The sequence below is a fragment of the Camelus ferus genome, chromosome X, assembly GCF_009834535.1.
Source record: "Camelus ferus isolate YT-003-E chromosome X, BCGSAC_Cfer_1.0, whole genome shotgun sequence".
In the NCBI taxonomy this organism is placed as follows: Eukaryota; Metazoa; Chordata; class Mammalia; order Artiodactyla; family Camelidae; genus Camelus; species Camelus ferus.
Genome location: NC_045732.1, coordinates 88,918,298 through 89,062,476, shown reverse-complemented (window position 1 = coordinate 89,062,476; position 144,179 = coordinate 88,918,298). Strand labels below are relative to the sequence as shown.

The window sequence follows — 144,179 nt, the reverse complement described above, 5'->3', positions numbered from 1 at the left end:
CACGACCTCCCTGCAAGTTATTTCCTCTCGGCAACTCGGTTTCCTCTTCCGTAAAATGAGGGATTGCACTGACCCTGTTAGCAAAGGGCAGCTCCCAGCTCCTTCTGCGCCTGCCCCCGCCCCGCCCCCAGCCCCTCCTGGCACAATCCCAACTAGGAGGGGGACTCTCTGTACTGGCCAAATTCTAGAACATTTTATTGGTTCAGAAAATCAGGGGCCAGAGCATTTTTTTTTCTCTGATAAACGAAAAGCATTTATGGTCAGTGCTTATGTTAAGGATTCTCTTTCTCTCTGTCTCCCAGCTGGACCCGAAACCTTCCATTGAGGAAGAGGGCCCTCCCACACCCTTCCCCTATTGCACACTCTTCGTCTAGCCTAGGCAAAAGGAAGACCCTGGATAATTCAGCTGAGCAAAGCAGATTCTGTGTATAGTTCGCCCCGGCTCAGAAGGTCAAAGCCCCAGCTCTGTACCCGGTGGCAGACAGAGGATGGGGTTAGCAGTTCAGTATCACGCTCACCTGCCTCTCTCCTGTCCTCTTCTCCTCCCACAAGTACAGCGCAGAGCTAGGCACCCCGAAAATGTGCTCTGATTGCTAGAATGTGGCAGAGAGAAATGCTTATGGAAGATTAAAGAGGGGCACACCCATTTTCTCAAAAGGACATGTTTGTTTGTGTGATTATTTGTCCTGAAGCAGGATAAGGGCATGGCACCCAGAAATTGGAAGAACATTCTCAAAGTCTATTTTTGCCTCACAAGTGCAGCTTCTACTTTCTTTAAATATATGATGGATGTATTGTGAAATGAATGTTTAGTAATGTGGACTTGCTACAGAGTGCAAATGAGTCTTTGAGGGCGGGGGGAACAGTTTCCCCAGAGCGCTTCTAAGAGGATGGGAGGAACCCTAGTCCTCTTCTAACATGATGTCTCTGTTCAAATCAGAGCAACTGAGGCACGTTCAACCCTTGGTAGGGGTCTTGTCAGGCTGTGAGCCTGGTGTGTCTCCAAATGCCCGCCTCTCTTAACAGAACAGGGAAAGCTTAAATTCGGATGGCACGTGTGTTCTGCAACACCAGGGCTGCCTGGGAGGGCAGCAGAGCTGCTGGGGAGATGCAGGGGGCTTTATCTGCAGCTGTGAAAAGTCAGCCGAGTGGGATGAGACTTTCTGTAAGAGGTTTTTCTGACTCAGGCACGTCCCAAACTGGCCAACGTGTCTTGAGGCCCCGGTCAGCAATTTAAGTCCCGCAGTCCTGAATAGCTCCCAGAGGAGAAGCAGACCGTTTCAATTTTCTATACTTCTTAAAGTTTGACTTTGATTAGACAGGAGATAGCAGTCTGTGTAGCAATACTACTATTATTACTCTGTCATGGTTATATTTTTAAATTATACTTTCTCTTTCTTTTGCCAAGAGCAAACGATAACATACATTTGCACCACAGAGCCAAGCCAAGCGGTGTAGGTTTCACCCAGACAGGTTGGAAAATGTATCCTCGGCCCATTGCTGCCCTAATAGAAAGTCTTTCCCCATCCCCAAGTCCCCATTATTTAATAAAATAAATACAAACTCTAAAAACATAAAATAAGTTTTATTATTGCTATAAAAGTAATGCATCTTGTTTGTACAAGTATTACTTGGAAAATACATAAAAGTATAAAGAGAAGAATAGATACAATCTATAATACTAGAACCCAGAAAAGGCTCCCACTAAATTTTGGTATGTTACTTCCTAGCCTTTTCTCTAAATATTGATACAAAACTATGGATGCAAAATGTTCCCAATACACTTATATTACATATTCAGGAACATATTGCAAAAATAATTTTGTACCTTCCTTTTATCACTTTATCACATCACAACCCACAGATAACCATTATACAATTTTTGCTTTATTCCCGCCAGCCTTTTATCTGTATATTGATACAAAACCATGCATGCAAAATGCTCCCAATATATTTATACTGCATATTAGGAACACATCGCAAAAATAGTTTAGCATCTTTCTTTGATAAACTTTTGGTATCCCTCCTCCTAGCCTTCTTTCCATATTATTGATACAAAACTACGAATGCAAAATGTTCCCAATACATTTATATTACATATTAGGAACACATCGCAAAAATAGTTTAGCATCTTTCTTTGATCACTTTTCATATTGCAACTCAGAGATAACCACTGTTAAAGTTTTGCTTTATTTCCTCCCAGCCTTGTGTCTATATATTGAAACAAAACTGCATGCCGAATGCTCCCCGTATACTCAGATTGCACAGATGGGAACAGTGCAAAAAAAAAAATTGGCATGCTTCTTTTATCACTAAATATTTCAGCAGAAGCCAATTCTCATGTCATTTATTAGAGGCACCATATTTTATTTACCCAATCCTTTGTTGTTGGTCATCACGGTATTTCTAATTTCTAGTCTTAAAAATACTGAAATGAGCATCTTTCATGTATTTTTGTTTTGTGACTTTTTGTTCACGGGGGTTTCCCGTCTTTTCTGGACCACTTACATTGACATAACATACTCAGGATGACCCGATGTCTTCAGTGCTCACAGTTCGTGTTTTTCTGGTTGTTTGCTTGAGCATAAATTCTTTAACATTCTAGCATGAATATCAAATCTTATGCCTTAAGTAAGTTTCAATTCATTAAAAAGAAATTTAAAATATAATTAAAGACAGAGTCTGAACCCCCACCTCCCATTAAACTATTAAAATACAACTCATCCCCCTGTTTGCGCCACAGCCACCACTTTCTTCCTCGCTTAGGGCCCACTTTTCTCTGACCTTTTCATTGGCTGGTCTTGTAATACTTACCAGTTGTATCGCCGTGAAGATGAGCGGCTCCCAGACCTTTCAGTTATCAATCTGTCACAAGTGCACAGTGGTATCTCGTGACATGATGATCCCCGAGATGTCTGAGGTCTGTGCGTCCTGGACCCAAAATTGCTGTCTCACCCATGACCCCTGAAGACTTTTGAGAGAATTATGTTTGACAACATAACAAACAACACGGCATAACAAAAAGCATACTGGAAAAGCAGAGAGAGAAAAAACTTTAGCTTGAATCCCATCACCTTAAGCAACGAATATGTTTGTTTTCTACATTCTTTCCAGTTTCTGCTCCTATACAGACCTGCTTGTCAATCATGGTGGCCAAGTGACTATGTGTTCCTGATTTGTAAAACATGGTATCATAAACTTTGACATAGTCTTTGACATAGTCTTTAAACTTATTATTTGTAACGGTTGAAAGATTTCATTGAGTGAGTGACTAAATTAAGTTAACCCCTATGGTTGGACATTTCATCTCTTTCCTTAAAATTAATTTAGTTGAATCTATAGAAAGTATCAAATATGGGCCAGAGATTTTTAAATGATTTTAAATCATGCTTTTTTTGGTTTGTGCACATCCACGTGTACACAGCTGGGTAATTTACTGTCACTATTTAGTCATCCCGGAGCCATTCTGGAAGCGTCCAGGGTGTAGGTAAAAGCTCATTTTATGACAAATCAGTTTCACCTCTAATTTTTCTAAGCAAACTAAGTCAACTCCATTTCCTGCTCTAGTCTCTACTGTGTAGTTGGTTCTGATTAACAGGTAATAATATAAGAAGCACAACACGAAGCCTGGAGGAAGAGGCACCAGACTCGCCTTGGACAAATCCTTAACCTCCGGAAGCCCCAGTTTTCTGGTCGGCGATTGTGTTTTTGACTGCCTTATGGGATTTATCTCTCAGGGTTTTTGCTATGAAAGCATTTGGAAAAGCATGATACAAAAAGCAATATGTTGGGATTATTCTGATTCTGATCGTTGGCGATTTTTATGATCAGGACTTTAAAAAGTCTGGTCTTGGGACAACAGTCTGGTCTTGAGAGCAGGTGGGGGTGGGGTTGGGGGACAGGTGAGGGAGCTGCTTTGGGAGACTCATGCTTTAAAGCAATTGGGACTCTTGAGTACATTGCTCTGTTCTCAGCTCCCAGGCTAACGGAGGCCGGGAGGGCAGGGCCACCACCCAAACTCCCAGGAGCTGCTCAGTTTCTAGAGCTCACTAGTGGAAGGGAAGCACTCCGAAGCTGAGCCGCCACCGGAAATGGAGGTCTTCTCAGGGTTCCTCCCTAATGGCTCAATTTACTATCCCCACAGGGGTCCAAGCCTTTCTCAACTAGCCAGAGATCAGCCATGGAGCGGGGGAGGGAGGTAAAAGCTGCAGATAGGTGAAATGTTCTGAAAGAGCTAGCAGATCTTTGTTCACTTACTGAGCAGTGACTAATGGGTGGGGATGAGTGGGGTTTAGGGTGGCAGGGAGATACGCATTTGCTATAATTGGTGCATATATTGTTTTTCCTTTAAGAGTAACGTAATCATTCTAAATATAAATGCATATCTCAAGTTCTAGGGTTATGAGGACAAGTTACACCGTAGGCTGATGGGAAAACAGCTCTAAAACTTTATGCCAACTTGGATATAGCGCCCGACTCTCGTTTTTAATTCCTATCCATTAACTTTTATTGATCTTCAAAAAAATGTTTTTTGGATTTACTTTTATTTTTATCTTGTGCCATCTCTCAGGAAAGCTACCTAGAAGTTAACCCCCACCTGTGTAGGGTGACTTTTTCTCCAAGTGTTGCTCTGAGCCTGACAGTCCAGGATCAGGGAACAAACTCTGTCCCCGGCTGCCCCATCTGCCTTGATGATTTGATAGGTATGGCGTTTTTCTTTTTTAAACAATCAGCAAAATAATTTGCACTTCAGAGTCCTTAGTAGGTCTTTTTTTAATTGGACAGTTGCCCATATTAATGGAAATCAAAAGCATCTTACAGTCATTTACTCTCCCAGCACTAGAGTATATCCAACTAGTTTCCTGTTTGGAGTTCCACTATAGTGCTTGTCTGTATGCGCGTATAAATTTTTACAGAGTTGCAACCACTGCTTTTTTTTTTTGTGGCCCTGGTTATTGGCATCTAGTTTTCCAAGTAATATTGACACACATCTGTTCAAATCAATTGACGCTCCCATCATGACTGACTCATTTGGCGGGAAAAGCAAGTTTACATGCCAATTGGAACAAAGAAGTGTGGGTATAAGGGAGCAGCAGGGAGAGAGGAAGGGTGGGAGAGGGTTATTTCGACTTACAGATCATAAAACATTTTCCAATAACATTTTTAAAGGATGTATAATATTACACTGAGTGATTGATTATATTATACCCCATGTTGTGGGACACTTGGGTGGTTTTTAATACCTAGTGAGTTTAAAATGCATATAAATTACAGGATTTGAGAGATGATTGTGTTTTCTTGAAACAGGAGTCTTCTGTGTCCAGATCCCGGCCAAGGGTGTTGATGTAGTGTTCCTTTGTTGGGGGGAAAAAAATCAGTACTGCTAACTGGAGAAGCTGGATACCTTCAAAAAATCCTGTGATTAAAATATTTTAAAATTATGTTCAATTCTAGATTATAAAAGGACCCTATATATCTTGTCCCACAACTTATAGACATGTGGAATTGAAATTTAGAACTTGACTCAACTTTTCCTGGTTTAAGGGCCACATCTGTCTAATAAACTGAATACAATGCTGTGAACACGCAGCTTCCTAACAAGTAACATGTGTTGGGGGAAATGAGAGAACAATGGAAAGGTGCCTCCTTGAAGGTGGCAACGTTGGGTCAATTAATCGGCCGACTATAAATTGATTCATTTTACACGAGTCTCCCGCACATTATGATGCACATTTAGCAATGTTGAAAAACAATTTGAAAGAATACCTTAGAGAGAGTTGTTAAAGAGAATTTATAGTCTGGAACGAATTGCCATCTTCTTAATTGACACGGAACTCTTTGGCTAAAATATTGCTTTATTCACATTTTTGTCCTTGGAGGAAAATCTAGGCACACTGCAACTTCGATCGTGTGAATAATAATGCAAGGTGAATGTTTTAAATCAGAAAAGGGCACTACGCAGTCAGAGGGCTGCATGGACGCCCTCAAACTCCAGGCATTTTGGGGTCCCGGGGCCAAGGGCCGCAGTGCATCTGGAAGGCCACACCCCCCAGTCAGGAACCCAGCTCCCGCCCTCTGCCCCTCGCCCTTAGACTGCCCACTCGCTCACCTGGGTCCTGCTGGAGGGAGCCGGATGGTGCTGGCGTGGTCCTCTCGGAGGGTGGGCGCCAGCTGCTGCGGGGCCTCCTTCTGGCTCGAGGGGACCCGTCCAGAGTGGGGAGAAAGGGAGAAGGGGAGCTGATGAGAGGCAGGAGGGGAGCCTCGAGGTGCCTCCCCGCACCCCAAGTGCAAAGCCAGCGTGGGTGTGGGAACCTGTTCGCCGTTCGGGTCTAGAGATTGCGGGCCTGAGGGGCCCCAGGCCAGCCGGGAGCCAGATCTCAACTCTCGGGATCGAGGCTGGGTCAGGGCTGCGGAGGCCAAGGGGAGCCGGCCGACCCCAGGCAGCGGGGTGACGGCGCCCCCCCCCCCCCCCAGCCCCGGGAGCCCGAGGGTCCGACCTGCCCGCGCCCGCGCCCGCCGGGGCGCAAGAGTCTGGGAGAGCACGCGTCGGGGTGGCCAGAGCCTGAGTCCCCGCTCTGCACTGCTTGGGACCCTGGGCTCCCTAAGCCCAACCTCATCTGGGGATCCCACTCCTGGTTCCCGACCATTTCAAGGCAGCCCATCCAGATCAGAGGGGTTTTCTTGTATTTGGTTTCTTTTAGGATGACAGCGTGGAAAGGATTCCACACCTCCTATCCTCTTGGCCAATAGTCCTTGACCTGCCCAGGCTCTGGGTCAAACCAAAAATCTAAAGTGATTTTCACCCGCAGAGACCTCAGCTAGAGAAGGAGCCCTCTCTTATCTAGGCCTGCTGTCACGCTCCTAGCCGACTCGGGGCCCCCAGTGAGGGATGGAGGTGGCTTTCCAGGTTGACAGACCTGCAGCACTAATTAGCAATGATGCCCAGAGTTTTGGAGGCATGATGGTGCTGCCATTTTCTCAGGAACTGTCAAGCCAGCGCCCCGCCTGTGGGGCAATACCTTGTGTGAGGCCCCTGGGCGACAGAAGTGGCCTTGGGGCAGCGCCTCCGGGGTGGAATTCTGGGATAAGATTTGGGAAGATAGGGCAAGAAGCAGCTTGAAACGCAGAGCCTCATTCTGAAGCCCCCCCCCCCCCCCCGGGTCCCCGCGCTCCCTGCGGGCCTCAGATCTGGCAGGTCAGCGCCTTTCCACACCGCCTGGGATTCACTGCCCCCTGGGATTCACTGGCCGTGGCAAGGCCCCAACGAATCTCGAGGGAAACTCCCCTCAACACAGCTAGGGGGACAGTGGGGAGGGTGTCGAGAAGGGCCAGAAACTTTCATCTTTCCTAGACTCCAACGTTCTTTCCACAAGCAGGATGGGAGCCCTTTACCAGGAGCCCGATAGCGGCCTGGGGACTGGACACGGCGGGTCACCTTCCGGCCTCCCCTTACTCTTTTTCCAATAGCCCACCACCACCACTTAGTTGTTGGGGCTTGAATGTAGTCTGTCTTCGTTTTTGTCATGTGGGTGATATTCTAGGTGATCAGGAGGGATTTTTTTTTTTCTCGTTTAAATCTTACCCGGGCAGGGAAAGGAGTGCTAAAATATAGTATCTTTTCTGACTCTTTACATATTCAAAGACGTGCAAACGGTGGACAGGGCACAAACGTGCCTGGCCCAGTTCTCGCTGCTGGGGCGGACTCTGCAGGTGCTGCACTAGGACTTACCTGGTGGGTGGGCCCGTGCGGGAGTCCCAGCCTTGCCCGGGCAGCAGAAGCAATACTCCAGAGCACCAATCGCCCACTGCAGTACTGTTCCCGCTGCTAGGGCACGGCTGAGTGCGGGGCGCCGCGTCCCTCCTCTGCGGTGCAACCCCTACCCCCTCCCCCCAGCCCCCGGGGAGCCGTGGCGCCCTCCCCCGACTATGGCGGTACCTCTTAGGCGGGGAAGGGCGCACAGGGAAGAGGAAGAGACGCAAGCCACTGCCCACCTACCTGCTCCAGAGCTCTCCTTGGCAGCCAGCGCCCCTTAGGAACGCACGTCCAGCAGAACTCCCTCTTCCAACTTCCTCTCGAGGGGGTATAGCAGCGCCTCACGTTTTGAACCGTTTAAAGCACTTCAAAACATGAATTGCTGCTGCATCCCCTCGGAGTTAACGAAGGGGGTTGCTTTGGGGTGCCTGCAGGTGGAGAAAGACAAGGTGACTGGAAAGGTAGCCCCATCCCACCCCGCCCAATGGTGAAGAATCAAGTAAAACGTCGTTCCAAATCGACCAAGTTTTTGGAACTTCGTTTGATTTCCAGGATCGGCAGGTGGAGTGAAGAACGTGACTCAATTCCCCTCCCCCTCCCAGAGCATGAATCTTGGGGAAGTGTGGTGGTGAAAAGCAGAGGGGTGAGAGGGAGGAATTAGGGTGGAAAAGAATCTTACGTCTGAAAGTAAGAATAATAAGATAAAATAAATTGAGGCCGTTTGGATCACTCTTGCCAGCTTCAAAGTCTTAGTGAAACTTCTTCCTCATACCTGCTATAAATCGTAAGTCTCACTCAATGTCCCCATTTAAAAAAATAACTTTTCGTTTATTGACTTAAAGATCACTAAAATGTCTCTGGCAGCTTCAGCTGATTTTAACACTTATGATGGCTGGGAAATATAGATCCATCCATACAAGCATCAGATGTCCTCTTTAACTCTCCAGTGTTTCACTCTTAGAGCAAATGTCCTGCTTTAAAGCTTTTTTAAAGGTATTAAAGAATGAGAGAGAACTGTCCCGGGATGAAATATCTGGGTGTTTACATATGAAACATTACTCAAACTTATTTATAAATACTTTATAACTTTCAATGTCACCTATCAAAACATAAATCAAAAAGTTTAAATACTTGATGTCAAATCACTCCTTCCTGTCTCAAGCAGTTCCAAAGAAACCCTCGTCCTGAAATGGCCGGCATTGTGCATACTCCTTAATGATTAACCCATTAGATACCACTTTTTTTTTAAATGGACACACATTAGCAATAAGTTACATGCCTCCTTCCCCACACTGTTTAAACGAAAACAGTCAATTAAGCATAGAAGAAAATACCCTGTAACCCTCAATCACAAACCTAAAAGTTAAAACAAGACCAGTACAAAGCTTGAATGGTTTTGAAAATTAAAATACCTTTTAATACAAGTAATAGACACTCAAACTATCCAGGTCTGCTAAGTGTTTCGGTTCATTTAAAATTTATATCGATTTTTCAAAGCCAGTACAATGGATATTGTGTCTTGTTTATTAGTTAAAAAGATGTGCAGAGTATTTAATGAGACTAAGGGCAAAATTCCTAACCCCAGACTGAGATCCAGTGTTACCAAGTGCACTACTTATGTCACCATAAACTGAATTAGTAATAACTCCACTCCCTAAACTGGGACATACATTTAAGTGTCTCTAAATTCCATCTTGTTTTGGCTATGTTTTTACAAACAACTTTGACTTTTGGGATTAGTGTAGAAAAACGTCCTTGGTTGCCCTTAAAAAGAAAAAAAAAAAAAAGAACATGTTTAGCAAATGCACAGTTATACCTTAAAACTCCACAATCTTCTCCCATTTAAGTATGTTCTACACAAATATGTGAATCATCACATCAGACGTTAAAGTCGCCCCTAATTTAATATTTCCTTACTTGACTACTTAGAAAAACAAAAGTTCATTGGAAATAGCAACGGTGTCAAAGGCGAAGGTCCCTTCCAGATTGCCCTGCAAACTCACTAGAATCGAATTCATTTTGTACTTTTCATTTAATCCCTTTCTTCTCTCCTAGTGACAGTACAACGACTTACATTCCTAAAAAACCACCTCGCTCCCCCAGTTTATGGATTTCCCCTTAGACTGAAATTTACTTACGAAAAAAGGTTACAAAGAGGCGTCTTGTCACTTCAGAAGAGGGTCAGTCGCAGATACAATAGACAAAGAATCGATACTTTCGAGTTGCCCATAGCCCCACCCCTCCCTTCTGAACTGAACTGTGTTTGGCCAAATCATTTAAGAGCCAAAGAATCCGCCTCTTCCTCTGTTCATATTTTACAGCGTTTTGTCTTAATTTTGCAGATGCCTCCCCCCCCCCCCCACCAAACACAATGTACCTTCCCTCAGCGCATTCGTTGCCAAACTTTCCCAATGTCAAGTTTCCTACGGGGAAAACTAAGCAACCTTGAAAGTTTTAATTGGGAAAAGACAGTGCAAAATTAATCACACATTTATTTCCAAGACATACTTTACTGCTTGCAAATAAGAGCCACGAAAAGTCCATTTACAGTCTGTCAAAACCGGTTGATCGCGACCCTGGCAAGGCTGACAGGCGGTCACTGCCCCTTACTCAATTTTCTCTCCCTGCCCCTCCATGTTAACTCTTTTCCAGCCCGTTTCCTAAGAATTCTCCCGGCCACACTCATGTGCTAAAGCACTTTCAAGGTCTGTTTCGCCCGCACCCCGGCCCCCAAACGTGCTTTACAACCCCAAACCAACACAGAACTTTTTCAGCATTGTCACCAGATTTTTTTTTTCACTCTGCCGTAACCAACGCTACTATGGGGGAGAAATGCCAGCCAACAAGTCCCTTTTTAAAAAAATCGCATGTCACCTCTTGATCCACTCGAAAATGGCGCCGAAATCGAAGAACTTCTTAAATTTCATTGTCAGCTATTTGCAAAGGTTTCTGGGATTTTCCTGCGAAGCTGCTCTGCGGCGTCTGAGAGCTAGCGAACAAGCAAGCAAGCAAAAGAGGAAAGAGGGGAAGCGGAGGTGGGGAGGACGACAGACGGACAGCGAGAGAGCGGGGCCCGGGCGGGGAGCAGGGCCGGGACTTGGGGGACGGCGAGGTCGCGGGGCGCGAGGGGCCGGGCACGGAGCCACCGGGACGGAGAGCCGGGGAGCCGGGGGCCGGGGGCCGGGGTGGCGGCGCGGAGGGCGCGCTTCCGCGCTGGCTGCAGCCGAAGCCCGGAGAGCGGCGTGGCGGAGGCGGAGCGGAGCACGGGGCCGAAGCTGCGAGCACCAAGGGAGGCAAGCGGGGCGGCCGGCGGAGAGCCTCCAGCAGCCGCTCTAGAAAAAGCCGGCTCCGGGGGCGTGGCCACGCAGTGCCCACGCCCCCCCTTCCCCGCGCCGCTCCCGGCCCGGGGGCGGAAGGGGGGAGGGGAGGAGGGGAGCGGTGGGGAGGGGGGAGAGTGCAGGCGCTGGACGCCACAACCTTGGCCCGCGGCCGAGAAGGGCCGAGAAGGGCATAGGGCACCCGGTAGAGCCGGTACAGAGCCCAAGAGCGGGGTTTCAGGGAGGAAAAAGAATGGGAAATGGCAAAGCCACAGGCACAGGGGAGCGCAGCGCGCACCCAGACCCCTAGGACGGACGCCACTCCGCGCCCATGGGTCCCTTGGCAGTGTCCTCAGAGCCGCTGGGAGGGAGCCAGGTGGCTGAGCATTGCCCCTCGCGCTGTGCTTGCTGGGGGTGCCTGACTTGGTTGGGAGAGGAAACGGGGGGGCCTCGGACCGCGTGGGTGTTAACACTCTCCCCATGCGTTTGAGGCCAGCCTTGCTGGGACTCCCCTGCGCTCGCCAACCTGGCAGGCCCTCGGGAAGAGAGGCCCCGGGGCGGGCCCTGTATGTGCCAGCCGTCCGCTCAGGGGGACAGAGCTCGGAGGGAGGGAACAACTCCGCACGTCCCGGTCCAAGAAAGGGAACTGATTTTAAGACTGGCTAGGAAAACAGGAGGGAAACGAGCCTTATTGTGGATGCTAGAGGCTGCTAGGGAAGGAGAGTTAATTGTCTAAGGTGTGAGAATGGTATTAAAGGTAAGTAGGAGGATGCCCTTATACTTAGAAGATGCAGGCTGAAGTGGAGAGATGAAATGTCCCCGTGTCTGCAGTTTTCAAATGATGCAGCTAACACACTCACACACATCGTGACAGAGAGAGGAAGCAAGTGTTGCAGTGTGTTAAGTTGTTACATCCAGGTGGGGGGTAAACGGACGTTCGTCGTGCCGTTCTTTCGACTTTCCTGCCTATTTGCAAAATGTCATAATGAAATTTTTGTGAGAATCGCCTCATAAAGCAGCGCTTGAACGCTAAGAAAATGCGGCTTCTTTCTCTCTCCCTATCCTGTCCCGCGTGGGACAAATCTGCGAGCACGCAGGGCTCAAACCGAGGGGGTTCTGGACGGGAAGGGCAATGGGTAGCGCTGGCCGGCAGCGGCCACCGCCCCGGGCACGGGACGCAGGCGGGGGGTGGGGGTAGGGGCTCGGGGCAGGTGGGCAGCCAGGCGCACAGCGCGGCGGAGGAGCTGCTGGGCGCGCCGGCCGGGGCAGGGGGCTCCCCGGGCGGCTCGCAGCCAACCGGGTCCGACTCAGACTCGGTCTGCTCTGCGCGGCCCGGCTGCCCCTGCCGCGGACTAGCGAGAAAACCGATGGGCGGCGGGGAGCCAAGCTGCGCGCCTGCCGCCGCCTCCGCGGCCCGGGTCCCCCGCACGCCCCGAGGGAGGCCCGGGCTGTCGCGGCCTGCGCCCTGCGCGTGGCGGGGTGGTGGGGAATCGCGCTTGGCACTGGAAAAAAAAAATCAGGTGCCTAAAGAAAATAGCCACCCCCCGACACGAAATCAGTATACAAAAATAAAACCACGGATTCCGCCGAGCTCGAGTTTCTGGAGCTGCTTAACTCTCGCATGCATTTTACTGTGCAGTTTCTGTAGAGCTGATGTAAACCCTTAATTTCTTTGCAAGGGCGATCTCGCAGACCCAAGGCATTGCAAGGGCTGCGCGGCCTGTCGCTGGCGTCTGCGGCTGTTCTTTTTTTTTTTTTTTTTTTTGGAGGTGGTGGGGGGTAGAGTCGAGTCTTCCAGGGTCTGCAAAACTGTTTTTAAAAATTAACCAAGATTTTACAGAGCAAGATTTGATTTTCAGGAAAGGTTTGAAAACTGCAGGGACTTGTACGGCTTCGGTGGGCGCTGAAAACTTATTTCTAAACGACCATTTCCCTCTGAAAAATCTTCAAAACGCTTCGTGGACAGGGCGGAAAGTTTGTTGGGCTGTCAGACGTGACTGAACAAGCTTCTAAATCCCCAGATAGATCATTTATAAATCTCCAGTGTCCTTGGGGTGAAAGACTTTTCTGGGCTTTTAAGGCTCGGCTTCGTGGGTAAATTTGCTTGGGTTGATCTAGTTGTACACAAGCATGCATTTCCCTCCCTGGATTAGTAGAAGGGCAGAAGATTCCAGCACTATAAGATAAAAGTCGAGTTTGTGGCATGTCCTCTAAAGAAAAAAAAATGCAAAAGCTTTATTAAACTCTTTTTGCTACATCAGCAAATTAGAGAGCCAGTTGAATATTGATAAATGCTTTGAGGGTGAGTAATATGGCTACAGGCCGCAGAAAGTGAGGGAGGGCAGGCTAACTATTTACTCAAGTGAACAATTTTCAAATGTTTTTCAAAAATGATGTCTCAAGGATTTTCTTAGGTTTTCTTAAGACCTCTGAACCAAACTCTGATTCTGCAAATGGTTTCTCATTTTAGTAGGCCCTTCCCGACCTGACAAAACAGAAATTGCTGTGAGAAGTGCTTAGAAACTCATCCTGACTTTAGGACGGCCACAGCCCAGCAGTCCGGGTGTCAGGGAGGGAACTGCTCCCCAAAAGGAAGTGGACACCATTCCCTGTTTTTTGTCATTTCTGAAATTCTGTTTCAAAGCAGGTATTTTCAGGAAAATAGCACATCTTATTTTCTTCCGTGAAACATTCAGAAATTACCTTGCTAAGAAATAATTATCATCAGCCGTGGGAGGAGAGTTTAGCAAAAGCTTTGAAGGCTCTGAAGGCGCAGCTGAGAAAAATAAATTAGCCCTAGACTGGAGATATTCAGCAAGGAAGTTACCCATAACAAGGTATTTGGAATAATTTTTGGGAAGTGTTTTCTGCAAAGTAATTGCGAATAAATCTTTGGAAATAGATCCTAGGGAAAGGACTTGAATTGAAGATTCTTTTTTTAAGCTGTAAACAAAATTTCTAGAACTTAGCATTTTCATTTAAACTAAAAGTGTCTTTTATGATTGTTTTTCACGAAGGCCTTGAGTTAGGGAAACAAGACTTTCCTTATGTTGTAAATATGCAGAAGTCTTCAGAGAGATAAAATCAGGATAGAGTTACAGATTTAACAGAAAGAAAACAACTGGAATTGTGTTATGAAGCTTCTACTGTGTTATTTGTAAAAGCTTTTTTTTTTTTTTTTTTTAGGGTTCAAGCAAAGGCTAGTAGTGAGCAGTAATAACAGAATAATGCTTGCCCTACTGTCAGACTCAGCAAAAAAGATAGTGCCCTTTGGTAATTTTTGTTTTACTTTATGAAATCAGTTATGATAAAAAAATAGTTCTTTGCAAAACTTACAACTTTGGAGAAAAATTTCAAATTTTCACTTCTCCCACCCCCATGATCTCACCAGGAAAAAGCAGAATGAATTGGTAAATTTTTCCTTTCTGCCAAAGAGGAGTTTAGTAAGTCCTTGATGGATGTTGCTTTTGATTTCAAAGTCTCTTTTCAAAGACGCAGAATCACTGCCTTCAGTGCTGCTGGGATTTCTTCTTTAAACACCGCATGTTTTTCTTGTTGGGTGTGCACTATTATCGTCTTAATTATTCCTGGATTTTTGCCCATGAAATCAAAGACTGTCTCAGATGACAGAAATGATCAGACCTTTGCACAAAGGAAGGCCACAATGAAGGGGCGCAGGGTGGCTTCAGTCTGTACACTGTGCTGGCCCTACGGTGTCACCATCCTATTAGTGACCATGAATTCGCTCTCCTTTGCAGCAGGGGGAACTGACAGAGTAAAGTGTAAAGACCAGGGCATGGAGATGGAAAGCCCATCTCCTGGGTATGAGAATAGGAGTTCAAGTGCAGTCCTAGGCTAGATTTGGTCACTTGCTTTCACCATAAACATTACGATCATCAATTTCTAACCTTACACTTCTAACGCTTTCCTTGAGCCTTATCTAATTATAAAAAAGAAGAAATAAAATCCAAAAACTCCACTATAGATCAATGTCAACATGTCAAGTATAATTGTATTCAGGGAGGCTGAAGTGCGTTTGGACAGTTAGTTGCTCCATTTATATAAATTAAAAAAAAAAAAAAAAAAAGCCCCGTAAGTGACCAGCACCAAGGAGGTCCTGTAAGAAGCACAGAGCTGGGCCGAGTCTGAATGACATCACTTTAAGGATCTTGCTAAGTAAAGGGAAATCCCTCCTGGGGGCAAATAATATCTTGCTGGGCAGAGGGAGGAGGAGGGAAGAGGAAATTGAAGGGTGCTAAGGGTGCTATCTGTACTGAAAACCCAGATGTATTTTCCAAACCATGAAGTACTTTGTTGAAGTAGGAAAGGAGGGAAAGTCAATGTGTATAATAGAAGCGTTTACATTAAAGCTGTTAACACCTACCTGTCCAGATCTCATCACAGCTCTCCTTGTCCCCATAACATAACTGTTTGTATTTTAAAAAATAAGACTTAATAGGTAGAGTTTCTAGGATTGGTGGGAAACGTCATTTCTTTTACCTCCTCTCTCTTAAAATAATTCTTGGGCTTAAAATCAGGTGGTCATTAGCTTAAAGTCAGCTAATGACCATGGTGAGCCCTATCCACTGGCAGGAAATGGAGCTGGAGATCTGGACCCAGTTTTCCATCATAGCATTTGCTCTAAACCCAGGGCCCAGCAGCTTCCTTCACTAGGAGTCCCCAGGGAACGCCTAGGCCACAGGCAAAGAAACAAGAAGGAGGCGGAGAGTGAGGGCGGGCAAGGACCAAAGATAGAAAGAAAGAAGGTGAAAGAAGAAAAAGAAAACCAAATCCTCCCCCCACTTCTACTCTCTGTCTTCTAATTCAAACCCTCAATTTGCCACCATTATGTCATCAAGGCAACCTCTCAGGCTCCTCTCTACTCTCCCAACTGTTTGGCTCCTCTCCCAGTGATCCCCTACGCTCTGCTCTGAAAACACAGTTCTGATCATATTAATCCCTGGCACAAAGATCATACAACGAAAAGTATATCATCACACAAGGAAAAGTATAACACTTGAAGGTGGCCTTTAAGGCCCTCTCCAACCTGCCCCTCTGATTGTACCCCCACCCTCCAGCCACACCGCCTTCATGTTTCCATGCAGGAGATGTTTGTTCTTCTCATTTCCTCATCCCTCAAGCCCCAGCCCATCTCCTCCTTGAAGCCTTCTCTGATGACCTCAGAGTTGAAATTAACCGCATCTGGTTGGTCCCATCCCCGCACATTAATAAGGCTAGTTATTCCTGTCTCCTCCCAGCAGACAGTAAGCTCCTAGAGGGGAGGGACATGCCTGTTTATGGATGTCTTCTCAGCCCTTTGCACAATTACTTGCATCAGCCGGTGTCCAATATATATTTGTCAAATAAATGCATACCTGAGAAGAGAAAGAGGCAGGAGGAAGTCAAGTTGTGTCACTGGTGAAGATCATGGCCAATATCCTCAACAGTTGGCTTAGGTGCCCTTGGTGCCAAGGGTTGTCTAACCCAAAGCTAACTGGCTTAACAAGTCAGTCTCGGACTGATGTTTGAAACATCCCCTTTAATAACATGGAATTAATTTACTTCAAAATTAGCTACTCAGGACTATAAACCCTCTTATGAAAAACTATCACCTTCGTCTTATAGTTTTAAGTTTCAAGCTCTTCCTTGAAGGGAAGGTGGAATTTGGATGAAACAGGGGAAGCAGTATGTTCTGAGACCCAGAGAGAAGGAAGAGTTACAAGGAGACAAACTCAGCCAGATAGAGGCTATCTATTGGGGAATTAGTTGGAGACTGAGCTGGACAAATAAGGTCCATCCACTCTAGCACAAATAGAATATGGGGGGTATGGAAGTAGGCAGAGGAGTCTTGACTTTAGTTACGAGGTGGTGGGGCGTGATGTAATGAAAACAGTGTCTACAACAGATTCACTTGGCTTACATGGTAACTACAAATACCAACTATGATAAACCTATGGCGATCTGAACCGTTGGAATATCCTATTCTCCATGCACAAGAGCGAGTTTTCTCATTTTCTTTGAAAAGATGGAAAAATACTGCTTTACGTACGCCTACTGTGTATCAGGCGATGTGCTAGACTTTTTTTTTTCCAGTGGCTATTCTCTCTCTCCCACACCTGCACAAGCCCCCACCAAAATATCCCCCACCCCTGACTAGGACTTGACTGGCCTTTGAAGTGAATCAGTTTCTTGTTACGTTACTCATAAAAATATGTTTTAAAATACCCAGCAAAAAAATTCATCAAAAGAATCCAGAAATTTAACATCATGTGCTGATTTGATGGAACAGAGGAATGGAAATACACACCTTCTGGACTGAGGCTAACCGTTTTGGGGTGATGGCAGAGCTTCAAACTGGAGAATGTTATTTTTCATGGGCAGCTTAAAAAATTGTCATGAAATATTTTCAAGAAGTTAAAACAACATTGAAAGCAACTTGGGCAACTTAAATATTCGCTGTAATTGCTGTAACCCAAATATCCCAACATATTTAGAGCTTAGGTGCATCTGAATATAATCAGAAGAGTGTGATTTCTCTAAACCTTAGTGGAACAAAAATTAAGCAGATGAAATATGAAATGAAGAGAAGAATTAATTTGTAGTTTGAATCATAAAAAAAGCCAGATTTTTGAACAGATTATTTTATTTTGATTGCAGGCTGTAAATTATTACAGGGAGTTGGTGTTGGAATGACACTGAGTCTTACTTTTGGGTCAATTTGTTCCCAACTTGACCCACCCTTGGTAGTGGGGAGGGCTGGGATTTCTCTAACCCCAAAGAAACCAGTCTCACTACGGCTTTAGGACCTCTCTCTCCTCTCCTCCCACTGGCTTTCTTTTACTATGTTGTCATGTAAACGCAGCTTAGGAAACAGACTACATATTCTATGGGTATTACTTGGAAAATAAACTTTTAAAGATGTGTGCGTATTTAAGTTGTAGACTTACAACTCAAAAGAATTCTTGATAGAAAGAAATAGGTATTTGGCTAAAAGTCAAAAATTTTGAAGTAACTTTAAAAGGTGAATAATTTACATTAGCATGGTGTTTATATAATAAGGTGTGTGTGACAAAGTTAAAATAACATTGAAAATAACTTGAGCCATTTAAATATTCCTCCTGGTAACTGTAGACTATAAGTGCCTTCAAATGGGAACAGCACAGTTCTAGACAGCTGGCAGGGATTTTTTTTTTTTAATGTTCCTTTACATTTGAAAACTGGTATCAGCATTTAATTCTCTGACTCAGAGCAATTTCCCCTCGCCTGTCACAGAACATCTACAAATGAACTCTGACAGAGCCAGGCAGGGAAGGGCAGCCTGTCATTTCACTTCAGGAAGCCTGTGTTTTTAAAATGAATGAATGAATTAATTAATTAATTTTTGGATATGTCTGTTTCTTTAAATTTTTTTTTACTTTATTTAAAAAAATTTGGGGAGGTAATTAGGTTGATTAATTAATTAATTAATTAATTAATTAATTAATTAATTAGAGATACTGGGGATTGAACCCAGGACCTCGTGTATGCTAAGCATGCGCTCTACCACTGAGTTATATCCTCCCCACAAAACCTGTTTATGAACCGTACTGCAGTCCCCCATCTACTCAGACCCTGCTACCCGCCTCAGCTCCTGCTGTTGAATAATTCTGTGAGCTACTTTGACTTCACGCGTTACCCTTCAGATAAGTTACAGGAATGTCACCAATGGCCAAGCCAGATGGTTGTGGATTGGGTATAAACAAAGCAAAAAAACGGAAGTATAAAGTGATGAGGCCAGAAAGAGAAAGAAAAATACCATATGATATCACTCACATGTGGAATGTAAAAAAAAAAAAAAAGAAAGAGAAAAATGACACTATGAACTCATCTACAAAACAGAAACAGACTCCTAGACATAGTAAACAATCTTATGGTTACTGGGGAAAGGGGGTGGGAAGGGATAAATTTGGCAGTTTGAGATTTACAAATGTTAGCCACTATATATAAAAATAGATTTAAAAAACTTTCTTCTGTGTGGCACAGGAAGCTACGTTCAACATCTTGTAGTAACCTTTAATGAAAAAGAATATGACAACGAATATATGTACGTATATGCATGACCGGGACACTGTGCTGTACACCAGAAATCAACACATTGTAACTGACTGTACTTCAAAATAATTAATTAATTAATTTTTAAAAAAGAAAGTGATGGGAAGCATTCTGTTAGTATTAATATACATATAAATCAATGCTCAAAACCCCCAGCCTCTTTTTTAAAAATTTATTTTATTTTTTAATTGAAGTCTAGTCAGTTTACAATGTTGTGTCAACTTCTGGTGTACAGCACACTGCTTCAGTTGTACATATACACACATATATTCATTTTCATATTCTTTTTCATTACAGGTTACTACAAGATATTGAATATAGTTCCCTGTGCTGTACAGTAGAAACTAGTTGTTTATCTACTTTATATATAGTAAGGCCCCTGCCTCTTGCTTTTGAAGCTGGATAATAATGCCACATATTTATACATACAAGAATATACATACATGCACACAGATAGACACAGATTCCCCTACCTCCTCACCCCCACTCTGAGGTACATTAGGAGATTGTTGGCCGAATCTAAATTACAGTACATTAGAGGATTGTTGAGTTTATATTATCACTAATACAGGTAACATTAGAAACAACATTAACACCTCTACCCAGTATTATCATTTATATTATTTGATTTACCTTTTACACTTGCTCTCTTTGGCTTTAAATGTCTTTATCAATGTCTTCTTAGAAAAATAAATGGAAGCTTCCTCTGGAATACTTTTCACCAGTCAGTCAGCCAGTCCTGTAATTTCCAGCTGGTAGGACTTCTTTTCCCCAGAGAAGGAAAATAGAACGGACTGAGGCAAGGGTACGGCAGTGACATATCATGTTCTTTCCCATCCAGTCTGTGTCCTGCCATTGACTGTACTTAACTCAGATACATTTAAGAATGTTGTGTTTGTGGAGTTGACCAGTATGATCAGATTGAAAGTCTTTACTATGACAGTCCCCAGTGATCCCGCCTCTTGGTGCTCCCACCCTGGGTAATCCCCTCCCCTTGTGTGTGGGCTGGACCTAGGGTCTCGCTTCTCTAACAAGTAGAACATGGCAGAATGATGAGATGTCACTTCTGAGACTGGGTTCCCAAAAGCCTGTGGCGTCTAACTTGGACTCTCTCCCTTCCCTCCTTCTCTTCTCCCCTCCCCTCTTTCTATCATCATTGTTGTCTCCATCTTCCACGCCATGAGGACACTCAGACTGAAGGCCCACAGAAAGGAGCTGAAGCCTCCTGCCAACAGCGCCTTGAGCCTTGAGATGCCAGCAGGCGCACTGGCAACTTGACAACCGCATCTCCTCAGAGACCCCGAGCCAGGGGCACCCAGCTACATGGTGCCCAGGTTCCCGACCTGCAGAAACTGTGAGGGAATAAATGATTGTTGTTTGAGGGCAATTTGTTGTTCAGCAATAGGTAACCAATACAGAAGGGCTTGTAACTGTCTAACCAGCGTAAGTTTGTAAGCTGAAATCTCACCAAATCATTTCTTTTCTTCTGAAGAAGTTGTAGAAAACCCCAAGACTGAAAGACTCTCTCTCCCTCTCCTTCTCCCTTTCCTCTCTTTCCCTCTTTTTTGAGAATAAACAGCTATAATTACAAATTAAACAGGATATGATAGAGATCAATCATAAGGATTGACACTAGATTAAAAGAAAAGAGAAAAAAAGAATTAAAGGATGTTACTGTGAAAGTTAGCCTTCCCTTTATAACAAACACTTCTTCCTTGATAATGTATTTCTTATAAGCAGAGTGTGTGTGCCTGTGTGTGTGTGAGAGAGAGAGAGAGAGAGAGAGAGAAAAGAGAGAGGGAGAGAGTGAGCAAGAGCAAGAGAAACACTGTGTTTAGTTTTTAAAACATCTGGTTTGCTATTTTCAGGGTATAGGAATAAAAACTTAAATGTTACTTTGAACCTCTTTTATCAGTGAAAAATCTCATTATGGCTCTAATTTTTAAATATTTGACAAGCAATTATCATAACAAATGGATTCAGACATTTTTGGCTTTCCCAGAGATGGAAAGAAAGGTGAAAATGCCCATTTCTTTTGAGGGCAGCAAAGCATTTCTTATTATTATCACAAATATGATTAACACGATGTGGTTGATCTTTGTAAATCATGTCACTTTAAAACTGGAATGAGCATTACCACAATAAAGGAAGAAAATACTCTTTCAGAATGACATTTCAAAAGGTAAATAAATTAGCCAACTCAAAATGCAGTTTTCTCTTAAAGCATTTTTATTTTCCCATCTTTCAAATGGTTCCTATGCTTATGAACTCGCAGGCCGTCTGTCAGTACCAGTCAGTCAGTCAGTGGGGGCATGAGTCCCACTGAGTACCTTCAAGTCCTATAGAAGAGAAAGGCAGAACAAAGAAGCACACAAACACATAGGAGAGGGTCTCCCATGCTCAAGAAGCACACCCTCAAGTGGAGAAGCTCAAATGCTGAACGGAAATGGTTGAAGTACACTTTTGCTAAATACTGGCACGTCCAAGTTAACAAGTGCCAATTACTCCCAAGTTTTGGAAAATTATGCCTAATCACACTGAGACGTTCACCCAGGCAAAATATGATTCTCGACCACAGTATTGCTTTGCATCTTTGTTCTTGCTGTTTCCTTTGCCTAAAATGCCCTTGCCCTCCATCTTCACCTGATGAAATTCTTTCTCTCATTTAAGATCTGGTTCAAAGGCTCCCAATTCTATGATGCTTAGTCTTACTGCATCCTGACTCATCTGAGGCCCTGGAAAACGCAGCCCTCCCAGCTCTCCTCCCTAGAATCCCATGAGTCACGCTTTTCCTTCCACACCTTGATCACTTCTCTTCTGTCTCCTTTGTCTTCTTTGTTTCCTAACTGGGCCTTGAAGAGTGAGTCTTAGGGAATTCTGGTTCTCTGATCCTAATTGCCTGTATTTGTGTCATTTCCCCAAGACTTTATCTCCCAATAATTACCTCTTACACCCCTTACTTGAGCTCCAGCTCAAGGAATCTCTATTTCTTGAGCTAATTCCTGGACACATACACTTGGATGTCACCATCATCTCAAACTCAACATGTCCAACCTGGGCTCATCTTCAGCCCTATCCTCTACCCTCATTCCAATTTCCTTCCTTAAATACATAACTTACCATGTCTTCTGAGCTTCTAGTGCTCTAAATGGCGACATCTTCTTTGATTCAATCTCTTCTTTTCCATCTATATCCAGTCAGACAGATCAGGACTTAGCTCCACCCTTATCTGTCCTCTCTGCTCCAGGGCCTGGAGTTTTTTCCACCCCAAACTTGCCTGCGCAACTCAGTGTATGCCTTGATCAGGAATGGGGCTTATATAGACATGCAATTGTTTTATAGATAAAAATGAATGAAGTCTTGTTCTTCTTCACTTGAAATAGTTCTCATTTTCACCTCTTCCGACACTTCTACTTCTCCCCCCATCTGCTTCTCTCATCTCCTCTCCCCTAGGTTAGAGCACCACTGCACTAAGGGTCCTCCCATGAACAGTGCTCTTCACCGCCCTGCCCCAGTGCTTATGCTCACAAAGAATGCTCATTTCCCTCTTCTCTGCTTAGCCAGCTCCTCCTCATCTTCTAAGAGTGAGGTCATTACCCACCTCTACCAGGAAATCTTCCTAGCTCTTCCATCCCAACTGGTAGCTTCTCTTCTCTGGAAGAGAGTTTTTAGTATAGAGAGGGAAGTGGACTTTGGACCTAGTGCAATCTGGGTTTGAATCCCAGTGATGTTATGTATTAACCATATGACCTCAGTTTCTCTGAGCCTCAGATTCCTTACCTAATAAACAAAAAAAATTTTTTTATCTTGCAGAGCTATTGTGAGGATTAAATAAGATCATGTACAGAATATGTCCAGCACATGGTAACAACTCTTATTACCATGTAGGTCTTGAATCTCCTCCAAGGCTGATACATTGCACGACCCCAGGGGGTGTCTCCGTGAATATTGCCCCTTACAGTTGTGAAGTGCACAACTTTCCCATGGTAGTCCAAGTCTGATATGTCTAATATTGATTGTTAGCTAAGTTATTTGAGTGTCTAATAGTCCATAAGCTTCTGAAGGGAGGATGGGGAAGGGAAGTGCCATTCTCTTGCACATAGTCTTGTTCAGTGCTACTTCTCCAGCTCCATCTCTAACCATCATCAGCTGCTCCCCACCCCAACTGTATTGGACTAAACTACTTGTGGTTTCTCTGATGGCAGCAGCCCAGATCCTCATGTCTTTGAACACGCCCATTATCTGGGCTAGAATAGTCTCCAGCTCCCTAGGCTTCTTTATTTGTCTCTTCCTGATGAGACCATGTTAGTCTTCCTTGTTCACCATCGGCATGCTCAGCATCTGTCAATGCCTGGAATGTAAGATGAGCTCAATAAATGTTTGTTGAATGTATACACTGTTTTCAGGGGTTATTACCTAGTTTTCCTCAAGAAGGGGCAGGATATTTTTAAATGAACAGCTGTGTCTCTTTAACTACCATGACTGTGATAGACTGGATGTTTGTGCTTCCCACACCAACTCATATATTACAGTTCTAACCTGCAGGGTGATGGTATTAAGAGGTGGGGCCCTTGGGAGGTGATTAGGTCATGAGGGTGGAGCTCTCATGAATGGGGTTAATGACCTTATAAAAGAGATCCAGAGAGCTCTCTTGCTTTCTTTCCATTGTGTGAGGACACATCAGGACATAGCAGTGTGCATCTGGGCAGACTCACCATAACCTGGCCATAATGGCACCCTAATCTAAAATTTCTAGTCCTCAGAAGTATTAGAAATAAATTTCTGTTGTTTACTATTTACAATAGCCAAGACATGGAAACAACCCAAATGTCCATCAACAGATGACTGGATAAAGAAGATATCATACACACACACACACACACACACACACACAATGGAATGCTACTCAGCCATAAAAAAGAATAGAAGAATGCCATTTTCAGCAACATGGATGGACCTGGAGATTTCCATTCTAAGTGAAGCAAGCCAGAAAGAGAAAGAAAAATACCATGTGATATCACTCATATATCAAATCTTTAAAAATGTCAGAAATGAACTCCTTTACAAAACAGACAGACTCACAGACATAGAAAACAAGCTTATGGTTACCAGGAGGGAAAGGCAGGGGAGGGGGTAAATTGGGAATTCAGGACTGGCAGATACAAACTACTATATATAAAATAGATAAACAACAAGGTTTATCTACTTGCTACTGTACAGCACAAAGAACTCTATTCAACATCTTGTAATAACCTATAATGAAAAAGAATGTGAAAAGGAATACATACAACTGAATCACTATGCTGTATACCAGAAATTAACACAACACTGTAAATTGACTATACTTCATTTAAAAAATTTAAAATTAAAAAACTATTAAACACATAGCATAATACCACCAAAAAAATTAAGTAATTCCAAATTCCACTAAAAAATTCTTTTCTGTTGTTTATAAGCACCCTCGTCTATGGAGCTTTGCTACAGGAGCCCAAATGGAGTGAGACAATGGCTAAATGTCCATACATCCACTAAAACTCTTCGTGTATGTTATTGTAAAATGGATATAATAAGAGCATTTCTCTCAGGGTTGTAGTGGGGGTTGAGTGAGATGCTTCTACTATTCTGGGATTTTCTTTCTCAGATCATCCCAGGGCTGGCTCCTTTTTCACATTCAAAATTCGGTTCAAATGAATTCCCAGAAGCCTTCCTGACTGCTCTGACTCCTTCTCAAATTTCTCTCATATCATCACCTTGTTTTAAGTTCCTCGTGGCATTTGTCGCTATCTCATTTTCTCTTTGTGTAATTATTTATTTGTTCACTAGCTGCGTGACCTTAATTTCTCTCAACCTCAGTTCCTATTCACTGCCATATCCTCAGTGCCTAGAATGATGCCTGGAACATAGTAGCACCCAGTGAATATTTGTCAAATAAACTTACCTTCCCTTCCAAGTTTTTGAGAAAGCTAATGGATAGCCAAATTGAGGTGAAATTTTTCTGGTCACATAAGTTGGGGAACAAAACTCTTTTCGAAGTACTTTCAGCCTATGACTAAAGTATAAGATCCGGCCCCTGGCCTCAGGAGCTTACCATCTAGTTGGTGGGATGTGAGTTGAGTGATTCTTAGAACCGCTGGTGGTTTATGAATCACTAATTCAAACTATGCCTTCCATGGATGAAAAGTGATACACAAAAGTGATAGGTCTAGCTAAGAAACTATATAGCTAAGTGCTAAGTTGAGTTGTATAGCATCTAAGGGACATGGGGATACAGAGGGAGGGATTCAGTTGGGGGACCTTAAATGAGACAGAAGTCATCCCAGAGAGAAGGGACCAGGCGCTAACATTAGTAAAGCACTTAGAATAGTGTGTGGCCCATAGTAGAAGCTATGTATGGGTTTATGAAATAAAAACACCCTGCTGAGATTTTTACGCCATCAGAATTTTATTTTTGCTCTTAAAAAAGATTCAAAAGTATAAAAAAGCTTTATTCATGAAATGACCACGAGCTGCTCTTTCTCAAAAGCACTCATAAGAGGGCCACAAGAGCACTTATTTGCCTGATATTAGTCAATATTACATGCCAGTTTTAGAAAGAGCAGTTACAGGAGACCCGAAACCTAGGGATCACATGGAATGAATCGGATCATTTGTGCGACGAGACCAAGTCTCAGAAGTATTGGCAAAGGACAAAAACTGCACAGAATGGCCCTCGTGAGCCTCTGCTCGGCGACGTGGGGCCTGGGTACGCCCCTCTTCACTGAAGACACGAGGTGGGCAATTGCAGCTGTGCCTCTGGTTAGACTGGGACAAGGTGAACACCTCATAGCATGTCTCACCATTCTGGGTGGTGGTCTCTTCCCCACCGGTGCCTTTCATGGCGCAGGGCACAGTGAGCCACGGGGAACGCTGGGGGGCTGTGCACGACACTGGGATCACATACTTAGATGAGGTACCCTTTGAAGCATAGTGCAAATCGGTGCTGTAGAGAACCATGTCCTGAGAGACAGCCTTGGCCCTGATGCCACATTCGGTCACGCGGTAGGTGAACTGGTAGGCGTGTGGCTGAACATGGTTGGGAGGGCAACCTAGGCCCAAGTGCAACTCATGAAAGTGTACATACACGTCGTTGTTCAACAGAAAGGGGTGGACAGTGACCATGAACCAGTCTATAGAGCACAGTACAGTCATTGGATTTTGTCCGGAACAGGCCGAAAACACAAAGGTGAGGGTGACCAGTCCTCTTATCAGCTCGAAAACCTTCATCCCTGTAGCGGATCAGGTAAGGACTCTCAGGAAACAGGAAGCTGTCTGGCGAGGATTTCTAGAGCACACAAAAACACAAAAGACAAATCATCTTGTTTCCTATTGAAAGTTCAAACCTGACCATTAAAAAAAAAAAAACCACACAAAAGGCTATTTCCAAAGCATTAAAAAAAAAAAGCTAAGAGAGTAGGACTGAAATATTCTCACCAAAAAAAAAAAAAAAAAAAAAAAGGTACACATGTGAGGTGAGAGATGTGTTAATTAACTTCATGGGGGGAATCCTTTCACAAGGTATCCGTATGTCAGATCATCACGTTGTATACTTTAAATAGCTTACAATTTTATTTATCAATTCTACCTCAGTAAAACTGAAAAAAAAAAGAATTAAAAGTAAAGGAAGAGATTCTTCTGAGAGAGAGAAGTGAATTTTAATTAGATTGTTGGCACTCACGTGTTCATAGATGACTATATTGGCTTCTTTATGCGACTTTACCATGTTGTTTTGGCATAAAACAGAAATGCCTTACATACAGAATGAGAGTCTACACTGATCAGGAGTAACATCCCTTTGTGTGCGACCCCAACAAAAAAAGAAAACAAAACAGTTTTTATGCCAAACATTTAATGGCGACAGGAAGTAACGGTTTAATTCAAGCTGACAGGACTTCCCTTCTAAGGGCTCCAGTGTCCTCCTGTATACCATACTAATGAACCTCTCCCTATTGCTTTTTTTGGGTTAGCAACACATTTAATTAAATGAAAACCTAAAAAGAAATTGTGGTTTATTCCTGACAACCAAATACTGAAAGTTTTCCAAGTGACTCACTTAAAATGACCAAATGAATACTTCCTAAGTCATTCTGACCATCAGAGTCTCTGCTGCATTAGTCAGGACACCTTGTAAAACAGTGACATTGCAGAAACAAAAATGACCTGGTTTTTCATTGGACATTTTTCCAGCCATATTAATAGGAAAACTACACAAAAGCCCCATATTAAAGAAAGCAAGTCTTGGGTGTGCCCCTTCCAAATTGATTGACTAGAAACCACCTAAAATGTTCTTTGTGGCCGTGGTTTGCACCTCCTCATTGAGTCATATGCTTTGCTTAACATTCTTCTTTGATTTGCACTAGTCTTAAATTTTTTTTCCATAGGAAGCTCCCCAGTCCTGTTGCCTTTTGCCTCCTAAAGAGCGGCAGGCACAGCAGTGGGAGTAATGCTAAGAACAAGTGTCAAAAGTATCAGAAAGAGGTGACGCACGAAAAGGCGAGGGACGAGGAATAGCATCAAATATTGTCCGACTCAGCTTTCCTTTTAAAAGTGAAAATGACATAAATCAAATAGAAAAGGGCCTACGATTTCAAAGGAAATGTCTATGCAGGGTTTAACTTTTGTTCCCTGCTCAGTTAAGTAATCTCTGCCTACATGAATTCATTCTTCCACTAATATTTATTGAGTGTCTACTATGTGCCCAGCAGCATGCTAAAAAGCATCCCAAGATGCCTCTTTCCTCCTCTTTTCCTCAGTTGCAAAATCGCAACTCTTCGCAAAATCTTTCTCTTCCTTTGAATATTGATGAGTTTGCTGCATTCTTCAATGGAAACCATGGCAGCACTCACATGTTTATAGATGCAGTGGCCTGGCATCAGACACTTGATCTGATTGGTACCAGTCTAGTCTTGCTCTCTCTCCCTCTCTCATTCTCTTGGGGGTGTTGGGGTGTAAAGAGAAGCCTAAGGGATCTACCGGCTCCTTCCTTTCCTCTTTGTTCCGAAATGTCTTAGGACTGCTTTTTTGTTTTTCGTGAAGCAAAAAACCCCAAACCAAACCAACCAACAGACAAAACCCAAAAAACCCAGAAGCGCAAGAAGTGTAGCACAGCGAACTGCCCTCAATACCTTGTAATAATAATGAAAAAGAATCTGAAAAAGAATATATACAACTGAATCAATTTGCTGTACACCTGAAACTAACACAACGTTGTAAATCAACTGTACTTCAATTAAAAAAAAAAAAAAAACAGCCAGAAGCAGGAGCAACAAACAAAAAAAACCCAGCCCTCTTACCCCTCCAAAAAAGCCAAACAAACAAAATACGATGACAACACCTTCCTCTTCCAAAAAAAGTAAATTCTGATGCCAGCTGGTCCTGGATAATGACTCAACAGTTAAATAAACAAACTTGCTCTGGAAGCTGAGATCACCACGCCATCACTGTTGCACTTTTGTCGTGGTCTAAGGAAGACCATTTTGCCCTGAGCTGGTTTTAGGAGTGCCTTTCTCTCTGGCTCTCTCCCTCTTTCCTTCTTCCTTCACATCATCTCACAGCCTGGACTTGTTTGTCCTGAACAAAAACCTCCCCTTTAACTGATCTCTGGAATAGGTCAAGGAAACAATCCTTCCACTCCAATTTTCTTGTTCAAACCTAAAAACCAAGACTCAAGTTTAAGGCTCTGTTCTTGTCCAGGGAGTTAGCCATTTACTTCCTCTGCCTCCCTCAAGCATCTTTCTATCCTCCTCCCTTCTCTTTCTTCTCCTGGATAATCCAAAGAGAGTTATAAAAAGCCCAGACTCTCTGAGAAACAAGACAGTCGTCCCCCAACCAATCATTTTAGACTACCTCACCGCTCCTCTCAACATCCACTTTTTGAATTACATCACGCTGAATCAGTCTTGAAGGAAGGGGTTTAGGGGTTTAGAAATCCCTGAGTTTGGGGGTTTAGTTAGCACAAATTTCCTAACTGAGACAGGACAGAATCTGTTTCCTCTGATTTTCTTACAGCCAGGAAGAGAGTACCACAAGATGGGAGCAATCAATGTGTGTGACAACATACCTTTGCGCTCAGATAAAACTGAAAAATGAAGTCAGTGAGAACCGCGTTTAAGACTGCATCTCTAAGGTGAGAGGGAGTAGCTGGGGGATCCGGAGGGGAGGAGAATGCACTTGCTAATGAGCTTGCTGAGGCTACTCCTGGGGAGTTGCTCCCTTTTGCTGACTACAGATCATCGGAACTGGGCAGCCTCCCTTCCTTGCTGCCTGCAATTCCCAGGGAAGGGGAGAGGGTGTGTGTGTGTGGGTGGGTGGGGGATTGGTTATAAGTCATTCACAACACAGTGTGAATTCATCAAATCAGCTGGCTTTCCTAACATCCAGCTGAGATGTGCTGGCAGAATGGGATCCTGGATGGGGAGGCAGAGGGTGGGCTCTGATTAGGGGGGCAGAGGGAAAAGAGGGAAGAAGGGCTAGAAATGGGAAAGGGATGCCAGAAGAGAGACTTGTGCCGGGGTGCCAAACTGAAGGTATTTTTAGCCATAGTTGGGGCTGTGCACAGCATCCGAGGAGCTGAGGGATTTGAGGACTGGGGAAGAAATAGATGCAGAGAGGGGAACGCTCACCTTGGGACTATTGTCCAACTTCTCAGCGGCGGCTGGGATGTTAGAAAGCAGATCTCAGGGTTTGCATTATCATAGCCCCATTTTGGCTTAATTACAAATTATCCCTACGACATTCCAGAAGCAATGAGCTTAGACGTATTTGTATAGCCACGCAGGGCTTGGCTATTGGTACATACAGTCCTGAACTGAGCTACAGAGAGGCTGGCAAAATCAGAGCTGCTAATGACACCTGGATGCAAAATGTTTGCTTTCCTTGCAGCTCCAGAGTACAGTAGCTTTCTGTTTTTCTAAATGTGGTTTATGCATATACATTTTCCATTGGTTCCTTGGAAAGAGTTTTCCTCCTCCCCCCCCTTAAAAAAATTTCCTAATAAGCCTAATTCTTAATGAATCCTTTACGTTAAAAAAGTATGAAACGTTTTGTTCCGGGAATATGAACTCTGTTTGTTAGTGTCTTACAAGAAAGAGATTGAATATTGATCTAAATGTAGAGCATTTTTAATCTCAAGGAAAAAAGAGATTCTTTTTAAGAGAGACAAAAGCTGAAGTCCAAATTAGTTTTGTGATGTTGGTGAGTGAATTGAGACGTGTAACACAAATCTCCTTGAAAGCAGGCAGGATTTTTGCCTCCCCACCTCCTCTGATGTCATTAGAGACACATATGAACTCTTTGCAAGGGGAATGGAGAGGGGAATTAGCTAAACATTTCCACATCTGGTTTGAGAACAGTTTGGAAAAAGAATTCACTCCATAGGGTCCTGGAAGCTTTTTGGGTCGACAGTTATATATTTTTAAAATTCAGTATACTCATGACAGCATAGTTATCATTTGTATATTGTTTTCCCAGAATCTTGTTGTCAAAACAAAAGGAAACAGAGGGGAAAAGGAAACTCCAAAGCAGTATGCAATTATCTCAGGGAAATATAACTGTCAGGGCGTTGATTTGCAGCAAAGTTTGTTCACTCTTTTGCAGCTGATTTGAAGAAAAATGAATCTGAGTTGGAATAAAGATTCCTTTACAAAATAGGAGCAGAAGAAAGGATCCTAACACTCTGTGGATCCTTGAGTTGAGAAATTCAGATAGTCACATTTTGCCTTTGCCCAGAAACTGTCTCAAGGTTTGGGAACATTTTAAAATTGAGGCCCAGTTTTGAAGACTTAGTTGCTTAGCTGCTCTCAAAGAAAGTGAGAATTGTGATTGTATTAATGATGTTGAAGGTATCTTAAAGTGAGTTAGAAAACGAAATAACTGCTTTTGTAGAATTTACATGAATTCTAAAGAATCTGAGGTTGGCTCAGTTTTCCAACCTTCTGAAGCTTTGGCGAGAAAGAGGAATTAGGAACTGCTAATGCTTAACAGTGTCCATTCTCTCAACTGAGGGAAACACCTTGACTCAACCCTAGGAAAGCTTTCATTCAAATTAAAGTAAAAAGTAATCATTAAAAGTGTTTTATTCCCCCTGATTCTAAAAGTAGAAAAAAACTGTAGAAAAAATTGGGAGATATGGAAAAGAAAAAAAAGAAGAAAACTTTCCTCAACATCCAAATAATCATTATGAAATTTCTGATTTATATAATTTGGGCTTTTGGGGGGGGGTTGGGGGGGAATCTATATATATATATATGATCCAAAGTCATTTCTGGAAAAAAGGCCTTTTGAAAGCTGTTTTTAATTTTTGACGTTGAATTTGAAAGCAATCAAAGCATTATTTTTGTTTGGGCCATCTGGTTTTGTTCTTATAATCTGTTAAGCTATCAAGCATAGTTTAAATGTCATGGTTCATCTCATGCACAAATAAAGGTTGCGAAAGAAATAAGAGTCCAAGCTCCTTGTAAGAGAGAGAAGTTTTCATTGGGTCATAAATTTGGTCACTAAAAGGTGAGGAGTGTGATGTGAAATCAAACCATAATAAGGCTATGCAACAAGGGTAAACCATACCCTGACTGAATGTAAGTATTTCCAAATAAATACAGAAAGCCGTACTTTAGTGGAAATTGCAACTATCGGGTCATGGGAACTCCTTCCTTGTCGTGCAGAGAAGCTGAGTTCGTTTAATTTTTAAAGTTGAACGAAAGGATGTATTTCATAACTTCTGTAAAATGTAAGGAAAATCCCAAATGCATGCCCCTAATTCAGTTTATGCTTTAATTTAATAATTTATTTGAGTTTGATTTTTCAGAAAACGACACCCTTTGCCACAAAGCCCCAGAGTCCCTTCTCATTCTAAAAGACAAGGTAAGTTTCTGTCTGTGCAGTGCTCTCAAGTTCACAGCAGCACGGCTGCCTTTTTAACCCATTAGTAGTCCCTGGAGGTCTGCCCAAACCAGATAAAGGCCTGTCCCCTGGGATGATTTCCGGCTGTTACCATCAGAAGGCAGAGGATTGAATCAGACACTGCTTCAAGGGCTTCACCACCTCTTTGATACACCTGTGTCAATAAATGAGGGCTCGAGGTGGCTTTCAAAAATGGTCAGGCACATTCCTTGCTCCCTTTCAAAATTGGGATTTTTGAGTACAGATTTTCGTAAAGCGAGGTGCACGTATACGGCCCCAGCTGAAGGATGGCTTAAGTCCAAATCAAACCACAGTTGACTTTACAGGCTGTTTGCTTGATTTTTAACTGAACTGACCAATATGCAGCTCTCCAAAACCCAAAGCTACTTTGTGTATGCCCCACCCAGAGTGTGGCCACTTGGTGTGTATGTACATCTTGACTGAGGCCATTCAACATCTTTTGGCTCCTGAGAGGGAGAAAAGGTTTAGAAAAGGTTCCTTTGATAGGAAGGCCGTTGGCCATTGTTAGGGAGCCTACAATTCGGGAGGCTTGCATGTGTATTGGACTAGGTAAAGATGCATTGCTCTGTGGCCAGGACGTTGTGGGAAGAGCAAATTTCTCTCTCTCTCTCTCACACACACATACACAGATGGACAGATGGACATAGATGAACAGACAGACATACACACTAAGGAGAAAGGAAAGCCCAAGTGCAAATCTATTTCCTGTTATTTCCCTGATTCCTACTATTTCCCCCCATCTCTTAATTCTTGGACTGTAAATTCCTTAGGGAACTGAGTCTTGGTCTACTTAGTATCTGGTACATGGTAAGTGCTCAGTAAATATTTGTTGAATTAAAGAATGAAGGAATCAATGAATGACCACCAGAAATTGCCACTCTCCCCTGTGCCTCCTCGTCCAGCCACTAAGGCCCCGAATCTGGTTATTGGCTAAACCTCTCCTCCACTCCTTCCCCAAAATCCCAGTTGAAGGCTTAGGGTAGCAGTAAAGTTTTTCTTGGTAGAACGTGTATGGCCCCTGCCCATTTACCCACCTGCCTGCCTGCTGGCCTCACTGATGTCAAGGGCTGTATGTCTGCCCAGCCCAGTGGTACCCACTGCCGTCTCAATTAGCTCCTAGCCAGCCACTCCAAATGGAGCCAGCCCATTTTGCACTAACTTCCCAACCCTGGTCACTAGACTCCTTCCTTCTGTCAAGCAACCAAACACAATCAGTGTCAGCATGCCTGGATTTAGTGGTAGATTCACAGGATCTCTCCACTCTGATGGTCTCAGGCAAGTGAACAAAGTCAACCTCTAGAGAGAAGATAAGGTGCAACTCTCCTCTGGTCTGGCTTTACATGAGAGGAGAGAAGAAATTGTTAAGCACACCCAGACCACGTCCAGGCAACTGAGAGACACAGCACAAGCAGAACCGGAAGTCTCGGGTCCACAAGGTACTGAGGAGTGATGGGGTGCCTAGAACGGGCTTCCCGGAGTCACCAGGCTGACTGAGGCAAGTGGACACAGCCCCCTGAAGTGGCCCATGGATGGATTCCCTTAGCTACATGGGGGAACCAGACCACGGGCTGGAGAGCTGTTCCTCCTCAGAGCACATCTACATGTCCACCACCAGTTCCGAGCACAGAGGGAGAAATCAGAAAATGCCAGAGGCTCCTGGGAAATCGGAGGCAAGATGGGTTAAGTCTCCCCTACCGCAAGTTGGCCCTTGGCTCACTCCGGGCCAGGCTGGCTCAGTCCACTCTGCCAACTCCAGGCTGAGAGAGAGATCCAGGCCAACTCCAGGTTTTGTTTCAGTGTCCCCACAATCTGAGTGTGCCCCCAAATGCTTTCAAGTTACCTCATCTCCACATATGCTATGTATTTCACTGGCAGATATCACTCTCCATTTCTGTCATCTGTACCTTTTATATAAAACACAAGCTTAATTTTTTGGGTGTGATGGGTCCTTATCCTGGTAATATCAAAATACTTGGGGCAGAGTGTTGGCTTGGTGCATTTTCTATGCAATTAGTATCTGGTTAAAATATACACATAATCCATCAGAGAGAGCACAGCCCTGTTGACACCTTGATCTTGGACTTCTAGATGCAGAACCACGAAGAGAACACATTTCTGTTGTTTAAAGCTGCGCACTTTGTGGTACTTTGTACAGCAGCCCTAGCAAACTAATAAATACATTTTTCCAACAAACTGAACAGACACACGTGCTTCCTTCCTGAGATAAGAGCTTGAAACTATGAATGTTCTGACTCTGTGTCTTGCTGCAACATTAAATTCCATTTGGGATTAGAAAGATGATGACTAACCAGGAATGGAGACGGGAAGTTAGAGAGAAAAGAGCCAGTCTAAAGGGGTGCCAGTGCCGGTCCTGGGCACTTACAAGAGAATGGAATTAGGGAGGGGGATTTCAGTGTAATATCATTTAGACTTTCCTAAGTCTAAAAGTTGCCCAAAAATGAACAGAGAAGCTTGGTGTAGAACTAAGTTTTCTTGGCTCTCGGCAGGCGTTCTGGTAGAGGTTGGGTGGCCACTTGTCAGGATGCCTGTCCTATGTGGGAGGCGAGATTAGAGGGTCTTGAAGGCTCAAACACAGGATGCCATGTGTGTGTTCCCAAGCATGTGTTCATAATATACTATCATATAATTCATAATGTGTTCATAATTGTGTATCATAATGTGGTTGTAATTAATGCATATATTATGAACACAGGCGAAGGAACACACACATACACATACACACCATGCACCCATGTGTATGTCATTTACATAGGTCTTCCGGAAATACACAAGACTATACCGTACTGCCTGACAGGGACCTGAGCCCTCAGCCACGTTTTTGTTGTGATTGGAGCTTAGTGATATTGGTGGCAATTACAAGGGCAAGGTGCCAGGGGAGAAGGGAAGGGGAGTCATATATAGACGTAAATACTCAGAATGGAGCTTACTGTCCAGCTGTAAACGGTGGGGGGCTGACATGGCCTTTCTAAGCAGCATGATCTCAGAGAGCCCTGCACCAGGGATTCTCTTGACAAAGGCTGGGACTCTGCTCCTTGGAACTACCATCTATGGAGGCCCTAGCACAGCTCTAGGGCAAGTGATCAAACGTATAAATATTTTCTATTTAACCTAGAAAGGAACAACTTTTATTTTATGTTTATGTTTTTTTGCAATGTTCTAAGCAAGTGCAGAATCCCAGGATTTCTGAAAGTTTGTTTCAACATACATGAGTCACATATGGCAATAAATCTCAAAGGTTTTCTTTAATTTGCCTATCTTTTATTTGTATAGAGACGCTCCTCCCTTGGAGTGTGCCCTCTCCTGTTATCTCCCTTGATCCTTGCAGCTCTTTTGTAAGGTCCTCAAAGACAAACATCACATGTTAAAGTTGTGGGAATAGTGGCCCCGAAGGGCAGAGAGGCTCTGGGCCTCCAGCCTTCCCAGCAGCCTGCCTGGCTTCTCTCCCCCTTTACACTGTACTCAAAATTGTAAGATGCCATGATGAGCTAACCACTGTGGAAAGGAGGGGAAAGTCCTGAAGTGGCTTGACCTGTGGGCTACTGCTCCAAGATACGTGGTGAATTCTGCATCAGTGCTGATGGCTGGCTATTTAGGAGATAGAGCAGAACTGACTCTCAAACTCAGCCAAGGGAGTACCAGAGCTCTGGGAGTAACTTCCCACAGCTGCGGAAGGCTGAGGGCGGCTCCAAGATGGCAAATGGTAGCGAGGGGCAGGGACTGAACTTTCGACAATAGCCCCAGATTTGAAAATGACAAGAGGAAGAACAGAGTATTCACAGGCTAGAGAGGGTAGACCCAGCTAGACAGCAGCTGAGTGTGTCATCTGTGTTTCTCTTGTTACTTTTTAAAGTTTGCTTTCTACTCCTAAGTTACGGGAGCGATAACAGAAACCAAGTCCACCCGTTAGACAAGGCTGTGTGTCGCAGGCAGCTGTCTGATGTAGAAACTGAGATTCCGCTGAAGAACGAAGGAAGGAAGCAAACATTTGCTGAGACACTGTTCTAAGGGGCTTTACTTGCAATATCTCATTGACTCCTCACAGTAACCCTGTGTGGTAGGTACTCTTAGTAAGGGCCACATTCTACAGAAGAAGAAATTAAAGATCGGATAGTTTAGGTAGCTCATTAAAGACAAAATGCTCGCAAGTGGCAAAGACAGGACTGGAAGCATCTGCCACGCTCTCAGAGCTTCTGGAGTTCTCTTTCTAGTATCTGCCAACACTAAGAAGGTGACACCAGGAAGGTGTTTAACAAAGAGGACATAAAAAAAAAAAGAGGCAAAGATTGTTTATGGGGATCAGAGTCTAGGGTGACAGGAAGGTGAGGAAATTAACTTTCCAAGCAGGGGAAGTCAAGGAAAAAGGGCAATCAATGAGAGCCAGAAATTCAGAAGCATGCAGAGAAGATCATTCTAGATCACTGTTATCACTCCTTGTATTTCAGACTTCTAAAGACCAAGCAGTCGTTTCTGATTTCAATGTAACACATTTATTTCACGAGCGGACTGGTTACCCCTAACATAATGCACCTCAGGACTTCGGTATAATCACGTCTCCCCCATGACAAGGGAAATGTGTATGACTTCTGTACAAAGCCATCAAATCTGGCAACCCCAGACTATGAAGAATGGCCTGCAAGCTCACCCCCAAAATCTTTCTGACTGGGAAAAGGGTATCGTGCATTCTCAAATTCTTACATCTGTCACAGAAGTAGAGAATCACATGTTCCTAATTCCACCCTGAGGACAGAGATTGTGTCTCTTTCTGATTTCATCATGTCTTTAAGAGGAATGCCGAGCTTCATTTACCAGGCCGGAGTGTTTGTGAAGCTCCAGACAGGGCTTGGACGGGAGGAGGAAGAGAACAGACAGCCAAAAGAGACTTCACATTCGTTCCACGTTCTAAACAACTGGAGCTGGGCAGCCTGGTGCCCCGACAAAAGTTGGGTTTTCACAAACATTTTAGCACTCACTTAAAAAAAAACCCACTTAGTGAGTATAAAGAAAGCAGCAGGGCCTGGAGTGCTCTTCGTTCCTGGTCAAAGCCACTAGCTCGAGATGCTGGAGAAAGACACTGAGCTTCTCTCCCCCAATAACGCCATCTGGCATTCTCTCATATGCTTTATGAAGAATCTTACATTGTTTGAGCCATGCACTGGCTCATAAGAAGAGTTGAACAACTGTGGCACCCACCTGTTAGAAATCAAGACTGGGCTATTAAAGCCAGCAGGGCTGACCCGTTAGAAGGGCCTGACCGTTTTGTGTGGAAGACGAACCTCTCCTAAACCCAGGGATTAGCATGTTCACATTGGGACCATCACTGAAGCAGGTGCTCATTCTGTGGGTGGTTTGGAGTCATTTTTCTGACTGCCTAGAGGTAGAAGCTGAAATAGAATAAGTCCTCAGAGGGCACAACCCCGGACAGTGGACTGAGAGATAAGGGAGACATTCCTTGCTCTTTGCTTCCTTGGAAAATGGAAAGAGAAACTCTCAGCACAAAATGGCGGCCGCCCTGACTCTTTGGTGTTTGTGCTACAGAACTAGACGGGAAGGAGTTGATTAAGGAAACATGAAGGTTTGTGTTTATCAGGGGATATGGTCATTTGGAACTCATCCCTCACCAGTAATGTATGTTTAAATTCCAACTCTCTAATTAAGCAACACTTTCAAAAGGGCCACCTTATCATTATTTATAAAATAAACTGATTTTCAGGAAGGAGGATTTTTGCTTTCCTTTGAGAGATTTTGCTGGTGGAAGACTGTCAACCTAGGGGGCATTTTTTAAAAATCAAGTTTTAAGTAGCACTTATTACTTCTAAATACAAGAATTTATGGTTTTACTTCATCATCTTAAGAGTCCATGCTCCTATAAAGGTGACTAGAAATTTGATGCTAGTAATATTCTTGTTATGATTTCCTCAATATGGACACATCCTTCAGATTTCTAGGCTAATTGGATATTGGCGATAGTAAGTGGTCTTGGGGAGGAGGTTATGGAGACAGTGGCTTAACTCATCGTTTTTTTTTTTTTTTAATTTGTGTTGTTTTAAAATATTTTTTAAAAAGATCTAGTCCAATAGTGTTTTTTTAAAAATTGAAGTACTGGGGATTGAACCCAGGACCTCATGCACGCTAAGCACGCCCTCTACCACTGAGCTATCCTCGCCCCCTCAAAATCATTATTCTTGAATATAGAAACTCAAGTAAAACTGCACAGAGAAACAGGGCTCGTAGCATCTTTTAGAAGCTCCTAATCTATTTTCATGCTGATGTCTAAACCACATTCAGAGTTTTTCATATGCCTGGGCATTGGAGATAGATGTAAGCTTGAATTGGGGCTCTGTCGCTTCCTAGCTGGGTGACCTTGGGCAAGTCACTTCCCCCTCCTGGCTTCAGTTTCCTTATTAAAAAAACAAAACAAAACAAAAACAGGACCAGTGATAGAAACTGCCTCACAGGACTGGAGGATTGAATGAGGTATGAGAAAAGGCACATTCAGGACCTGGCACAGAGCAAGTGCCCCATAAGCTATAGGATAGGTTTGGGCAGACAGCCTGGCTGCGTCTTCCTTCCACCCTTACCTCCCTCCACCCCCTTGTGAGTCCCAACTAGAGTCCCATCAATCTGCCACTCTCCTCGGGGGTTGCCGGAAATTCCTGGCGCAGATGTCTCCTACAGGGATGAATTTTGGATCTTCCTCCATCCACCCCTGTTACCACTGAATTATGGGGCGAGAGAGGAGAGGAGACCCATTGAGCGGGAGAGGAGAAAACAAGCGCCTTCTGTGTACTCGTGCCCTGGCTAGCCCAGGCTCATGCCTGAAATAGGTGTTCGGTAAATACTTGAGGAATGTATGTACAAGTGAATGAAAAGAGAGAGGCGGCGGCGGGCAGGCATCCGGGAAAGGAGAGAAAGAAACGAGAGTTGAGAGTCTTGGCAACATTTCCTGACTCTGCACCCACATCTCTGTATCTCAGGGGCCTCCCCTGGCCATGGACTGTGGCCAACCCCTATCCTCTCCTTCCTTTTGCATAGGTTACGTGCAAGACCCTTCACACCCCAACCAAGAGACCCAGACAGAAGCTAGGGGTGTGGAGGATGGGGGATCCCCACTTTGGGTTCAGAGCACCCGAATCTCTCAGCTGTGAACAGACAATAGCTTCATTTCAATGCAGGTCTCTGGAAGCTCCTCCAGGGAGATCCAGATAGAACCCCACCCATCACTGGGAAATCCCCTTCCTGTCTCAAGGCTGAGCAGTTGGGGTGCCAGATGACAGATCCACTAGTCCACCCCCACTTCTTACTTCACACACGCAAGCAACATGACTACCAGGTTTTGCCGTGAACGGCGTGCAAGCGAGTAGGACACCTGTACCCACAGGTGGATCAACACGACACTGAACATGCGTGCTGACCAGGCAAGGCACTGAGGCTGAGGATTATGCTTTTTACAGGCAACGTTTGAAAACCTTATGTGCTGTGGTTTCCCACTGCCTTTCATAAGCTCAACTTCTGTTCTGACATTTGTTTCAAATAAGGTTTCCTTCCATAAAAATACCACTTACGGACGCACATGCAGGAATGTGCATTTGGCTTTTCCTGGGTGTTAAATATTTTATTTGATGTGCTGATTTTCAAACTACATGGCTGGAAAATTAATATACACTTAATTGCCTGTGTGACAACCTCTCAGCACAGAAGCAACAGTGATTCCAATCCTGAATCCTTGATTCTTGACCTCTTGCTCCCTGTGACCTCCTAGCCCCAATCCATGTCACACTCAATCTCTAGTGGCCCACCAATTCTGCAACTGACACATAAAAACAGGCCAAACCTCTCCCCCAAAATAAACAAAACCACCACCAACAAAGAACTGGAAAAAGAATGTGAGGATTCCACCCTACATGATGTGATTGAAAATTCAAACAATATTTTAAAGGGAACCATTAAGCCAGTCCTTTCTAACACATGTAACTTCTTGATTGGTTCCACATTTACATCATCTCTGGCTTGATCTGGTTCTTGGGGTCTGACTCAGCAAGCTGTTGTTTCATCTCATTCCATACATGCTGCGAGTGAGGGGTATCTGTAAGTTACCCCCCCCTTTTTTTTCTTTAAATTAAAAAAATTGGTGAAAAACAGAGCTGACTTCCAATGTGGGCAATTCTAGCTAATGGGTCAGTGGATGAGCCCCGCACAGTGTGTGGAGGGGACCCCGAGGTGGGGGTAATTTTGGTCTAATGGCAGCTGGCTGAGCAGCTGGGAGACAGCAGCTGCAGGGGACTACTTCGATGGAGGGTAGAATTTAAAGTTGGATTTCTGTACAGAGCTATTCAAACTGGCCGAACCTCAGGTTGAATTCTATCCCTCGGTGTACGTTACCAGCTTATGCCTTGACATCAGTGAACCAGGGGCGTAACAAAGACCCTTGCCTACTTCACAGCGTTATAGGGGAGATTTCAGGACCAAAAGGTGGCAATTCTTATGTGACCTCCTTCTCTTCAACACGACACGATGTTTTGATGGAACTAAGCATTGAGGATGGACCGCCAACAGGGCTCTTATTTAAAGTTTAAAATGTCCTTTCATAACTGTTGGAAAGGAGGTTTGTATACAGAGAGAGTATCTAGGATTTGCCCATTTCTGTTTAAAAAAATCCTTCCTGACTGTAAATCCTGTGTTCTGTAAATAATTTTTGGGTCCAAGAAGACCAACGACTCACATTTTCATACCCCAGTGCCCTGCTTCTGGAGTCCACAGTGGAGTCCACAGTGACGGGAGGCAGACAGCATCTTCACAGGAAGGGACGACAAATGGATCCAAACGTACATAATTGATTTAGTAAACAAGCTCATCATCTTCTAAATTTTTAAATTCATCGTGAGCAAATCCGTTGGAAAAAATATACAGCATTCCTCTTAAAGTGATTTGCTAATTGCGGGAAGGGTGAGAGCGATGTTCAACCCAGGTGCCCGGGATATCACACCTGTGAGTGTGGGAACGCAGTCTCAGCTGTTAAACCGGAGGGGCCGTGAAGTGAGCTTGGGGCTGGGCTGTGAAAGGCCCCTTCTTTCCAGGAGAATCCAAGGTCATCTCACCATTGGCTCCCTCCCCTCTCCTCCTCCTCACCTCCAGCACTGCACTTAGGGCTGCCTGAGCCTTCCCAATTTTCCTTTCTCTCTGACTTCATTCATGTGCTACTTACGATGACCTCTGCCTGGTACGTCCGCTTATTTATGAAACCTGCTGGGTTTCAAGGTGGCAGGCGGGTGCAGAGGGGGACAGGCATTAACATCAATGTGGTTGTCCTATCCTTCCCCCTTCTCAACCTCCAAGCTAGCAAAAGGGGCAAGTTTCCTGCAGAATAAAGCAACTGCGAGCTCATTTCTTGGTCTTATGAACTGGGACTGTTTCCCCCACTTAAAACATGTGATTGAGCCTGGAAAAAAGCGCAGTGTAGAAGGTTCTGGGATTTGTATTCTCAGAGTACTGTGAATAAGGTTCATATACAAAAAGTCTGCACCTAGGAGACCTGCAAAATGCCCTCGAGTAGGTTTTCATGGGTTAAGATTTGATTAGCCACTCCCAGCTCTAGCTGTTTTGCTGAAAACTACTCATGGGAAAGCTTGGTAATGTTTGTATCTTGCCCACTTCCCCCTATAACCTCTCCCGTGTTCCGTGTGTACTGGAATTAGACCCTCTTGGCAGGGGAGACTGAGGTGATTTCAGGAACCTGTGGGTGTTTGGTGATTGCCAGTTGCTGGTGGGTGAAGGGCAACTCCCTGAGATAGGGAGCACGGAAACCAAACACAAGCGGAGTGGACCCTGGCCCAGGACGGGTGTGGGAGGGGGCTTTTGTGAGAACATGGTCTGACCAGAGGATGATGGACAAAGGGAGAATCCTCAAGGACGTAGAAAGCTCAGGCTGGAGGAAGGGAGGAGAAAGTTGGGATGAATTCAATCAAGAGCAGTAGAAGGCAGAAGGGCAGCTTGGGAAAAAGCTGACTTAGTGGGGGACCCGGGGAGCAAAGCTAATTCAAGCACCGCCCGCAAGCATGGGAACGAGGGAGGGTTGAGGAAGCGCTCTGGTGTCAGGTGGCCGTGAGGAGAGCGCTGTTCATTGTAGCTGGGGACTTGCCTGTGGAACTCAGCCAGCAAGGACCTTGTTTCCCCTAAGGGGCTGGGTGGGGATGGGGGAGCCTAGGTGGCCTGGGCCTGGATCATGGTATATTGAGAAGAAAAGGCAAGTTTCTGTGTTAAAGGCTAAACAGGTTGGACTTGTCCCTGAAATGTACTGACGTGGGACATCTGCAACCCCCACCCTACCACCATTCCTCCTACTGGAAAAATCTGGCTTCCTTGCTGGCTGGTGTGGGAGTGGAGGCTCCAATGTGAGTGACAGGGAATGGAAAACCTAGAGAAGCATGAGAAACAGAATTCGGGCTCTAAGATCAAAGTCAAAAGGAGAGTCTCCTTTCACATCTTTTGTGCTCTCCCAACTCAACTCAGTTATTCTCCCGGGGGAAAGAAATATAGGTAATGGAAACCATAATTTTTGATACCTACCAGTTCTTATTCAGCCTGGGCAGGCACTCTAACCTAGCACATGGTTCCATCAATCCCTGGGCTCCACTGGGTCATTTGGAAGGATCCTTGGTGGGTGGAAAGGACCCCCTAATGATGGACACATGGGCACTGGGGCCCACATTTGCATACCTAGCACCTCCAGGGCCTGAATTCCATGCCTCAAAGAGTACAATGGGTCCCCCACCCTAAAAAGGTAGGAAGCCACTGCTTCATTATCAGTCCATGGACTTGAACAGTGCTTTTTGCTCCAGAGTATCTCCATATCTATCCAGTTTTATGAATGTGGGAAGTGGGGTAAGTAATGCTTTGCATATTTTCATAAGACAGAAAATAAATACCAAATCAAAGTTCATTTTCCTTAATATGATTTTAAGTAACTATGTTTAATTCAACCAGGCTCTTACTAACCACCTTTCTTTCTTCCAACAAATACGTACCGAGCACCTTCTTCAGACCAGCACTGTGCTGGGTCCTGGGAATATACGAAGGTGGAGTAAGGCAGGGTCCCTACATGCATGGAGTTTACAATCCCAAGTGGGAGACACAGTAAATAGATAAAACATCATTATTTAGCATTCAATAGTTAATCTCAAAAACGTGTAACTAAAATTGTGATAAATGATATGAAGGTTAGAGTCAAGTGTTGTGAGAGTGTATAATACAAGGATCTAACCTAGTCTTGGGGTCTGGCTTAAGGCCTCTCTCAAGAAGAGACATTTCCACATCAGTTTTCAGACTCAGCGCTGGGGCCGCAGGTGGAAAGATAGTGAGCGTGTGTCAACAGAACGGCCAAGATCAAAGCTACAGAGCTGGAGCGCAGGTCAGCACAAGCTTCTCCCTGCCACTCTTACCGGGGTTATCTTCCTCTCTTCCCTGCTACTCTTTTCCCTCTGCTGCCACCAGCCATCACCTTCTCCCCTCATGTGAGCACAGGTCAGGTGGGTCTCTATCTTTCATCTTTGAAAATGAGCGTGGGGAGGGGAGGGAAATAGCTCAGTGGTAGAGCGCGTGCTTAGCATGCACGAGGTCCTGGATTCAATCCCAGTACCCCCACCCCAAAAAAGAAGGAAAAGGTAAAGGAGTCAACAGAGGCAAGAATCCCATAGCATGAAAATCCCAACACCTTGGCTATGTGTCTGTGTGCGCGACAGTGCGCGTCTTGCAGATGTGAGATGATAACGTTAATACTTAAGAAACATTGCTTCAGAGACAGCCACTCCTCATACACTGCCACAAAATTGAAATCACCTGCGGTGCTTCGTTTTGTCAACTTATCTTTCTAATCCTAGGAAACCGAATCAAGAATGTTTGCAATTAGGGTTCTGGGGGTAGGGAGGCTGGGGAGTGAGGGCGTAGAGAGATTTGTGCAAACAATTTTGTCACTCAGGACAATACTCTTGAGGTCCATCCAAGTTGTTGTCCATTCCTTTTCACCATACCATGGTTTAACTATTCACCTATCGAAGGACATTTTGGTTGTTTTCAGTTTGGGGCTATTACAAATAAAGTTAGAAAGATCCATGTACACGATTTTATGTGGACGTATGTTTTTATTTCTCTGGGATAAATGCCCAGGAGTGTGATTGCTGGGTCCTATGGTAATTGTGTGTTTAGTTTTATAAGAAACTGCCAGACTGTTTTCCAGAGTGGCTGCAGCATTTCACGTTCCCACCAGCGATGTCTGAGAGATTTTTTCCACATTCTCTCCAGCATTTGGTATTGTCTCTATTTTTTATTTCAGCTGTTCTAATAGGTGGGTAGTAACATCTCATTTATATTTTCACCTAGCATTATTTTCATTGCTTTAGAGGATTCCTTTGTTCATCAAACATAATTTTGAAGACTCAAGTGGGGAAGGAACATCTATTGGATATATTCATGATTTTGTTTATTGTGTTCTTTCTTCCAGATGTTCCAATATTTCTTCTTTTATTATTTCCTCTTTTGTTTAGAGAACTTCCTCTAGCTATTCTTTTAGGGTACGTGTGATGGTGACAGATTCTCTTAGTTTTTCTTCATCTGAGAATATTTTGATTTCCCTTTCATTCCTGAAGGGTATTTTTGAGGGCTATAGGATTCTAGGTCGGCAGTTCTTTTCTTTTAGAGCTTGAAAAGTGTGCCAATTCCTTATTCAAGACATTATTTCCCTGTAAGTAATGTCTTCCCTCCTCTGTCTGCTTTCAAGATCTTTTTCTTTGTCTTTAGTTTTCAGAAGTTTGACTATAATAGGTCTTACTGTGAATTTCTTTGGGTCTACTTTGTTTGGGTTTCTTTCAGCTCTTTGACTATGTAGGTTTATATCTTTTTCCAAATCTGGAAACTTTCAGCCATTATTTCTACCGATGATTTTTGGCCCCATTCTCTTTCTCCCTTCTTCCTGGGACTCCAATGATACGAATGCTCGGACTTTTCTGATGGTCCCACAGTTCCCTGAGGCTCTTTTCTTTTCTTCTTTTTTAGTCTGTTTTCTCTCTGTGTAATTTCTGTTGTTATATCTTCGAGTTTATTACTTCTTTCATTTGTCTCCTCCATTCTTTTGTTGAACTCATCCACTGAGTTCTTCAGTTCTAAAATATCCTTAGTTCTTATTTGTATCTTCTTCCTTGTTTCCTGAGACTTTCTATTCTTTTCATTTGTTTCAAGCATGTTTGTAATTGCTCATTGAAGCATTTTTATCATGGCTGTTTCAAAATCTTTGGCAGATAATTCTAACATCTCTGTTTTCTTGGTTTTGGCATCTATTGACTCTTTTTTCATTCAATTTGAGATCTTCCTGGTTCTTGGCATGATGAATGATTTTTGTTTGAATACTGTTCACTTTGGGTATCATGTAATGAGATGCTGGATCTTATTTAAACCTTCTGTTTTAGCTGGTTTTCTTTTTTCTGACACTGCTCTGGCAGGGGAAAGGCACTGCTGCCTTGTTACTGCCAGATTGGGGCAGAAAGTCAGGTTCCCTGCTTGTTCTGTGTTGGCATGGGCGGGTGTGGGAGTCACAGGTTTCCCTGTGGTGTTTGGGTACAGCATAGCAGTATTTGTCTAAAAATGTTCTTCCTTGCTAAGCTGCCCTTTTCCTGGTCCTTTGGCTAGAGAGGGCAGGCATTTTGTTGTTGCTGTTGCTCCCACTGGTGTTTTCTGAACTGCTGGCGTCTCCAGCAGCCAGGGATATGTGAGGCAAAAAGAAAATCCAGGGAACTGACTACCATGTCATTCTTTGGTTACTGAGGTCCTTAGCTAGTCTGCCTTCTTCTCTCCACCTTTCTTGGTCTTCTTATGTTTGTTATATATATAATATGCAGGGGTTTTAGCTGTACTTAGTGAGAAGAACAGGAAAAAGTGCATCTCCTCCAGCTTCTTGGACGCAGAAGTCTCCACTTGACATTTTGGATCCTACATCTCCTATTAGTTAAATCTCATCAGTTATCTCCAAAGGTATGGTGTTAAAAAGTCACATTTTGATCTGCTGTCTTCATTGAGTGAGTGGATCATGCTCATGGAGCCTGTGAGATATTGAGGCAGAACCATAGATTAAGGCATCCCCAAGAGTTCTCCAGCTGCTGAGCTGGTGACAGATTCCTTAAATCTGTTCTGCTCTTGAACAAACAAGTCTTCAATATGTGCCCATAGCTGCAATGGGTGTTTAAGAAGCTGTGGAGAAAGCTATAGCCTCAACTCTCAGGGTGTTCAATGTCTAGCTGAGAAGACAAGACAAATGAATTCTCAATCTCTGGGCCTGGCAGATAGTAGACGCTCAATAAATGTTTGTTTCCTGAATGAATGCTTCTGAACAAAGGCTAATGGCCCCGGAATGACAGGTGCTAAACTATTGTGTGGTGTAGACTAGAATTGCTGTATGGAGCCAGAAGAGAGAGAGCAGTATAGCCTGGAGTAGTCAGGAAGGGATTTCTTAAGGAGGTAGCGGTTGGGTTGCCTTGTAGGTTGGGTAGGGTCTGGAGGTATAATTGACATATAACACTGTATTACTTTCAGACATACAACATAATGATTCGATATTTGTATATATTGCAAAATGGTCACCACAATAAGTGTAGTTCACATCTGTCACCATACGTAGTTACAAATGTTTTTTTGTGTGTGTGATGAGAACTTTCAAGATCTACTTTTTAGCAACTTCAAATATACAATATAGCATTGTTAACTACCGTCACCATGATGTACATTACATCCCTGCGACTTATTTATTTTATGACTGGAAGTTTTTACCTTTTTGGAAGTATTTTTTGAAGGAAAAATTGACAGGACTTGTTAACAGGTTGTTTATGTCGGGGAGAGGGCATGAAAAAGAGTAAAAAGCCAGGCTTTGGCTCAGATCCTGCATGACTAGGAGCCAAGGGGAAGACTACCTGTTTGATTGTGGACCTGATTAACTCGAGCTGTTAGTGAAACATCCAAGCACATTTGCATGGTAAGTATCTGGACTATCTGGAGCTGAAGGGCTAGATAATACTAGAAAAACCCATCTTTTTACATGAGAGTGGCCGGAAGATGTAGGACCCAGCTCCAGCTTGGCAGCCAACAAACTATGTGATCTAAGGCAATTCACAACCCCTCCCTGGGCTTTGCTGTCCTCATCTGTACAATGGGGTACACTGCTAGATTGTTTTGAATGAGCTAACATTTGATCAGCACCCAGCACAGTATCTGGTATTTGGAAAGAACTCTATACTTGTTGGAATATTTTCCTTCCAGCTGTAACGTTCTTGGATTCTGAGATTTCTTTGAAATGTGACTAGTCCTCACATGTATCTCTGTATCTCTTGTCCTCACTGTATCTGCCTGTTATGACTGAGTTTTTACTTAGTAGCTTTCCCCCCCAGCAGAACCCACCAGTTTAAATTATGTGAAGCTAAGAAGATAGGGGAGGGAAGGTTGTACGTGTTGTGTCTCAATCTTTTCAGACTTCCTCAGTTTTTCTGTGTTTTGAGCATTTGCTGTTTTCACGCTTGAATCAGAAAAACGTCCATGTTGGCTGCCTCCAGCCGTCCACTCTGGGGAGTACAATGGGCAGGTGGCCATTAGTGCACAGGAAGGGGGGGCTTTGTGGTATCGCAAAGTCCTTGGATTTTATTTATTTCCAGTTTTCTCAACATTTGTTCCACAGATCTGGGCAGTTTAAAAAGGCAGGGTGGAGTGGGGTGAGAGAAGGATGAAACTTAACGAGGCCTAGAGAAAAGGATGGACACATTTGCCTTTCAATAACAAACTGGGGCTTAAAACACTTAAACTGGAAAAGATTTGTAGGCTTCATTTTGTCTTTCTGGAAACTAAACACTGCTGTGACTTTCCACGTGGCATCTGAAGAGTGGACTTTGCTTTGAGAAGTGGTTCCACATCTTCTTACTAGAACAGTACTTATTTCTTTCAAATGAAAAGTAAATACCTTTTGAATGGAAATGGTCCAAAATAGTGTCACAAAATACATTTTTCAGATTGTAAAGGAATACAAGCTCATTACAGAGAATTTGGAAATTACAAAAATTAGAATATTAAAATAACTTATAATTGTACAAACTAGAGATAACCATTCTTAATATTTGCATTTATTCCCTTTCAGTCTTCTTTTTACACACACACACACACATACTCAGCCCCACACACTCAGGCTCATACTGTAAGTTCATTTGTAGCCTCCCATCTCCCACTTAATTTAGGTTGTAAGCATTTTCCCGTGTCATTAAATACTCTCCTAAAGGTGATTTTAAATAACTACAGAGAATTTCATAATATAAATGTTACTGCATAGGATTTTATATTACGGATGGCATTAAAGCTGATTTCACTTTTTCTCTATTTTAAATAATGATAGAATGAGTTTCCTAGTATTTATATCTTTTTGTGCATCTCTATTATTTTCTTAGGATAAGTCCTTAGAAAGAGAATTACTGGGTAAAAGGACAAGAACATTGTTAAGACTTTGGCATATTTTGCCACATCACCCTGTGGGAAAGTTGTACCAATTTGCAAGCCTAGCAGTATTTGAGAATGCCTGACTCACTGCTTTAATACACATTACTTCATCATCATGTATACATGACACTATTTTGGACCATTTCCATTCAGAAGGCATTTACTGAGCACCTACTATGTGTAGGGTACTATGCTAGGTATTAGACGCACTCCTGTGATGCTGTATAAGTGCTAGGTAGATACCACACATACAGAAATGGTTAAAAATGCAAATAAATATAACCACATATAAATCTCTATGGTCAAGGATGACATCATTCAGCTTTTGAATGGCTACTTTTTGGGGAAAGACATTGCCAGCAAATTTTTAAAAAATAATTGAGATCTTATAAATGCTTTTTAAAAAATGATTAATATGAATCTTGCCAACAGTAGGGGTTCAGTTGTAATCATTTACACTGTATTTCCTGGTGTAAATTAGGGTGAGAATGGAGAGGAATATGAGAAACCCACATCTTTTAGAAAAGCAAAAAGCCCATCTAGGGGAAAGGAGAATTTCTGCTTTTGTCAGTTCCCTTTAGAAAGTTAACCTGTTAGTTATCGGAGAAGGGGGACACAGAACACACAGAAAGCTAACCTCTTTCTGGCAGCTGGGGATAATTTGTCAGTCTCCTTTGAAATGTGGTTTTGTGCTCACTGGAGAAGGCAGCTGGAACAGAAAAAGCATGACAGACAAAAGCTGAAATCCACATGAAGAAAGGTCTTTTTCCTCAAAATTACTGCCTGAGTTAGCAACGGTCAGAACAGAAAGTACATGTATCTCTTCCCAGCGACCAGCACAGCTGGTACTAGAGAAGGCCTCTATGCTGCAGGAGCAGCCCTGACTAGGGCTGCCGGAGAGCATTTTAAACGAGCCCTCTCAGCCCCATGAAAAATGACGCCCTCAAATTAAATCCACTTCACACTGAGACTAAATGAATGAAAAGTATCATGTTTTGAAATCCAGTGAAAAGCATTTACTATTCTGAAAAGGAAGACCTACTTCATGTATAGTGGATGATACACAGAGACATAGAAATACAGGTATATGAAATCAAGTTAAAAGGGAACCAGTTGGAATGAGCTAAAAATAATACTGTCAAACTGGAGACAACCCAAATGTCCTTCAACGGCTAAATGGGTAAACTGGTATATCCATACGACGGAATACTACTCAGCAGCACCAAAAAAAGAACTACTGATACGTGAATCTCAAAATAATTATATTGCATAAAAGAAGCAGCATCAAAAGATCACATATTCTCTGGTTCCATTTCTATAACATTCTGGAAAAGGCAAAATTATAGGAACATAAAACAGATCAGTGGTTATCAGGGGTTGATTACAAAGGGCAGCATAAGGAAGCTTTGGGAGGTGATGGAACTGTTCTATGTCTTGATTGTAATGGTAGTTATATGACTTCCTCTGTCTAAACTTGTAGAACTGTATACCCAAAATAGCAAATTTCACTGTATGTTATTTTAAAAGGTGAATTCAAAAATCTCATAAAGATAATACTATCAAACATGGGGAGGTGGAGGAAAGACAGAAGGTTGGGAGGAATGTTAAGTGAGCTAAATCCTGTTTTTATAACAGGGAGTCAATAGATAAGGTCCAAAATGGATAAATCAAGACATAGGAGTAGGGCGTATTATTTAGAGATATTGAAGTAACCACCGCATGAATTGCAAACAGAATCGGTTAAAAATGGTTGCTTCTGAGGAGTGGGACTAGGGATGGGGCAGAGAACTGTTTTTTTTTTCATTATTATTACATGTATTATTTGATATTTTTAAACCGTGCTCATGTATTACTTTGATTTAAAAATAAATGTAGTGGAAAATGCAGTGGACTGGGGATGGAGAAACCTGATCTCTAACCTTCATTCTGCACTAATTGAGCAACTCCCTTCTCCCCTCTGGGTCTTGGTTTCTACATCTGTACGATAAAGAGGTTGGCCTAGATGATCTTTAAGATCCCTTTCAGACCTGAAAGAATTTATAAAATTAGATGATTTGCAAATACACAATTCCTTGTTGAACACAGAGCTAAGAAACAGACTTTTATTTTTAAAGCTGGAAGGGACAAATCATCAAATCAGTCTCTTTTGTGTTGTGTTGTTTGTTTAATCCTCTATATTTTTCAAGTTTTTTGGGGAGGATAATTTAATTAGGTCTATTTACTTATTTAGTATTAGTTCTTTTTTTAATGGAGGTACTAGGAATTGAACCCAGGACCTCATGCATGCTAAGCAGGCATTCTACCACTGAGCTATACCCACCCCCACCAAACAGTCCCTTTTTAACCACTGAAGAAACCAAGACACAGACTGGTTAAAAGGCTCACTCGGAATGACAGTTAATTGGTGACAGAGCTAGGACTGGAGCTTAGGGCTCTGCATGGCTCTTGCCGCCGCCCTACCCAGCTTCCAGCAGGTCTGATGGAATCATTCCTGGGCACCAGGGCTGACAAAAATTCCCAGGGATGACACCAGGCATGTAACTCATACACTGACATGGTTTCATTGGTCCGTGAAATGAGTCAGAATTTTGGAAGTGGTCCCTGACATAAGCATGGATGACGCAGTACCGCAGGCATCCCAGAGCTGGTCAAGGCTAAGTTAGGGCCCAATTTAGGGACTCCATTTCCTAATAACTGGTGGATAATCTGCCTTTGACAGCTACTGCCAACCTACTGACTTCCCTTTTTGTGCGATACGAATCCCACCACTAGGAAATACCACCATTCTCATTCTGATTTAAAACAATGGGTTTAACCTTCTTTTCCCTCATCAGTTCTTTATTTCTACAACCTCTAAGCTCATGCCTTGTTTCACTGAAATTTATCAAGTATGATAGATATGTCCAATTGGAAACTTTTATCAGCCGTCATCAAATTAAAATGGTACCTGGGTACGCTTTAGCAATCCTCCTAGGAAGAGAGTTGAAACAGACCCCTGACTTTGACCACACCATCCTCCTAGGAAAGACCTTCCATGTTGGCTGGCAAGCAAGCTAAAAGCATGTGCATTTTGCCAAGTGTCTCCCCCTCCCCCTTTGCTTGGGCCGGCAGGCTGGCTTGCCCCACATCGCACAAGGTCTGAGGTTTTAGAGAATAAGGACACCATTATGCCGGGCTATCATTCTTCCTCAGTGGAAACAACACTGCCCTTTGTAAGCTCCCAGCGAACTTCAAAGGGTGTGGCTGTCTTTCTGTGCTCCCAGGGAAGCCTCCTCGGGAACCACTGCTCACAGTGCCTTTCTAGTGCAGAATCTTCTTCAGCTGACACTGAGTTAAAGCAGGAATTTTGAGGCAGCTCCCTGGCCCATTGGTGCTTTGCCTACCTTAGAAACAAGAGTGTATTTTTTAACACCCCCCCCTCAAAAAACACTTGTTTGCCAACTTTTGTGCCCCCCCATCAGTGCCCCCACTCAAGCCTGGCGGTCTGCCCAGTTCTGAATCCTGCCTTACCTACTGCCTGGCGTTTACTTCACAACAGCTGGCCCAGGGATCTCAAGTACTTAGCTTCAGCTGCCAGCTTAGGGAAGGAGAGGCCCCTGTAGCTGAGCCTGTGACAAAGACAGCATTTGTTCCCACACCAGTATTCTCAATGTCAACAGCAGTGACAGGCTCCAAAGGAGATCATGCCCAGTCACTGCCCTCTTGGTGAGAACTCCACAAGCCCAGGGATGTTCATTCTTCCAGCTTCCGTATCTGCTTTGACTCTCCCCACAATGCCGTGAGGGGACCAGAAACCACTAATAAAATGCTCATTTTATGGTGGGGAAAGGCAAACACCCGGACACTAGGGGATTTGCCCAACGGAATGATGATCATATTGTTCAAAACAAAAGTCAAGATACCTGGGTCTGACAAATGTCAGTTTCTGTGATTTGCCGATTTGTTTATGTGAAAGGTGCTGTTACCTGGCTTGCTAATCACTGAGTGACAGTGCTGGTGCCACCCAAAGTGATGGATGATGGAAATGAGGTTGACGTGAGGGTTGGGGTGCTTCAGTACACTGTAGGGGCATGGCAAAGAGAGACTTGACCCAAGACCTAGGGGGCTGGATGGCATTCCTTTTCTTCCTTCCACTAACAAATGTTGACTGTACCAGGTCCCAGAGTGACAGAGATGACTCAGATATGCCTGTGCACTTCTCCTTCATTAGCACCACATAATAATTGGAATTGACTCATCATTGGTAAGATTTTATTCATTGCCTGAATGTAAGCCACATGAAGGCAGGGATCATATCTGCTTTGGTCACTGTCTAGAAGTATTCCTGGCACAGAATAGACACTCAATAATTATCTGTGGAGTTTTTTAAAAAGAATAATCAAATGTATTTTGTAATGCTATTTTAAGAGACATCTGAGAAGTGTAAGCCATTCTTCTCTAACACTTTCAAAATGTAGGTAATCAGTTAAAAGAAATGGTCAGTGAAGAGAGAGACAGAGAGAGCAAGCTCTCTGGTGTCTCTTCTTGTAAGGGCTCTAATCCCATCATGGGGACCCCACCTGCACAACCTCATCTAAACTTAATTATCTCCCAAAGGATACCATCATATTGGGGGTTAGGGCTTCAACATATGGATTTGAGGGGGACAGAATTCAGTCTATAGCAGCCAGTATGCATTGAGAAGTTACTGTCCAATGATGGGAAAGATCATATTGGTGGGTGAGATATTAATGTTGATGTTTTCACTATACCTCATCCCCTTTCAGCCCATCAATGGTGTTTGTTCACCTTTGGCTCCTGTACCTCTTAAAATCTTTTTTCTGCCACAGTTTCCCTTGGATTCCAGTGCCATCTCAAAGCTTCTAGGAAACTAGAGGAGAATAGCTTTCTTGGTCTTTTATTTAGACTAGTAACATTAGGTCCCCCCCCCCCCAGTAACCTCTGCCAACATCCAGGGTCACTCTTGCCACCCCTGCCATGCTCTCTGCTCAGTCCAGATACTTGCTTCTTGCTTTTTACCTCCATAAATAAGACATGGACATTTTGCACTAGATAAACAGCAATGAACATAGATCCCACGCTATCAAAGCCGTCTAGGGTGACAGACCGGGTGCCACCAGGTAGGAGACCGTTAGGTAAGCCGGAGTTTTTGAACTGACATGATTGCAATAGTCAATAATCCTTGCCTCGTGTAAACACAATTTATATGAAATTACTTAAGATACTTGACACATTTTAAGCACTCAATAAATGTTAATTATTACTCTTTTAAGATAAAGGTACTTTATGCATCCAGTAAAATAATATTCTCGAATAATATTTAGGCATATAGGAAAGCTGTTACAATATATTGTCAAGTGAAACAAGGAGATTACAAAGAACGTGTACTGTACCATCCCATTTTTACAAAAAAAAAACTCATACATATATAAGACATGTATTATTGTATAGTAATTTAGAGTTCAGGATCTGAAGGTGGGCCTATTTTTCAATCTGTGCATTGTTATTTATTATCTGTGTGATCTAGAGGAAGTTAGTTAACTTCTCTGAACCTTTGTTTCTTTACTCTGTAAAATGGAGAAGATACATATATATATTCCTTTATATACATGTATTTTTGTAATGATATGCTTGCATACCTAGAAAAGTGAAGAGATGTGAGTGAATTATAATTTTCCATCAGAATTAATGAGAGTTCAGTACAGTGAACATGCAGGAAAAAGCACATGTATGTAAGGACATGTATCTATATAGAAACGTACCAGCAATAACCAGTTAGAAAATATGAGAAAAAGACATCAGTCACAAGAAAGGTGTAGGTCAGTGCAAAGAGCTGGGCATCCCCTCTACCCAACTGTACGACGCCCGGGCCTAGAAGCAGTGCCACTGGTGCCACTGGTGCCTCTGGCTTTGGCTCTCTCCCCTTCGGGGCTCAAGCCCAGTTCAGGGACTGGCTGTGAACTGCAAGCATCCTCTTAACTTCCTTGTTTTCTCCCCAGTCCAGACACAATAGCTCCAATAGCTGACTAGTCTGCAGAAATGATTCCCAGCCCCCCAGGTCGACTACTTTCTATATCTTCCTCCTCACAAAGCCGCTTTGGCTTCTTGAACCACATTTTAATTCCATTAAAGACCGTTTGCTTGAAATCTGCAGAGAGAAGAATTCTGAGCAGTTTTCCCAGGGAAGGTTTGCATGAAATTGTGGGTTCAGATCCCACCTCTCCACTTACTAGCTGCCTTACCTTAGTCAAATCCCTTAACCTCTCTCATCACTTTCTCCATCTGTAAAATGGCAGATAACAATGACTTCACTTTTAGGGATATTGTGAAGCTTAAATGAGACCGAGTATGTAAAGGGTTTAGCAGAGTGCCAGGCACATGGGAAGCTCTAAACAGATAAGAGCTGCTGTTACCACTAAGACAGGAATAGTTTGTCCTAAACGAATATCAAAAGTTTTACCTTTTATAAGCTATAAACTGCTTGCAGCAATTAAGAAGGGTTTCCCTACCCCTAGCTTCCATCTAAGAAAGTTTCAAAAATATCAGAGTCTTAGTTTTAGTCTGGGGCCCCTAAACGCAACTGCGTCGAACCCCTTACGGTGCACAGGCTCAGATATTAAACTAAGGACTCACCACCTAGATGGACAGACAGAAGTCACCCACAGGAAACAGTCAGTTTCAGTGAGAACCAGTGACCAGTCCTCAGATACATGTATATAAGGAAATATATTTATATAGAAACATACATGAGGAAATAGACCATCTCTGCACCATCCTCCTTAAGCCTTCGAGGCACAGGGCTCTATTCATCCAGCAAAAGCAATTCAAACACAACAAAGTCATTTTTATACTCCTTTAAAGTGTGTAAAAACAAGATTCTTTTCTTCCCACGAGCGTGAGTGTATGGTACCTCCGCTCTGCCCTACCTCGCCAAGGAACTGAACCTGTGCTGAATTCAGCCACTGGCGGCGACCTTGATCAAGTGCACGCTTCCCCCGCCCCCGCCCCTGGGAGTTTCTGGGGCTCTAGCCAGGCTTGGCCTCCCAGACACACTCGGCAGGTAGAAGCGGTGTTTCAAAGCTTCAGGCACCATGATGCTCAGAGGGGTCTCCCACTCCCCACCCCTCACAGGGAATCCAAGGCAGGAGTGAAGAACCACTTTACAGCACTGGGAAGGGAAATGCTCAAATTTGAGAAATATTCTCACGGCAACTTAGGGAACTGAGTTCCTTTTGCAGACGTCGCTTCTGTACCTTTCATTCTGAAATGTCAACAAAATCAGTTCACCGCCGGACTAGGGCCATGACCAATCTGTGCAGGCTGACAGATGTGTTTTTCCATCTGAAAAGCTTCACAATACCTGTTACATCAAGTAGAAGGCCGGGCAGAGGCTGAGGAGGGGGGCTGAGGAAGTGTTCTCTCACCCCACCCTCCAAAGCCTCCCCAGGATACAGGGCACTAACTTGCACATAACTTACAGGAGTTTCTTTTTCTTTTCCTTCCCTTCCCTTCCCTTATCTTCCCTTCCCTCTCCTTTCATTTCCTTCCTTCCTTCCTTTCTTGGGATATTGTGCAATTTAGTTAACCCCTAAAAGCCTCATTTTCCTCATCTCTGAAATGGGAGGAATAGCAAAATATACCTCAAAAGAGTGTTGCAAAGGTTAAACAGAATAATGTCTTTAAATTGTTTAGTAACATGCCTCATACTTAGCAAGCCCTCAATACATGCTGACTACTATTATTATTACTGGTTATTCCTCATAGATTTCATATTACTGGATGACTATAACTGAGTATTATTTTCAGAAGTTGTAGGTATTATATGGTTTCCATGTATCACAAGAAAGGACAACTGGAGATATTTGACTGGTGTTTTTCCTCCCCCCTTTTTAATTGTGTAAGCTATTTAAACAAATCTTTTCCATATAATTTCTGACTCTGTTCATCCTAAATTCAAAAAAGCCTTAGTGCTCTAATCTGAAAGCATCCTAGACTTTGTGAAGGGTCTAAGTCAAAGAATCCTCTGTGTGTGCTTTGGTAAAGAATCATTTTGCAACATGAAGAATCACCTCCCAGTTTCTCTCCTTCGCGAGTGATTTTGCCTAGCTGTCTTAAAGCTGTCTGGCCACGTGCTCCTGTATGAAAGCGGTATTGCTCATGCCAGGGATCTATAAAAACCCCAAATCAGCTTGCTCCTTACAGAGAGGAAAGTCGTTGAGTTCCTCTAGGCAAAGGCCCCAGAGACCAGCACCCTGTCTCGCACCGCTCCCCTTTCTGTGTTTCCATGGCCTCATCCTAGCCTGGACTCTGACCATGTAAGTCTGGATTCTTATTCCTGGCTCCCAGCTGGACTCTGACTCCACTCCCTTGTCTTGCCCCATCTGTTGCCACACTTAGCTGCTCCTCACTTTTTACCACAGCAAGTCCAGACATCTTTTCTTTTCTTTTGGGCACTCAGGGTCTCAGTAACCTCTTTAACTAAAATTCCCGCCATCTTCAAAGCATCCCCCCTGCTCATCCCCCTGTGAAAGCATCTCCATGCCCCAGCAGGCTCGTTCCAGCCCCTCTGCCCTTGCTTATCTGCTTCCCACACTTTCCTTCTTCCCTCTGCCTCTCTAAACAGCCCAAGGCCCGCCTCCTTTAGGAAGCATTTCCGGTATCCTGCAACTGACTTATGTCTTCCTTTCTCTTAAGTCTTACAGCCCTTAACTGGACCAGACCATCCAGTGTCTAGCTAGACTTGCTTGTGTTTTTTCCTTTTATGGAATTCTTGACACTGCAACCTATGTAAGCCTTTCCATGTGCCCAGCTCTGTGCTATGTTCATTTATAGTCGATAAACTCAAAACTCATAAGCTACTACTCAAAAACCATTTCTTGCTAGCACACACATTTTGCTTTTTTTTTTTTTTGCAAAACACTGCATTTTTACCAAGTCCTCAAAACCCCCAGACTTGCTTGTATCATTTCTGCCGTAAAGGGCTTTCCAACACCTGTCCTGTGGGACTTATCTGGCTGTTTTGAGGCAGAGATGGGAACAGGGGTGGGAAAGCTCTTTGGACACTATTATTGCTGCTGGGCCAAAGCACCGACTGAAGGTTTTGAGCTGATTTGACTGTCCCAGTTGCTTTGGCCTCCTACACCCACAGTCTGAATTCTTACATAGAACTTCTCATTTCAGTAATCAAACATGGTTCCAGGGCTCCTCAACAGCTTTTAGCAGAGGATAGTATTGAACAGGCCAAACCTTATGTTTTGACAAAGGTCCAGCTAGTTTAGCTCCGATGTCCATGGTCACCGACTATGGCCCCGGGCAGCAAGGTGGCCCCCAGATGGAGTGATCTATGTCCTAATGTCCTCAGAAAAGAGCTTTGGATCTTCTTAAAGACTGAGTGGCCTGGCACAGGCACTGTTGGCATCGTTATTTATTGAGCACTTACTATGTGTCAAGCACATTATATCCACTGTCTCACTTATAATCCTCACAGCAACCAGGTTACTATCCCCATCTATCAGATGAGGAAACTGAGGTCAGATAGATTAAGTGACTTGCTCACAATCACAGAGCTGTCTGCCTGTAAAGCTCAAGGTGTGCAACACACATGCCTGCCTGATAGATTGCACTCTGAGGATGAGAATTGGGGCCGAGGACTTAGAAATTTTATCAAATGCCTTCTTCCAGTCTACAACCATCACCACTCAAATCTTATTAGTGTGGCCTTTCCCTTGCACATAGGGCAGAGAGAAGATCACAGCATGGCAGCACGGCCCATGGGTACCTATCCTGTAGATGCAGCAGAAGGGAGGAGAATCAGACCACGCAACAGACATAGACAACGCCACTTTCCTAGCAAATTGCATTTGCAGTGGCATGTTGTGAGATTCATGAACACACAGTCTCACCTTCCTCTAAGCCAATCATTCTTATCCTTTTGGGGGGTAGCCCTTTGAGAATCTGAGAAAAACTCCGATTCTCTCTTCAGCAAAAACGTGTAAGTGCAAAAACGCAATTTTGCATATAGTTTCTGAAAAATTCACGCTGCTTTCTGTATCTCATTCAAGAACTACAGACTCCACCAATTAAAAACTCCTGTTTTAAGCAAACCTAATTTGATGTTTTAAAAAGTGATAAATTAGGGAACAATGATTTCTATAAATAACAAACCAATCTAGGGCACAAAACGCAGGATTTGCTTTGTGATAATTTTGTTTCCATAGAACTTTTTAGGAACATGCCTAATTGCCTGCATGAGGTGTATTTGCAATCAGCATCTCTGTATTCCCCCAGAAATGCAGTCAGAAAGGACAGATGATCATCATCAGAACCGGCCAGAAGGCAGAGCTAGAAACTACTCATCGAGTGGCAGTGAGTTTTTGTCACCGGAGGGTAGGCAGCCACTCAGCAGACAGAAGTGTCTTCATCAGATGGGGCTTGGACTCTGTGACCTACACAAACCTGGAGAAGTTTCAGACCACAAGTCCATTCCCCCTAAGCAGCTGATGGCTTCGTCAGGTACCCAATGGGAACCAACTAAGTATATATTGGCTCGCTCACCTGAGTCCACAGTTACCCTCCTTCCACTGGCTCATGTTGTTCCAAATAGCAACTGTGAGTTCCCTGCCAACCAGAGGCCCTATTGTTCTTTTACAAAAATATCAGATAATCCCAACCCAAGTCATTCCAAGGCCATTTCCCTCGGCCTCTTGTGTTTTGAGTAGACAAGGTCTAAGTGTAGTCTTAATTTTGGGGGGGGGGAGGGTAATTGGGTTTATTTATTTATTTACTTACTTATAATGCCGGTACCGGAGATTGAAGCCAGGACCTCGAGCATGCTAGGTGCGCGCTCTACTACTGAGCTCTACCCTCCCCTCCTACCATAATCTTTAATGTCAATGCTAGGCAGAGCTTGATATTTCTTCCTCTGAACCCACCTCCAGTGTCTGAGCCCGCATACACAGGGTGCTTATTGCAAGGCAAAGATCTGATGCATTGATCTGGTGGAACTTTCTCCTTTAAAAACCTTTTTAATTGAAAGTGAGTCTATGGAGGACGTTTGAAGGGGCACTGGAGCTGAAGCCCTAGTTCCTTCATAGATTTCCTCCTCACCTCCCAGAGTCTCACTTCCCTCTGTCAGACAGAGAACAATCCTCACCCTGCTTATCTCCCAGGGGTCTTGTAAGATTCAAGTCAGATAGTGAGAACATAAGTACTTCATTAACCGGAAGGTGTCAGACAGGCAGAACCATTCATAACCATTATTTCAGCTAAGTTTCAAACCCACTCCCTGAGCTACACAAATCCTTATTGCTCTGTATGCATTCATTGACTCTCCTGCCCTCTCCCTCCCTCTCATTCACAAAACATTTAGAGGCCGTATTATTACCAGGCACCAGAGGTAGCTTAAGTCAGTGCTTACAGAATGGGAAACAAGCTTGGAAAAGTGACATAACGCTTCCAAAGCTCATTCTGCTGGGTGGCGAGGAACTGGGATGCCCTCCCTCTTCCCCTGTCCTCTCACCCCCGACCGGATTCTTTCTGGTTACTCCATTGCCTGTCCCAGAACATCTCCCCCGAGCCCCCACTGGAATAAGAAATTTTTACTCACTTCTGAAAAATAAATCCTCGACCCTCTTTGAGACCCGGAAGGCAGTTGGCCTTGTTTTCTCCTTGTGACTGCACGAGTAGGGATGGGGAAGGGGTGCGGAGAGGGTGAGGCAGGCCCCTCCTCGGACTTGGACTTGACTCCTCTATATCTGAACGGTTGGAGTTGTATATGCATCTCGGAAGATGGCCGAGTGTAATCATGCTCCCTCTTTCCCCGCCCCCCTTTTCTAATTTGCAAGTTGTAAAAATGTGTCACCCCCCGAATGCACCAGGTGTCTCCAACTTTCTAATTGAGCAAGGCAGCCTCCTTCCCAGCCAAGAGCCTTGAAATATTTACCCAAATTTTCATTTCACTGAATTAATGCCTTAAGCTGGTGAGCAATCCAACTGAAGGTCAACGTTCGTTTCCTAAAGTTGTCCAATGTCTGTGTGGTATTCAGACCTGAAAATGATGACTTGACTCCAGATTGCAAACTCCCCAGAGTGCACCCAGGAGATGGAAGCCAGCCCACATTGCTTTCTGATCAGTCAGCATAAATGATCCTCTCTTTCGAGTTGAAGGTGGGCTCAGAATTGAAGCTGCCTTGAGATAAAGCAGAGCAGCCCCACTCAGCCCTGTGGGCAGGCCTCAATGTGGAAGGCCCCTCCGGTCTGGGGAGACCTCCGCTCCTCTTGGCTTTGGGCTGTACCACTTGGCAGATGAAGCGCTGTGCAAAGGCTGGCCAGACCAAAATGGTGCCGAGACAGCCACAGGGTTGTTTAGCAGAAAAGAAAGGAAACATCTGCAAAGCCTGCCTTGGTGCTGAGCAGGGACAGCCTGCGGCTTGGCCTCCTGGGCCCATGGTGGGCCGGCTCCTGACTGATCAGAATGGTTCCCTGAAACAAATGCATTTGAAAGATATTTTCCATCCCCCCCACCACAGGAAATTCTTGTGTTTAGTCATCCTTACTACATGGGCTGAGTCAGCAAGCTCTGCTTTAACCACAGCTGCTTTCAAATGGTAAGCTAAGAAGACCGGCTAGGCGAGCGAGGAAGTTTGGCTGAAACACTTTGACAGCCAGAGCTCCAAAATCAGATGGATACATTGGAGGAGTGCGAGTTGGGCACTGCTCAATACCTTTGAGTCCTTCTGGGTGGGCCCCAATTACTTTTTAGTATTTTGGTACTACAGAGCATTCCAGAACAAGAAGGGACAATGGGTCGAGTGCCTTAAGAGACCAGTCTGGAGCAGTGGCATAATCTCTTGGCCTAGGATTTAAATCCCGGGGCTGCTAATAATTAGCTATATGACTATAGAGCAACTGTCCCCTCTCTCTGGGTCTTAGCATTCTCATCCTTAAAATCAAGGCTTGGATAAAATGACCTCTAAGGGCGCTTCCTGCACGGATGGTCTATGAGACGATCTAGGACAGATGGCCCGCCATTCTCTTCCTAGTTTACCAGGGAAGGGCACTACATAACGTGTTTTGGGACTCTGGCCCCCTATTTTATCCATCTGTGGTAAAAATCTCTTCCCTGGGTCTAACCACAATCTGTTTTCTCTTGTTCGGGCCTCTGTGGACGTGGAGTACCCCCAGGGAACATTTTTTTCTAAAGATCCTTTGTCAACTCCAAGAGCCTTCAAGTCAGAGTTCTGTTAAGTCCTGGGCAAGCAGAGGGGACAATGGCTTTGGTTCAAATGACCACGGTTTCCCTTTCATCAGATAGTTTCCCACCCTTTCGGTCATTATCGCTGACTTGTGAAACTAGAGGGACTGAGGCTGGAAGGGACTAACTACCCATTGGACAGTTAGCTCTGTGGAAGGCAGGAAGTCACTTCCTCCAGATCAGGCACCTCCCAAAAGTTGACCTAGACCACAGAGAGTCTTGGACTCATGAGAGAGGACAGCTCTGTGTCCTGTGGCCGTCTCCCCTCCTGGGTCTGTACCTGGACACGTATTCCCAATGAGGAAAATGGTTAGTATTTACAGAACGTTTAATATGTATGTGTTGAACATTGTTCTAAATGCTTCACATTTTCACCTGATCTTCATTTAATCCTCACAACACTACAATTATGATTCATATTTTACAGACTAGGAAACTGAGACACGTATAATTTAATTAACTTGCTCAAGGTTAAACAGCTAGTAAGCAGGACAGCTGCTGTTCTCACCCAGGGCTGCTGGCTCAGGCACCTGCCCTGACCGTCATGCCTCTGAGTGGACGAGCACCAGGGGAGAACTGAGGTGGGAACAATGTTTCTGGCTCCTGTAAGGACTGACCTCCCCACCTGCCTCCTATGCCTGCATCCCTTGTCAGGTACAGGTACCTGCCCTGGTTTCCAGGGCATTCCGTGCCCCTTCTACAGAGAAAAAAGCTTTGTCATGCAGAGCTGCCAAATGTGGACTTTCTGACACTGGGTTGTCTTCAAAGGGTGACATAGGGAAAGAAAGAATATTATCTCAAATGGGTCTCCCCAAACTAAAGAAAGTGTGAGAAAACGGCCACATTGCTCTGTGCTGGTAAGTCCATTAGATTTGTCAAATGTCAGAGTTTGGGGAGAACTCACAGCTTGTCTAGTCAAAGTCCTTCACGGTACAGGTGAGGAAGCAGATGCTGAGAAAGTGGGATTAGATCCACATAGACCGAGGGCTGTAGGGCTCCTAAAATGTTGGGAAAGGGACAGAAATGAGAGTTGGCCTAATTTATAATTCCCCTTTGATTCAACCCTACAAGGGAACCGGAAGGAAGGATACACCACAGTGGTGCCCCCTTTACCAGGGCGCCACCCCCACCCCGGGCCTAACAGGGATTCCATGAGCATGGGCTTCAAATGCAGTCAGATTCTCAAGCCACCACTGTGGTCACAGGACCAAGGTCCATGGCTAAACTGCAATGTCCCTATAACCTTTCTTAAAACCAGACCCGCTTACAAAATGGATCCCATATTAACAATCACAAATGACTTTGGGAAAGCCAATTCTGTTGAAAAAGCAGCTGATCAAGGAGTTTGGACCAATGACTGGCACCCAAGGATACCCCTCCAAGCTTCCTATAATGAGAGCTGAATGGAACCATCCTAGTTTGCCGCATTGAATGTGCAGACGTTGAAATAGTTTCAAGCCCAAAGGCTTGTAAAGTATTATTTTGAAATAAATTTTATGGTCGTATAAATTTTCACTGATCCTAACATAGGAGTCAATGTGGAAAAACAGAAAGAAGGACCTGAGGCTTTGTCTTTGGTTAAAGCCGCCCAGGAATTGGCCCGGGGGAATGATGTCTTAATGGCTGTTTTCAAAGAAATAGTAGATCTTGTTCCATTCCCCAGTGTTAGCCCACAATTTACTTTCCAGTCTCTTCCTCCTAAACTCAAAGAAGAAAAAGAAGTACCAGAGTTTAAAAATGAAAGGCACAGAACTGGACATTTGCCTAATTTGCGGGATACTGAGTCTGACGTACACTAAAACCTTACGAAGTGTCCTGTCTCGTACGTGCAACTGTAGCTGGACTTGAACAGATTGTGAAAAGACCCACATCAGGACTTGGGGTATAGTCTGTTCCTGCCTGCTGACTCTCCCTTGTGGTAACATTGGCCACACACCATCTTATAAATAACCAAATGAACTCCCCTTCATTTTATAGGGTGGCTAAAGCCTGATTACCTCTCACAATCAGCCAACCTCTTAATTCATCCCAGATTGCAGCTGGGCTCTGGGAACATGGAGGCGGTTCGGTTTAGGAGGGAAGGCAGAGGGTGGTAGAGGGACAGGGGCATGTACACACATGTGCATGACATGCAGAATCCCTTTTGAAGATTTCTTACAGGTAGTCAGTATTTTTAAGCTAGGGGGAAAAAAAAACCCAGCCTTTGTAGTGTTAGGGGATGACATTTCATTGCAAAAATAAATGATTTGGTCATTACCATTTCATGGTTGCTGGCAACCACCGTCCTCTGCTTTCTAACAATTTCCATTTTAGGCACTGACAGGCCCTTCAAAGTGATTCAGCCAAATATCCACCCAAAGTTGCGTATTTGGCAGTTTCATACTTGAGAAATCTGGGGCCTCTGGGCAAAAATGTCAGAAAGGGCTCCCTCCTTCTTTGTCAGTTGCGAAACACACAGATCACCATAAACAGTCACTGGGGGCTGCCTGGGCAGCCGTGCTGGAGGCAAGGGAAGGAACGGAAGTTGTTGGCAGGGGCTGCTTCCTTGGCTCCAGCTCCTGCTCTCACTCCCCGTTGCTGCCTGCACTTTTCCTGAAGGCCAGAGCCGCCCCCGTCGTTACCCCGACCAAGGTGAGGCCCAGCTCTTTGGCAAGCCGGCGTTCGCTGCCAATGGAGAGCACTGAGCAGGAATGGAAGTCACCGGGACGTGATTCTCTGAGGCTCTAGGAATCCTTTGGAAGCTCACCTTATCCGGCCGAGCCCACGAGCAGGCGGACACCCTGGCTTTTTACTGGCCAGCTTCCAGGTTGCCCTCTGGAACCCACTGGGGTCTCTGGGCCCCGGAGCCACCACAAGGCCTGGAGCGCTTTGGTTTGCCCAGCGGGGAGCCAAAGGTAGAGCCTCTCCCACGTAGCCCCCTGCCTGACCAGCAACTCTAAAGGTCTGACTCCCCAAGTCCTTTCACACGTTTTCCTTGGCCTTAAAGGCTCTCTCCCTGGCTCTGTAAGTGACTACCCCCACCGCTTCCCTCAGGATGAGGACTCACTCTAAATGCTAGACTGCCTCGGCGAGGCCATCCTGACTCCTCCGCCTGGGCCCCACCTAAATGTTCTCTTTCCCAGAACCTATTTTTTTCCTGCTCAAAGCACTCATTACTATTTGTAACTATATGTTTATTTGTGCGTTTGCTTTCTTATTGCTCATTCTCCTATGACATAGTAAGCTCCACGAAGGAGGGAGCCACCTTTGTTTTGGTCAACACTGTCCTCCTGGTGTCTCTCATAGCACCTGGCCCTCGTAGTTCCTCAATAAATGTTCACTGAGTGAATGAATAAAATGGGGATATCCTGCTTGCTAGTCCATTCTGTGGAAATTTTAAAAGCAGGCTTATGATCTCCATGCATTGGTCTCTCCCTCAAAGCTTCTTGCAACTTGTCGATCAGGGTGAGGGAGCTCGCTAGCCCTCAGCTCCCTCCTTTCCCTGTCCTTGTCCTATGTCATACTAGGTTCACGACACCCATGATCTGGGCACCAGGGCCAGGCAGCTTTTTGGACAGCTGGGGATTTGCCAAACAGAGCTGACTCTAACGGCAGTGTATCAAAATGTCACTTGGGGGGCCAGACCATTATACTCAACAATAATACTCAAGTTTATCTTCCCTTTCCTTTCGGAGCTACTTTTAAGAAGTTATTTAGATTCCCTGTCTGAAAACAATGGCCAATGTTCTCAAACTACAAATAAAATCAAGTTGCTATTCTGTCTGAAAATTGCCCTCCTTTCAATTTGCCAGTCTTCCTTCTGGAGCCTCTTAAAAGGCTGTCTGCTCTATTAAATAATGGCCACAGCCATCCTGTTCCACACTCCGACATAGTTCCTCTTCCTTGAACATTAAGTAATGAAGACAGGAGTTGCCAGATCTCCAACATTTGAATGTGATTCCCAAAGGGTCGCCATGCCTTCTGTTCCCTTCCTTCCTGTCACTAGCTGTGACAACACTGGTGTTCGTTTGCTTTAGAAAGGTATGGAAGGACCTGTGCTTTTTGATTATACTGTTGAATGGTGACCAATCCATTTAGTTCTGCTCTATCATTCCCTAATGCTACCCAGGAAGGTTTCCCCCCATCCCTGTTTAAAAATATTAATCATCTCGACTCTGAAAATCTTTCCAAAAAATGTCTATCACAATTTAAAATGTGTTTCTTTCAGCCTGGAAATTCTACTGTTTAGAATTGATCCCACATATATACCAAGATGCAAAGATGTATGTACAACCAGGGTGTTCACTGAAACTGTTTGTAATAGTGGTGCTCCTAGAGAATGGAACCCTAAACACTCACAGAAAGGGTAAGACAGATCTGTATTGTCATGGAAAGGTCTCCATGATGTCCTAGATGAGACCAGCAAAGTTTGGTACAGTAGGGCCCCATATGTCTTAGAGCCTGTCAGTTCCTCCTCCCAGGGATTTCACAAAGTCCTTGCTTTTCACCGCCTCTCATTGCTTCAGCCTCCTAACTGACTCCCTAATCCCAGGGTTTCTCTTTCCATTTCATCTTTCCCACCAACTGGAATGAACATTCTAGAACGTCACTTTTGTCATCTCTCTACTGCCACAGGGAGAGTCCCAAGCAACGAAGCCATTGCATCGACAGAAGCAGGATAGGAGAGTGTTTCCATGCTCTGGAGTTAAGGAGCCCTGGATTTGAGGGTGGCTTCTACCACTGATTAGCTGTGTGACTTAGGGCAAATGACTTAACCCCTCTGAGCCTCAGTTTCCTCATCCGAAAAGTGGTCACAGGGTGCTTGTGAGGACAAAATGAGAAAATCAGGTGAAAAGTTCAGCATGGTGCCTAGCACGTAGTAAGCTGTCACTAAATGGTAGGTATTATTAATTTTATTATTATTATTAAACCAGGAATTGGTTTATTTGAAGTCCTTTGAGAAAGACTTTGTAACTTTACAACACCTTTTAGGAGAAGGAGATTTGCACATTTCCTTCACATTTACTGGGCATCTGGTACCCACTATGTACAGTAAGGCTGCCTTTATGTCCGTCTATTTTTCCTGATGTGCACAACAAAGGCTGCCCCTCTTGTACTCCAGAATCTGGAGGATGTGTCTAGGTCCCTCGGATCCATGGCCTTCTGGAGTTTCTCTAGAGGCTTTGATCCTATGACATCCCTTCTGTGTCTTCATCTTCCCTGAATATGTTGCTCTAATCTCTCCTGCCTGGCCTTGTAGGGTGGCCTCCCAGTGCCATCAGCCCTTTCCTGGCTTCATTTGACTTTCTTTGTGGCTGCCTGTTTTGTGTTGCTATTCTTCGTATTCTGGAGATTGTTCACTCCACTAGTTCTTTAAGACCAAAAGGGCTGTTAGCTGGTGCTGTAGAATGAAAGAGCATGCCAGTTCTGTTTTTTTTTTTTTTCTTGTAGAATCCTAATTTTATGCCATTATTGTGAAAGCGCAATTATGTTTTTCTACTCCATTTTGATTTCTCCCTCTTTCAAGTTAGTGGGCTCCCAGACTGAGCTCTGCCAGTGGGACCAACTCACTGTGTGCCCTTGGGCACGTCGAAATGACTCCTGTACCTGTCTCCTCGTCAGCGAAATGAGATGTTGGCTCATAGTTCCTGGTGTGTACCTCAGCTCTGCTGTTAAGTTCTTCTGTGGTGTGGATGAGGTCCTGAAGGCAGTGACCACAACTCAAGTTCTCTCATTATCCCCAAGCCAGTGACTGGGCAGGGCTGGTTCAAGTTGAAATTAGCTCTTCTGTGGGACAGTTTCGTATATGCCTAAGGCCCCATCTTCTGAAAATTCTATCATAGGTCAAATGTCAAATGAATTGGTTTTTTCTTTTCTCCAGGGCCGACCCCAGCACCAAGCTCTAAGCCCCACTTACACTGAGAAGAACAGAACACGCTGACCTCTGGTCAGATTTGATGGCAAAGACATTTCTCTCATCACCACCCTTGTTCCCAGTGGCCAACATCCTCACACACTTACATCCCTTGATAGCTTGCAGGCCAATGCTGAATGGTTGATTATTTGCACAGATGATTTTAGCATGCCCTCGCTTGGATTTTGCCTCCAAAATCTTTTTATTGAGAATTTTTATATTAAACATACCCTAAGTCTCAACTTGAGTTTAACTGATCCCACATGAAGGAATGATTTTCAACTCATAACACATGAGGAACATCTGTTCTGCTTATTTGAATTCAGGCAGTACCATTATTATTATTATAGAAGCTGACTGTTAAGTATCAATATTTGTCTCTTCCAGTTCCACTGAACTTTCCAGAGGGCCATTCCCAGTGGTGGAGCTTTGAAACATACATCCCGGAGTCTGTAAAACAGAGGGGACAACTCCCACTTTCCTTTCCCTTTTCCTAACTTTGGCCGCCCAACTTGGGTCAGACCCTGGCTATCTCCTGCACTCGTGGCTGGAACATGAGCATCCCTGTCAGATGCAGCCAGAGTCACTACTCAAAATTCCAGACGTCATGTGCACAGCCCTCAAGGCTGCCTCACGGAGGCCACTCCGGACCTTTGAAACAATCAGATCTTCAGTCCCCCGGGGGGAACTTGACTCAGCTGGTGATACCTCTCAGGAGCCTCTAGATGGGTCATGAAGGAGAGTCTTTGGACCAGAGGTTCTCATCTTTGATGTCAGGACACTCTGGTGTCTGACCATCAGTTACTATTTGTTTCTAATAATCAAATACCAAAGCTGTGTATGACTGACTTAAGGAAATAAACTCAAGCAGATTCAAGGATTTCTTTATAAATAATTCTCGCTGACATTCCAATATGCTCTCAGGAGTAGGAGAGAAAGGGGTGCGGTTATACTCAGTGCTCTGGAAACTAAAGAAAACTCCAGGGCTGCCCAAGGGCATGTGAACACCCAAGGCACTCGTGCCGGGCTCCTGTCCCTGGCAGCACAGTGATATTTTAACAAGGGCCTCATGAGATTATTCCCCTGCCTATGGGGTCTCAAAGGCAGGCAGGGTGGGGCAGGCAGCACAGCCAACAAAGGCAGCATGTTGGCTCTAAGTAGGCAGATTGGCTCAAAGTTGTGCTAAATATATAATTAACGGGAGGACTTCAGTTGGAATCTTAACTACTAGTGCGACCTTGTCTAGGTTACTTAATTTCTCCGAGCCTCAGACTACTCACCTTTAAAATGGGACATTACTGTTACCTACTTCAGAGAGTTGCGAGGATTAAACAGGAAGGTACAAATAAATCACCCAGCAAGTGTCTTGAGTGAGCTAAGTCCTGGATTCCAAAACGCATAGCAGCTGCTGCTACCTGGTGTGCGTCTGAGGCTGAATCTTCATGCCTGTTACAGCAGCTAGCACGTGTAGGTACTAAAACAAAAATGCTGGTTTGACACAAAAAGCTGCATATTGCATGAGTCCGTTTATCTGAAATATCCAGAAAAGGTAAATCCGTAGAGACAGAAAGCAGATTAGTGGTTGCCAGGAGCTGGGGGCTGGGGGGCCGGGGAATGACTGCTTAATGGGTATGGGGTCTCCTTTGGGGGTGGTGAACACGTTCTTGAACTAGATAGAGGTGATGATTGTATAACATCGTGAACATACTCAACACCACTGCACTGTGCACTTGAAAATGGGGAAGATGGCAAGTTTTGTGTTATTTGTGTTGTAACACAAAACATTCGCTGGCTTGGATTTAGCACTTTCTTCTCTTTTGTGGGTCTCCAATTCAATGACAGCGCTTAGCCAGTGCGCGTGCACGGAGGCTGACCATCAGGTACCTGCTTCTCCCCCAGGGCGGGCTGGACGTACAGCTGTGAGGGGCTCACGCTCTGGGCAGCCCTCCCACAAAATGGCTGGGCCCTCACACTCGTCTCCTCTGAGCTGGTTGGTATGTTGGCTCTGTTGGCCTTGCCCCTGACCTGAGCCCCCATGGGAGGAGTAAGAACAGTAGGATAGGTGCCAGCAAGAGCCAGAGGATTAGGCTGAGGCCCAGCAGAGATAGTGGTGTCCAACTCAAAGCCAACTGTTTCCCAGTCAGGCCACTCCTACAGGGAGCCTAGGGGCGCTCGTGCGATTCTTAAGTCCCCGCCATACCCTCCTTGAGCAATCACCTAACACGCCAAATGCCAAGATGCTTGCGCTACTATGGGGAATGTCCCTGGAGTGAATTCGTTTGGGGAGGATTGAAGGACAGGCTCCAATCTGGGGTCTAGAGGGTGACCAGTTGCATTTGGGATTTGTTACCCAATAAAAAAATCTCTGCGAAGGCCTAAGATTGAAATAACTCAGCTGGGCTCTGGCCTCAGCAGGGACCATTCATTAGCTAACACTTCTCATCTGTGATAGTTACAGACAGGTTTTTTCATGCCCCCCAAAATGGGCTTCGGCGTTGCAGCTGGCAGACAGCTGTGGCCTCACAGTGTTTACATTACTCAGACTAATGCAGTCTGTGCAGGAGACACAGAATGAATCTGATTTAGCTCTTGGAAAATGGGATTTTGAAAAGTTCCATGGTTTTCCCTCCCCCCTCCCGGCCTAAACTGCAGAAAGGCTGAGGTGGAACAAAACAGGCTCGCGAAAGGGGACTCTGGTTTCTCAGGCTGACACTTTTCTTTGTTTGGGACTTCTTTGTTTGACACCTCCAGGTGGTGGGAGCTAAGCTGAGACCGGAGGATTAAGATGACCAAACGTCAGGTCATCCCTCTGCAGCCTGGTCTTCCTGGGTGAGCACAAGCTCCCCGGGGACTGAGCACAGCCGGCACAGCAGCTGGGCAAAGTCCCCTCAGCAATGGTCCAGTCCCTTTCACTCTAGATGTGAAAAGAACAGAAGGGCCAGGGTCCCCGTAGACAGCTGGGTCCATGACCAATTGCTCACAAAATGAAGCAGGGGCTGGTTAATCCTACTGGGGTCTGAGAACCTACCAAACTGCCTCAGGAGGAACCTAGTCCAGTTCTGCAGCTATTTTGCTTTATTTCCTCAGGTCAGTGTTAAACAAGGTTCCCAAGTCCTGTGTATTCTTCCTTCAAAATGCATCTGACATCTTCCCTTCTCCTCACTCACTATTGTTACTGCTTGGGGTCAGAGCCCAATTTTCTCATATCGGTACTAGGGCAGCCTCTTTCTCAGCTGATCTCCCCTCCCTGCCTTCTCTTCCAGATGGCTCTTCCAAATAGCTAACCTTGTATCCCATCCCATCCAATCCTGTCCCACCTCATCCCATCAATAAATAGTTCCTGAGTGCCGGCCACGGGTTAAGCCCCACAACAACCAAACATAAGCTCTTCCCACAAGAAAATCAGTTTGTGGGGAAGAACTCCAAAGCAGCAGAGAATTATGGGGAAGTGTGACAAGTGCTATGATAGGGTCCGGGGGGTTGTGGGAGCCCAGAGGAGCACACTTGACCCAGTGTTGAGGGGAGGGTGAAGGGAAGGCTCCCTGGACGTGGTTCTCATCTGGCCACTCACCTCCTCAAAACCCTACATTACTTTCACAATCTATCTCCAGCTTTCTTTTTCAATCAAATATCCTACAGCTCCCTTAAAAGAAATCCCTAATTCAGAAAGACTGGTCCCCTGACTGTTACTCAACATATATAAGCTCTGCTACCTCCTCAACTTTGCCCTTGCCCTTGGCCATGATTTGTCTTCTTCTCTCATGTCTTCCTCCAACACCAGCACAGGGCCTGGCACATGGTCTCTACTGACTGATGACCTACTAAGTACACTTTCTTTTCACTGTGGTATTAATCTGACTCTCACAAGCAGGATAAATGGTTTGGCTCCTATTAGACAGGGCTATCAGAAAATTCTTGAATGCACATGAAGAGGTTTGGAAAACTGCTGATAAGTTTCGGTCACACTGTCCCCAGCTTTGTCCTGACCTCCTAGAAAGAGGATGTTGTCGGTAATCAAGTGGAGATGAGCAGTTTCAAGAGCTTCAGTAGGCGTAGAGTTGGATATATTTTCCATTCTGATTTAAATATTTAGCCTGATTTGTTTTTTGGCTTTATTTGTTTTGTTTTGTTTTGTTTTGGTCCCGGGCCTGTTGGTTGGGGCTAATTTGTACAGCTGCTTTTTCGTTTGGTTTCTTCCAAGAAAGCAAGAGGAAATAAGGTTGCCAGCAAATTTGCAGTTACCAAGGTTTTCCTAAGATGAATATTATTTTTCTCTTCTAATGCTGCCAAATACAGTATAAAGAGAAGCATGTGATTATTCCACAAATTTAGTTGCACCAGGGGTCAAATCCTGTACTCTGTCCACATCCTGATGTTGGGAGACCTATAATGCACATTTCCTGACCCGCTATTTAGTCAACCATATTTCCATAGTTGTGCCGTATTTCCAAATTTGTAAATTCATCCTGATTTTGAGCTTGGATTCTCAGACTTGACTCCTCCCAGATTGCAGCAGGAAGGGCCAGAGAGGCTGCTTTGGGTAAAGTAGGGACAAGGGAGGCAGTGGGGAAGCTGGAACAGGAGAAAGAACACTGGAGAGGGAGTCAGGACTGTTGGGTTCCAGTTCCTGCTCTGCCACAGACTAAACGTGTGACTTGGGCAAGTCACTTCCTCTTTCTGAGCATCTCCACTGAGAGGACTGGAGTGGATAAGCTCCTTTCCTGTCCCATATGATTGGACCCTTTGACTTTATGATGGACTTTCTATAAAGGCTAACCAAGAAAATGCCAAGGCCTTGTGGGTATTAATAAGGTCTGCCCTTAGGAGGCATTTGCCCAATTTGGTGCTTGGGCAACCTGAGAAGACTGAGAAGAATGGCCTGGAAGAGAGTGTCCACGCTCTTACTAAAGGAACGCCAAGTCTAGCCTGGATAGCTGGGACTGAATCCTGCTTAGGACCAGAGGCTACTTTTTTAAACAGCTTTCTTGAGACATGATTCGCATACCATACAATTCACCCATTTAAAATGTATAGTTTAGTGGTTTTTAGTATACTCACAGAGTTCTACAATCATCACTACCATGAATTTTAGAACATTTTCATCAGCCCCCAATGAAAGGAACCCTGTACCCTTTAGCTGTCACTCCCCATCCCAAACTCCCTACCCCGCCCAGTCCTAGGCAACCACTAATATTTATGTTTCTATGGATTTGCCTGTTCTGGATATTTCATAGACATGGATCATATGATGTAGTCTTTTGTATCTGGCTTCTTTCACTTAGCAGAATGTTTTCAAGGTTCATCTGTGTTGGAGCCTGTCTCAGTCCTTTATTACTTTTAGGGCTGAATAATGTTCCATTGTAAGGATATACCACATTTTGTTTATCCATTCATCAGCTGATGGACATTTGAGTGGTTTCCACTTCTTGGTTATTATGCACAGTGCTGCTATGAACCTTCATGCACATGTTTTTGTGTGGACATTTGTTTTCAATTCTCTTGGGTATATACTTAGGAATAGAACTGTTGGGTCATATGGTGACTCTGTGTTTAACTGCTTGAAAACTCCCAGATTGTTTTGCAATCTGAAGGCTACTTTTTAATCCTGTCCCATTGGTAGAGAATACTTTCCAGGGTTGATGGCTTTGAGATAGTGAGATAGTTTGACCATGTAATGTTAGGTTTCCAGGGGGATAATTTTTATAAGCTAGTCACCTCCATTTTGTTATATGGTATTTGGATCCTGGGAGAAAATAATGAGGAAGAAGCCACTGTTGACCTTTGAAATCTACAGGAATTCAGTGGAAATGCTTCCAGGATATCTGATAGAATGACTTGTAATAAGATTGCATGGGTTTAGGGGGCTCATATCAGTTTTAACCCTTTCAAAGCTACTTTCTGTCAGCATTAGATCATTTCTGGGGTAGAGAGAGTTGAGGGGGCTTTGGTATATCTGTCTACTCGGTCTTAATGTCAACCAGTTCTGCCTGGGAATTGGGACAGAAACAAAAGAAGTCAAAAAGGAACCCAGTGCTTTAGGAAGGGGGAACATACATACTGGTTTGCCCAGGATGGTCCCAGTTTTCACCTGCTATCCAAGTGTCATTATTAATAGCACTGCACTTCACCCTCAAAATGATGTCCATTTGGACAATAAACTGTATGCCACCTCAATTTTAGGATGCAAACACGTGATGCAGCATCACACCCAGAGTTATAAAGACTGCAGAATTTCACATCTTGATGAACATATATCTCACTGGGATAAAGAAACAATCTCTCAGACTTGCTGAAGGTTGACTCCAAAATGACAGAGTGAGTCAGGACTGTACACAATAGAAACCAAATGCTGAAGAGATTCAAAGTGTAGGAAAGTGCATTTTGGAGGAGAGGTGGGATGTAGTGTGGGGATGGAAGTTGATACAGGGGAGGCTTCCATGGATGAGGTGAAGCCTAAAGAGAACCTTGAATGAAGTCTAGGATTTGGGCGCTCCAAGTTCCCTGACAGACCAAGGTCCCGAATATCCCTCATCCTTGTTCTAATTAAAAGGCACCGTGCTCCCTTGTGCTTGGGCAGACAATTCACATGACCTCCTAGCTCATTTGGCAGCACTTGGGAGAAGTCTGGCCTTGCAATCAGACTAAATGATGTGTTACCCTACACTTAATCTCCACCATCCATCAAAATCCAGAGGCCTTGGCCTCAGCCCTCGACAAGAGGCCCACAGTACCTGGGTAGGATTTCATCCAGGGAATGAATGCAAAGCCCCTAATTCTCCATCCATCTCAGCCCTCTGTAAACAGTTAAAGACTGCAGCCAACAGCAAAAGAACTGCCAACCCAAATGAAAGCAGTGAGTCAGCAAAATAAAGACAGATGGCAATGGATTAACTGTAGCATAGGCAGTAAGAAGCAGACCCTTCTTAGTTCTGACCAGATTGCCTCCCCTCAATTTCAGGTGACATAGTGCTCACACAGCGCCCCACAAGAGCTATGCTGGGGGTGGGAGAAAGCATCTGTTGCACACAGGGGGTGTGTAGCCATAGCAGGCGAGGGGAATGCTGTTCCAATCCTCTGTCTCTAGGTGGCCCAGGCATGGGGAGGGGGATAGAGAAGACAGGACCGAGAGGAAGAAGACATTGATTAGGTTCTCCCTCAAGTTCTTTCACCTCCCTTGTTCCAGGGCCATTTTCTTAGATGGCCTCAAATATTCTGCTCTGCTGCCCCTTGACCATACTGAGTGCACCACATACTCCAGTTTGTGGAAGCACTGTCATCTTCACCATAACTTGCCCTGGCCTTGCCCATCTGTTTAGTCAAGCTCAAAGTGTGGAAATGGTAAAAGGTGGAAATTAGGTCTAAAAATAATGTTTGTGATTGTATGTGAATTTCTGTTCTCTCTGTCTATGCTGGTGAATCCTTAGCACTGTGCTCCCTAGAACACAGGTGGTGCTCAATAAATATTTGTTGAGTGAGAGAGAATGGATGAATGAAAGCTCTAATACAAAACATGACCTGAAGACCATGAATAAGACAGGGCCCCCCTGAGGTGAGATCTTTTATGTAAATGTCTATTTATTCAATCAAGGAATCAGTCAATCAATAAGCATTTCCTAGAACCCCCCAGGTACCCAATACTTTGTGCCCTCCCATCACCTTGGCAACATGAACATTTTCTCAAGACTTTCTTCAAAAGGCCATCTTCTTAAACTGACCTATATCTTCATGCTAGCTTCTCTAAAACCTTTGATATTTGGGTTTTCTTGGAAGAGCTCCCAACAAATAATGACTGTTTTTCTATGAACAATCCTTTGAGAAGTAGAATATTCTTAAGAATAATTCCAGACAATTCTTGGATATGGACAGGAATGGAGATAGGAATAAATACTTGACCTAGCCGTGTAGGAAAGGAACAAGCATTGGAGCATGCTGGAGTGGGGGCTGGAGAAGGAAATAGTTCCCCCTCTTATTCTCGCCTCGTCCATCACCGCCCATATCTAACCTGTCTGCCCAGAATCAGAATTGGAGCTTCTCTAGCCTGACTTTTCCTAAGGTCACCCTAATATTATTATTTTAAAAAATACTTTATTGAAGTGAAATTCACATAAAATTAACCATTTAAAACCAAACAGTTTGGTGGCATTTAGGACATTGACATGTTGTGCGACCATCGCCTCTATATAGTTCCCAAACATTTCCATCACTTTACCCATTAAGTAGAGTCTCCCCATTTCGTCCGTCCATCCAGGCCCTGGTAACCACCAATCTGTGTCCTATCTCTATGGATTTACCTATTCTGGACATTTCATATAAATGGAATCCTACAACATGTGACCTTTGTGTCCAGCTTATTTCACTTAGTAGAATGTTTTCAAAGTTCACCCAAGTTGGAGCATGTATCAGTGCTTCATTCCTTTTTATGACTGAATGACCTTCTATTGTGTGGATACACCACACTTCTAAAATTCAGTTGTCCATTGATAGGCTCTGGGCTGTTTCCGTCTTTTGGCTCTCATGAGTAGTGCTGCTATGGACATGTGTATATATGTACTAGTTTGAATCCCTGTTGCCAATTCTTTTGGGCATATACCTAGGAGAGGAGTTGAGGGGTCATATGGTAACTTTGTTACTAAAAAGTTAATGTTTAACTTTTTGAGGCACCACTTAACTGTTTTCCTATTCTATTATTTTAATACCTTCAAGGATGAGTACACACAACAATAAAAGTGACCAATTCAAAGTCACCAGCATCTGTGAAGCTGACCTAAGTATCTCTGGGTTTTTGACCCATGATTCTGGGGGCTGCCTTGGGATTCTGAAGTACTGGCAGTCGTGTTGACACCTAACCCTCTTTCCTTCCATCTTTCCTTCTCCCCTTCTCTCCTTCCTTCATTCATATGACAAATATTACTTGAGTGCCTACCATCTTTTAAGTAGAGTCCTAGGTATTGGGGGTACAGAGATGAATGAGATGCACTTCTTGTCTTGGAGGCCACTGAAAATGCTGAGGAGATGGTACATATTCAAGTCAAGGTGCCAGATACTGTAGTAGCCAGGAGGGTTCCAAATGTGGACACTGTCCCACATGGACACCAGCCTATAAGCTCCTCAAGGGCAGTAATGTTGTCCTGTTCTTCGCTACATCCCTAGTGCCTAGCAAGGTGACTGGAACACATCTGCTGTCAGCCAGGCAACCTCAGAAAGGTCTGAAGTAGGCTGCCTGGGAGCATCAGCCCACCGTCCTTTCCTAGCACCCCAGTGGGCCATCTTTCTTCCTTGAGCTCTGTTTTAGGCAGGTGGCACAGAATGGGTGGGTGGACTCTGAGTCCTGCTTCCTCTGACCTCCATTCAATTTAAGAAGGAGTTCTCTTTCAAGAGTGTTTTTGTATTTTTAGTTTCATGATCCCTTCTTCAAAAAGGAACCCAGAGGATGTGAGGAAGTGAGACCATTTTCCCAGGGAGCAAATTCATGGTGAGCAGGAACACCCTCAGTCACCAGTTTGAGTTTTGTCTCTGTCTTCTATGAGACTGGAGCTTAGGGTGGAGATGAGGGCTGAGGAGGGCAGGAACTGGCCCTCATGTTCATGGAGTTCCATGATTTTGGTGTGCTTCTTTTTCAGTTCAGCCTGTGTTCTGCTTTCCTTGGACCTGAGTGCTAACCACAGAAGTTTCCAGAAGAAAACCTAGGGCAGCAAGGCAGAGATGTTGCCAATTTCATAAACTACTACTTCAGTTCATATTCTCTAGACACCTCCTGGACACAGTAATAAAAAAACTACAGGGTCAATGACGAATAAAAGGAGGCAATTGAGGAGAAAGATGGTTATAGAAGAAAAGGGATTTCAGATTAGTTTGGAAACGAGAGAAATCGAAGTGTGAGATGAGGTTCCCCCACCCTCACTGCAGACAAGGAAAGGGCCCCTGTGCAAGAAAGCTGCCTTTAGATGGAAAAACCCTGGGGCAGTCTGTAGACCTTTAACTCCAGTTAGTTTCAGGTCCTTTAATGGCTAACTCTTGGCCTTGCCTCCTTTGGGGTTGAAACTTCTAGATCCATGCTGGAGTGCAGGGCTGAACGGGGAGCTGGGAAGGACTTGGCCCCAAGGAATGACCATTGGAATTATACATTTGAAGGGCTTTTCTGAGGGGGGTGGTAATTAGGTTTATGTATTTATGTTTAGAGGAGGTACTGGGGATTGAACCTAGGACCTCGTGCGTGCTAAGCATGCACTCTACCAGTTGAGCTATATACCCTCCCCCGTGAAGGGTTTTGATTCTTTTAAAAATCAAGAAAAGAAGTTTTACCAAGGGTAATTGTTTTCCCTTTGTTTAAGACCCAAAGGGGTGGATGAAATAGGTGAAGGGGATAAAGAAGTACAAGGCTCCAGTTATAAAATAAATAAACCATGGGGAGGTAGTACATAGCCTAAGGAATGTGGTCAATAATATTGTAATAACTTTGTATGGGGACAGATGGTTACTAGACTTACCATGGTGATCATTTCACAATGTATGCAAATGTCAAATCAGTCTGTACTACATTTGAAACTAACATAATGTTGTATATCAACTGTATTTCAATAAAAACAAACAAACAAAGACCCCAAACTTAACTCAACAGACTGGTGGGAGCCTCTTTGTTAGATCTGCCTGCCGGCTCTTGGGGTGCTACCTTCCATAAAAATTTTCCATTTGAATTCCTCCTGGGGATGCCAAGTACTATGTTAGGCACTTGGAGGTATAATTATGAACCAGACACGGTCCCTGCCCTCAAGGAATTTACAGTCTAATAGGGGAGAGAGACAAGGAGACGGCTAATTATAACATAGAATGATGAGTACTGGAAGTTTCTGGGGGAGGACAGAGGATGAGCATTTAAATCACGCTGGAGGGTCAGGGAAGGCTTCTTGAAAGACATGATGCATAAACTGAAGAATGAGTAGGAGTCAGCCAAGCAAAAGGGAAGGAGGAAAGGATATTCCAGACAGATGGGCTTTGTAGGAATAAGGCTTGCTAATAGAGATTAAAGCAAAAATTTATAAAATACACAGTCACAAAAAATGGAAAGTTGATCTATACAAACAAAAGCTGGCTCTTTGGAAACACTATTAAACTAGGCAAAGTTAGCAAGTTTGCTAAAAAAATAAACCACTCAGGAGTAAAATGAGATAGAGAGAGGGAGAGGGAAAAAGAGATCTACATTTAGAATGTATTAAGAAGTGTAGGGAAATATTAAATATTCTTGGTAATTGTGTCAGTCTTGATGTAAAGTTATAAATAATTGGTATTTTGTATTAATATTTATACCAATAAATCTGGAACCTAGATGAAATGGACAGTTTTCTAGGGGAATATAAATTACCAAACTTGGCTTGAGAAGAAGGTGAAAATCTGACTTCACCAATAAACTAGAGAAGAAATTGAAATAGAATCAAAGATGCATACACCTCAACTCTCTTGACACATACACAAAGGCTTTAAAGGTAAATTGTACAAAACCTTTAAGGAACAGATAATCCCCTTCTCAAACAAACTGCTTCAGAGCATTGAAAAAGATGAAAAACTTCCAATTTATTTTCCAAAACTATCATTATACCAATATCAAATTGTATGAAGACAGAAAAATAACACCTTATAAAAGCCCTAAATAAATTATTAGCAAAACAAATCCTACAGTTTTTGAGAGAGAAGAATATAGTAGAACCAAGGAGGGTTTTATCCCAGAAATGCAAGCCTGACTCACCAATAGAAAGAATATCAATGTATTTCATCATATTTGCACATTAAAAGAGAAAAACCATATGATCATTTCAATAGATGCACCAAAAATATTTGACAAACTCAGCACTCATTTGCTCCTAGCAAAGCTCTAAGAAAACTAAGAATGAAAGGAAACTTTAATTTGATAAAGAGTATCTTTCAGAAACCTACAGAAAACTCCATACTTAAAGGGGTAGCAAACACAGCAGAGTGGTCGAAAACACAGTCTCTGAAGTTAGAGAGTGGAGTTTTGAATTTCTGTTCTGCCACTTAATAGCTGTGTGACCCAGGGTAAGTTATTTAGTTTCTCTGTGCTTCAGTTTCCTAATATGTAAAATGGAAATAATAATATCTATCTCATAACTTTGTAGGAGGGTTAACTTATTTGTAAAGTGTTCATAATAGTGCTTGGCACATAGAAGCCAAACTTTGAAATACTAGATGTTTTCTCTCAAAGTCAGGAACAAGAGAGGAACGTCTAATACTATTGTTACTCTAATTTCAACATTTTACTGGAGGTCCAAGCCAATCTAATAAAACAGGAAAAATAATTAATAGAACCAAAAAGGAAGGAAAAAAACTGCCAATCTATGCAGATAATAATCTAAACAGGAATGAAGACTGCCTTTGTTCAGAGAGGAAGTGAAAGAAGAAAGGAAGTGGGAGAAATGGGGTCAAAAAGTTAAAATATATCGATGTATGCACACACCCTCTAGGATATTTGGGTATCACTATTTTCTTCTAAATGTTTCTACTTTGATGTCTCACCATCATCTCAAATTGAACATTGAATCCATTATCTTTCCTCCGTGCCTACTTTTCCTCTTAACTCCCATTTTTCTGTCAGTGGCACCACCACTTTTCAAATCAGCTAGACTCAGAACTTTAGAACACTTTTGATCTCTTCCTTCTCTTTCATCTCCCACATCCAATTACCTACTCTATCCAGTTAATTCCCTCCACCATATATTTTCCAATGTTTTATATTCTGACCCTCATGTCTCTAGTCCAGGCCCAGATCAACTCTTACCTGAAAGAGTAGATACCCCTCAGTTCCCCTCCAAGTCAGTGAGTACACCACAGGCCAATCTGACTCTAAGACCACTATCCTCAAGTCATTCTCTTGCTAGAGAGTCTCTGGTGGCTCCCCACTTCCTATCATATCCAGTCTAAACTCCCCTGCTTGATGGTCAAGGCTTTTCACCATCCTGCTGCACTCAACCTAACAAAATTTGTTTTTTCCTGGTCATTTAATATGTACCCTCTGCTTTAGTAAGACCATTATCTTTAGCAACCTCACACACCTCCTTTCGTTTTTAATTCAGTGCCTTTGTTTAATTCCATGCCTTGTATTGCCCTTTCTCTCTCCCTAAGTGTCTTCAAATCAGCTTAAACAGTGCCTTGATGATACCATTTGTTGAACACTTAGCTATGTGCCAGGTACTGTGTTCATTTAATCTTCTCAGCAGCCTTATGTGATAAGTATTAATTAATTTTCATCCCATTCTATGGATAGTGATGTGCTCGGTTTACATTGCTAGAAATGGTGGCTCTGGAATGCAAAGCCATGTTTACCGTCCAACCCCAGGGCTCATGATTTTAACCACCCTCCTCTCTTCTGACTCTCTGGGTGGCCTCCCCTGGCTGCATCAGTCCTTCTTGACCTTCACTGTTCTGCCTGCTATGCACTGTCATCTAGTGTGCACACGTTTAGCTCCCAGCAGAACTATAAGCTCCTGGAAGCCAGGGCCCACATCTCATTCTTCCCTGTGCCCCCACATTAGGCACTTGATTAATTGGTACAGTTTGATCAATTACAGCTAGCATCCAGTCTTCAAGAAAGAAGGTTTGAGTAGCTTGAGGATCACACAAGCCCTCCTCATTCAAAAGCCTGGATTTTAGCTCCAGAAAGGGAGGGGAGGGCTAGAATTACTAAACTTTTTGAGATTGCCCCCTGCCCCACCCTATCACCCCTGATGATCTGGCTTCTCTCTGCCTAATTTAGATCAATGTTGCAGGATGGAGCTTTCCTTTATGTGAGGATTAGACCAGGCCAGGTTTTGTTAGCATGTGAAAATGGAGCCAAATCTATCAACTTACAATTGTGCAAAATCTGACTACTGGGCACCTTCTGGAAGTGAGCCCAGGGAAAACGAATAGTTGTCCTACCCAGCTCACAGGGTCCTGGCAAGAACCGAGTAAGATAATGCAGCACACTTTGGAAAGTAGCAATGAAAGCAGCTTGCTTCTTGAGCCTGGAGCAGAGCAGTCAGAGCTCTTTGGTGATATCAAGGCCATGGCCAGGTGAAGGGTGAGGGCTCTTCAGACATTCTTGGACTCCCCATTTCCCAAAGGTTGCAAGCCTTGCTTTCCGGCAATTCTTGGGAAAATCCACTTTATCATGAGACTTCTTCAGCAACATGCAAATTTATCCTTGACTTCCCTTTTCCTTTTTCTAATTACACTTACTCAGCTAATCCACAATACCCTGGGGGCTTCTGAAAGATAAGCTAACTTTCCCTCCTTTTGGTGCGTTGAAGAGACAGCATTTTGCTGGTGGTTTACATTTAGACTTCACACCTCTCTCCAAGGTCAAGAGCAAGTGAATAAGGGAAAGCACACTCAGATTGCTGTCTTCTGTGGCTGATCTATAAGCGATAGTAGCCATTGGATGTTACTAAATAAATAAGAAGCGCCTTTCTGCTTCCCCTGGAGAGACCAAATTCCCCCAGAATTCAAGTGTTGGAAGCCTCAAGAGCATTAAGGAGAGTAGGTTGGAATAAAGTTAGAGGTAAAAGAAGAGACTTTTGTAAGAGAGAGCGAGTTTGGGTTCAAAAGATTCCGATTCTGAAAGTGAAGGACTTTGGGGGGAGCCAGGGGAGGGTGAGCTCAGCTTGGACAGAGAAGAGGAGAAAGTGCCGACCGTGCAGGGACCTCAGCCAAAGGGCTCGGGATCAGGAATAGACTGGGCTTGCAGAGGTAGCCAGAGGTATTCTGACCAGGGAATTGAGCAAGATTTATCACCTAAGTTGGCCGAGACTGGACAGAGCTTGGCTTTGAGTCTGTTTTACGTGTTGGGCATGCATTCATCCCTCCCTCCAGTCTGAGCCTTCAGATAGAGAGCCATCACTCTCAGTGAAATGGGGACAAGGAGAGACTGTCAAGAGTGGGGACAGAACCTGAGAAGCAAAGCGATGGAAGTACAAGTACCCTCATGCCTCTGAAGGTAGCCTTGCAGGCGGGAAGGAGCCGCCTGCACCCTGCTCTGCTCCCACCTCCCTTCCGGTGGCCAAGGGCTGTCCTATCTGCATTTGAACAGTGGGCGCCCAGCAGACTAGGCAGCCGGCCAGGAAGCTCACCACTCTATCCCATCATCCCATCCCCTGGACTCCTAGGCCTCAGCTTCCATGCACCATATTCCATTGCTCCACCTTTGGTTCTAGAACACAGACCCAGATGAGCTGAGCGGCTGCACTGAGCTGTGGGAACACTGTGGGCTTGTGTGCATGTTGAGAGGTTCCCGAGTGGCCCCAGCCTCAGCCTCTCTGATGGCAGGCTTCAGAGGGTGCCTGTGCCTGGGAACTTTACTCGACTGTGACCGTTGGACGGAGACAGATGAGGGTCGACTCCTGCTGGTTCTGTCCCACACTCCCCGTTATGATAGGCAGTGAAGCAAATCGTTTGGGCAATTGCCTGACCTTAATGGGATAGAAAGGGCTCCTCTCTTGCCTGAGAGGAACATCCAAGTATGTGCTTACTGTTTAGTTTTCCTGGAAAAATAATTTCTCTGGCAAGCTAGAGAGGGTGAATTTGCCTTCAGAAAAGGATGGTGTCATATCCATAACTCCTGCGGCCCCTCATGCATTGCTGTGGCTGAAAAACTTGCATTCAGTGCAAGAGCGACCAAACAGCTGCTAAGAAAAGTTTTCGTTTCACTTCAAGAAAACCGTGTTGGAGAAAGAAAAAGAAAACTACACAATTGGGCAGCAATTTGTAACCCAGCAAGCCCCTGAAATTCAGAGATTTTGGAAGGAGAATGCAAACTATCAAACAGCTTGATTTTTAAGGGTATCCCTCCTTCTTGGAATTCTGCCCTTTGTAAATCCATCCTTTTGTACCTGAAAGATCTTTAGAAGCTTCTGGAGTCACATGTTGAAGAGTAAATTATGCCTGGGAGGGATCAGGTGATCAATAACAGCTCTGTCTTCAATGGAGATGGAGATCCTTGGGATGGGACAGAGAGAATCTCTTGGGAACAGCAGGAAAAGGAAGCCTGAGTGACAAGATGGGACCAGGGGGTGAATGGGGAAATGGGACTTGGCTCATTTAGATATTTTTTTTCAGTGGAGGTACCGGGGATTGAACTCAGGACCTTGTGCGTGCTCTACCACTGAGCTACAGCCTCCCCCCTTAGGATATCCTAGATGGAAAGAGCCTCATAAACCATCTACATCAGTGTCCTACATTTTTTTTTTTACACATTGGAACCCTTTGTTCAGACACAGAACTCCATTATACATAAAATGAATACAAGTGGGGCTGCTCTGGTTAAAGTAGGGGTGAGGGCCCTGGGGTCTATTTACTTAGGTTCTCTTTCTATTGCTGAGGTGAAGCCAAGAGAAAAGTGAGGCAGCCCCACACTATGCTGGATCTCACTAGAACTTATTTTTCAACATAGATTTGGGGAGTTGGTTGGTTAAATACAGTCATTATACATTTATAATTAAGTTATATTCAAGATAAAGCTAATGAATACTCAATACTCAACACTGCCAAATTATTTTCCTACACTTCACTGTTATCTATGCTCTTGACTTACATCTGCTGTGTCTGTGTGGTGGAAACATGCTACAGTGGCACACTGGTGTATGTCTCTTCCCAACTCCTTATTTGGTGACAACATGCTGGGAGCTTGAAATTGGCCAGGGTGGGAATATTTACACCACAGAAATTGGCAAACACTATCAATCAGCACCCTTCTCTCCCACGAACCGAAAGAGCCAATTGTTAAACAGTTACCAGCACATCACCCACTACACTGTAAGCCCTCACTTCTCCAGAAGCTACACTTACAGCAACCTCAGCTGTGAAGAATGCACCTTAGAACTCAGGAGGGGAAGAGGAAATGAAGCCGAGTGCCCATTATCATAAAACACATGCCCTTTACTCTGTACAGGAGACAAACCACTACGTGGCTCCAGCCCACACAAATATGTACTAAATAACGTGGTGGAGGAGAAGCAACATGGTAACAACAGCACAGATTGACAGATGACGTTGGGAGGTCCCAGTGTCACAATCGTGAGCCTTATACTCTAAGGGCAAACACAACTCACCCTACTTCTAAGACCCTCAGAGACCTCCCTGGATCACAGCCCAGCACGGTGCAGGCAGTGGTAGTGTTGATCCTTCTGACCCCCTTGAAATGGGCTAAATTACGGGCAGAACAAGGTCGGTAAAGAAGCTCCAGTTCTGTGGTGTCCCCCGGTGTCCACAGCACGTGGCACAGTGCTTGGCACATAGAAAGCCCTTAATAATTATTTATTGGAAGAATGAACCAATTTTCCTAAGCAAACCCCTGGCCCATTTCACCTGCATTCCTCCCTCACTGCCCCTACTGCAAACATCTCTGTCGTTCCCCTTCTCTCTCTTCTGTGGCCGCTCCCTTCACTTCCAGTCTCTTGTCCCCCTCCCCTCTGCCCCATTTTCTTCCTCTGTCCTCCTCAGGCCCTCTGCCTGCCAGTCGTCACCCACTTGCTCTTTCCCACCCACCCAAACGCCAACCATGCACAGTCCTGCCTGAGGCTCTGTGGGCTGGAGGTGGCTTCCCCCAGACCCAAAGTGTCTTTAGTAGACAAGTCCCTTTGTCCACAGTCTTCACAAAGGGAAATGCATCTGGTTCCAAATATTTCCCTTGTCTCATTTCTCACTTTATCCTGGCACGTGTGTATGTCCCCAAATGTGCTCAAAGCACTGCACATGCCTCATGTCCCCACAGCCTAATTGGTCAAGTCTAGAGTTTACAGTGTTGCTGGAGATGAGCTCGAGAATATTTCCTGGTTTTAATTAAGCCTTCTTGGGGTCCAGTGACCCAGCTACAACCATCTAGCTAGTTTAGACAGACTCCAAAAGGAGCCTAGGCTGGAATTGCTGGGTGCACCAAAGGCTTCTGTCAGAAAAGACTCAAACTGGCAAGTCACGTGGCTCCAATTGGGTGGATAGTTGCTATGACAGGGCTCTTTCCTCTCCATTGGTAAGGTCAGTGATCCGACCACCATCCTTCAGGGACATTTTAGGGTCCTCCTAAAGGATATGGAGGTTATGGCCAATCCTAGCGAGCCTTGTTATTTGTGTTCTGTGGTTCTGCAGGTGGCGGCCCCCAGAGGCATGGTGAGACTGAGTCCCGGTCAGGTGGACTCCACAACAGAGCTGTCACAGGCAACCTCGTTTTGGAGACCAATCTCTCGCCATAGAGTTGAATCGATCGGGAGAGACAATTTAGAAGTTTGAGTTTAAAAAAAAGTATCCTGATGGATTCTAGCAGGCTAGCTGACTTCTAGAAGCTCTGCTACTAAATAGATGAGCAGTGCTGGCCACATTACCTTCTCTGTGCCTCAGTTTCTACATCTGTAAGATGAGGTCAATGATAGCACCCACCTCACAGGGCTGTGGTGAGGATGGATTAAATGGTCTATCTAGAAATGCTGGAGGGGTGTGGAGAAAAGGGAGCCCTCCTACACTGCTGGTGGGAATGCAGTTTGGAGCAGCCATTATGGAAAACAGTATGGAAGTTCCTCAAAAAACTAAAAATATGATCCAGCAATCCCACTCCTGGGCATATATCTGAAGGGAACTCTAATTTGGAAAGATACATGCACCCCAATGTTCATAGAAGCACTATTTACAGTAGTCAAGACATGTAAACAACCTAAAAGTTTATCAACAGATGACTGGATAAAGAAGTTGTGGTATATTTATACGATGGAATACTACTCAGCCATAAAAATGATAAAATAATGCCACTTGTAGCAACATGGGTGGACCTGGAGATTGTCATTCTAAGTGAAGTAAGCCAGAAAGAGAAAGAAAAATACCATATGATATCACTCATCCACATGTGGAATCTAAAAGAAAAAAGAGGACACTAATGAACTCACTGACAAAACAGAAACACATTCACAGACATAGTGAACAATCTTATAGTTACCAGGGGAAAGGGGTTGGGAAGAGATAAATTTGGGAGTTTGAGATTTGCAAATGTTAACCACTATATATAAAAATAAATTAAAAATCAAATTTCTTCTGTATAGCACGGGGAACCATATTCAATATCTTGTAATAACCTTTAATGAAAATGAATATACGTATATATATGAATGACTGGGATAATTTTTTAAAAAGGTATATCTAATATGCTCCCTCCAGCCCTTGGCACAGAGTATGAGCCTTTTAAAAAGTGGATGTGGAGAGAACAAAACAAATTCAAATTTAAGAGGCGTGGTAGAGTTGGAATAAGTTGTATTGTAAGATCCTTGAGGCCTGATCCCTCAGCTGTGAGGCCTGTGGTTGCCCCCGGCCATTGGAGCCCGCCTGTCTGTGCCACTGAACCAGGAGGCATGTGCAAGTGTCCCAGCTCAGCAGGCTCATGGAAGATGTGGGAAGCACATACACTCGGCATGGTCATGGTAACCACAGAGTCAGGGAATTGGGAACTGGGGTGATGGTGTCCCAATGTCACATCATTAGGGCCAGCATGTGCCTGAGGGGCCACATGTGAGAGCCTTGGCCTGGGTCCCTGCACTTCCTGACTTTGTCTCTCCCCAGGCCACACACCTCACCTCTGTCATTCCCGAAGTTTCTACCAGTAACTCCAGGGTCAGGTTGGCAGGCTCTGGGCCCTCTAGGCATCCTTTCCTTGCTCTACCACCTGCCCGCTGTCCAGGCTCACATGCAAGTCCAGATGTGGCTCTATGCTCCCTTCTTCATTTGGCTTTGGACTTTAAGTGAAGAGCTGACCTTCTAAAAAGATTGAGGATCCTGTCTCTATCTCCAAGACACTTGGATTTAGAGAAGGCAAGGGACTTCAGTGCTTCACACTGAAATGTGAACCTTTCAGGCAGTGTGACAAGCCAATGTTCCCCTCTGGTATTTTGGGTCCTTCATGTGACATAGGGACCTGGCTGCCTCCTCCACCTAGTCCCACTTCAGAGGGGGATTTAGATGCAGGACTGGGGTTTCCAGGACTCCTGAAGGGAACTATTTGGGGCCAGTGCCTGGCTTTATGGGCCTGTGGGCACTCAAGGCCCCACAGAGCTCAGGATCTCGTCTCAAGACTGTTCTTGAAACACTGTGACTTGAGTCTCCTCGGACTGCTTTCAGTACGGATTCAATTCCACAAATCTTTAAAAAAGTAATTTCTTAGAAATTCAAGTCCATATCAGGAATGATAATGTGATGGCTGCCTCCCAAGGTTTGCAAGCTGTTCAGGATTTAGCTGCAAAAAAAATAAAAATAAAAAATAAAGGAATCCAGTCCCTTTGCGTTAATTGTGCCAATGCTTTCGTTTTTCAGGCGATTTAAGTTCAATTTCAGATCTGGTGGCTGGAGTCACATTTTTCCAATCAAATCTTTCCCGTTTACAGGGAGGAGCCCGATGTCTAAGTGTAGGATTTGAATTTGCCCAGGTGCTGGCAGTTAGGGAGGGTTTTCATATTCAAAGCTGCACATGCTTTGGAAATGTGACTCCCATGATTGCAACAGGAGGCAATCATCTTTGGTGGGGAAGGGCAGGGGGCGGAAGCTCATATGGGAGTTTGTGAGCTCTGTCCTTGGACTTCAGCATCTCGCTGGCGTCTTGCCCTCTCTGTCCATTCTCATGTCTTTAACTAGCACCATTAGTGGAATTTCATCCCTCAGAGCAGTGCTGTCACTGGAGCCCCAGTCTTGTTTCTCCAACTGCTTAAGGCAGCATTGCCCCAGCCTGGGAACTGTTCAAAAGATCCCCAAATGTTGTTAGGATCAGGTAAGTTCAGGAAGCCCAGGCAATTTCCACCTAGATGCCCCCCTGCCTTGCATCACCCCAAGTACACTATGATGAAAACCATACCCATCCTAATAGCAACTCATCCTCAAAACTGTGCTGAAAGAATGAGGCAGATCTATACACTGTCGTATGCACCAATCTCTGAGAAGGCTGATGAAGTTTTGAAAAAGCAAGCTGCCACAATTGATTGCAGTGGAAGCTCGCTTACCTGGCCTCTGTGGAGCCAACTCTCAGAATAAAGGATGCTCTCCATTTCCTCCGTAAAACGCACTGATGCTGGCTGCACTGGTATGCCTCTCCCTAGTAGATCCAGGCACCTCTGCTTTAACGGATTTTTAATTAACTGACCAACTACTCCCCCAGCTGCATAGATAAAAGACAGTCTATTGAAGCTAACAAAATGATTTATGGCATGAACTCATCTATGTAAAAAAAAAAAAGATCTACAAATACATACACAGGCTTGTAAATACAGATCAAATTTCAAGAAATGTGCAGAGTGGTTGCTTCTGAGAAGGAAGTACTGAGTGTCTGGGGTAGAAAGGTTCACTACATATTCTTTTGTACTGTTTTAACTTTTTACTTTGTTCATGAATTATTTTTTTCTGATCAAAAAAGTACAATGAACACATATATACCTATCAAGATTCCACAATTAACACTTTGACATATTTGCTGTATATTTCTGTTTATATCAATCAGTCTATTTATACACATATGTATTTTTCCTTTGTTGAGGCACTTGAATGTATGTTACAGGCATTGTGACATGCTACCCTAAATTCTCCAGAATGACTTTCCTAAGAATAAGGAAATTCTCCCTCCTCACCATAAATCATTATCACACCTAAGAAAATAATCTAAAATTATCTAATTTCCAATCCATATTCAGATTGCTCCAATATCCCACAAATGTCTTATAATTTTTTTAAATTAAAAAAAACCCCAAATCAAAGCTTGTGCATTGTATTTACTCATGTCTTTTTAGTGTCATTGATTCTACAGTGGTGCATAGTCTTGATTTGTGAGTGTCTGTGTGTGTCACTGACTTTTGGAAGAGTTCAGGTCCGTTGTGTTGTAGAATATCTCATATTCTGAAATTGTCAGTTTCCTCATGGTGTACATTCTTTTTTTCCAATAAAATGATTTAATAACAATAGATATAAAGGAAGTCAGAGCCTGTTTTATATAAACAGCAATCTTCAAATTAGCTCATCTTCCCAATATCTCCAGCAGCAGCATTGCAAATCTTCTGGTCCTCTTAAAACTTTAATCCCCTTCCCCTGCATTCTCCATATTCAGTCAGTTCCCAAGACTGCCAATTTGCCCTCTGACATGCCTCATGGTTTTATGCCTTCTCCAGTCCCACTACGCCCCTGCCTCCAGGTCAGGCTTTAATCCTCACCCCTAAATTACTTGCTTCCTCACTGACCCCTGTAGTGTTAGAATCTTCTCCTAAAAGTCTGTGCCCTGATATATAAAAGAAACACTGCCTTCATCATGTCACTCCTCTCTGAAAAACTGTCAATGGCTCCCTAGTTCTTACTCTCCAACAAAAGCCCATCTTTTTTTCTGTTGGAGTCAGCTTTAAATCCAGCCTTCAGCGTTGGAGACGGATCTCTACCTAAATTCCAGTGTTGCCAATTACTTGATGCGTTGCCTTGGAGAAGTCACTAGCCTTATCTGGCCTTCAGTTCTCTTATGTGTGAAATGGAAATAATAATTGTGCCTGCCTCCCAAGTTTATCCAGCCCATGTCCCCTCTTTTAAGGGTCTCTCCAAATCTTGCCCTTTCTTTGAGTCTCAGCTCAAGCCCTGCCTCTTCCGGGAAGACTTCCTACCCACAGCAGCCATTCCCTGCCCCCCACCCCGTGAATTTTCATAGCACTTGTGGTCTACAGGGAATAATTTAGCAGATGCTTGTTGCTATGGACTGAATGTTTGTGTCCCTTCAAAATTCATATGTTGAAACCTAATCCCCAATGTTTACATTTTCCTCTTATCGGCTAGTTTGGATGGCTGGGGCCCCTTGAGGGCAGGAGATCTGTCGGTTGTTTGTCCTAGAGTTTAGAAAGCTTCTGCTGTGCTGAGCATCAGCAGCTCTGAGCTTATCACATGCTTGGATGTGAGCAGATGTTTGTAGATCTTTAGAGTTACCCATTGAACTCTGAGAAAATATGACACTGAGCATCGCTGCCTCAGGTGAGACAAGGGTTATGACCACCATCCAAATAATCATTGCAATTGCTCCTGTTGATAGAGTGCTTATTATGTGTCCAGCACTTCGAATATATAGTCTATTTGGTTCCAACTTTATAGATGAACAAACAGAGGCTGAGAGAGCGTAAGAAACTTGCCCAGGGTCACCCAGCTATTAACTGCTGAAGCTGAACTTTGAACCCAAGTCTAAGTACAGAGTCCATATTCTTTCCCGGCTGCCTCTGGAGTGACAGTGAATAGTATGTTGATGGAAGGAAGGACGAGTTAGTAGAGATGCTATGATTAGGATCAAATTTATTCCAGTGGTCTCCTTTATAACCGAGAATGCCCACCCCCTCCCAGGGTAGTGGTGTATTACCGTTGACTGGGCAGCTTCCATGAGGAGGCTGTCTTCATTCAGAATCGTACCCAGACACAGGCTTCTCTGTGGCCAAGGGAGAGAATGAAGCAAAGCAGCTTGCACAGGAGAAGGATTTAGGATCTCTGTGTCTGTCTAAAAGGGCCCAAAGCTGACCATCTGGGTTAATGGGAACTCCAGGAGGGTGAAAAGCAATGATAAGGAAATGAGTAGGAGAGTAAAGGAAGCGAGAATGATGAGATGACGAGTAAACAGGGGATAGTGTAGGAGATGAGCTTAGGAAATATGTGTTCGGGGGAGTCCGATAGGAAGTCCTAAAGAATACCTCCTGTGATTGGGGAGTGATGTATGTGGGCGTGGGCGTATGCGTGTGCGTGTGCGTGTGATATTGACTTTACACGTACGTGTGCGTATGTGTGGGTATTGGTTCAATCTTTGGATTTAAATAAAGAACAGACCAAATTCAGAGTTAAATTGCCTCCTTCTCAGCAGCCACTTCATCACCCCGGCATCACATTTCCCAGCTGGAGGGCAGTAATTGCATGGCCAGATCTGGTCCCATCTGGGAAACACCAGGGTCTTCCTGAGTCGTCATACACCATGCTGGCTGCCAAAGGCGTAAGGTGACCTAAGTGAAGTCTTCACACACGCCATATGCACGGAGTCAGAAAACCCCAAGGGAATATGTGGCAGCAGAGGCAGAGTTGCCACGCCTGCCAAATTTCCAAGGGGAAGAAGGAACTTGCTGCGTCCGTATTTGCCCCCAGGATTGGAAAAATGTATCTCAGCCACTGGAACTGAAGGGGGTGGCCTTTACCTTCATAGGAGAGTCACTGTTTGTACAAATACTGCTGATGGCCTGATATATGTGCGTGTCTTTATATAAATAGAGGTATACACTCCCTTTGCCAGATTGCATCAGCTACCTGTTTAACGTTTTACTCTGGTGCTTTTTTACAAAAACAGTCTGAAAATCAGAATAATCTGTGGCCTCGGCAGTGTTTCCACTTTGCTATTTTGCTTTGAGAGTAAGAGAAACCCAGATCTGGTGCTTACCAGTGAGCTAGTCACTGATTGAATGCATTATCCTGAATTTTGTCTATTAGAAACCATGTCGCTCTGATGGAGCTCATTCGTGGTAATGAGGAAGGTGGGGGCGGCGTCTTGGCGGTGACGGCGGTCATTCTTGGAGAAACCAAGCAGTGAGCTGGCTGCTTATAGCGTTTATTGCCAATGTGGTGTTTCATTTCTTAATTCAGTAAACCTATGTCAAGGGCATCAGGCCCAGTGCTAGGCACAGGGGAAACAAAAGCAAATAAAACATATAACTTCGTGTCCTGGATTCACTCAAGGATTCCATGGCCAAATGAGAGGTAAGCCTCTTTAGAAAGAACATTCAGGGATTTCTGATCATGTTGGTTGCCTGAGCTGTGGCAGGAAGCTCCTCCTTCACTCCAAAAGCATTATTTTTAGGAAATTCAAATATGTAGTAGAGCTCAAAAGCAAAAACAAGTAAATTCTAGTGCCGGAAATGAAGAGGTATCTCAGAGCCGCAGCAGGGAGCAGGAATTGCAACTCCACAGTCTATAGAGGAATCAAACGTGGACACGCATCCAGGGCGCAAGGTTTTGATGGCAGGGTGGGGGGTGGGAGCAGGATCTGAGCTCCTCTAGAAAGCCAGCAGCTGGAAGGGCTGGCCCATAAATGGAGACAGGGGTAGGAGAAAAAAAAACAGTTCAAAAGTGTCCTGGCCACTTTGAGCTGAGACTGGGGAGGGAGCCACGCTAACCTGAGGTACGCAAGCAGCCCTCCAGGTAAAACAGCTCCTGCCAAATAACAGTAAAAACACCAACTAAGTGCTTAATTATGTGTTGGACACTACACTGAGTGCTTTATAGTAACACATTCTTAGAACAGCCCTATTTTAAAGAAACTGAACCTAAAGAACAGAGAGATGAAGCAACTTGCCTAAGGTCACTCAGCTACTATGAATTCAAATCCAGGCAGTGTAGCCCATGAGTCTGTGTCTGTCGTTGTGATTCTGAAGATGAATTCAGAGCCCAAACTTGATAAATCCATGAGGAAATCAACCACTATGAGACTGGTCTGACAAATAGGAGAATTCACACCTCAGGAATGAGAGAAAATAGAGAAATCTGAAAGGGACTTGAAAATAAGTATGCTTTAAATGTTTAAAAGAAATTTTTTTTTTAATGAATAGGAATGATATGGCAAGAATCAGTTTGAAAAATATGAGTGGAACTGAAAAAGAAAAATATAAACATCAAAATGGAAAAAAGAACACTTAATAGATGGATTAAATAGCAGACCAGATGCAGTTGATAAGAGGATTAGAGAACTAGCAGCTAGATCTGAGGAAATCGTCCAGGAGGCAGACCAGAGGAACGGGGAGATGGAAACTATGAGAGAGATGTTAAGCTACAGGGAGTTTAGAATGAGAAGGTCTAACAAGTGTCCAGTAAGAGAGAATAGAGTGAATGGGGAAGAGGCAGTCTTTGAAAGATAACAGAGGACATTTTCCAGAATTGCTGCAAACCAGGAGCCTTCTAACTTCCTGTCTTAATCTCAGGCTCAGGAAACTGCCGGTCATCTGTCCTCTTGGGAAGAGGCCAGCATCTTAGCTCTCCCATTGCTTCTACAATAGCTCAAAGTGCCACCTTCTTTACATAGACCAATATTTCTCAACATTTTTTTTTCATTATTGTCTCCCTCCTCCCAGGAGCCTTTTTAGATACTTTTTCCTGATCATTGTCCCCTCATGAAATTTTAAATACCAAAGATAAACTATATACCTGTTTATGTACTGTATGTACATCTGGGCTTTACACAAGCATGCTCTAGGCTGTTCCCGCCACCTGGGCCGGAGGTTATTCCACTTTGTTCCCCCTTCTCCTTTGCCTGGCTTTCTACTCATTCTTCACGTATCAGGTTAAATGCCACATCCTCAACCCCTCCAGCATAGGTCAGACCCCCTAGGTTATATGATCTCCTTTAAGGCACTTATGAGATGTATAAGTAAATAATGATCTGAGTAATTATTGGTTCATCAGAGTTCGTGTCTCTCTTGCGTTCCGCTGTGTCTCAGGGGCTCAGCACAGTGGCTGCCACATGGTACGTGCTCAAACAGCTGAAGAATGAATGAGTCCCACACGCGGCATTACCTGAGCAGATGAAAGGAAAATCACAGCCTTGGGAGGGACCTCGGAAAGCTATTTTAACTCTTCCCCAGTTTGTGAGCAGAACTGTTGTGTAACTACTTCTGAAAGAGCAAAGTATGTGCTTTTCTTAAAACCACACTGCAGTAGTTCCTTTTTCCTTTAAATAGTTCTCATTATTTGGAAGCAAAAGGTGGTCAGGAAGCTGTGGAGAAAGAGACAGATCTCTTTTTGAAAATATGTAAAAATAACATCTAAAATCATTTCCTATTTTAGAAGAGCCAAGGAAACTTCCAGCTTCAAAGAAACCCTGTAGTAAATCCTTTTGTTACAAGGAAGAATAGACCAAATTGAGTGAAGATTCTCTTTTTAATCCAACAGAACCAAAACAAATAGGTTGAAATTTGGTGTGGTCACAGTGGTTGCTCATATCAGCTTGCAAGAGCCAATCATTACACTTTCAGAAATGTGGCGAGCTGGTTGTTAAGTACAGCCATTATTAAAAATTAAATTATAGAAACTTCCAATTAAGTAAATAAGATTAAAAACAAAGCTAATAAATACTCAGAACTCATCACTTCCTAATTATTTTACCATGCTTTACTACTATTCACGCTCTTGAGGTTATTTGTGTCTTTTGTATCTGTGTAGTGAAAATACTATACAATGTTTTGCGACTGTTCATCTCTTTGCCTCTTTCAGTTCAGGGAAGTCAAGTTGGTAGTTTGAAATCAGCCATGTTAGGAGTATTTCCATCATGGAAATTAGTAACTGCTATGAATCAGTGCTAAATCTACTGTTTGGTTGATTTTTCTTGACCAGGGGTCAGTGAACTTCTACCCACAGCCTGTTTTTGTACAGCTCACAAGCTAAGAACGGTTTTTACATTTTTAAAGGGTTGTTAGAAAGTAAAAAGGAATATGTCACAGAGACCCTGTGTAGCCACAAACCCTGAAATATTTATTATCTGGCTCTTTACGGAAAAATTTTGACGACTCCTGGTCTAGACTTAAGAAAGTGATAGACAAATGTTAATAGTGCAGATTAAATTTAAAATTGTGTCATCTCTGTAACTGCTACATTTTAAATAGCACAAAAAATTGAGGAAATGTTCTTCAAGTATTCAGAAACTATTATCTGATTTAGTAAAGAAGTTACTCATGTCACTGATGGGAACTAGTGAAATTTCGATATACATTCTGTTGTTTCAGTTTTGTCCTGTAAATCAATATATCAGCCAATACTCCTGTCGGAACCACGTTTATTTGTTAATTGCCACCTGAGGTTGGCTATGGACACAAGAGTTGGGGAAAAATTGACTAAAGCACTCTATGAGAGTTATTTTGCTGTATGAAATGTATAATAATGGATTTCTATATTTTATTATTATTTGTAAATTGTGTGCTACACACTTGTAATCAAGATATATAGGTGGGTTTTTTTTTTTTCTCAGAGAGTAGGTTATTAAGCATTTAACAGCACAACACTGGTCACAATTTTGGGTTTTGTTTTTTTTTTTTTCCAGATCTCTAGTTTATTTTAGAGTTAACGTGTTTAGTTAATATTTTTTATTTAAGTAAGAGCATTTAACATGCAATATGGCCTCTTAAAAAAATTTAGGTATATAATACAGTATTGTCAGCCATAGACACGATGCTGTTCAGCAGATCTCTAGAACTTCCTCATCTTGCAGAACTGAAACATTATGCCTACTGATTAGCAACTCCCAATTTACCCTCCCCCCAGCCCTGGCAACCACCATTCTATTCTCTGCTTCTTTGAGTTTGACTATTTTAGATATCTCATATAAGTGAAATCATATAGTATTCGTACTTCTGTATCTGGATCATTTCACTTAGCATAATGCCCTTCAGGTTCGTCCATGTCGGAAATGGCAGGATTTCCTTCTTTCTAAAGGCCAAATAATATTCCATTGTATGTGTATAACACATTTCCTTTATCTATTCATCTGTTAATAGACATTTAGGGTGTTTCCATATCTTGGCTACTGTGAATAACGCTGCCATGAACATGGGAGTGCAAATACCTCTTTGAGATCCTGATTTCAATTCTTTTGGTTAAATACACAGAGGTGGGATTGCTGGATCATATGATAGTTCTAGTTTTAATTTTTTGAGGAACTTCCATACTGTTTTCCATAGTGGCTAAATCATTTTACATTTGAACACTGTACAAGGGTTCTAATTTCTCCACATTCTCATCAACACTTGTTATCTTTTGATTTTTTGATAATAGATATTCTTCCAGGTGTGAGGTGACATTGTACTTTTGATTGGCATTTCTCTGGTGATAAGTAATGTGGACACGTTTTCATAGACCTGTTGGCCATTTGTATATCTTTGGAGAAATGTCTATTCAGGTCTTTTGCCAGTTTTTAATTGGGTTATTTGCTTTTGTTCATTCATTTTTTTTGCTATTGAGTGTAGGAGCTCCTTATATTTTTTGATATTATCTCCTATCACATAAATGGTTTGCAAATATTTATTTCCATTCTATAAGTTGCCTTTTTCACTCTGCTGATGGTTTCCTTTGTTGTCCAGAAGCTTTTTAGTTTGATGCAGCCCCACTTGTCTATTTTTGCTTCTCTTGCCTGTGCCTTTCGTATCCTTATCCAAGAGACCATTGCACTGGTCATATATTAAAGGGGCAAAGGTCTGTGGAGATTCTTTGAGGCTGTGAACAGGTTCACGGACTCCTTTCTTCAGCTGTGCCTGAGCAAAGCTGCTAACCTGAAAACAAACTTATGTCTGAACTGTCTTAAAGCACTGGGTTCTGGCCATAAGCTCTAACCCTCTTCATCTGATCATGAGGAGGGAGGAGACTGTCTGGTCCTTGAGGCCTTGAGATGCCTGGGAAAATCCTCAGAAAAAGATAACATTTCGCTTTGGTGACAAATTTGTTGATTTTACAGATAACATCCACATTTTGCCTCCGAGAAGGAGAACTCAACAAGGACATTGGTTTTTATGTTTTTCTCTAAACAGTCATTAGTACAAATTAATAAATCTTTTTGTTGGGGGAACATTGGGCTATATTTCATCTTTGTTCAACTAACAGAGGAAAAAGGAATGCATTTCCTTGGGTTCAGGATATAAAGAACAAGAAACTTTGAAGTTATATGGACCTGGCTCGTGCCCCTAAGTCATGCTAAGGACACGGTGCTCCGGTTATGAGCATAAATGGAGCTTGAGTGAGTACATTTTTGCTTTCTTTGGCAGTGGAATTTAGAAACCTCTAGAAAAGAGGATCTTAAATTTGAGAGTGCATCAGAATCACCTGGAGGGCGTGTTGAAACATGTATGAATGGGTCCCACCCTCAAAGTTTCTGAACTACCAGGTCTGTGGTGGGCTCCCCCAAAGTTACATTTATAACCAGTTCCCAGGTGATGGTGATGCTGACACTGCTGTTCTGGGGACTACCTTTTGAGAGCCAGTGGTCTAAGAAGAAAGCCCCTGTGTTCCAGCTGCCTGGTTTTGATTATAATCTACCTTGAGATGTTCCCTACAAGGTGTGCACCTTGACAGTTTGCAGTCATCTAAGCAAACTGGAAAATGCTTTTCTCCCACAACGCCTTTCTCTCGAACAAAACAATAGGCAAAAAGCTTGGCTGCTCTGAACCTGAACCATTGCAGTCTTGGGGAAAGTCAGGGCCATTCCCATCAGAAAGCCCTCTGGGGCCTGAGTTAGTGTTTCAACTCCTATGAAGGCAAAAGACCCCAGTGTACCTGGGCCCCTGATCTGTGCTGTTCCAGAGAGAGATCCAGGGGTCCAGAGGCTCCCAGCTTCAGTGAGGGGTGATGTGTAGGTTAGGAAATGGAAATTTCAGCTTCAGGTTCTATCTGAGAGAAGGGGTGAAAGAGGGGCTAGAAAGCGAGCCTAGAAACAATCCTCCCAGCTCTACTCTCAGGAAAGTGGAAGTGACTGTGAAACTTCCTTCCTCCAAGAGCCAAAACGGCACCACAGAGCAGTGGAGTGATAAGAGTGGAGGAGAGTGGGATGCAACACCTAAGATGTCCCCAGTGGCTATCTTTGGGGGTGGGGCTGTAGGCGATTTTTCTCTTTCTACTTCTCTGCATTTTATAAACTAAAAAAACTTACTTAGCATGTATATATGCCAATTAATACTAAAAAATCCCTCCTCACTATTTTTCCCTTTAAAAAATTGAGTCATAACATGTATAGGTAAGTCTATAAATTGCACAAACCTTAAGTGCAAGCTTCATGATTGTGTGAATGTGTGTACCCATGTTACCAGAATCTAGATCTACGTAGAGAATATTAACTTCCTAGAAGGCTCCTCCATGCCCTCAGTCTTGAACTTCAGAGAAATGGGGGCAGGATTTGGCAAGGGGTCTGTCCTGCCGCGGTGCAGACCTGTCAAAGTCTACCAACCCCAAAGGGAGCTTCAGTGCAAAGACTGCCTTCTAGAGGAGTCTTCCGTCTGGTGGAAATGGGCCTTGGATCACCTACTTGACCAGTCATTGGCTGGGGACTACCCCAAGAACAACGTGGCCTTAGTTCCAAAGCCGAGGCAGACCCTGAAGGAGCTAACAGGTGGACGCCATCCACTACCCACACTCCTCACAGCTGGGCAGTGGCGTCTTTCTCCACAGGGGTTGTGAGCCGTGTGTCTCCATGTCTGCAGCAAGGACAGGCAGAAACAGGGATTCCAACCCAGGTTATCCGGAGCCAAAGTCTGTCCCATTTTCCACTCTGGCACACTGCTTCCCCCAAGTCAAGGAACTCTTCTAGTCAAGAGGTAAAGAATCTCTTCAAGGCATGAGCCAGCGTCATCAGGCACTAGACAGGGCCCAAGCCAGGGGCAGGCTGGGTTCCCTCTCTGCCCTCGGCAGTCGGCTTCAATTGTCAGGAGCTCGCTGTCAGGTGGAGTCTTGTCAGCAAAAGTGAGAAGGACACATCCAGAATAAATCCATTGCCACTTGCTGGGCGCTGCCCAGAGTGTGGGGCTGTGGGTGAGGCAAACAAGATGTGGGCAAGAGCGTTTTCCTTTGAGGAAAAATATGAAGCCAGGCTCCTCCACTTTCTGAAAGTCTGGGCTCTGATCACAGCTTAAACTCGGTGGGGGGGGCAGTCTTAAAGGGGTTAACATTGGACGAAGTGCCCAGCTAAGGGGAAAAGGGCCTCAGTCAGAAGGGAAGACTTTTCTTCAACTCGGGGCAGCGTGCTTCAGAAAGAGAAATGGGGTCTACATTGAAGCGTAACTTTCCAGAGAAAGGAAGATTGGCTCTGGAAGTACGTGTAACTTTCCAACATGATTTGCTTCCAGGTTGAGTCATTAGACCTAATTTCAGTGACTGTTTTCCCTGGGCTGTGCCCTTTCTCTGCAGAGTGGAGGGATAAGAGGCCTCTGGGTGTGCTAGCCTGGAACATTGGGACTATTGTAAGTCCTCCATATCTAGCCATTCTTTTCTGTCAGTTAAAAATGCTGTGGACCAGAAACAAACCCTCACATTTATGGTCAATTTACTTTCAACAAGGGTGCCAAGACAATTCAATGGGGAAAGAATAGTCTTTTAAATAAATGGTGCTGTGACAAGTGGATATCCACATGCAAAATAACAGGGTTGGACTCTTACCTTATACCACATACAAAAATGAAATCAAAATAGATCAAAGGTCTAAATAGAAAAGCTAAAACTGTAAAACACTTGGAAACAAACATAGGTGTAAATCTTTCTGACTCTGGATTAGGCAACGGTTCCTTGCATATGAAACAAAAGTACAAGCAACTAAAGAAAAAAAAACAGATAAATGGGACTACATCAAAATTAAGAGCTTTTGTGCTTCAAAGCACACAATCAAGAAAGTGAAGAGGCCACCCACAGAATGGGAGAAAATTTTTGTGAATTATATATCTGATAAGAGACTTATCTTTAAAATGTATACAGAACACTTACAACTCCATCATAAAAACACAGATAGCAAAAACGATCAAAGGATCTGATTAGACAGGCCTCCAAAGAAGATATACAAATGGCCAATAAGCACATGAAAAGATGTTCAATATTACTAGTTATTAGGGAATGGAAATCAAAACCACAATGAGACACTATTCCATACCTACCAGGATGGCTATAATAAAAGATAACATGAGAACTAACCAGTGTTAGTGAGGATATGGAGAAATTGGAACCTTCAAACATTGCTGGTGGAATTATAATATTGTGCAGCCACTTTGAAAAAATAGTTTGGCAGTTCCTCAAAAAGTGAAACATAGAGTTAGTTGCCCTATGACCCAGCAGTTCCACTCCCAGGTATGTACCCAAGAGAACTGAGAACATATGCCCACACAAACATTTGTACATGGATGTTCATAGCAGCATTATTCACAATAGCCAAAAAATGGAAACTCAAATGCCCATCTCAACAAATGAATAGAGAAACCAAATGTGATATAGCCATATGATAGAATATTATTCTGCTTATAAAAGGAAATGAACTATTGACCTATTTTACAACATGATGAACCTTAAAAACATTATGCTAAGTGAAAGAAGCCAGTTACAAAGGATCACATGTATGATTCCATTTATATGAGATGTCCAGAATATATAAATCCACAGAGACAGAAAGTAGATGAGGGGTTGCCAGGAGCTGAGAGGGAGGAAAGAACAGAGCGACTGCTAATGGCTCTGGAGTTTCTTTTTGGAGTGATGACAATATTCTAGAATAGTGATGATGGTTGCACAGTTCTGTGAATATACTACGCTGGGTGAATTATAGCTCCATAAAGCTGCTATAAAAATGCTGTGGATCCCTAAGCACCTGGCACTCATACCCTTAGATTCCTCTGATCTGCCCTGGATGGGTGGTCAGTTTAATTCAGCTCTAAATTCCTGGGCCTGCACAAACAGCCAGAAGTTAGGAATTAGGGTTGGAGCTGCTTTTGTCTTTTGCTCCCAAGTAACATTTTTCTAAATGATGTTAGTACAGTGCAGCCTTTCTTCTGAAACAGCCACTGTCAGAAGGCCAGTTTGGACATACGTCCCTTGGATATTTCTTACCCTGAACCTAGTGCCTACTTCAGAGGCTGTGCTAAGGGATGGCTTCCTTGTTGAAGATCCATGTCTGGCTAGTCAAAGACAAACTGCAGTGATACTCACGCATTACCACATCTCCAGCAACATAGATAAAGCTATAGTCAGGAACACACACACCAAAATGGGTAAAATAAAATGAACGACAATACTTAGTGTTGGCAAGGATTATAGCAAGTGGAACTTTCAGACCTTGTTGATGGAAGTGTAAATTAGTAAAACCACTTTTGTAATGGCTTGGCAATAGCTACTAAATCTAAATAGGTGAAGAGGGAGGGTATAGTTCGGCGGCAGAGTGCATGCCTCACATGCAAGAGGTCCTGGGTTAAATCCCTAGTATTCCCATTAAAAACAAACAAACAAACAAATACCTAATTACTTCCCCCTAGAAAAATTAAAATTAGAAAGAAAATTTTAATTGAAAAAAAATCTAAATAGGTGTATGCCCTATGACCCATCGAGTCCACTCCTGCGTAAACACCCAATAGAAATAGTATTTCCACCAAAAGACAAGTACAGGCATGGACACAGTGGCTCTATTCATAATTGCTTCAAACTAGAAACAACTCAAATGTCCATCAACTGGACAAAGGATAAATTGTGATATATCCATACAATACAACATTCCTCAGCAATTAAAAAAAAAAATCCTACTGGTACACATGGTAATCAAGATACAGCTCGGAAATATAACGTTGAGCAAAAGCAGCCAGATACCAAGTGTGGTTCTATGGTTCCATTTATATAAAGTACAAGAAGAGGCACAGTTAATGTATGGTAATGAAGATCAGAATACTGATCTCCTTTGGGGGAGGGCGTTGACCGGAAGGAACAGGAGGAAGCCCGTGATTTGCTGGAATCATTCCAGATCTTGATCTGAACAGTGTATACAGAGACACACACAGGTACACACGTATCAAACAATTCACAGAGCTATAGCACGAGGTTTGGACACTTAGATGAATGTAAATTGTATCGCAATTAAAGAAAAAGAAAATATGAACTAAAGTAGAAGAAATATGCTGTTGCAGAAAGTCCGAGTTGGAAGGGGCCAAGAAGCCCATCCAGGCAGTCCTGCTCCAGCGCCCCCAGCCACAGCCACTCTGCCCAGATGCATGATCTGAGGCTCTGGATCCCGGGCATCATGCTCTACCTGAACAACTGTTTTAACAGGGATATCTGTTTATTTCCTCAAAAGGGCCTCTGAGAGTCCTGGAAAGGACTGGCAGTGGGTCTAAACCCGGTCATAAGGGCCAGCTTGCACTTGTCTATAGTAATTCCACATAGGTGAAGCTCTAACAAAGGCTTTGAGATTGCTGACAGAAAGTTCTAGAACTCAAAGATTTCCTCCTGGCTGCTCCAAATCTCCCTGGGATTGGGGCGGGATGGGCTAAGTGTGAATCCTTCGAACAAAGCCCTCTCCTGTTCCACCCACTCTCCCAGTGAGCAAGTACATTGTTGTCTTTAACCAAAACCAAATGAGAAGTCATGGTAACACTGGTGGCAACGAGGCAGACAGGCCCGGTGGAAAGGATCTGGTGTTAGGAAATGGCCTCCCAGAGGCTGTCTCCCAAGGTGGGGCCTAGGGCCTGGTTCTGGCCTTTGCTCTCTGGGCTGGGGGGGAGGGAGCTTACCCACAGACAGGTCTACTAGGCTTGGATATCTGTCCAAAGGGGCAGGTGGGAAACATGTGTCATGAGGGACTGTTCTTCTGGCCCTTTCTACCTTTCCAGAATCTTCTCTATAGGCTCAATGGTCAGATGTGGCTCAATTAAGTTCATTCAAAATCTCTGGAGGATCTATGCTGACAATTCAGAGATGATTTGACTCATCTGTCCTCAAAAAGTTCACTTTCCAGTGGGGCAGATTCCAGAACCAGACAGCTTGGGTTCAAATCGTGGCCTCACCACTCCCTCCCTGTGTGACACTGGGCAAGTTCCTTAACCTCTTGGTTTCCCAGTTTCCTCACTCCATCTCACTGTGGGAACACAGAAGAGAAGGCCACCCTCAGAAAGAGGGAATCATGGAAGGCTTTCCAAAGGAGGTGATACCGGAAGTGAGTCTTGAAGGTTGAGTGGGGGTTAGGATGGAGAAGCAGTGGCCAGAGGGAAGAGCATGGACAGCAGCAGAGAGGCTGGAAACTGCTTGGCACGAGCATGGTGCTGGGGTCCAGCCTGGGTTTCCTAGAGCTAGAGGCTCAGAGCCGTGGTAGTTGAGGCTGAAGAGGTTGGTAGGGTGGGCTCCCATGGCAGAGAGCCCTAGCAGCCTGACTGCTCTCCCTGAAGTCTCCTTTTCCTCCCTCTGAGCCAGGCCAGCCTGCTCTTGGCCATGGGGCTTGCCCTGGATCTCGAAAGAGTCTTGGCTGGGGTTCACAGGAGGCTGCAACAATCTCCAGGAAATGCCGAGGTGATGAGGATGGCCCTGCATACGGCTAATGTAACTGTCACTCCAGTTTCCCCCCAGCCCCCCCTCCCCAAACACATTTTTGTCTCTGACTCTGGAAAACATGTGTGCAAGCAAAGTTTGGCTGGGTGGCAGATGAAACTTTTTTTGACAACGGAAAGTCATCAACAGTCCAGCTACATAAAGGGCCCTGGCCCAGCCTCATATGTTCACCTGAAAAACAAGTCTGAAAAGCCCCACGCCCCTGGGTGGTCCCATCCCACCTTGGGGACTGTCCTCAATGCATCTGTTTCCCGCTGACCTTACAGCAGAGCTCCAGCAGGCAGAGGGACCCTACTGCCTCATGCTTGAGGAATGCCTCCCGGGCTCCCTCCCACCTCCAGCCTCCTGGCTTCCAGAACTCAACTCAACAGCTCGCCTCTTGTGGGCCAATGTTTGCAGAAAATGTTTGCAGACTTCATAGCATGCCACTTCCAGGAATAATTAGCAGTCAGGCAGCAAGGCTTTAACTCAGGTCTGGTGAACGAAAACCTCAAGAATGTGGAGCTGAGGGTGGGGGAGGGAGGGGGAGGTTAGGGGTGTTTGCCTAAGTGGGGCTTGCCAGCCTGCCTAGCTGGCTGAATGTGCTAGCCCATGGATCCCAGTCTCAGAGCATGCACCTCGGTGTCCACCCGAGCATGCCACCGAAAGAACCTGCTCCGCCTGGCTGCCACGGAACGCAGAGGCATTGCCTTGTCTTTCTGTTGTCCCACGGATCACCAAGTCACAGTGTAGCCTCCAGCCCTTCCATGCAAACAACCAAGGAGATGCACCTCGCTCAGGCAGCTCATATCAAGAGCTAGTCTTCATGGGCACTTTCTCCAAGAATGTCCCCTTGCCTTGAAGATTTGGCATCTGAAAACCCCCCCTTCCCCATTGTCGCCAAAGACACAGCTGCATTTTTGAGTTCACAGACCCAATCTGGTATCAACCATGTGGTAAACAGTTGGGGATCTTTCTGAAAATACTGTGATCTATGCTATGCTTTGGAGTTTCCTGCACTGTTTTGCGGAACCAAAGTAGAATATGATGGCTTTGCTTCCGGGTTTAAAAAAAATTTCACTCCATGGGGTGAAACTCCTGCCACACACTGGTGTTGGTTTTTGTCAAGCCTCCAACTTTTGGCTGAGACCCAGTTTCTCCCTGTGATTAGCCAGTGTTCTAAGTTTTATGTGCAGGCCCTGAGTAAATTTTGCAAAGGACTTCCTATCCTGCTGAATCCAAAACTAGCTCCATAGATAGGAATGACAAGATATTTTAGGAAAACGAAATTTAACAGAAATCAGTGAAAAGTCTTGTAATTTGGTCCCCCAAATCAATTGCACAAATATAGGTTAGTAGAAAACTGACTTCACGGTATAATATGTTAAAAAAAAAAAAGGGAGGAGGCTTACAGGTTTCTGGTGACAGTCAGCCCATGATAAGTCAGTGTGTGATGTGGCCAAGAAGCCAAAAAGAAAAGGTGGTTTTAGGTCGTATTCATAAAAATTTATTTTTTAGAATAAAGGAGCTCTGCTCTGGCCCCACTGATGAAGCAAAGCTTCCCGAGTCACTGGGTTACATTTTGGGCACCACAAACTGGTGGGTCAGGGGACAGTGACAAGCTGGGTGGGGGGAGTTCTGTTCTTTTCTTATCTGCCTCCCCACTAGACTGTAAACTCCAGGAGAGCAGAGACCTCACTTGTTTCAGCCATCGCTCTATCCCCAGTACATCAAGCAGTGTCTGTTGCATAATTTGTGCTCGGTAAATGAAAAGAAAATCTTTCTCAGTCAGAGCTGATCAAAAGTGCCACTCTCTGCCCACCCCCTACCCCAAAGGGGAGATCCCTGCCACCGGAGGAGTGCAGGGAGAAGCTGGAGAGCCCTGTGGTGTGGGGACTGTAGAGGGGGTTCAAGGATCATTAGATGACCTGGAAGCGCCCCTCCCCACAAGTTCCAAGGGCTTATAATAACATCCACCGTGGGAAATGCAGAGGCTGACATGGTATCTCTGGGTGGTCCCAATACCCTAGGCTGGCCCTGGGCTCAGAGGCATGGGAAACATGAGTTCCCTTAGGTACTTCCTTATTCTTTCTTGCTCTCTCTTCCCTTCCATTTTTTAAATTGAGGTATAATTAACATATTACATTAGTTTCAGGTGTACAACATAATGATTCAATATTTGTGTATTTTTTCTTATGATGAAAATCTTAAGGTTTACTTCACTCTTAGCAACTTTCAAACATGTAATACAATATTATTAACTATAGCCACCATGCTGTACATGACACCCCCAGGACATACTTATTTTATAACTGGAAATTGTACCTTTTGATCCCCTTCACCCCTTTAGTCCCCACCCCCAATCCCTAGTCTGCCCCTGGCAACCATCAATCTCTTCTCTGTATTTATGAGCTTGTTTTTTTTTCTTTAGATTCCACATGTAAGAAAGATCATTGATATTTGTCTTTCTCAGTCTGATTTATTTCACTTAGCATAATGCCCTTACAGTCCATTCATGTTGTCAAAAATGATAAGATTTCCTTCTTTTTTATGACCAAATAATATTCCATTATATGTATGTACCACATTGTCTTTATCCATTCATCAGTGGACACTTAGGTCATTTTCATATCTTAGCTATTGTAAATAATGCTGCAATGAACATGGGGGTGCAGATATCCTTTTGAATTAATGTTTTTGCTTTTTTTCAGATAAATATGCAGAAATTGAATTGCTGGATCATATGATTTTTGAGGAACCTCCATATTCTTTTTCATAGTGGCTGTAGCAGTTTACATTTCCACCAGCTCTTCCCTTCTATTTCGATGTTAAATTGTGTCTTAGGAATGCCTTGCAGTAACTCTGCTAAAATCAGGCAATGCTCTGTTAACTTCCTCAGTGACTGAGAATGCTGGTGCTGCTAATCTAACCAGCTGCTTGGAGTCACACCCCCAGTCTCTGAATAAAATCTCTTTAATAAACATTAATCTTAATAAAAACTCATGATTCTGATGAGACAGAGTAAGGAACTCTTTCAGAAGTCATGAGTGCTACCCCAAAGGAGAGCTTCATTTGCAGAAATCACAATCCACAATATACTAGTGAACAATGAAGGAGTGATTACTTACTGTGCAGAAGTTGTTGCAGTAACAATGCCCTTTAATAGGTGACTGGCTGGCGGGTGAGGAGACGAGCCAGACTCGGGATTTCAGAGACTGGATCTGGTGAGTTTTTCCTCTTTATTGAATGCGCTGCTAGGCATGCCCATAAATCTTGTTGTTTCAGAGGCTCCTTTGACCATAGTGTTAAAGGCAAACTCAAGGCTTACTGGGGGCTGTGGTGAGGCTCAAACTCCCTGTGTAAGTCATGAGAAGATGGATTTTCCCGCTCTGTGTATGTTTAAGCTGAAATGGGAATCCAGTCAGTGCTGACAGGGGGAAAGGTGAGAGAGAAAAACATCCCAGGCTTGTGAACTTGCTGAAATTACACTGGGTGAGCATCTGCAGGTTTATTTTTTATTTTCTTATTTTTAGAAAAAAATTTTTAAAAAGAAAGAAAAAGAGAAAGAGGGAAAGAGAAAGGAAGGAGGGAAGGAAGGAAGGAGGGAAGGAAGGAAGGAAGGAGAGGGAAAGAGCAAGTTGAGTGGATTTGTGACAGGATGTGAGAAAGCAAACAGCTCATCATTCCATGGCCATTTCTTTTCAGCCTCGAAACTGTCATATGAAAGCCTCATCATAGTCCTAAAAATTAAATTCCATAAATTGAGAGATTTGGTGTACCAAATTATCCCAAATGAGAGGACAGAGCCGAACCCGGTCCCCAAGCCCTCTGGCCACAGGAGACTGGTCCAGATTGCCACCTTGCTAGTGGAGAGACCACACGTGTTTATTGATAGTGAGGGTCAAACACTAGAGAGATTTGTGGCTGGTTAGGCAGACACTGCCTTTTGATCTCCATCTGTAGAGGGAGGAATGGGGCTTGCCTTATTCTCGGACATAACTGAATCCCAGAATGAGGGCCCCGGGAGCTTGGAACAATGTGACCTAGGCACTGCTGGCCGATCCCCAAATGTTCCTCATTTGTCTTTACTTTTCTGTTAATGAGGAAAAATGTGCCTGTAATCTAGTGCAGGGCTGGCCAGCATTGTTCACACAGTCTCTATCTATTCTGGAGATGAAAGGGAAAATGTTCAACAGATGGATATTTCTAAAGGCTACCATCCTTTGCTTTTTTGAAGCTACACATCTGTTGGATATGATTACAACAATCCCTACGGCTGTGAAACCCAAGATGCTTGCCTTGGACACCAAAATCTTGGCCCCACAGCCCACTTGGGAGCCATTTAGCATACGGCCCTTTTGTGATATTTCACAAGTTTCATGGAGATGGGAAGACACCAAGACTGTCCAAAAGAGCCCGATATCAGGAATCTTCCCCAGAAATTCTAGTTTCAGGATGACATGTGAAAAAATATTCTAAGCACAAAATCCTAAAACTCATTTTCTCAGCCTCATGCCTTGAAATCTCTTGGTAAGCTTTAAACAGACCCATGGAGATACCCTCAATCTTCGCAAAACCAAGACAGCCTCTGCCCCAAAGGCTATTCAGGAAAGAAATGGGAGGGCTGAGATCGGGGGCAGGCAAGTTTCTGTGTCTTCAGTAGATCCAAACAAGGGCAGCTCATGCAAACAATAAAAGAAGGCCGAAGTGAGAAAGGACCCCAAACAAAATAAACCTGACTCCTAAGGCATTCTTCCCATAACCTCAATTGCACGCATCGTGACCCCCAGGTTTCTGTGGTGCACTGAAATGGGTAATTTAGAGTTTAAACAAAAACATCAATAACCTCTCAAACAGGGGTCAACTGGGTCCTCCACTTTCCTACCGGCTATGTTGGTTTCACGTACACACGGCCCAAGAGAGACCACACTAAATGCCTTGGGACTTCCAGGTTGCGGAAGAAACCATTTTGATGCATTCAAGGAAAATTTGAAAGTGAGTTCCCTCATGGGTTTCTCATTCCTTCCTTTTCCTATTGCTATAGTTAGCAATACAGACTAGACCCAATCTTTCAGCAGACGGGGAAAAGCGAACTTGGGAAAAACTCTGCTCCTGTAAAAAGATCCACAAGATACGAGTTTGGGGGTGTTTGGTAAGAGAAAAAAATGACCAAGGAAACACCTGCTGTTTACTCTGCAGAGGATCTTTGGACAAATCATATAACTACCTGGATCTCAGTTGCCTGACTCATAGTACATAGAGAAGAATGACATCGAATCGTCCAAGGTAGGGTTGCTGAATTGGTCGTCACTTGAGATCATACCCAACTCTGCAATCTAGGATCAGCAGGCTTTGTCCCAGACCCCTAGACAGCCGTGGTCTCTGAACTCTGTTAATAGCTGAACTGGTTTATAATCCAGAAGAAAAAGTTAGTTATCACATCTCGGCAGAAACCACAGCTGCCATCTGGCCCCTTCCGCCTTGATTCTGCTGGAATTCGAGAAAAGGCAAGTTCAAGATAAGAGCTGGTAAGGTCTGTTCATCTCCCCATAAGTCTCCCCAAACATTTCCTCTAACTGTGGCCTGGTTAGAAATAAAAGTGGCCTTTTCCCCCTCCTGCTGCTTCTGTCCCCATAGGATGAGAGGCATAGTTGGAACTCAGTATGGACAACCAGTACAGAAAATCTGAGCTCACCAGATTCCTTTTGGGGTGGAGATGGAGAGCCCGAATTCCCAGCTGGACAAGGTCACCACATCACTGGTCAACCCTCTGTTGTTCTGAGCAAGGCGGCCTTGCCTCTTGCCATCTCCCCCAAAGGTAGAATGCACACCAGCAGAGGCAGGAGCAAAAGGGGGCTCAGGAACAAAGGGGTCTTTCTTCAGCACAGTGACCTTCCATAAGTCACTTAACCCTTCCGTGGCCCTTGCTACCATGTGACTCGAGTCATAATTTATTGGTTACAAACGTTTCAGTTGCTCAATGAAAAGTAATGGAAAAAGGGTGAACTTGTATAGTTATTCTACTAAGGAAACTTTGTCCATTCAAAGTCAGGTTACAGAGTGGCCTTTATTTTAATTAAAAAGCATCTGGAAATTGAAAAGCCTGTTTGGCCCAGGGCCTCCTTGGAGAGTAATTGATGCATGTCATCTGGCTGGGCCATCCCATGGCTCCCTCAGTGGGGCTGCAGGGGCGGGGGAGTGCAGGCTGCCTAGGCCTGGAGCACTTTCTGTAACTGGAGCAGATAAGCACTAGCGCACATACTGCTCCCTCCACAGACTTTCTGGGAGCTGTTCCTGCATACCATCCTCAACTGGCCCACGCCCCACGGATCCAGGCTTCCACGCCTCTGGCTTTGTTAACGTCATTCTGAGGGAAAAGTATCCCTGACTTTAAGCTTGTGTTTCCGGAGAGATGGTTAGAGAACCCAATACCAGGGTATGTTTCTGCATTCCCTGACAACCAGCACTGATAGCAAAAACATTTATAGATAACCTCTGGTGACTGGCTTTTTATGTGGCCAGTGTGATTCCGGACCCTGTTCCTCACAGAACACTGAATGACGGGACAGAATTGAACACTCACTAGACGGGGAGACACAAAATCTGTCTCATATCTGACTGGCTTTAAAGAGGTCCATTCTCTTGTCTAGGCTTCACTGTCCTCATCAGAGAAAATTTATCTGTGGGTCCCAAGCAGAGCTCATCACAGAATCCACTGGAAAGCACAGAGCAGCAGTAAGAGTATGGCCTGCCTGTAATGTACAACGTGTAATTAACACAGCTGTATGTTATAGATGAAAGTTGTTAAGAGAGTAAATCTTAAGGGTTCTCATCACAAGGAAAACAATCTTTTTGTTTCTTTAATTTTGTATCTATATGAGATGATGGATGTTCACTAAACATGATGTGTATAAGTAAAATTATTATGCTGTCCACCTTAAATTTATATGGTGCTGTATGTCAATTGCATCTCAATAAAACTGCAGGGGAAAAGAAAAGAGTATAGACTGCTTGGGTTTGAAATCTGACCCTACTACTTCCTCCCTGGGTGACTTTGGGCAGATTACTAAACCTTCCTGTGCCTCTGCTTCCTTACCAGTAAAAGGGGAATATTAAAATTATTATCGTGAGGATTAAATGAATTAATATTTATAAAGTACTTAGAACAGTAGAAGTAAGGGCTATATAAAAGAAAATTTGTTCAAAATGTAGATTTCTGGACCCTGCGCTGAGAGATTTTGATTTAGTGGGTCTGGAACAGGCCTTGGCAATGTGCATTTTTAAAAAGCTCCCTGAGTGATTCTGATGCCTAGCCATGAGATGATCCTTAAGCTCTCATCTAGCCAGGCACTGTGAGAGAAGGGCATTTGCTCAACAAATATTAACTAAGGGACTATTGTGTGGCAGGCACTGTGCTAGGTGCTGGGGATATGGTGGTTAACGAGGAGGCGTGAACTCTGCCTCAAGAAGCTTATCTTCTAGTGGAGAGAGACAAATATTAAACAAGTAACCATATAAAGAGGTCACAAATGAAACAAACACCTGATACAATTTCATAGAGCAATAAATGCTCTGAAGAAAACAAAGGAAAATCGGGTCCTCCCTTCATGAGGGTAATAAGGGAGGCTCTTAGAGGAAGTGACAGCAGCTGGGAACACCTATATTACAAGCTAGGGGAATCGCTAGTGCAAAGGCCCTGAGGTAGTAACATGCTGAAAAGATTCAAGGAATGAAAACAAGACCAGAGTGACTGGAATGTGGAAAGCAATGCTGAGAATGATAGAAAGTGGGGTTGTTGAAGTATCTGGTGGGAGCCAGGTAATGGGGACCATGGTAGAGTGTTTGGATTTTATTTTAAGTGTCCTGGAAAACCATTAAGGGTTTTAAGCCAGGGAGGTGATATGTTCTGATTTATGCTTTTAAAAGATTGATTTGGCTGCTGTGTTGGAAACAGACTAGAGAAGCAAATGTTGAAGCAGAGGACCAGCTAGGAGGTCGTTATCATGGGCCAGGCAAGAGATGACAGTGGCTTGGACAAGGATAGTAGTGGTGAAGGTGGTGACACGTGGTCAGACCCTGGATATATTTCAAATATGAAGCTGACAGGATTTTTCAGCAGATTAGATGTGGGCAACAGGGAAAGAGAAATCCAGAATGAGTCCCAGGTTTTCGGCCTGAGCAGCTAGAGGAATGGTGATACCATCCCTCACTTTCCACTGGCTGGACTCACCACCTGGACCCTACATGCTTGCTCTGCCGCCAGCCCTTCATTCTCCACACAGCAGCCAGGCTGATTCTCTCAAAATGCACATCAGGCCATGTCACTCCCCCGATCTCCAGCCTCAGTCCAGTGGTTTCTCATCACAGTATAAAACCGAAGACCCTTCCATGGCCCACAACTCCCTACGTGCTCTGCTTCCTGCAAACCTCTCCAGACTCATTTCCTGCCATTCTCCCAGTCACTCTTTATGCACCAGGCAACCCGACTCCTTGTTCTTTCTCAAACGTGCCAAGGAAGAGCCTTTCCAAAGGACTTTGCACTTGCTGTTTCCTCTGCCTCTGACATCTTCCTCCAGACCTTCCCACACCTTGCTCCTGTGCTTCAGTTCTTTCTGTACTTGAATGTCGCCTCTTCCAAGAGGCTTTCCCTGAGCACTCTATCAGAACTAGCAGCCCCTGTCATTTCCTATCTTCTTGTCCTCTTACTCTGCTGTATTTTTCTTCCTAGCACTATTATATTATATTATAGTATATTATATTATACTATATTATACTATATTTATTATACTATAATATAGTATATCATGGAATTATATATTATATCCTGACATTATATGTTATATAGTTGTCCATTCGTTATCCATATCCCTATAGTCTAGTATAATTTCCACGAAATCAGGAACTTTGCTTTGTTCTCCACTGTATCCCCAGTGCCTGGAATATCCCTAGTGCGTGGTACGTGCGGTGGGTTGAATGATAGCTCTTAAAAAGATATGTCCATGTCCTAGCCCCAAGAACCTGTGAATATGACCTTATTTGGAAAAAGTGTCTTTGTAGACATAATTAAGGGTCTTGAGATGAGATCACATGTGTTATCTGGGTGGGCCCTTAATCCAATGACAAGTGTCCTCATAAGAGATGGAAGAGGAGAGATACACAGAGAGGAGAAGGCCATGTGAAGACAGAGACAGAGGCTGAAGTGATGGAGCCACAAGCCCAGGAAGGCCCAGAGCCACCAGAAGTTGAAAGAGGCAAGGAAGGATCCGCTCCTAGAGGCTTTGGAGAGAGCACGGTCCTGCTGACACCTTGATTTGGGACTTTTGGCTCCCAGAACTGCAAGAGAATACGTTTCTGTTGTTTTAAGCATGACCAAGTTTGTGATCATTTGTTACAGCAGCCACAGGAGACTAATACAGTCAGTGTACACTACTGTATACTGCAAGAATGAATATATACAAGCAAGGACAAGATGGGAAAAGGGCAGGGTCCAGAATCAGGAGTTCGCTGTTGGACATATTGTCTGAGATGTCTGCTCCTTGTGGAAGAGAGATGTCAAGTAGGCAGTGGCTATATGAGACAGGAGTGGGTAGGAGAGGTCAAAGCTAGAGATGCCCACTTGGGAGCCATCAACCACGGGGCTGGATGCTCTCACCACTGGAGATGGCATAGTTAAGAGCTGAGAAGAGGGCTGAAGGGAAGCTGCATTTACAGAGCTGTTCCAGTCAGCAGTGCTTCTCACTGAAGTGATTTTACGACCCCTTTTCCCCCGCAGGGGCCATTGGTAATATCTGGAGGCATTTTTCGTTGCCACAGCCTGGGGGAGGGGGTCTATTGGCATCTAGTAGGTGGAGGCCAAGGACACTGCTGAATACCCTCCAATGCATAGGACAGCCCCCACAACGAAGAATTATCTGGCCCCAAGTTGTCAATAGTGCAGGAGTTGAGAAACCCTGGTATACAGGGAGGGATTAGCTCAAGTCTCCTGGATTTGTGGGGTTTTAACCTATTTTGCACTGCACACATTTTCTCTCTAAACTTTTTTTTTTAACATTTTTTATCAATTTATAATCATTTTACAATGTTGTGTCAACTTCCCCTTTAAAATAGCACCCAAAGTAATAAAATACCTAGGAATAAACCTAACCAAGGAGGTGAAAGAATTATACACAGAAAACTATAAACGGTTGATGAGAGAAATTGAAGAAGACTTTAAAAAATGGAAAGATATCCCATGCTCTTGGATTGGAAGAATCAGTATTGTTAAAATGGTCACACTGCCCAAGGCAATCTACAGATTTAATGCAATCCCTATCAAATTACCCAGGACATATTTCACAGAACTAGAACAAATCATAATAAAACTTATATGGAACCATCAAAGACCTAGAATTGCCAAAGCATTCTCTCTAAACTTTTATTTATAAAAGATTCAGGAAAAAGATCACGAGGTGGCAACCAACTCTCCACTACTAGTTTATTGTGTGACCTTGAGCAATTCGCTTCCTTTTTTGGAGACTCTGGGTGCTGTGGGTGGCCAGGGATGAAGGAGGGAGGAGGGGGATTGCATCAGCGGCTCTCTGAACTTCCTACCAGACCCTGGAGTCTGTGTATCTGTTCTTTCCTCCAAAGAGAGGTAAATTCCCACTTGGTCAAGCCATTGGGCGGAGTTTTCAGGACTAGCCGGCAAACAGCAGAATGCGAGATGCCTCCTAGACACAGAGAATATGCTTCCTAGGACAGCTCCCATTTCAAACATTCCATCACCCTGAATCCCCAGAAGGACATGGGTACCTTTGCATCCTAATATTGATTTGGAAAATGTCCTAACACTGCTACATGCCCGGCACTATTCTAAGTGCTCTGCAGGCACCACTTCATTTAATCCTCCCAGTGACCCTGTGAGATAGTGCCATTAAGATTCCCTTCTACAGATGAGACACTAGGGATCAGAGGTTAAGTAAACTTGATGAAGCTCTCACAGCCAGTACATGACAGAGCTGAGATGAAGACCCCGGCCCGCCTGTTACCAAGTGCACTGTCTTAGCTACTCCTTCACATCGGGTTCCAATGTGCCCTGGAGTGGAAGAGCAGTAAGAGGAGAAAAAAAGGAGAAACAGGTACCCCCTCAAGAGTTAGCCATTGCTTTGCCTGTGGAAGGGCTTCTGCCTGAGCACGTATTCTGAAAAACGAGAACACCTTCACCTACCCCTATGTATCTTGTGTGTGTGTGGCCTCTCGGGAAAATTACCCAGTTCAGGACTTGGAAAATCTGTTCTATATGCGGCATGTTGGCTGTAATTCTAGACTTTTCATTTGGCTGCCCTAACTAACACCAATATCCAAATGAAAGGGGCAGACGTGGTGGTGCTGGGGAACATTTGAGAAAACACGGTACCTCAAGTCCTGGTTATTTTCTCCTTTCCTGAAGTCAGGAGGAATCAAGCCTAATAGAAAAGTGTAAAAGATGCCAGAATCCAGAGGTCAACCCCTTCATTGCACAAGTGAGCATATGGAACTTCATGAGCCTAAGACTTGCCCAGAATCATATACATAGATTGGGAGGGGGGGGAATTATGATCCGACTGACATGACCAAGGAGTCCTCATCAGAGAAGGGGCAGAGAACCACTCCTTCTCAGGACCTAACATTGCATCCCTGCTTTTTTGTTAGGACATCATTGTTGTTTCCACAGGCTCCCTGGGCAAATAGGACTTATTCTATCTAGGAGGAATCTACCCAAATTCTTCAGTGGCCATGAATAGAGTTAAATAACCAAACTATATTCCCTGAGCTGTCACAATACTGTGTGGTATGAGAATCAAATGAGAGGTAAACGCTTTGGTGGTTTAGAGGAGGAGCTCCTCTTGGGAAGATGTCACTGAGCAAAAGAGGCTGCCTTAAAGGATAATAAGAGAGAAGTGGAGATGCTGTATAAGCAGGGGGGATAGATTGAGCCTAAGTGCAGACACGGAGAGGTAATGTACACACAGTCTCAACACACACACATTTATTAATTCAACAACTCTTTATCAAGCACCTACTCTGTACCGGGTCCTGGAGATATTCTCCATTTAGGTGTCTCTCTGCAAGGGACCACAAATTTAAAATAGATGAATACAATAAAATGGCAATAATAAGGATGGGTATGAAGAAGACAAAGATGAAAAAATATGAAGATGAACATAAGCCCCATGAAGGCAGAGAGCTTTGATTTTATTCACTGATGACTCCAGACTGCCAAGCACAGTACCTGAGACACCGTAGGAACCCAAAAAATATTTGTTGAAAAAGAAAAGAATGTATCATCACTGTTACTGATATATGATTGATATATCATCAGTCAGTAACCATATCATTATGGTTAGAATCAGATGGAGCACCATGGCCTCATAGAGAAAGGATTCTAATCCCCCTTTCGACTTAATTTTTTTTCCTCTTCTTTGAGTATCAATTTCCCAAATTGTGCAACAAGGTGCTTTTTGCTCAGCTTTTTCTTTAAAAAATACTCCATAAACGATGTTGTGTCCTTATCATTGCATTAACATCAAGAGGCACATTATGTAAGCTTTCTCCATTGTTGATGATGTTAGGTTTGCAAATTCAAAGGGGAAAAACACTTTTCCAATGGATCCATTGAGGAGACACCGCCATAAATAAGAAATTAAACTAACCTATACATGTGGCCTAGAGTTTCAGCATGTACTGATTATCGCTGCCTGAATCCATTATTAAGATGATGGTTGCTTTTAATGAAAAAGAATATGCAAACGAGCATATGCATGATTGAGACACTGTGTGGTACACCAGAAATTGATACATTGTAACCGGCTGTACTTCAATTTAGAAAAAAAAGATGATGGTTGCAAACCGGCGATCTGCTAATTCTCTGATTTCTTCTGTATTTATCAGTTGGCATTCTTCTGGAGAAGGTGATTTTTAAGGCCCTTTCTGTCTCAGATGTCTTGTGCTTCTATAGTTAATCTTGATTTAGTTTATCTGGTAGCAGGCACTTTGGAGTGTGGCGCCATTGACAAATGGAGCTCCTCACAGGGCAGCTGGATGGGGGCATGGAGGCAGGGCTGCTGGGCCAGTCAGGGAGGTGAGCAAACTCAGATGGGTTCAGAGAGGCTCAAGCGAAAAGGACAAGCTCTTTGGCCAAATGGTTCCTACTGTTTTGATCAGAGTTACTGATCAAGGTTACTGAAACCTGGCCTTGCCCTAGGGACTCAAATGCCTCCCTATCTGCTCTTGACTAAAATGTAAGTTCATCAAAAGGCCTAGGAGAAGTGTCATATAAATTCCTTTAAAGCCAAACTCAGATAGTAAGTGGAGCTAAAGTAAAAGGACATATGAACTCTTCAACTGTGAAATCAAGATGTCATTTTTACTCTTGTGAGAAAAGCCCAGGAAATATGTACAATATTATTTTGTGTATGATTTATTTGTTCAATGTTTTCTTCTTCCCTTCCTCCATCTCCAGCATTTTCCATGAAGTCCCAGTACTCTAAGAAGAAAAATCAAGGGGTACATAACTACACAGGTTTCATTTTTCCTGTGATTAAAGCTCCAAAATTAATTTTGGGGGTGTAGTTTCAACTGTGAAATGGGATGTGGCTTATTCCAATGGGCCCTGAGATTATCACAGAACTTCCATGGCTATTGCTCCCACCATTTGCAGGGATCTGAGAGATGTCACCTAGAGCATCCTTTGTCCACCATTGTAAGCCTACCTGCCCGCCAACAGAAACAGCAAAAATGGAGAGGTGAATTTCACAAACTGGTTCAGACAGGCCTGCTCAGGAGTCTAGAATCAAGGTTCCGTTTCTAGAAGTGATAGTGGTCAGCTTTCACCACATGCTGGCACAAAGATCCAAGTGTCACAAATCTTTGCCACCATGGATTGCTGGAGGTTTGTAAACAGTGGCCTTGTATCATTTGTCTTTCTCTGCTTCCCATCACAGGCTAATTCAGCCCAGATTGAAAACAGATGATAGGGCTGGCTTTGGGTAAAGTCAGGGATAGTATTCTTCCAGAGTCTTGTCCATAACACTGAGCCTAAACATGGAGTGTCTGTGTGACTTGAAAAATATTGCAAAACCATCCATGCTAGCTCTTGTGGCAAGAGGCTTGGAAGGGTACTTATTCTCCCATGAAAGCCCTTCTTCTTCTGGAGCTGCCACAAAGTCAACCCTGGCATTGTGCCCAACTTGTGTTGGTGCCAACATCAGTCTGTGTGGGTCCCATGTGTAAGGCCTGAAAATTGAGTTGGGCATCGGTAATCACGTTGGCCCAGATGTGAAGGAAAAAGCTAAGTACGCATGGCCTCTACAGACAAGGTGGCAGCAGTCTCTCGTATACTGCCTGGCTGGACTGAGCCGGGTTGGAATGCCCAGTCAGAAAGAGAAAGGGTGATCTGCTAGTCACCTTAACAGAAAGCTAACCACATCAAGTGATGCTCAGTCTTGGACTAGGATCAGGCAGAGGGGTTGAGTGGAAGAAAAGGACTAAGGAGGGACTTCTATCCAATGTGCAGGAGATTGGCAGGCTTACCAGTAGTCTAAATTGAGTTCCAAGGGAATGGAGCTCACCTAGTGCTCCGAATTTTCCTGCATCACGCACAACAGAAGGATCCCTTCTTGCACAGCTCAACCTGACCCCCAACTACATGAAGGCAAATGAATGTCTCTCTAAAACGTCAAAGGGGAACTCAGGATTCGGTATTATTCAGGCACTAGGAGAGCTTTAGGGACTGACTCTCATTATCTCCTCAATAGCCAGAATCTTATCAAATGCTCCGCCATTAACAACAAAACCTGCAGTTCATCTCTGCTTTGATGTAGTGTCTTCTTATTTATACTTCGACCAATAAACTGAAAATCTCAGGGTTTCCCTGCTTACATGTTAAGGAGACCAATTATATGTCCTAACTTCTTCCCATTGCCTTACTGAGATCAGTTTTTCTTGCTAGGCCACGTCATACAAAGGTCATCCACCAGCTAATAGATTGACTGTCCTTGGGTCAGGGGCCCATCCCTGACCTAAGAAGTCACCATTCCATTTTCAAGGACTAGTCCAGGGCCATTTTCTTCAGCAAGAGACTGTGGGCCAGCGGTTTCCCTTAGAAGGAAATGGCGGCGGCAGCAGACGCCATGACTGACATGTCTGGTCAGAGATTTATGACAACATAATGGCTGGGGAGGAGAGATAATTAGAGCCCTCTCGGACTGCCCTTACATAGGAATGTGTAGCCGGTCATCTATTTCAGCTTTGCGCAAAGCTGGCCCTAGGCATAGCCCTCAAATTCCACAGAGTACACGCAGGGCCATCCCCGGCTTGGACCACGAAGAAAAACAGCTTCACCCGGGCTTCTCTACTGGTGGCAGAAGGTGATGGTGGGGAATAAATGGCTTTTCCCATCTTGGAAGGCTGCCTAGCCCCTCCAGAGGGCCTCAGCAGAGCAGCTGTCAGCCTCTACGGAGGAGTAGCTTTGGACCTGCTGAGTGAGTGGCCACGTGTCATGTGTCCTTCCTGAGGAACATGCACTGACTTGTGTCCTCTGCTATATTTGAGCTGTTGAAAGTAGACCCAGCAGGAACCAAGCATCTGCAGCATTAAGTGGCAACACCAGATCATTGCTTTTACTGGTCTGAGGCTTAGAGTGAAACAGGAGCTGAGCTGAGCACCAGAGACGTAGGAATCCTTTCTCAAATTCTTCACTCCGATGCCGCCATCCTTTTCCTTCGGTTAGCTCCAAAAATAGTGCCCACGCTGGGCCACAGGCTGGTGGGCACGGGGAGGTGCAGCACGCCAACACATGGAACACAGCAGCCTGGATGAAAAGGCATCTTTTCTTTTCTAGGGGTCAGGACTGGGGAAATACTGGTTATTTCATGTGAACAGAAATAACCATGTCTGGAGTCTAGTGTCTGGTGGCGGAACAGGTAAGGTCTTCTGAGAGGAGCTCAAGCTTCGGCTTCAAAGCCAGTTTTCTCCAAACTCAGGGCCCGCCAGGATGTTTCAAGTCAGGAGACTCTGTATGCATCTTCTTTGACAAGGAACATGTAACATTTTGTACATTTGGTCCTGTGGGGGAGAGGGAGGGGCGGCAACAGCAGCTCTCTCGAACTCTAAAAGCTCGTGTTCCCTCAGCAGGGTGTGTAAGCGATATTTCCCCCTGCCCAATGTCTAAGGAGTCATTTTGAGACAGACATCTGTTCAGCCATCTGAGAGCCCCAGCCAGAAGACAGAGACATTCATTTTCCTTTACTCATAATGCAGAGGCCAGGGAGGACTGATTTTGTGGCAGTGTTCCCTCCTGGCCTGGATTGCAGCTGATCTGGGAAGAACAATCCCGGATGACACTTAGGCACTAGCCAAACGGCCTTGGATTACCAAATGAGTCCCCAAAGCCAGCTAGGAGAACACTTTGGAACCTGAAGCGGATGTAAGCCAAGAGGCCCTTAATCTGTTGATGAGGTTACAATGTGGTGGAATGGGAGCAGGCTCACCCAGGAATCAGGACATTGGGTTCTCGCCCACAACTAACTCTCTACGTGACCTTGAGCGCATCCATCCCCTCCTCTGAGCCTTTCTGCCCCGAGTCTGTGCAACTAAGGGTGGAACTAGATGAGTTCAGAGTTCCCTTCCAACTCTGTCGTTCTATGGTTTGAAGATGAGAAAGTCGGTGGTCAAGAGTATCTCCTGCCGGGTAAAAAGCCAAACCCAGGGTATAACAAGGCGGTCAGAATTGCTGGTTTGACTTTTGTGTGGGCTGGTTAGTTTTATTGAAAAGTAAATACACAAAGAAAAATGCCTTTCTCTGGCTAGATATCTCCCTGCATCTCAGCCAGCCATCCTGTTTGGCACAGGGAGGACTAGGTGGGAGAGTGTGAAGGATGAGCCCTGAATACTGCTGGACAAATGCTTTGAAACCCAGCCCTATTCAGGGTGGGTCAGCAGGGCTCAGCTTCCCCAAGGTAAGATGGCACTTAAGTTATTTTATATATATATATAAATTTTTTTTTTTTAAAAAAAAGATCCTCCTTCAACCTTCTGGGAATCATAGGCAAAAGACAATGGGTCTTAGTTTGAGCTCTGAACTGGTCAGTTATACAGACAGCAGTGTGCTCAGGGCCAGTGGTGAACCTTGGTGAATTGGGGAAGGAGCCTAGGTTCCTCTTGGTTGACCCCTTCCAGAGCCCCAGTTGCAGCTCAGTCTTTCTCTTTTTCCAACATGACCAAGAATCGTGGTTCTTAGCCTTCATCTTGGAAAACAATGGGATGACCTTATCCCAGTAAGGAACTGAGTGATAATTCAAGAAGAGATGATAGTCTACCTTTTCAGAGAACTTGTAATTTAACAGGAGATAAGTGCAAATCATAAAGCTGTCCTCGTGCCCCTCAAATCACGTGCCACTCTTAAGACTGATATATTAGTAGAAAGAGATTAAGAAAAGGATGTTGGCATTAAGGCCCTGTCACAGTCATGGGAGGGGCTAGATAGGAACACAGTGCAAATTCAAAATCCTTTGACAAGCCCAAAGAAAATATGTGTTACAGTTTTCTCATCTGAAAACATCTAAAGAGTGACTGTAAACTTTTTGTCAAGCCAGAACTTTCCCTTTACCCACGTCCAGGGTATAAAACATCTTTCCAGCTTCCTTTAGACCACCTGTGGAGTCTGTCTCAGGGGTTAGATTTAAGGGCTTCTGAGAAGTTCGTTGCTCAAAAATCTGATGTGAGCATCCCCTGGTTGCTGGAGCTGGTCTGGCGGCATTGGCAGGCTAGGTTCTGCCCCCTCTCTTTCCTATCAGTCTGTGACGGGGAGTGATGGAGTGGTGGGAAGTGCTGGACGTGGGCTCAGGCCTTGATGGAATCTGCTTGACCTCTTTAAACTTCACTTTCCTTAATCTGTACAATGAGGGGAATGATAGTACTTGCCTCATAAGTTTGTTTGAGGACGGAATGAGATCACGCATATAGAAAGCTTCCAGCACACTGTCTGGCATGCCGTCAGTTCTCAATACACAGTAGTTATTCTTAGTTTTAGTGAGGCCTCTCTGCGGGGGCCCGGGGCTGTGTGATAGCACTCGGCACTTGGAGGTAAGACTATTGAAACTAGCTTCGTGGAGAGAAACAGAAGACAGGAAAAGAGGTGAAAGGGCTAAAGAGAAACTGCACATTTCCCTGATGGCCAGTCCTGACCCCAGGAAACAGGTTTAGAAGAAAAGGCTCTTACCATCCTCTCTGTAAACATGTCCAGAGCAAACCATCTTCCCTCTTGCTCTAAGAGCTCATCGGCACATCTGCTAAACCTGCTGTTTCTCCCCCCAACTCAGACATTTTCCATTAGTTTGACTCATAGAAATCAGAGCTGACATTTTTGGGAGTAGCAAGTCCAAGAGCTCTGTTAGTCATGCTTAGGAGGGTATAGCCTTTCACTCACTGAGCAAGCATGTAACAGACAGCCCAGCAAGTATTGTCAATCCTCCTATTCTCATTTTGTCACATTCTGTGCTGTTATGTGATGCCCTGATACAAATCATTCAGGCAGCTGCCACACTGCCTTCATTGCAGAGGCGCTGGATTCCATACAAGGTGTTCCCAAAGGTTCACTACCAAATGCTCATCCAGCAGCTCTTTGAAAGGTTGCATTGGGTGACAAGGACACTAAATCCTTCTATGCGTTAGAGCTCCAAGAAAGGACAACTGGAAATTACACCATGGGTTTTCTCTCTTTTCTTTCCAGGAGAGAACATTTATAATTATTCACTTGGGCCATTCCCACCCTTTCCTTGATGTTTTCTGGCTTTAAAGGCACTTAAATGCTTGCTCCCTTGTGCTCAAAGTCTTACACCATAATTTCTTTATGAAAACAATATGTCTTTTAAATTAATGTTAAATAAAAATGACTATGTCACTGTAAGACCATCCTTGTGTAAAGTATCCAGAATTAAAATGAGTGTAATGACCTCTAATCCAAGCTCCAATCTTGTATTTCAAACTACTTGGAGACCATCTCTGCTTGGATGTTCCACCATCACCTCAAACTCCCTACATACAAAATCAAATGCTTCACCTTTGCCCCAAACCAGCTCCTCTTCCAGCTTGTTTCATCTCAGTTGAGGGCAACACCACAACCCCATCATCCAGGCCTAGAAACCTTGGAGTCATAGTCGATTCCTTTCTTTCCTTCATCTGCCCTTTCATAGATGACTTAAGTTCTGACTATTCTGCCCTGGACTTGCCTTTGAATGAGCCTCTGATTTGCTCTGCCTGTGTACCCTCACTGCCACCATCTCAGTTCTGGTTCTTGTCACATCATGGCTGCATTCCTGGAAAAGCCTTCTCAGTGGTCTGCTTTCATTCTGTCCATCCTGTTGGCTACTGCCAGATTAATCTTCCTAGAAGCTTGTTTTCAGCATATCACACCTCTGCTCAGAAACCTACATGGGCTGCCTTTTGCTTATTGTCTAAACCTATCGTTCAAGAGCCTTCTATTATTTTAGAACATAAACCCACTGCTCCAGCCAGGGTTCCGGCTTCACTGTGTCAGCAGAAACCACAGACCACATTCACTCTTGCTTCCAGGCCTTTGTTTGTGTTCATGCCCCCTTCCATTTCCTCTGATTTACAAACCCTTCCATTTTTAGGGCCTTTGTCAAGTCCCAGTTCCTCCATCCAGCTCTCCCTGACTTCTCTGGCAGACACGGTGTACCTTCTGTGTCTGTTGTCTCCGCCATGATATTTTAGCAACTCATCAGATGATATGACTGAAAAACCACTGACCAAGTCGGAAGACCTGGGTGCTAATCCTAGCCTTGCCTCTGACTCAGTATGTGACATTGGGCAAGTCCCTCTCCTTCTCTGGGCCTTGGAGTCCTCCAAAGTAAGACGGAAAAATGATATTACAACAATATTTCTCAAACACCGGTCATTTGCACAGAATCTTCACATTTGCCATGTATGCAATTTGTCTCCACTTACACTTACTTAAATTTTTTCTATCTTCCTTGTTAACATAAATACACTTTTTATTGTGGTAAACCATACATAATAACATAAAATTTACCATTTAAAACATTTTAAAGTGCACACTTCAAGGACATTAAGTATTGAGCAATCATCACCACCATTCACGTCCAGGACTGTTTCCATCTTGCAAAACTAAAAGTCCATATCTATCACCCTGGTCCTCCCTCTTCCCAGCCACTGGCATCTATCATCTTACTTTCCATCTCTCTGAATTTAACTACTCTAGGTAACACATAAGTGGACTAATATAACATTTGTTCTTTTGTGTCTGGCTTATTTCTTCAAGGGTCATCCATGCTGTAGCACATGCCAGAATTAAATACATTTTTAATAAAAGGAAATGATCATATCTGTGAAATCACAGTTTTATGGAAAAGCTGTATTTTTTCTGATATACATTAAGACAAGTATATAACACTTAAAAATAAAGTTTGTGTGCCTTAGTCCCATCAGTAGTGTGGCCCCTACTCTTCAGGAAACACTTGATCATCTCTATAAGATCATCAAGTCCTAAAAATATATGGAGCAGTGGTTTACAAACGTGGCTGATTATCAGGATTCCTCAAGTGGCTTTGAGGAAAGGCCTGGGCCCTATCCCAGACCTACTGAATCAGAATCTCTGGGGGTGGCTGGGAGTCTGTGTGTTAACAAGTTCCTGAAGCGTTTGTGATGATCAACCAGGTTTCAAGCCACTGCTGGTCATGGAGGGCAAACTCAAAATTATCATATTGACCTATCAATTGAGAATTCCAACCATATAAGGGAGACGAGATTCTAAATGAACTTCTTCCATTTCAGCAGTGTTCCTCCCACCCAGTTTCTTTGTAAAATAGGAGTCATGACACCCTACCTTATGAGGTTGCTGTGACTCAAATCAACTAACATGTGGGAAAGCAGTGTCTGTTACTCTGAACATTTTCTATACACTTCTTATGAGCCCAGCCTCATGCCAGGAGCTGTGGAAGACAGACAAGAAATTTAAAACATTATTCCTTCTGTCACAGAGCTCAAGATCTGCTTGAGGAAAGCAAACTAACCCAGAGAGAACAAGAGAAGAGCACTGACTTCCGAGAAATTCAAGCCAGGTGCACTCTGGGCAGGCTTCATGGGTATGATTCGAGTTGAGCCCTGAAGGAAAAATAGGGCTTAGAGAGATAGGCGAGGCCAGAACATTCCAAGTGCAGGGAATGGCATCAGACATGGCTGAGGTGGTTACCCGTGTGGTATATTTGAGTTGGCCCAATAAGGTTTGTTTCATCACGCAATGTCCCAAGTAGCTCTGGAAATCTGTTTGGAATTCTGTTCCTTAGGATGGCCCTTCTGGAAATGCACACACACCTGGGCTAGTTTGTGGATGACCTCACTTACACCTTAGTGTGCACTAGTTCAATCAGAATGCTTTCTCCCCAACCTCTCGATGAGATGGGTGGGCTCATGGGTGGGATTCTGATTGGTGGAGGCCCAAGAAAGGGTCATTTTGGGGCCCAGAAACAGTTTCAGCTGGGAATCCAGAAAGCAGTGTGGGGGCTGGGAGAGGCCGGCAGGTATCAGGGCTCTGAATTGTCAGTGATGACATCATTTTGAACATGAGGAAGGGGGCAAGTTCTAACCAGAATCCGTTTCAAATGGCTTCTTCTGTTGATGTGCTTGGAGGCGTTTGCAAACCAGGATAACATGCGGATTTACATTAGAAAAGCATTGGACAAATGAAGATTTGTCACAGATGGGTTATTTCATTTGATGAGTATTTGGGAAGATGGACAGTGACAGCCATGGAGATGTGGTTCTTTGGAACTAGGGGTGTAACAGGCTCTCCCTCTCGGTCTCTTTACAGTTTGACTCCTTGGCTTGACCTCAGGTTAGACAAAAGTTCCCTTTGCAAAGACTATATATTGTTTTTTTCTCCCAGAGTCTGCTGCTCTCAGCAGAGCTTATTTTTTGAAGAGCCATGATTAAAGATAGAAACTGTTTCTCTTCCTCCTCTGGGTTCTGAGGAAGCTGGTCTCCCCGACAGGGCTGCACTTGGAGCATCTCTTCCTGGCCAGCCCTCCATTACCTGCAGCCATTACACCAGTTAGTCGAGCCAGCCAGCAAGCCTTTGTTTGGCTAGGCAGGTCCTTGTCTAACTTTAGGCAAAGATATTTAGGAAAATGTTCAAAAAACTTGACTCTGGACCTTCAGGAATGAGCCTATAACAGGGAAGCCTGCCTACCTTTCTTTTATTTTACTACTTTCCTCAGAGAGCCAGTACTGGCCCTGCGTATGGAGCACTTTGTTTTTCCTGCTCCAATTAGGCATGTTCATAATCAATCACTGAGTTAATTCACAAATTATTCCTTCTGAACCCACACCGTGCTAACCTCTGTGTGGTGGACAGGATGTGGAAGGTAGGGCCGTATTTTCAGGGAAAAAGTGTCTCCCTCTCCCCCAAGTCTCTGCATTCCTCCCTGCCCCCTGCTACACCCCTCCGCCACCTCACACACACACAGAGAAAACATTCAGTTCCCAAGATGAGGTGGTAGAAGGTTAAGGTCAAAATTATCGTAAGAGAGGAGCATTCAGTATCAACAGAATTTGGAAAAGAAAGAGTGAGATCCAGGAGGGGGAAATGGTCCAGCAAGGCTTCCAGTAGGAAGTGGTTGCGAGCTGGACTTTGACAAATGAGCTACATTTACAAAGTATATGTAGATAGGTTTTATCATCCTATCACTGTTGAGTGAAAAATCTCAAACCTTTTCTCCAGAATCACAGCCTGGCATTTAAGGCCTTCAATCATATGGCCCCACCTGCCGCCTCCCTCTTCCAACAGTAACTCCTAATGTTCTGCTACCCAGGCTTCCTCACCACCCCCATTTACTTCTGGTCTCTTGAGCATCCCTACTCATCCATGCCTTGGCTTTCTTTTTGCTCCACCTTCACACCTTTCTGCCACTCTGATTCTGAAGTGCTATCCATTCCTCACTAAGTTCAAAATCACTTCACCTTTGACCCCTCCCTGCCAAAACACATCCAGTAATGTCTCCCTCCCTTGAACTCTTCAACAGATAAGGCATGTCTCTCTCATTTGGTACATCACACACAAATCACTCGCTATAATAGTTAACAATGAGAAGGGACAGAATGCAACAAAAAACAGTTCTAAGAGAGAAGATGATGTCAATAAATGCCTACAATAAGAAGCAAAGAAAAAGCTCAAATAAACAGGTAACTTTACACTTCAAGAAACTAGGAAAAGGACAAACTAAGTGTAAAGTTAGTAGAAGGATGGAAATAACAAAGATCAGAGCAGAAATAAATGAAGTACAGACTAAAAAGACAATAGAAAAGATTTATGAAACTAAGAGCTGTTTTTTTAAAGATAAACAAAACAACAAACATTTAGTTAGACTTAAAACTGAATCATGAACAAATAGAAAATTTGAATAGACCAATTACTAGTAAGGAGATTGAATCAATAATCAAAAACTTCCCAATAAAGAAAAATCTGGGACCAGATGGCATCATGGGTTAATTCTGTGAAACATTTAAAGAATTAATACCAATTCTTCTCAAACTCTTCCAAAAAATAGAAGAGAAGGAAATACTTCTAAACTCATTTTATAAGGTCAGCAATACTTTGATACCAAAACCAGACAAAGACACTACAAGAAAAGTATAGGCCAACATCCCTAATGAACATAGATGCAAAAATCCTCAACAAAATATTAGCAAACTGAATTCAACAACACATTAAAAGGATCACACACCGTGATCAAGTAGGGTTTATTCGAGGGATGCAAGGTTAGTTCAACATCTGCAAATCAATCAGTGTGATACACCATATTAACAAAATGAAGGATAAAATTTATATGATCATCTCAATAGATGCAGAAAAAGTATTTGACAAAATTCAACATCCTTTCGTGATAAAAATTCTCAAAACACTGGATGTAGAGGGAATGTACCACAACATAATAAACACCATATGTAACAAGCCCAGGGCTAACATTATACTCAGTAGTGAAAAGCTGAAAGCTTTTCCTTTAAGATTGGGAACAAGACAAGGATGCCCACTCTCACAATTTTATTCAACATAATACTGAAAGTACTAGATAGAGCAATGAGGCAGGAAAAAGAAATAAAAGATATCCAAATCAGAAAGATGGGAGTAAAAGTGACTCTATTTGTAGATGACATACTTAGAAAACCTCAAAGACTCCATCGAGAAACTGTTAGAATAAACAAATTCGATAAAATTGTAGGATACAAAATCAACTGAATGCACATTTTCCCAAAGAAGATACACAGAAGGCCAACAGGTGCATGAAAAGGTGTTCAACATTACTAATCATCAGGGAAATCAAAACCACAATGAGGTATCACCTTACACCTGTTAGGGTCTGCTAGAAAAGCTATCATCAAAAAAGCGAGAGACAAGAAGTATTGGAGAGGATGTGGAGAAAGGGGGACACTTGTACATTTTTGGTGGGAATGTACATTAATGCAGCCACTATGAAAAACAGTATGGAGTTTCCTTAAAAAATTATAAATAGAACTACCATATGATTCAGCAGTCCTATATCTCAATATATATCCAAAGGAAATGAAAATAGGACATTGAAGAGATATAGGCACCCCCAATGTTCACTGCAGTATTATTTACAATAGCCAAGACATGGAAACAACCTAATCGTCCATCAATGGATGAGTGAATAAAGAAAATGTGGCATACATACACAATGGAATATTATTCAGCCATGAGAAAGAAGGAAATCCTGTCATTGTGACAGCATGGATGACCTTGAGGGCATTATTCCAAGTGAAATAAGCCATTCAAGAAAGACAAATACTGCATGGTATCACCTATATGTGGAATCCAAAAAAAAAAACAAATTCTTAGAAGCAGAGAGTAGAAAAGTAGTTGCCAGAGGTTGTGAGGTGGGGGAAATAGGGAGAGGTTGGTAAAAGGGCACCAACTTTCAACTATAAGATAAATGAAGTCTGAGGATCTCACATAAAACACGGTGACTATAGTTGATAACACTGCATTATATAACTGAAATTTGCTAAGCAAGTTGAATTTGAATGTTCTACCAAAAAAAGATAAATATCTGAGGTGATGGATATGCTAATTAACTCACAATGTATACATATATAAAATCCCCAGGATGTATACTTTAAATATCTTATAATTTTACTTGTTAATTATACCTTAATAAAGGTGGGAATAAAACCAAATATTTTTTTAAAAAGCAATTTTTCCCACTGGCAAAAAAAGCAATTATGTATATACATAAAAGCCTCAATAATGGTAAACTACTTGAAAATAAATATTGTGTGTATATATATATACATATATATAATAGTTCACCATTATTGAAGCTTTTATGTCACTAGGCAGTAGGCTAGGCGTTTTTGTAAGTACCATTGCATTTGATGGGCAGAACAATCCTGTCAGGAAAATGCAATTATCCCCATTTTACAAATGAGGGAATGGATGCTTGATGGGATTCACTGGGCCAAGGTCATACAGTCAGTAAGTGATGAAGCCTACTTTCTCGTGGCCTCTCCCATCTTGGTACATGGATATGAAGAAGTACATCATAAATAAACATTTTTATATGAACTTGTCAATGTACAGAAAGAGAACTTGAAAGAAAGAAAGGGAGAGAGAGAGAAAGAGAGAGAGAAAAAACAATTTCAATCAAGTGGGCAGTTCTATTCACCATTCCACTCAATGAACTTGCCCTGAAGTTAATGTGAACTGGGAGATGTGACTCCTCTATTCCCTCAGATGGTGTCGGTTCCTGTGGGTGTCTCACATTCTTAAATATATGTGCTTTATAAATTCAACATGGCTCCTAAATGAAAGCCAATTGGCTTGGTTCTTGACTAAAGAAAGAGTGATCTGGTGTAAAGTTGGAAGGAAAAATGAAAACAAATCTACGTCAGACTTACTGAAAAACACTATGTCTATCTCCAGTGTAGCACTTTTCTAAGGAATTTCTGAGGGGTATTTTGTCCATAAATTATTATCATTTTTGCTCACCAGGATCCTAACCCCTCATAAGGGACTGTGGTGTTTCCCCAACTGGTGGGAAAACTCCACGTGAGTAGAGCCTGTATCCTAAACTTCTTAGTATTCCCCCAAAGTGCCTAGCAAAATGACTTGAAAACTAATAGGAGCTGAACAAGTCAAGGTCGGAGACTACTCATTAGACACATTTTCACAGCAAGTTTAAGGTTCCTGAGACACCTCCAAGCTTCCCAGAAAATAGAAGGGAAGATGTGTGCTATCACATACATCCCATGACTTGTTGGCATCCTCTGTGCTATTTCTAGAAACGGAATCTGTCTGTTTCCATCCCTAGCTGGATCAACTGAGCACCTGGCAGTTTCCTATTGATGCCTGTTCAGCTGTCACCTTCAAACTCCTGGTTCTGTTTGCTCAACGGGTCTCCTAGAGCAGGCCCGACTATTTTGGGTCTCAGCTCCAGCTGTCAGCGTTTCAGGCGTACCTCACGTATTTCGAGAATTAGTTGGAAATATTTGAAGCCTGAAAAAGTAACTATAATGTTCTGAGTATGAAGGAAATATTTAGGCAAGTATCAACTGGCAGAGCATAAGGCTAACTAAGAAGAATCGAGTCCCTGGTGATAAAATGAGATGAGAACAACATAGCCAAGCCATCTTGGGTTACTAGCATTTTAGTAGCATGGGGTGAGTTACCAAACTATTTCTGTTATTTTTATTAGCGTATGATTAAGGAATTGACCAAATGTGAAACTGTTTGCTATAAATGGGAAATGATAGATTGACTGAACACATTTGCTTTGCTCTAATATGGAGTAATTGTAATTCCTCAATCAAAAAAGTTATTCTGGTTATACACATGTCCTAGGGATGCTCTGAAAGTCAAGTTGTACACTCTTGACTTCATTCTTTTCAATTTTTGAAAATTTCTGCTCTCCAGTCTGATGAGTTACAGCACTGATCTGGAACAATTTTACTGTGGTTCTATACCGAATTATTAAGATATGATTAGTTCTCTTGGAGTCAGGGCCAGGAAAAGTAGAGAGTAAATTTTATGCATTGGCTAGGCACCAAGGCAACATGAAGGTGACAGAGACTTCTTCAGCTTCCAAGATCAAATTAAGTTTGGTGATTTAACATAGGCCACATCAATCATCTATTCTCTGACATTTAGCAGTTATTCTGGATTCCTGTATTTGGGTGTGTTGAGGGGACGTGTTAAATCTTTCTTCGATTTGGCCTTATAATAGTTTTATCTTTTAACAATTTTGTTTTTTTAATGTGTAATGGAAAAAACAAAAACCTAAAAATAACCAACAAACCCTCTGTCATTGCGATCCTCTGGATAAAGGCTATTAGTGGAACTAAAGGCTCTGGAGATGAAGGAGGAAGTAAGTGTGGTGCCAGTGAGACAAAGACCATGGGCTCAGTCCTCGGAAGGATCAATTATCTTCACTGCCTGTATTTACAGACCGCTTTCCAGATGATTCTGATGCAGGTAGTGCAGAGACCACACTTTGAGAAACACTATCTTAGAGACTAAACATAGTCATGTTCATGGTCTAAAGAAAATTAAAGCCTTTAGAGTCATTGCCTTTAGATTCTTTTTAAATTTTACTTTTTATGGGAATATGTGCCTCTGTGATCATTCTAATCCTGCTCCCTTTCTGGCCATTAAATGATTGATAAAGAGGCCACTGAATTAGATCATGTGTTGGAGAACTTGAAAACTTAAGTTTTCATCCCTAGCACTGATTTACAGTCTAATATTGACTTAATCAGTTAGTTATTTTCCTCTTTTGTAAATTGAAAGTCCATCTAAGAAACATCTGGTAAGTTTTGGATGAAAAGCACTGAGAAAAAGTTTGTATCACAAGATGGGTTTTTTTCCCCTACCTAAGGTTGCCAGATTTAGACAGAAAAAAAAAGACATGCAGTTAAATTTGAATGTCAGATAAACAATGACTATTTGGGGGGCATAAGTATATCCCATGTAATATTTGGGATATACTTACACTAAAAAAAATTCATTGGCTTTCTGAAATTCAGCTTTAACAGGGCATCCTGTATTTTATCTGGCAACTCCATCTCTACCACCACCCTTTTCCTGGAGCCTGCGCTTTCCAAGACCCGGGCAACAGAAGAGAGCATTTTGTAACTCAAGGCCAGGAAGGAAATGAGCACTCATTTAGCATTATACAGTACAGGAGAAATGCTAGCAGGATATTAACCTTCCACACCGAAGAAATCTATGGATCGCCTGGTGATGGGGAGTGGAAGGCTAATGTAGGAGGATAGAAGGGAAGACAGAGAGTGATTGGGCAAACAGACATATGAAATCCCAAAGAATGTCTAATCAGTTATTCAAAGAACATTATCCGACTTGCTTTTCTTACAGTCGCAGAAAAAAAAAAGAGAACCAAGGACTTCTTCAAACAGGGGATTCTGTCATTTTCTACTGCTGCCAGCCAAAGGAATGGGACATTTCTATACCAAACAGCACACTCTTGGAACCACAGCGTGGCTCCTTTATGAACTCCTATATCCATCCACAATCGCGAGTCAAGAATTTAGATTGCAAGAGAAGATTAGCATGGCCCCTATGCAAGGATGACATGCAAATTTATGAAGCGTTCCATATTTAAAAAAAAAGAATTTAGATTGCAAAATTCACTCTATTCTCTGGATTCCACAGGCTTTTCTGCCCCCAGGTCAGGTTTTGCAAGGGGCTCTTAGCTTGTGCTATGCTGCTGTTTTGAAAAACCCAGCTCCACTCTTTTCTTTCCCTGAAGGCACAAGTCTTTCTTCCTTGCAGCTCCTGTCGGTCTTCACCTCCTAGTTCACTTCTCCTGCCTCCAGCTCTCCAAGAGCCAACATATCTCTTTGCTATCATTCTGATCTTCCTGCCCAAATATGGATTTACAATGACAAAGCAACTGCTTTGCTCTGAATTCAGCCAAATAGGGGTACTTGGAGGTCATAGGCAACTGATGAGGGTGGAGGTGGTTTCAAAAATTAAAAGAATTTTCTTCCTGATAAAAAGAAGTTATGCTTATTGTTTAAAAATTCAAAAAAAAAAAAAAAGAAAAGAAAGGAAAATAGAATACTCAATCACAAGACCCAGAAATAACCACTCTTAACATTTTGGTGAGTGTTTTTCAATATTCATCCATTCACTTGTTCATTCATTCCTTCAAAAAATATTTATTAGTGCCTACTAGGTGCTAAACATTGTTTTAAATTCAAGGGATACGTGAGTAAAGTAGAAAAACAAAACTCTCACCCTCATGACCACATTTACATACACATAGACACATACAATGATACATTAATGGGCTCATACTATATATGCTATTTTGTAACCTGCTCTTTCATGTAATAATGTGTGGCAGTTCTCTTTACATGTCAATAAATATTGATTTATGCCACCCTTTTAATGTCTGCCTGGCATATCCTATAGTATATATGCACCATGACTTATTTAATCGTCTCCCTATAGACATTTTATTTCCAATTTCTGCTATTATAAAAAATACTGTGATGAATATACTTATACATGTATATATTTACGTGCTTGTCCAATTATCTTGTCCATTTGGGGTTAGAACTCTTTCCTGCTGTTACTTCTACTTATTTGCTGTGTCTTCTTAGTCTCTTTTGCTGTCTGTCCCTTCACTGTTTGACCTTTAAATGTTCAGGTATCCCAAGGCTAAATCTTTAGCCCTCTTTTTCTAGCTTCACTATACCCTAGATTATCTCATACAGTCCCGTGACTTTAAATAGTATCTATAGGCTGATAACTTCCAAATTTGTATCTACAATCTTGACATCTCCTCTTGAGCTCTAGACTCATATATCCAACTATCTTCTTGGAATATCCACTGTGTATCTATCACAGAATGTTAAATGTAATGTGACCAAAAGAGAACTCTCCATTTTACCCCCAAATACACTCCTACTGTAGTCTTCTACATTTCAGAAAATGGCATCACCATCCAAATAGTTACTCAAGCCTCAAACAAGGTGTCAACCTGATTTCTCCTCTTTTCTTTAGCCTCAGCCCCATTTAATGAATCTTTCAAATCTCTCTCCAAAATATAGTTAAAATCTGTCCTTTTCTCTCTATATTTACTGCTACATTCACTTCCTACCACCATAATCCAAGCCACTGTAGCCTCTCACGCAGGATACTGCAGTAGCCTCCTACCTGGTCTTTCAGTTTTCCCTATTGTCCCGCTACCATCCTGTCTTTACACAGTAGCCAGAGTTATCTTTTAAAGATATAAATGAGATCTTGTTTCCTCCGTACTTAAAACCCTCTAATGATTTCAAATCATACTCAGGATCAAATAAAAACTCATCCCCAAAAGGATAATCCCAAAGAAATCCAGGCAGAGATACAAAGTCAAACTTCTTAAAATGAAAAACAAAGAAAAAATCTTGAAAGCAGCCGGAGAGAAATGATACCTTAACTCTAAGGGAAAAACAGTTCCATTGTTAGAAGATTTCTCTTCAGAATCCATGGAGGCCACACAAGGTTCTTCAAGTACTGAAATAAAAGAACTGCCAACACAGAATCCTACACCCAGCATAAGTATCCTTCAGGAATGAAGGGGAAATCAAGACATTCTCAGATGAAGGAAAATTAAAATAATTTGTCATTAGTAAATGAACTGTTAAAGAATGGCTAAAGGAAATTCTTCAAGCAGAAAGAAATAATAAAAGAAGGAATCATAGGACATCAGGAAGGAAGGAGAAACAGCAAAAAGTATGGGTAAATACAATAGGCTTTCCTTCTCTTGAGTTTTCTAAATTATTTTTTGATAGTTGAAGCAAAAATTGTTTAATGTTTTCTCAATGCATGTAGAGGAAATCTTTAAGATAATTATATTAAAAACTGGAGGGGGTGTGGTAAAGGGACATAAAGAGAAGCAAAAATTTTATACTTTGCTCTAATAGGTAAATGAGGACACCAGGAGACCGTGATATGTTTTATATATATAGCTATACAAAGAGATACACTAAAAAAAATCTGTGGATAAATCAAAATGAAGTTCTAAGAAATGTTCAAGTAACCCACAAGAAGACAAGAAAATGAAAACAGAGAAACAAAAGATAGAACAAACAGAAAACATCAAAACCAGCAATGACAAAAATGTCCCTTGATAGGTGAATGGTTCAACAAACTGTAGTACGTCCATACCACGGTCTATTATTTGTCAATAAACAAGGAGAAGACCAGTGATACACACAACAACTTGGCTGAAGAGCTAAGGAATTATACTGAATTAAGGAAAGACCATCTCAAACGGTCACAATACTGTATGATTCCATCTACATTACATTTTTTTTAAGGGGGGAGGTAATTAGGTTTACTTATTTAGTTTTAGAGGAGGTACTGGGGATTTGAACCCAGGACCTTGTGTATGCTAAGCTTGCACTCTACCACTTGAGCTATACTCTTCCCCCATATAACATTCTTGAAATGGCAAAATTGTAGAGATGAACAGATTAGCGGTTTCTGGGAGTTAGAGACAGGGTGGGTATAACTATAAAGGGGTAGCACGAGGGTATCTTTGTGGTGATGGAGCAGTTCTGTGTTACAGTTGTGGTTATACAAATCTATACATGATAAAATGGCTTACAGCTATACACGAATATGGAACCAACGTCAAATTCCTGGCTTTGATACTGTACTTTAGTTATGTAAAATGTAATTGCTGACATAAAGTTCCAGTTATGTGAGATGAATAACTTCTAAAGATCTGCTATACAACATTGTGCCTATAGTCAACAATTCAGCGCTGTACACTTAAAAATTTGTTGAGAGGTTAGATCTTATGTTAAGTTTTTAACCACAAAAGAATGACAACAACCAAAAAAGGGGGGCAGGAGGAAACTTTGAGACGTGCCGTATAACTTATTGTGGTGATGGTTTCACGGGTATATGCATACCTTCAAACTCGTCAAATTGCATACATTAACTACATACGGTTTTTTTTTTTTGTATCAGTTGTACCTCAGTAAAGCTGTTTAAAAAACCAAGATGTGACCACTGTGAGAAAATCGGCGAATACTACACGACATGTCTCTGTACTGCATTTCTGTATTTTTGTGTATCTATAATTATATCAAAATTAAAAGCTTAGAAAAGGGTAACATCAGAAAGGATACACCACGATCACATGTGAGAAGACTCAGCATCAAGACAGCAATTAATCTTCCAATTGATCTATGCATTTAATTCAAATTCAATCAAAATCGCAACAAGATTTTTAATGGATCCTGACAAGCTGATCCTAAAATTTATACAGAAGAGTAAGGCACCAAGAATAGACAAAACAATTTTGGAGAAGAGCAATGAGGAGGGGCGGGTAGATTCTCAAAACTTAATATAATGTCGGAGAAATTAAAACAGTGTGATGTGGTATTGGCAGATGGATAAGCAAATAGATCAGTGGACTATAAAAGAGCCTAAAAGCAACTCATATAAACTTATGAGAACTAAGTATATGACAGAAAACTAGGTGTAAATCAGAGGATATGATACAGACTATTCAATAAATGGTGTTAAAACTGTCCATGACAGAAAAGATACAAATTAGATAACATCATCAAATTCTACTTGAGAATCAATTCAAAATGAATTAAAGATCCAAATGTTAAAGCAAAATTTTCTAACATTTTGACGCAAATATAAAATACCTGTATGGTCTCAAAGTAGAGAAGAATTCATTAATCACACACATACACACACACACAAACCTTGCAAATCTTAATAGAAAAGATTGATAAAAGTGACTGCATTAAATATTAAAATGTCCAGAGAAAAAAGTAACACTATAAAGTTAAAACAAGTTGTATGGTGGGAGAAGACATTTGCCGTGCAAAAATTGAAAAAGAAACAGCATTCAAAAGACATATAATAACTCAATTTTAAAAAGGAAACTAACCCAAAAGAAAAACAGGCAAAAAATACCAACAGGCAAAAGACTGAAGGAAGTAGAATGATCTATAAATATATTTAAAAAATACTCAACCTCACTAGTATTCAGGGAAATACAAAAAAAAAAAAAAAAAAAAGGAGATACTATTTTTACTTGTCAGATTGGCAAAAACTAAAACTCAAAAGTTGTCAATGGTATGGTGTCACTGGACTACATAGACCACTGGTGGGACTGTTATTTGGTACAGACACTTCAGAAAGCCATCTGCCAAGACATAGAAAAACTAAAAGCCCACATAGTCTTTAACTCTGCAATCCCACCCTACTATCTAAAAGGTACATATCCTGGAGAAGTTCCCACTCAGTGTACATAGACACATGGACATGAGTGTTCACTGCAAGTTGTTTGTTTTTAATTGTTTAAAAACGGTGGAAACAACCTAAATATCCATCAGTTGGGGAGTGAATACATGACACGTGTCATGGTTGTACTATAGGTTACTGTTCATCAGTGGAAACGAACTAGATCATTATGCACCCATGTGAGTTGATCTCAAGGACATAATGCTGAAATTTAAAAGTACATACAAAACAATATGAGCATTATTCATGATCGGGAAGAAAACACACCAAGTGAAGGAAAATGGATGGACTGGAAGTGGGAGATAAGGGGAACTTCAACTTTTCCTATAGTTTTTTTTTAAGTAAAGTATTTTTATTCTATTCTATGAAACTATTCTATTTCTTTTTTAAAATGGAAGACAAAGTAAATATAGTAGTGTATTTCCACTCTGCGTGGCAAGAATACATATTCTTCTCTGTACTTTCTCGTATTTTTAAAGTTCTCAATATAAATGAAAGGTGTGGTGTCAGACGGTTCTGATAAATTCTCGGTTTTGGGAACCACCATGTTAAGGTCCTAGTGACTTTGTCTGTTAACCTTCCCAGGGACATTTTCCCTTTGAAAGAAGGCTGCAGTGTTTAATCCAAAGCTGGAGGCCCTGTGGTGTTTGCTTGTCACTTCTGAATTGTGGTTTATGAAGTTTGGAAGACAAAACTTCAAAGGGTGTGATTTCCCTCCTATGCGCTAGTCCTGCAATTTGGGTGAGTTGCCACCACTTTGACAGAATGATAGGTTTCCCTGGAGCTGGACAGCTCAGAGAGAGGGAACGGAGCGCATTTCCGCTCTCAATGAGCTTTCCTTCTTTATAAACAAGCCTGCATTTAAAACAACGTCACAGAAAATGAAGTTTCGAGCAAGACGTCTTGAAACACGGACACTGAGGTGCAAATAAATCCCTTCAAATTGTATCAAGTATTTGTTTTCTCTTGCTCATCAACTTGAGTAGATTTCACACAATTTAAATATTTCTTGGCTTGTCTGCCGGGTATCAAGGCTTGTCCGGGGCTTTGAGACTCTTACTCCCTTCACTCCAATCAACTCAACAATTTGTTTAAACTGCTCAAATCTTTCCTCAGCCACAGTTTTTAAGTGAGAGTCTTTTTATTGCTTTGGGCATGTTCCTTCTCCTCGCCAGTGCTCAGAATTTTAACTCTGTAACTATTCAATTTCTCTCTGTCTCCTTACATGGGGGAGAAACTAGATTTCTGTTCCACAGAGTTTGGCAAAGGCTAGCAGGGAGTGAGAGATTACAGCCAGATGTACATCTGCATGTCAGCAGCAAGAAGGCCTGGGATGGTGCTTTTTCCATCAGAAGGGAGCCATTTTCCCCCCTCTCAGAGGAGAGGGCCTCCTCTCTCCCATCAGATATTTGGCTGCTAGATGCTCACTGATTAATTACTGAGGTTGCATCTCTACACAATTGGTCTTCTTAACCACAGTTCTAGCTTCCAGTTCATTCCTGAATGTGCTTCTTATTTTTAAAAGAAGTATCCTCCTTTCTCAAAGCACACATTTGAAAAAAAGAAAAAGAAAAAGAGTCAAAGGAACAAAGCATAGTTTTTTCTAAACAAATAAAGTAATTCTACCACAAATTCCAATATTAGAAAATCCAGCACCAGCGGAAGAGTATTTTCAGGGGCAGGGAAACATTTTGAGTACCCTTCAAATCAGAACACTAAGCCAATCACTTACTCTATTTGCATGTGAGGTATTATTGCATCTATCTTCTGGTTAATTCCAAAAATTCAGTTTATATTGGAAAGGTGAGGCAACACAGGCATCCTTCCTCCGTGCCCCTAGCAGCCCCCCACACACCCAGTAGAGATAGCTTATCAAGTTCATTATTAGTAAGTTCCTTTTCTAGTTTTACTCTTTATTGAGAATTTCCATCTGTTTTCCAAGACAGCTATATGAGGTCCACAATACGATCACTCCATGAAACCTTGCCTGGAAACTGCCTCCTGGGCCACATTCTCATTTCTAAGGAGCTCAAAATGTAATGTAGCCAGTGTTAGGAGTAGTTGACTGTGAGAAGTATAATTACAGGTTCTCCAAGCAGGCTAACGTCACAAGTATAGGCTGATAGTCATTTCCCTACTTGAATTAAGATCCCATCTCTGTATCTGGGGAAAGGCTGTAACTTGATAAAGGAGCAGTAGCTCTATGATATTGATGGCAATTAATTCTGCAAAATTTGAGGGCAATCAAATTGAAAATATGTTTATTCAAGCTCTGAAAAGCAGCACTTCCCCATCCTGTCTCCCCAGGCTCATCTCTCTCTGCTCCTCCACGTAACACACACCTTGTGGGTCACTCCAACCATTCTAAACTGTGATACAACTGACAGATGGTGTTCGCATGTGTGACACACTCCCGGGGGGTGAATTCAGGGAATACGATTCTTGGCATACTGGCTATTAATTGGATCATTCTCTCTGACGCTCACTGAAACATACTGAAATGCAAGCAAGTAAGAGTGACGCTCTTATTATAAGGATAACCTTGAATCCATTCCAACTTGTAACTAAAGCAAATCATTCCGCAATCTTGGTACATTTACTATATCAGTAACAAATCATTTATGTCACACTTTACGGCCAATCACGACACATCAACTCTGGTTGACAATGGCTATCCTTGTCATATTGGTGACCTGCCACGCTCTCTCGTGCCTCTACCCACACTTTTCCCTCTGTTCCAAAAGATCCCGAACCCTACATGGTAAATTCACAAAACACGTTTTTTGATTGCCTGAAGGAATGAATGAATGAAGTGCTTCCAACCTCAGATAAGCCTCCCACTGCGTTTATAATGTTCACACATTGGGCCGCAGCCATACATCAATGAAAAATAATATTCTGTTACGAATAGGAAAGTCAACTGTGATTATGGGCAATTTTCTTAACCAGAAAGCATTGAGTACTAAGATGCTTTGCAGCTGTACATTTTTATTAAGGGCTGTTTAAATAAACATAAAACACGTTTGCCGGGAGAGGGTAAAAAGACGGATGCAAATTTCAGTCAGAAAATAGGTACATTCATTATTTTTGCATTTGCCTTAAAATGAACCCCTAAAACAGCAATTATCCTTGGATGTCATTTTTGACCAGCTACAGGGACCAGAAATAGTGACTTAATTTGGGCAGGAGCTTGCTGGAACATAATATGGCTACTGTGCCTGGAGTCTTTCTTGGTCATAAAAGCAGTAAGGAAGTATGACATAATGGTGTGATGGTAAATCACAGCCCAAGCCATTTTGGTTGGCAGAATTTGAAAGACAAATAAACATTACTTCAGGAGCAGAGAAGACGTGCCTAATTACCTCTGTGCCTGGGCTGGGATCCCTGCAGCTTGGGCTGGTCCTGGACTCAGGTGTGTCCACATGGACAGGGGCCACGTGTGCAGGGGCCAGGATGGTCCCGTGAAGAGGTAGGTCCGCTAGGGATGTGCGGATTGGAAGCCCCGCCTCCACATCCTCCAATCCAGGGAAACCAGACAGCCCAACTGAGGGAGACGGGATTGGAGGAAGAGGAGAGGCCGGTCCCAGCTGCTCTGCCTTGGAAGTGGTGGGGAGTTGAGCTGATTGTATTCACGAATCTCTGCCTCTTTGACCTCAGGCCAGCCTCAGGCACCTCCTCCTTCCCTCTAAGGTCACCAAACCTCCATTTTCCTGTATCTTTTGTTTTGCACTGATAGCCCCGGGCCATCGTCCTTACCTGCTTCTGTTTGCTCTGTCTTTCTCTGTCTCTGGCCCTCCATGGAAATTGGCTGCCCTCTCACCATAGGGTAGAATAGGGTAGAACCACAGCAAGGCTTTCCCTGGGGCACTCGTCTGTTTACCAGGGCTTTTTTCCCTTCTCTCATTCCTCACGCAAATAGCCCTAATCCCATCAATTCTCAAACTTTAATTCTTCTTAAACTATGGTAACATATACATAAAATTTACCATTCTAACACATTTTAAGTGTACGGTTCAGTAGCATGTTTATCCATTCATCCACTGATGGACACTCGGGTTGTTTCCACCTTCCAAACTTTCCTTTGTACTATGGGGACATTAAGAATGGACAACTGGAGTGCTGCTTTCAGGTGGCCCAGCCTCCGCTCTCTGGAACCCTCATCTTCGGTCATCACGGCTCCCACATTTTGATCATGTGGATGGGTTGCTAAGGGCTTGGTATACTTTATTGTGGTCAATAGTTGCCACAACGCAATTCGCCACCCATTTTATAGAGAGTGATAGTGACACTCAGAAAGGCTAAGCTAAGCTAGTGACTTGCCTAAGGTCAAAAAGTTAATAAATAACAGAGCTTGGATTTGAACCCCCGACTCAGAACCACCCCTTTCTGGTGCTTATTCAAGGTCCAGGGGCCCCATGCCTCCAGCTGCTACTTTGTTCTGTTTGGTTTGGGATCAGATTGGTTTTTAAGAAAAGTAGAGCTGACTGCACTGACAGACCGTTGAGCACATGTGCCTAGAAGGGCTCTTAGAATCTTCAAATCCTAACCACCACCACCTCTCTCTCTCTCCCTCTCTGTCTCTTACTCTGTTTCTCGCGCACTTGCGCGCGCACGCGCGCGCACACACACACACACACACACACACAGAGTTCTGAAATCATTCTACTTTGGGGCTGCCAAGGCTTCTCTATTGCTGTTTAAACCAGTCAGCGAGCTTTATTGAGATGCCAGGATTTGTTTGAACTTTGTTCATCAATTAGCAGAAAGAAGACCGTCCTAGAAGACCAAGGACTTGATTCAAGTTCTTGAACCTGCAACTCTTCCATAAGCTATTTGTTTCATTTCTTCTCCTGAGGCGCTCGGCTCTTACCTACCTTGAATGGATTAATTAAAGAGGTGCCCAGCATTTTTAAACGCTAGAAGAATTAGGCTTGACGAGGCTGCTTGCAGATGCTTACCTGTTAGAGTAGGTATGTCTTAGATGCCTGAGTGACACTAGGTTCCACTAAGGAGAAAAAGGCCCTAGGGATCTTGTGGCTGAGGCTGGGATTTGGGCTCTGTGTGTTGGGAGGGGGCGCCCCATGGAGGTGAGCAAAGGCCCAGTGAGGCAGGGAAGTTGCGACCATAAAACACAAACTCCACCAGGAGCTGGCCCAGTCCGCAGCTCTCTCTGACACTGCCACAAAGACTGGCCAGAGTGGCTGCGCACATGCCGGTACCCTGGGCAGCAGCAGGCCCAGCTGGGTAAACAGAAGTGCAGGAGCAAAACAAGCCAATAAATCATGGCACAGCTCTAGCCTGCCCCAGTCCCCTCCTCCCCCTTCCTTTCCAGCTCACCCGGGTCTCATAGCAAGCACATGGGCCCAGGTGTCCTTTGATCTATCTCCTTTGCCCTTTACAGGGAGAAATGTATCTATAGGAGGGGTGAGCTCAGCCCCATCTGGGACCTGCTCCCAGGATTCCTTGCAAGGAACCAGGAGCATCACACATTCAGCTACTAAGAGCAAAAAAGGCAAACAGACATAGGAACTCAAGGTTGGCCTACGGTTAGGGGGCCTTGGGTGGTTGACCTTCACAGAGTTATAGAGATGAGTGGGGCATATTCTCCACTCCAAGCATTCGAACACGGGCCACAGGCTATACCAGCACACAGAGCCCTGTTAGGACCAGGGTTGAGCGCAAACTCTACAACTGTCCCTTTGCCTTGTTGCTTGAGGGTTTTGTACACTGCTCATGCTCAGGTTTGGAGCTCTCGAATTTCTGAGATTCCCTCATCCTGCTAGCAAATGGACGTATCATCCACTGTTTGTCACTGATTCCCAGAAGACTTCTTCCTTTAGGAGGCCCACATGGTGTCATAATCCACCTGGTGATCTTCTGACTTCTGTATCATCACTGCCTAAAACAGTGCTAACACATGATTGGTGCTGACTAAATACCTGTTGAGTGAATGAATGACCTGGCAAAATGTAATGGCTAAGAGGTAGTCAGACAGACCAGAATTCCAGCCCAGGTTCTGTCAATTTGACCTTGGGAAAGAAAACTTACCCTCCCTTGTCTTTGGTCTCCTTGTCTGTAAAATAGGAATAATAATATCATAACAAGACTATTAGCTATTATTTTATTATTTTGTACACCAACTTCAGGCAACTGGTCCAGACTGCCAGGGCTCCCAAATTGAAAGTTCTGTGGTCTCATCCTGATTCGATAGGAAAGAGTACTCCAAGGCCTGCTATGAGTAAAGATGGGGGACGTGAGGGCTTACTTGTAGGGGATTTGCCTGTTCTGGTTTGGCTGGCCAAGCCCAAACCATCTGGAGCTGTCTTCATAAAGCAGAAGTACATTATATTCATATGACAAGAAGCTGTTATCAACCATACATATGTCAGGAAAAGAACTTATGCCTTCAGTGGGGACTGTCCCCCAGCGCAAGGGCAACGGTTGAGGGTAGGCCTGCCTACTAAAATTCTGAAATTATGCAAATAGTTCATTACTTGCCCAAGAGTTGGAAATAGCATTCTGATTCTTTATCAAAGAACTCCCTAGTCTGAGTCCACCATCAACAGAGAAGCAGACCCCCCATGGGAAGTTATTTCCCTATCCCTGAGTAGAATCTTTGGCTCTGTAAGTAGAATGGCTGCCTTACCATCTGCTTGAATTTGTAAAATGTCACACACTATATTTCAAACATGTAAGTTGACATCTTGTGAGCAATATTGTACTCATTTCCAGCCCTATTTGAACTTCAAAGGAGATGTCAGCCACATTGGCCCCACCTAAATGTGTGGTACTTTTGATCAACTGGTACCTGATGAGCAAGAAAACTTAGAGGCCCATATGTAATTAGAAATGGAGCCAAGAAAGGGAATTTTTGACCAAAGGTAAATGAATTCAAGTCTTGGAAATTTTGAGTTCAGCTGGAAACACAAAGCACATGAGGTCAGAGCAAGTCTTAAATTCTCTATCTGAAAACA

At 43.5% G+C, this 144,179-nt stretch overlaps 2 protein-coding genes, 2 long non-coding RNA genes and 1 pseudogene across 4 annotated transcripts in view; 2 read left to right on the top strand and 3 right to left on the bottom strand.

The window, feature by feature from the left end:
• LOC106730982 overlaps positions 1–620 on the top strand; it is a 20,533-nt gene extending 19,913 nt beyond the window's left edge. Inside the window, exon 5 of the long non-coding RNA XR_004317832.1 lies at positions 1–620. This exon is cut by the window's left edge and continues 430 nt beyond it. This is a non-coding gene — a long non-coding RNA (uncharacterized LOC106730982).
• Positions 621–4,755: 4,135 nt separating this feature from the next.
• Positions 4,756–8,155, bottom strand: LOC106730981. The gene is made up of 3 exons (XR_004318008.1): positions 7,997–8,155; positions 6,110–6,189; positions 4,756–5,416 (listed from the first exon to the last, which is right to left on the bottom strand). It is a non-coding gene; the product is annotated as an uncharacterized LOC106730981 (long non-coding RNA).
• Positions 8,156–10,682: 2,527 nt separating this feature from the next.
• LOC116661889 (basic proline-rich protein-like) lies at positions 10,683–23,890 on the bottom strand. Its single transcript, XM_032474717.1, has 4 exons — positions 23,877–23,890; positions 12,243–12,572; positions 10,851–11,028; positions 10,683–10,742 (listed from the first exon to the last, which is right to left on the bottom strand). Exons 1-4 carry the CDS (start codon positions 23,888–23,890, stop codon positions 10,683–10,685), a joined length of 582 nt encoding a protein of 193 aa, XP_032330608.1.
• Positions 23,891–25,777: 1,887 nt separating this feature from the next.
• PLAC1 (placenta enriched 1) lies at positions 25,778–107,085 on the bottom strand. The gene is made up of 3 exons (XM_006194436.2): positions 106,979–107,085; positions 49,286–49,357; positions 25,778–26,482 (listed from the first exon to the last, which is right to left on the bottom strand). The coding sequence occupies exon 3, from the start codon at positions 26,422–26,424 to the stop codon at positions 25,786–25,788; it is 639 nt and encodes a 212-aa protein (XP_006194498.1). The 5' UTR covers positions 26,425–26,482; positions 49,286–49,357; positions 106,979–107,085; the 3' UTR covers positions 25,778–25,785.
• A 25,359-nt stretch (positions 107,086–132,444) lies between these two features.
• LOC116662359 lies at positions 132,445–132,541 on the top strand (annotated as a pseudogene).
• The last annotated feature ends 11,638 nt before the right edge of the window (positions 132,542–144,179 follow it).

Excerpts from the sequence above, each read along its gene's own strand:
- PLAC1 (XM_006194436.2), bottom strand. The coding sequence starts at position 26,424 with ATGAAGGTTTTCGAGCTGATAAGAGGACTGGTCACCCTCACCTTTGTG.
- LOC116661889 (XM_032474717.1), bottom strand. Across the intron at positions 11,029-12,242 it reads CCACCCCCCGCCTGCGTCCC|CTTCGGCCCCGTGCTCCGCT; the intron begins GTGCCCGGGGCG and ends TGGTGCTCGCAG. Across the intron at positions 10,743-10,850 it reads GCGACCTCGCCGTCCCCCAA|CTCTCAGACGCCGCAGAGCA; the intron begins GTCCCGGCCCTG and ends CTTGTTCGCTAG.